This window comes from Myxocyprinus asiaticus, chromosome 28 (genome assembly GCF_019703515.2).
Source record: "Myxocyprinus asiaticus isolate MX2 ecotype Aquarium Trade chromosome 28, UBuf_Myxa_2, whole genome shotgun sequence".
In the NCBI taxonomy this organism is placed as follows: Eukaryota; Metazoa; Chordata; class Actinopteri; order Cypriniformes; family Catostomidae; genus Myxocyprinus; species Myxocyprinus asiaticus.
The window spans coordinates 35,167,280-35,311,458 of record NC_059371.1 but is presented as its reverse complement, the minus strand read 5'-3'; the positions used below and the strand labels follow the sequence as shown (position 1 = coordinate 35,311,458).

Here is a 144,179-nt window from a genome sequence, read left to right as displayed (position 1 = left end):
TATCATACAGGTTCTGGATCACGCTACTCATAGACGGCCCCAGATTCAAACAGTGAGATTTATATTTTTCAATATCAATTCCCAGACTGTTTCAGTATGTTTAGTCACAGCCCCTAATACTAAGTATTACACTTTAGAAGGTTTCTCATCCCGCACCGTTTGTGCTACGGACATGAATCATACCTCAAATCATGTGGCTTGTTGAGGAGAGGAATGCTTTTACTTTTCTAAGTGTTCTGAATTACGGTTTTCACCTAGTGGACTTTCTTTGAAAGAGGAACCAGAGCCATATCTAGGGACCAGACTATCATAGAGACTTCAGGGTGGGCTCTTTTTTGGCCAATAAGCAACTACTTAGTAACTAGTGCTGGGTGGTGTGGCTGCAAAACAAATATATCTTGGTATTTTTCAGCCTGTTGATGATTAATATTTTAATATTTATGTATTTGCTCTGAAATGGTTTAAAAAAAGGTACCATAATTTCAAAATACATTTTTTTACATCAATCTACACACCATACCCCAAAGTTATATATATATATATATATATATATATATATATATATATATATAAAACTGAAATATCACATTGACATAAGTATTCAGACCCTTAACTCAGTACTTAGTTGAAGCACCTTTGGCAGTGATTACAGCCTCAAGTCTTTTGGCGTATGATGCAACAAGATTTGCACACCTGGATTTGGGGATTTTCTGCCATTTTTTTCTCTCCAAATTCTCTCAAGCTCTGTCAGGTTGGATGGGGACCATCAGTGGACAGCCATTTTCAGGTCTCTCCAGAGATGTTTGATTGGGTTTAAGTCTGGGCTCTGGCTGGGCCACTCAAGGACATTCACAAATTTGTCCCTAAGCCACTCTTGCGTTATCTTGGCTGTGTGCTTAGGGTCATTGTCCTATTGGAAGTTGAACCTTCAGCCCAGTCTGAGGTCCTGAGCGCTCTGGATCAGGTTTTCATTAAGGATATCTCTGTATTTTGCTGCATTCAGCTTTCCTTCAACCCTGACCAGTCCCCCAGTCCCTGCCGCTGAAAAACACCCTGTGGCAAGGAGGAGGGCAGGGCTGGGCTGTGATGACGCACGCCCGGCCCCTAATCAGGCTAATCAAGCCGACGAGAGGGATAAAGGCCGCCGGAGAGAGAGAGAGCTACAGGCAGCTGCCCTGTATGTGTTTATGTTTGTGTCTTTTTGTTTAATTAAATACTACTTTGATGCTTCATCCGGTTCTTGCCTCCTCCTTTCCCTTTTACCCCATTACATTGGTGCCGAAACCCGGGAAGAAGGAGGGATGCGCCGTAGTAGAGTCCTCGCCACTACCATCCACCCCAAAGGAGCAGCCACGGCATTTGTTGCATAATGTTGATTACAGCAAAACAAAATTTTGACTCGTCAATCCTTTTCTTAAAAAAAAAGAAAAAAAAAAGAAAAATAGAAGTGTAGGTTACAGTGAGGCACTTACAATGGAAGTGAATAGGGGACAATTTTTGAAGGGTTAAAAAGGCAGAAATGTGAAGCATTTTAATGAGCAAAATGTGAACACTTACATTTAGTGAACACTTAATGTTAATATGCATATTGTTTACATCTTGTGGCTATACTTTTGAAACAGTGAGTATTTTAACGTTTACGGACTGGCCCCATTCGCTTCCATTGTAAGTACCTCACTGTAACCTCTCTTTCTGTTTTTTTATAGAAAAGGAGGGACGAGTCGATTGTTTTTTTTTGTTTTTTTTTTGGTAATCAACATTATGCCACAAATGCTGTCAATTGAGATTAGCTTGTATTGAACCCGGAATATTCCTTTAAAATATCCTACTAGCTTTATTACCATGGAACCCATTCAAGTTGAATATTATATCCTAATACTGAATCAATATTTGTATTTTTGAGGATTAGATTTGTTTTATACAATATTAATATATTACTGACATATTTACTGCACTTGCATCTGGTGCTTTTATTTTGGTGGAAAACTAAGAGAAGACCTTGGAGTTGCATAAATAAAAAGCACTCCACAATCATCTCTATATTCATGATGTTGCTTAATTTTTATATAGTCAGCAAAATATTTGCCATTATATCATGCATATTTGATATATCGTCAAGCCCTACTAGTAACCATCCAGAACAACCTAGTAGCCACATAGGAGCATGCTGGCAGCCACCTGGAGCACCCTAGCAACCTTATGCGGCAAAGTGAAATAGTGAGATTTTATTTGGAACACTAAGCAAAGTCAATGAGCACGTTTACATGCAAGTTCTTACACCGATTTTGATAATTACTTTGCTTATCAATGTAAGGTAATAAACGGCATAAGAGTTAACCATTTGGCATGGGTACATTTTTGCCCATTACAGCGTTTTTGCGTTGCATGTAAACACCTATTCCTGCTTTCTATCCGGCTTATCCAATGTGTGAACATGTTGTGTGGTTGCCTCTTCACGGTTTGATTAAAATTGGAGAATAACACAATTATTTCAAATATCATGTAAATGCTTTGTCAGTTTTTTTTTAAAGCTGTATTGGTGTGCATGTAAACTGGCTCAATATCAATTCCCAGATTGTTAGTCGTAGTTTTCCTTTGTAATGTAATTATATGGACACCAGAACTGTGTTTCGAAACATGACCATGTACCATCTGAATGGCACACATCATGTGTGTCCTCTTAGCTTAGCAGTCACACAGAGGATGATGTATGGGGCTCTCTGCTCATTCTCTCAGGGGCCCCGTGCTTTTATTGTGTGCTGGAGTGACAGATGTTTCTCAAATGACCATGTCCCTCATGCGCTTTGCACCTTACAAAACACCGTCTTATATGACATGAATGGAATCACTCCCTTACTGCACACCACTATTATAGACTCCTGAAAGACATTTGTCAAAGACTCAGAGAGCATGTCTGTGGATGACCGATACTGCCAGTTCAGGACAAGAATTCTTTTTATTTTATGTTTTGAAAATGAAGTACAGAATGTGTGTTTTGCCATTCACTCTGAAATAAACTTGCCAGTCCAATTGCACCAAAGTTATCTTTAATTTACCTTAAAATACCTGTAAGCTGTGTATTTCCATAAAGACTACTAAAATAAACTAGATTTTTACATTTTCTGAAGATTGCAAGTGGTGTTAGCCTGTGTAAAACTCACCACCATGATGTTGGATATGGTATGACAAGTTTCCCAGTATTTACTAAGTTGTTTTGAAGTAGTTTCTAAGGCATTGGTAAGGTGTTTTGGGTGGTTACTATGTGGTTAAGATGTTCTGAGTAGTTGCTAGAACATTGCTGAGAGGTTGCTTTCTGGCCCAATTCAAAAGAGCCCACCACCAAGTCTATGATGTAATACTTTAAGTTACAACAAATGTATGTAAAAAAATGTCCTACTCCCTTAAAGATATTAATGAAATAGGTGTCCTGAGATATCTCACGGTGACAGCTGTAGCAAACAAAAATGTGACTGCGGACATTGATGCTTTTCACCTGTCAATCATTTTGCTCATTGTCATAGTGTTGTATTTGAAGCGGATCATTGAGGCTATGAATCATAATGTTTGTCAGTTGAGGGCTCTATTGTGCCACTGTTGAATTTGACAGCCACAGGAAAAAACAAAGCTGCTCTTTTGCTCAGTTTTGGTCTCAAAATTATCTTTGGAGGGCAGGGTTTAGGAATGGGGGGTGTGGCTAATTCAACGGCTCAGTCACGTTAAAGGTTCAGAATGCTAAAATCACTTACAGCACTATTAAGTTACATTTCTAGTGAAATATAACCTTACGTGTAAACAAAATATTTACGGAAGCCACTGACCAGGAGTAACAGTTGAAATAAGAATTCAGATTGATTAAATGAGATCAATGAGCTCATATTTGGTGTGACATGAGCTCATTGATCCTTAAATCCTTTAGACATGTATGAGAATGTTGACGTTTACACGTTTACATTTAGGAGAGAAAACATATATAAAAACTGACTTCTAAGTGGGCTCTTCAGCATGAAACTGATCTAAACGGTGCAGCACTTTCTGGTGTCAAATGTTCTAGTCTTTCACTGGCCCCTAGATAGAGTTTGGGTCCCTCCTTCAATTTAAGTCAGTGTTGTTGTTTTTTTTTTTTTTACGGCTGTTACATTGTCCACCAGGTTTGTTTAGATCTTTAATCCTAAGTATTAGTGATAGTACTCGTGTTGCAAGCACCACTAATCTATTCTGATATCTGTAATTAAATATAATGCAGGTGGTAAGGAATTATTCAATTCTTGCCTTTTAAAGAATTGGATAATTTCTCCAGTAAAACTCTGACTCATTTAACAGATGAGTCGCTTTATTTAATGGTTTCCACTGGTGTCCAGTGAACAAGGTGTCCTTTACAAGCTCAGGACAACATTGACTGGGGCCTGTGCTTGTGTAGTGAAAATGCTTATTAGTCAAACAATCCCCATTGGAATAATGCCTCCATCAGCCTGTGGTGAAGGATAACCACAATGGTGACAGTCCAGAGCCTGGGTCCTTCTGGAGATCAGGTATGAGGAAGAATGCACTTTGTGAGTCTGTGACGCTGTGTTGACATCCAAGTAGATGGAAAACAAGTATTACTTTAAATATTGCTCATATTTCTGGTGAATGATTTGTACAAACCCCTAATATCAAGTATTCAACTATGGTGCATAACTCGTCTTACAAGTGTGCTGTAATTTTAAGAGAGTGGTCTTGTGATTTTTGCCTGCCAGATGACAGAACAAGTGAAAAAATCAAATATTGAAGGAGAGACCACAGCCATATCTTGGGACCAGAATATTTTAGAAACATTTGGGTGGGCACTGTTATTTGGGCCTGTAAGCAACCACCTTGCAACCACCCAGAACACCAAAGCAACCATACTACAATGCCCTAGCAACCAAACAGAACACCCTAGTAACCACCCAGAATACCCTAGCAGTGACCCAGAACACCCTAGCAACCACGAGGCAAAGCCCTTGCAACCAACCAGAACACCATAGCAACCAGCCAGCAATGCCTTAGCTCCCTCCAGATCACCCTAGCAACCAGACAGAATACCCTAGAAACCACCCAGCAATGCCCTAGCAACCACCTAGAACACCCTAGCAACCACCCAGAAATTCCCAAGCAACCATCCAGAACAACCTAGCAACCACCTAGCAATGCCCTAGCAACCACCCAGAACACCTTAGCAACTACAAAGCAAAGCCCTTGCAACCAGTCAGAATAACCTAGCAACACCGCAGCACTGCCCTAAAACCCAACAAGAACACCCTAGCAACAATCCAGCAAAGCCTTAGCACCCATCTAGAACACCCTAGCAACCAGCCTGAACATCCTAGCAATCACCTAGAACACCCTAGCAACCACCCAGAACATCCTAGCAACTACCCAGAATACCCTAGCAACTGTCCAGCAATGCCCTAGCAACCACACAAAACATCCTATCAACCACCGAGCAATGCCCTAGCAACCACCCAAAACACCATATCAACCACCCAGGATACCCTAGCAACCGCCCAACAATGCCCTAGCAACCACCCAGAACACCCTAGCAACCACCTAGCAATAGCCTAGCAACCACCCAGCAATTCCCTAGCAACCAACCAGAACACCCTAGCAACCACCCAGGGTACCATAGCAACTGCCTGACAATGCCCTAGCAACCACCCAGAACACCCCAGCAACCACAAAGCAAAGTTCTTGCAAGCAACCAGAATGCCCTAGCATCTTTTGAAACATGAATTAAGAATTAAGAATATGTGTTTGTTCTGATAGTGAACATGAATATATGTAGTTTTAGAATTCAACATCTAAATGAAGGGCTGTTATTGACGCTCCTGTATCAAATCTTGGCACAGTGTGTATTGCAAAATAACACACAACAGGCATATCCTGAAATTAGAGACAAATTTAAAGCGAGGAAGTTGCCCTCTTGTACCAATTGCTTGAGTAGAATTCCAGCTTATTTTCCGAGGCCCATTCTGTTGTCTGGATATGATTGATGGATGGTTAATGATAAAAACATTTCCATACCTGGCCTTCATGGCCTCATTGTTCACACGAAACTTTAACATCCTGCCCTGTCTGGTACAATCACACAGTGTGCAGCTGAAGAGCTCACTGTATCTGGCAGCTGCACGCTGTGACGTGGAAATATGGGCCACAAACTGTCAGTGAACCTTGTGGCAAATCTTGTGGTTAATAGTGCCATATGCGCCACTGAGCATCCCATTGTGTGTTATATTTAAGATTAATATAAACGACTAGTTTTCATTTATCTTATTTTGTGTTAATTTCAGGTTAATGTCATTAGGATTCATAGGCCTTTATATGCAAAGTATAACTTTATTTATATATACTGTACATGTATATTACTTTTGGACGGACACTTAAACGTACAACCTGGTCTCATAGAACGATGTTATTATGCCTGTATTTTTGCTAAATGATTTTTACGTGGCTCGTTGAACATATCACAGCAGTTTCCTGGTGAAATGAACACACACAAAAAAATGAGTTTAGTTTTAGGTTTAAGGTTTAGGGTAAAGAGAGAATTAAAGGGATAGTTCACGCAAAAATGAAAATACTCTCATCATTTACTCATCCTCATGCCATCCCAGATGTGCCTTTCTTTCTTCTGCTGAACACAAACAAAGATTTTTAGAAGAATATTTCAGCTCTGTAGGTCTATACAATGCAAGTGTAATATGAATTGATATGTTTTCATACAATCCTACTATTCAGAAACAGGGTCAAAATACGACTGACAAAGGCTGTTAAAGGCGAGGACAATCTAAACGCTGCTCTTTTAGCCAACGCCAGCAGCCTTGAGTTTCCTGTTTCCTGGGAAAGGGTTAACTGCTGGGCTGCTTAATTGCATCTGACATGTGTTGGATTGTGACAGATGATGAAGACAGGGACGAAGAGGGCGTAATCTGTCCCTCGGAGCAGTGTCTTCTCCTGCTGTTAAACCTCCAGAAGTGCCTTCCTCGTGAAGGCCCGGAGGTAGTAAAGAACAGCTCACCTCTCCGGCCCTTATTTAAGCATCTGGTGATGGAAGGAGAGCCCTCGTGCCTCACAGAGATCCTGCCAAAATCAGACAGACTCAAAAGTCTTTAGCAGACCCCTAAACCAGAGGAGGTCACAAACTGATTCAGGATTGGATTGACAGATTGAAAATGACAGCAAGCATAACTTTACATTGGATGAATAAAACCCTCAAACAATGCAGTACAGTCTCTTGTAGCCAGACCTTTGACTAAACAGCATAAGGTCTGGTCCACATTTAAACGAATTCTGGCCAAGAAACGCCCTCTTTGACAGGAAGAAACGGCCTGACAGACATGAAAAGCGACCAACCACAGTAAATTATGTTTGTATATATAGTTTAGGGTCAGCTTTATCTGAAAAAAATAAAACAATAAAATCTGGAATAAAAACTAATTGGTCACTGCACACGATTGCACAAAAAAAAAATCAAAAAATAAAATGGAAACATAGCTAAAATGTGTTTAAACTCTGTGATTTTAGGGTGTTTCTTCAACTTTGCATGCTTCCATGTCCCAGAGGTTGATTTTTTTATTCAGATGAGCAGATTTCAACTTTTCAGTTTTTGTTATATGAAAATCTTATTAAAACTGACGTAGAAACTTTTCACCAGGCCTCCGTCAATTATTTTGGTACTTTTCAAATGCCTTTTATGTACAGATATTACTGTTTTAGCCATTTCCCAGACCCAGACTTTTAATAGTAAACTATATCAAATCCATGATAAAAATTAAAATTATTACAACTGATTATCAAACTGATACTATGAACAAATACTCCACTCAGTTTGTTTTAATATTTATACATTTCAATTTCATAACAAAATTCCATAAAATTGATATGAATCTTTAAAATAATAATAATAATAATAACAATAAAATATTTTATGTTTTATTAATTAAATTGAGTTAAACATTACACAGTTCAATTTGATAGGATTCTTTTATGAAACGTAACAATAGGGTAAAATATTATTTTTTGATATTTTTTGATATTTTTGAAAATATAATATTATATGTGCTAATATGAATAAACCATTTCAGTATATATTATGTCAATTATTTTTGCCAAAATTGTTTTTGCCCCTAATAATGCTTTTTCAAAAGTGGGTGCATTGCTTACAAGTCAACAAAAGTGCCAGTGAAGAGCATGCTTAAAAATGAGTGGTTTTAAGAAAACAAATCTAAGAAAAATAAATAAATAATAATAATCAAGGTACATTTTATTTACCTTGAGTAAAATCAGCAGAGTATTTTTATTGGCCCTCATTTCCACTAAGCTATAATTTTGTCAAATTATGCAAAAAATGTGAAAATATTATTTAATTGTGTTTATTTAGAATACATTAAAATGTTAGCTATGAAATTAGCCTTAGCAAGACAAAGGAGTTGGTCATTTTATTTCAAAAACATAAAAAAAATTTAAAAAAAATAAAACAAATGTCAGTCATCACCGTTATTTCCACCACAAAACAAAATTTGAGATGTGCTAGAAATGACAGCTGTTGTAAGAATTTTCATGACTTTCAGAAAAAATGACCAAAATAGCATAAATCCACTGTTACATATGTACATCCACTGTTGCACATTGTTAGCTCAGTAGACAAAATAACGAGAGAAAAACGAGACTTTATTTAGACTTTATTAGACCACAGTGCTAAAAGTGCCTGAAGTTGAAGAAACACCCTACAATTTCTGCCTGTCCAAAAGTAATAGGTCTATGTCACAGAACTCAGAAGACAAAGGGGAATGTAAAGTTGTGTTATGGTTATTTCATTTATTTGCTACCAAGTACGTCAAACTCTGAATATCTATATAACACTGACATAACTACAATCTGATGCTACTAACCTAACAAACTTAAGCAATTCACTTTCAGTTCAGTATGGTTAAACTACAGTATGCATGATTATAGCATTTTAATATTTGTCCACAACATGATCAGAACAGACCTGCGATCCATTATTAGGTGCAACCCTCAAAGTGAGAATCGCTCATCTAGCCTATCATAATTCTGATAAATGAGAAGATATCCGTTCCCATTAAAACAAAGCCCTTGTGTTTATTTTGAAGGGAGAGTACCTACCAAAGGAAAAAAGATTTACATTAAGTAAGTAATTACCTTATTATTTTATACTTTAAAACAATAGGAACAAGTCTTACCAAGGTCTTGCTAAAGAGCACAACAGTATATTTGTCTTGAGGAACTGATTTACAGTCCTGTTGATAAAGATCAAACTTCCTGGAATCTATTCAGATGTTTTGAGAAGCTTATGAGACAGCTGTCAAAGAGATTCGAAAATGGCTGATTTAGCAATGGCTGATCTGTAGACAGTATTAGTCTAGAAATAGCACAATGTGTCTTTGAACGCAGTGTGTACACTGTCTCTCCATTGTCACAGCGATGAGTTATGAAACTCAGCTGCTTAAGGAAACAGCCAGGTGGAAAAAACAAAACCATGGTAGAAACCCTCTAGAGGGACGTTTGTGTGTGTGTGTGATACACATTTGCTCTAGCATTCCTTTCGCTGTTCGCTGTTTGTTGGAATATTGCAGTTCAAATGCAATGGCCGCTTGCATCAGTTCCAGTCAATGAATCGTTACACTTCCGCCTTTTTATATCCGTGCAATAAAAACATCTGTTCAAATCACAGACGTTATGAGTAACACATTTCAGATTTCAGGCAGCTGGTTTTTCCCTGCTTAGACTAGATGGAATCAAATCCACACCAAAAATTTAAATTGTCATCATTTATTCACCCTCAAATTATTCCAAACCCATATTACTTTCTTTTTTCTGTGGAACACAAAAGCAGATGTTAGGCAGAATGTCCGAGCTATTCTTTTCCATACAATAAAAGTGGAAGGTAATTTGAAATGCCAAACTCCAAGAAGGGTTAAAAAGCACTATAAAACTAATCAATAAATCACATGCTGAAAATCTTCTATATATTAGCATTTAATACGTTTTCAGGCCTGGAATAGTCATGGAAATGTATATAGTCAATAAACATTTCGTTCAGTTATGCACAGCTGTAAAATATTTCATAGGCTTAATATTGCTTTTGTGTAGAGTAACTATGAATTGTTTTGAACACAAACTGTTCTGGGCCTTGTTTCCCAAAAGCATCGTAAGCCTAAGTAGATTGTAGAATCCATCTTACGATTTATCTCATTTTTGCGGTCTGTTTCCGAAAAGCATCATAACTTAAGTAGTACTTGAAAATGCTCGTCTATTAACGAGTGCTCTGGAGTACTCGTACAGCACTAAGAGCATAAGCACACAGACTTATGCAGACACCTGCAGGATAAACACGAAATTATACCTGATACAATTAAATACTGTACCTATAGCTACAGCGAGTGAAACAAGGTTTTTAAGGTGAATATTAGATGGGAGTGAAACGTACCTCCCTAACCTAAAAGTCTGACCTAAAAACCTAACCAATACTGTCCTAAAAGCAAATGAGAGGTAAACAAAACAGACATCCTTACCCTAACCCAACACCTAAACCTAACCGATAGTTTACAAAAACAAAATGTGAAATGAAAAGCACATTTTCTGAAGCAACCACGTCATTTCATGTCACTTTCTTTTCACATGCCAGCTTGCATGTTTGGTTGGGCTCGAACCGCCGACTTCCGAGATCAAAGTCCAACACTCAATCAGGTGAGCTACCGCCAAAGCTAATCACGTCAGAATAAGTGTGTAAATGTAGATGGGTCTGTAATACAAGCGTTAAAATGTATAATTTTTCAAATGATGCCTTAGTAAAAGTGTTTTGATATCATAACATAGAAGTTTGTGAGTAAAAGTGCAAAAAATATGTGTTTGTAAAGTCATAAACAGCCTTTGCAGTCGTTATTTTTGTGAAAGTGAATGAAGTGCACAGTTGTTGAAACGTGGCACGTAAAAGTTAGTTTGCAAAAATGTAGTCATAGAAACGTTCATTCGATGAGACTCGGTTGACACTATATGCCTTCAAAAGACTTAAAATATAGTGCACGAGTAGAATGGGACATTTTTATCATACTTTTATGATGCTTTTGTGGAGCTTGGTGTTATAAATCACCATCCACTTTGCTTGAATGGACAAAAGCAGCTCGGACATTCTACCTAGCAACTCATTTTGTGTTCAGTGGAAGAAAGAAAAGAATATAAGGTTGGAACGCCATGACAGTGAGTAAATAATGAAAGTTTTGAGGGTAAACTATTATTTAAAATCATTGACTTTGAATTATGGGCCAGAAAGTGACTTCAAGATGCTAACATCATATATTTGTGTGATTTAGGTGGATTTATTTGTATTTGGCTACACCCTGATGGATCCACATCAGGACAAATCGATAGGAAATGCAACTGATGGATCCATCAAATAATCCATTTTACGTAAAACTGTTATAAAACTGTGTTTGCTACTCAGAATCACCCTGCGTTTGACTTAAATAGCCTACAATTTTTTTGGCCAAGTTAATAAAAGGAGCTATGTCCCATCTCCGCATATTTATGGGGAACATTTGCAGGGTACAGAGAGAGAGAATCAATTTCCCGCTCTCCCATGATAATTTATGGCTTTTCTGAGGGTGCTTTAGCCGGGAAAATGACACGTCAGGTCTATCATATTTGGAGCTGCAGTAAACCTGCCAAAGTGTAATCTCTTCAAGGCTTCTGACCCTCCAAGCAACCCGAGCCAGCCATCATTAATAAATGAGCCCTGGAATGCCTCCAAAATGTCAATATTATTATGACAGATTTTAATATTATTATGTCTGTCTTTAATATCACTTAATCTTACAGTGCGTCTGTATTGAGCCATCCTGGCTGTCCAGTTCTAACTGGCTTTGGGACATCATGATTTGACAAAATATGGCTTTAGACAGAGTCAGACATTGGGGGCGATGAAGGCCCAGATTGGCAGATTTCTTGTTGCATTTTGGGGGGAAATCTGTGGAATTCTGCAGAATGAATCTAGGAATCCCACATTTTTTTTGACCAGTGAATTTCCATGATTATACCATGACCTTTTTGAGTCTGTCATGATTGCTTGAAAAGGAGTTTTTAAAATGAGTCACATTCAGACTGATTTGCAAATTAATCACTCACTTGAATCACTTTAAAAGAACGCAAATTGGACATCATAATGGCTTGCAAGCAGATTTTCCTCTACATAAAAAGTAACATCTAGCTTATGAAATATTTTAGTGCAGAGCTATAAAAACGTTTTTCCATAATTGTAATTTATTTTAATAATCTATATGACCACGAAAAGTTGTGAGAACCCTGTAACATGGTAAAATGTACAAATGTAAAAAAGTGGAGCAGTGATTACTTGAATTGGTTGTTAAAAGCATTGTTAAGTTAGCCAAAATAAAGAATGGAACAGACTGCAGGTGACTCGAGGCTAATTTTTAAAATGTTACATTTCTTTTAATACGGCACAACTTGGCTGTTTTTCTAGCGCATGTCAACCTAAAAAAACTATTCCAAAACAATGAACATGGATGCAAAAAGTGTGTTGAACGGCCCCTTATTCTACAGAAATTCATGTGGGTGTGGCTATGTCTTGTACATAAACATAAAAAAAGTAGTTAGCCAGCTGAAATCAAGGTGGAGATATGATAGTGTCTGTCATCTTTGTGGTCTGGCTCCTTCTGAATCGAATACAACCACAGTCTGACCTTGAGATGTATCAAATCTAGTCTCCCCCAGCAACGTGAAATGTGTCCGTCCAGATGGTTTTTTGCAGCATCATCTTGCTAATTGCTTGTGATGCCATCAAAAGTATGTAGTCGACCTGACAACCCAGCAGATGATTCGAGAAGCGAGCATGACGGAGACATGATGGACCATGAGAACAAGTTAAGCTCGACAGCATTTGTGGCTTATTTTTTATTACCACAGAGAATTTATTTCAACTTGTCCCTCCTTTTCTTAAAAAAATAAAAAAGCAAACATTTTTGTAACAGTAAGGCACAATGGAAGTGAATGGGGCCAATCCTTAAACAGTCAAATACTCACTATTTCAAAAATATAGCCACAAGACATAAACAGTACACATGTTAGCATGATTGTAGTGTGATAAAATTGCTTACTAACCTTTTCTGTGCAAAGTTAAATCCAACTTTGTTGCCATGATGATGACATACCATAATGCCATAAACCTTAAAAGCCTAAAATGACAGTAAAAAAGACAATTTAAACAACTTAACAGCTCAAATTAAAAAAAATAAAAATGTAACAAAGTTTCAACGAAGAAGTGCTTTTAGAAAATGATAAGCTTCACATTTCTGCCTTTAAACTCTCCAAAAAATCGGCCCCATTCACTTCCATTGTACATGTCTCACTGTAACCTCCAATTTTGCTTTTTTAAAGAAATGGAGGGATGAGTCGAAAATCATTTTTGTGGTAATCAACATTATGCCACAAATACTTTGATTGAGCTTAACTGGTATTGAGCCCGGAATATTTCCTAAAAAAAAAAAGTCAACACTGCTACAATGGGGTTTCAAATAGAGCTGCTGATGGAGTGACTATTTTTTCCTCTTTTGTAAAGTTGTGGAAACATAATAGTGGATTTTTTCTTTTGCTATTGGAGCAACTGAGAATGCAAATGTAATTTTTGCTATGGTCTTTCATTCACCGCTATAGAAGTTTACCTTAATATAGTTCACTTCAGTGTTCCAAACTCAAAAATGTGAAAAGGGGTCCACTAAGACATCATCATCGTCATCATTGCAATAATTTCATAATCATCTTCTTCATCACGTTTATAAAGCAACCACAACTCTATCTTGTTCCAAAATGATCCATTGTTAAAAAAACAGAGAGAAAATTCCCTGTAAGGAACTTAGACTGTAGATACAGCCATATGTCTGTGTAATCTAGTATCTTTAGTCATTTAAGGTTAAGAGCCACAAAATGCCACTCTCAGACCGTTGGCAGAGCCTCCTGCAAGGGTTGAGGTGTGAAGAGACTCCCCGTCTCGTCTCTGCGTCTGAATTCAGTGCAAGATCCAACATATGACACGAACAGCATCGTCGAGCCGCGAGTGGCATGTGCTAAAGCGCATTATGGTTATTGCCAGAATAAAGGTCACATTGTTGCGTGTTATAAACGTGAAGGGACAGCTCCAGCAGTCATGCGGTGTCAAGTGTGAGTCGCAGTGAAGGAAAATTCCAGCAGATCTCTCAGGACATGCAGGACTTGTCTCATTTCTGCTGATTAGTACATGCTTCATCATCAGACGTGCATGTCTCTTCATCAGATAATACAGATAATGGGCTCTGAGTGAAATGTGAAACTGATGAACAGGAATGCATGTTTATAATGGAAGTTATAAAGGGATAGTTCACTTATGTCATCATTTACTCACCCTCATGTTGTTCCAAACCCATATGACTTTCTGTCTTCTTTGAAACACAAAAGGAGATGTTGAGCAGAATGTTAGCTAGCAATCCAATCCATTCCCAATGGATAAAATCAAGTCTCAACATATTTTCTCATATCCTGATTAAAATGGAAATACGTCACAATGCGTTGCAAATGCAGTTTCATGTAGACTTTAAAAAATTCTGCTTGTGTTTGTGGAAGCTTCAGCTTATCGACAATAGCAAAGTAAAGTTTGTAGATTTCTTGTTTTTGCTATGTTTTATAAAAAATACTCTTTGTATTTTTATTATGTTTCTAAGTCATAGTTTTACTTTGAAGTGACTACTGTCTAGACCTGACATAAAATATCCATTCTGAAAATAAATCATCTTAAAAAAAAAAAGTGTAATATACTGTTCACTGTGTGCATGTACATTTAATGAGGATCTTCAAAAAGAGTTTACATTTCTAAAAAAAGAAGTCACAGACAGAGCCTAGTAAAATGAGTTGTGAGATTTGTGGAGCTCGTTTTTTCATCGCCCATGGAGACCGCACCGAAATCGTGCAGCATGTTCATACAAAAAAGCATGTGGATGCTGCTAAAGGTAAGTGTGCCACACCAAGTGTTAGTGATTTTTTTGTGAAGCAAAGTTCCGAATCTGACAAGGTGCAAGCAAGTGAAGGACTTTTTGCTTATCATTCTGTTGTGAATGGCAATAGATTTCGGTCAGCTGACTGCACTGCGAAATTGATCAAGAAACTGTGTGAGCCGAAATTTTCTTCTGCCCGCACCAAATCTGAAGCTGTCATATGCAGCGTACTCATTTTTGTGTAGCTGGACTATCAGAAATTACTGTAGCATGGCAAAACACGTTTCCTCTCTCTAGGTCCAGCTCTTGAAAGAATACTAAACATTTTCAGTGGTCTGCGTGCATACTTTCTTTCTCAAGAAAAATGGCCAAAGTTATTAAGGGACATTTTCAACGATCCTTGCACTAAACTTTGGATTGGCTTCGCACTCAAGCAAACAGCCACTTTTAACCGTGCACTGAAGATTGTAGAGCAAGACCACATAGTGGCTTTGCACATTCATGACCTGAGAAAAGTCTTGCAGGCCAGGCTGGAGGAATCATTCATACCCTCTGACATTAAAAAGCAGTTGGATGCCCTGGTTGAAGCCAGTGACATGTGAGCGGATCATTTCTTTTGTGCAGTGAGAAACTTTTATTCAGCATTGGTGGATTACCTCCAAAATTGGAGCCGCTCATTGGAGAACACAGAAAAACTTGAGTGGGCCCTACTGAGAGATATTCCAGAGTGGAAAGACATTCAGAGCATCCTCGAACACTTCTACTCCAGAATCCCCGCTCTCAGTTTGATTGACGAAACCACGCTCTTTGATGAGTGTGCTTGCACGAAAAACATTGTCACTCGTCGCATCACTGAGTGGATCATGAACAAGACGGCCATGTCTGAGAGATGGACAGACGTTTTTCGTGAGCTGGAGAGCAAGACCATCAACTTCAGAGTCTTAGCCAAGGTCGTGGAGATTGTTTTTTGCCTGCCTGGGACATCTGCATGTGTGGAGTGTGTGTTCTCATTAATGAACGCAGAATGGACACTGGATAAATCTCGACTCAGTGTTACAGTCATGAAGGCAATGCTTTTCGTACATCTTAATTTTGGACTGGACTGCTCTGCAGTCTGCAAGCACACACTGAGAAAAGTTGCTGCCAGAGAAAATTACAAAGTGACAACAGTTACAGATGCGGATGCACCCTCTAATTCGCATTGATCTGCACCTAGGTAAGGATACGTCAATTTCATTTTTGCTGGGAGAGGGCTGTCCCATATTCCACAAGCAGGAATCTGGTCACCCAATCTTTGTGCAGACCCAGTTGTTACACATCTCAATTATGCAGTTTTTGTAATTATGAACAATTATGACCATCTCAACCGTGTAAGCACCAAAATTACATTTAAATATCTCAGGATCACATATTGAATGGAAACTTGTTTTACATATTTGGAGCGTACTTAAAGTTCAGCATTCACCAAAGGAAACAAGAAATTATATGTAGTAATTTTTGTTCAATTGCATTAACTAAACATGGTTGGTACAGTGATGGCATCAGATGGTAATTCCATGGTATTTAAATATAATGTATAACACGGTACTGAATGATTAACATAAGTGCCATGGTATTTACATGATACTTCAAGGCACTTTATAGAATACCATGGTACTAATATGGTCTATGTTAAAAAAATAAATAAATAAATACAAAAATAAATAATTGAAAACATGGTATTATCGTGTTATTATGGCCAACAAAAGCATGGTAATACCATTATACATTTTGGTACTTTATTGCTGTCATGTTTATGTCTGTTTTTGTTCATGTTTTGAATTATCTTTTCTTTACTTCAGGTCTTTTATTTTAAAATTAGTTTACTTCCTGGTCTGGTCATGTGTCTTAGTCATGTGGTTTCCTGTTTTCCTTGTGAACGTTTCCTTTAATAAATGCTGTGAAAAATGATTGTTTATTGTTAGCTTGTGCTACCTAATGAACTTACTAATAATGTAAAGTGTTACCAGTTACTCTGTGTTCTCTAAAACCACTTCTGTTCAAATTTTATTCTTGCACTGATAACATAAATTAAAAACAGTTCATCTAAGCACATTAGATAAATCGGTGTGTTTTTGTACATGTGGAGAGGTGAGGACTTATCCATGAACGCATGTTGTAAAGGCAAAACTTTGTGTTTCAAAACAGTAACACCTGTATTGCTTATACTGGTTAAGCATTGGAATAAGATTTTGTGCAATATGCATAACCAAATGCTGGAATAATGAGCCATCTGCATGTGTGGTCCCCTCCTCGGAGATGCCAAGAACAGCACCATCTGTGATACAGCTACCAGCTGTTTTCTTTCTTATTACATGTTTATTAAAAGCCAGAGTTGTCCTCCTAAAAAAGGAGGAAAAGAGACTCTTTTCATATGGGTGGCAATCTACTCCATCGCCATTCAAAGGAAGTGGCTCACAGACTGTTTCCAACCCCGGTCGAATGAACATGTGTCATCATCTCATAAACAACAGATTATGCAACTAAAACACTTGGAGGAAATTTTTGTATTTATCTTATTAGGAGATTAAATGCCTATAAAACAGATAAAATCAGAATGAGCAAAAATTATCCAAGTGTTTTGGCATATCACCACAAAAAGTAGTTTTGTTAAAGGAATAGTTTACCACAAAATGAAATTTCTGTCATCATTTTCTCACTCTTATGTTGTTCCAAACCAAAAGGAGAGCAAAATGTTCAGTCTCAGTCTCCATTCACTTTCATAATAAAAAAAGATGCAATAAAAATGAATGGAGATTGAGGCTAACAGTCTGTAGAATCACCTTTTGTGTTGAAGTTAAGTTCAGTCAACATTATTTGTGGCATGATGTTGAGTACAACAAAAATAATTTCGACTTGCCCCTTATGAAAATAATAAATAAAAAAATCACGGTTACAGTAAGGCACTTACAATGGAATTGAATGGGGCCAGACCATAAACATTAAAATACAAATTTTTTCAAAAGTATATCTACAAAATATAAAAATAATATGTGTTAACATGATTTTAGTGTGTTAAAATCACTTATCTGTGTAAAGTTTTATTTAATATAGGGATTACAGAGTTTGGTTGTCATGACAATTAAGTTGTAATATTGGATTAAACTTTCACAGATAAGGTAAGTCATTTGGTAACACTAAAACCACGTTTTGTGGCTATACTTTTGAAACTGTGTGTTATTTAACGTTTACGGACTGGCCCTTTTCACTTCCATTGTAAAGGTTTTACTGTTACCGCGATTTTTGCCTATTTTAAATAAACTAGGAGCAATCTTTACACAGATAAAGTTAGTACAGTAAGTGATTTTATCACACTAAGTTCATGTTAACATGTGTAATGTTTACGTCTTGTCGCTATACTTTCAATACTGTTTGTATTTTAGCGTTTATGAACTGGCCCCATTCCCAAGTTCCTTACTGTAAAAGCGATGTCTTGCCTTTGTTAACTAAACCATGAGCAAACTTTATACCGAAAGGACTAGTAAGTGATTTTTGTCAAACTAAAATCGTGCTAACCCATATAGTGTAATGTTTTCGTCTTGTGAATATACTTTTGAAAAGTATGTATTTTAGCATTTATGAACTGGCCCCATTCACTTCCATTGTTAGTGTCTTACTGTAACCACAATTTTTGCAACTTTCTTACTTTAAACGAGAGGCAAGTCTAAATTATTTTTGTTGTAATCAACATTATGCCACAAATACTGTGAATTGAGTTTAACTTGTATTGAACCTTTAACATTACCATGAGTGGATCTTTAAGATGTTTTGCTTTCAGCCAAATGGCAAAACTGTAATCAGCATGCAATCGACTGAACACTAACTGACCCTCTTTGCTCAGCAAGAGTTCTGAAGGCTTTCTGTCAGATCAGAACCCTCCTGATCCGGTTTGGCAGCACTGCAGACCACCCTCTGTAGCTGTCAACAAATTTCAAAAGCTCCGACTCAGAAGTGGCAGTGACACTTCAAGCTTTTGATGGACACAGAGGAACAGTTCTGGAAACATCCATCAGCATTCACATCCACACACGGAAGCTGACAGGTCAAGTTTGGACAGACACTGACAAACCTGGGTTGGACATGCTGTCGCCTTGGACTATGGCTGTGCCAGGGAGGAAATGACAGGGCTTGGGCCTTACCTTACTTCAAGGACCGAAAGTCAAATATGTGTGTGTCATCATTCAAATGAATACACAAACAAGTATCTATCATTCTTAGATGATGAGCAGTCAAATGTGGCAAATCTTGGTGGCCCATTATGACAGGAGCAAAGACCTGTATCTGAATGTCTTCTGTTTTCAATCAAACACTCTGGGCTTGACTGACATCAGACACTTGGTGTTGTTCAGCCCAGATCATATTTGATTTGTCAAAACATTGCAAGACATCTCAATGTCTTTATGAGGGGACAATTCTGCTTGGTTGCTAAACGCCACTGTGTTGAAAGAGGCCAGAGAGTTTTTGTAGTATAAAGGTTATGTCATTTTCTGATGATACAGGGGTCATGAAATGCTTTAAAAAAAAAAAATAATTCTTATCCTCCCTGAGGTCCACTGATAATGTCAGTAAACCAAACTTTAATGCACCAAAACTGTCATAGTTTAAGAACAAATTATAATTTTCCACCCTGTTTCTGGCCCTCTGACTGAAAAGCTCAGTTTTGGCTTCAGTCTCCTTTAAACTTCAATATAAACACCCACTGTTCTGATTGGCTAACATCGTGCATCCCATCAAATTCAACCATATTTTAAACTCCATCGGAAGAGAATAAACAAGCTCTCCACAAGATTCTAAAACTAAATTTCAGGGTTTACATATAACGCACATCCAACACATTGCATCCGAATATATTAAAATATTCACTCAAGCACATCAGCACCATAACTATCAAACAGTCATTACATATTACTCACGAAGTCCAAGTGTTTTTAACTGCCCCATTCTTCTTCAATAACAGTTCCTTTGCAACACTTGAATCGTATTATGACTGGTTCACAAGCAGTCCACGCTGACATTCGCACATACACAGTCCATAGCACGATGAACAAGATGCACACGCATTGGTGCAGAGGCAAACGGTCAAAGACGTCCAGCTAGTGCTTGTTTACATACACCAACAATTAAAAATAGCGCAGATGGGCGCAAGAACAGCAAGCAGAGCTGCTGAATGAAACTGAATGGCATCTCCGTTTCTGAATTGTAACTTGACATGCGTCTGCTAAAAGTGGCGTGATAAACATGACAACAGTTAAAGATGTCTGTGTAATGCATGTTGTATGCACAAAAAACTTCAAAATTGTCCAAATGGGTCTCGTTTGGTGTTCAAGAATGGCTGGTCAAACTAGGCCCGTCTCTCTCCCTCTCTGTTTACGATACTGAACTTAATGCCAGTGAGCAGGGCCAAGGGTGCGATGACACATGTTGTGGGGCGTGTAAACACAACTGAGCAATGTCTCGTGACATCACGAACACACCGTTTTCAAAATGAGACAATTCAGCATAATGGGAACTACTGTTTAAATGTTCTTTTAAGACTGGTGAGGAAGATTTGAGTTCTGAAATGTATAGTATGTTTTTAAGTTACAGTTACCTCTTATATGTCTAAATATCAAGGAAAATTAGATTTTTCATTTCATGACCAGCTTTAAAGCTGATGTGTGCAATTTTCTGATGTTGAACTACTTTCTCTTATAACATCTTACTATGCAGAGTCAACTATTAGTAAGCCATTTGTAGTTTGATTTCACCTAATATAGACTAGCAGGATTATCTGTTTGATTGACCAATGCAAGATGACCTGGAGTCATTATTATAGCTTGACAAGGCCAACATACTGTGATTACAGACATTGTTTAGGGTTTTTCCAAAATCCCTAAACAAAGACCAAAATTATTAACTCCACCTACAGTAAAGCTTTCAAGCTACATCCACCAAACTTGGCACAGACCTTCAGACTGTTCTGACTTTGGCCCTGATTTGAAAAGACCCCAAATAAGGGGGTATTAATTTGCTTGTGCAATCTATCAGATTGCGTGTGCACACTGTGAGTGTGTTGCGGGCGATTTACTAAGAAAAACTGTGCAAATAACTACACGTGCAAATATGCTGGACACACCCTCCGAAGGAGGCTTTTGCGTGTGCCAATGCACCAAATTCATGCTCACTTGCAGTACGGCTCTCACTAAATAATACCATTTTATTTTTATTCAATATAATATGGCATTTATTCATAAAAATATTGATTTATAGGATTACCATCATAAAATTCCTAATACTTAGTAATGTAAGAGTAGTTGATGAGAATACCCATGTCTGACATTCTTCTATAGAAATGTAAATTCACACCGATTGTGGAGTGGAGGACGAAATTGCCTGAATTCATATTTCACAAAGAAGAAAATACAACATTATGTACATGTTAAGTCATTGCACCACTGGTGTATACTATAACAAAAGATGAATTGCAAACCACAAATACCTCGACCATGGTAAAGTTGTGCTCCAAAGAGTCACAGAGACTGCACTGGAGAGAACCAGCGCACCTGTTCGGCATACTGGTGTGTACCGGCCGGCCCACTTCGATCGAGCATTGGAAAGAACCGCCAATATTTCTCAAATTGTTTGTAGGCTATATTTTATCAGAGTTATAAGAGTTGTGTGATCAACAGTATGTTATCAGTGATGATTTTGAGTTCTAAAATAACCGAATAACCAATTTTTTTCCCATGAGAAATAATTTAATATAACATTAATGCGTCATCGATTGGTATTCTATGTATTCTTCAATCTCAAAGTCTCTGTTTTGCCACAATGACAGCGGGATGCACAGCGCAAATCAGATTAATACCTGCCTTTTGTGTTAATTTTCTCTTGGAGTTTCTGTTTCTGAAATTACTTTCAGGCTTGATAAGTCACTTTGCGGGTGCAATTTGATTCATTTGGATTGACACCGCCCTATATTTTGCAGATTTAGAGGCAGGCCTCTAAATTGCACATTCATTTCGGGGAATCTTTTGGGGAAAATTGCGAAGACGTGCTATTTTGCTCATGAGAAGGACGCAGTACTCAGAAGACTACCTTAGTAGATCAGCTGTGACCTTTTTTTTATGCATGCTATCAAGTTTGCACGTTTTTATACATGTAAGCCTTTAGTAAAGTCAGGGCCTTATTGTGCTGTGTCTTTTCTAACTGATTGGACTTAGGTTTTCGTACAGCGGACGATCGCTGGGAAGAATCCCATAGATTTAGATTGACTGAATGCTCAAATGGGCCCACTGACAAACCCCAGCTGTCAAAAAATTCAAAAGTAAACAAACCTACACAAGGCCTTTAATCTGCTTTAAGTCTCTCTCTCTCTCTCGTTCTCTCTCTCTCTCTCTCTCTCTCTCTCTCTCTCTCTCTCTATCTATCTATCCATGTGACATTCTTGCTGTGTCCCAAATAAAGAATTATGCAAATACAATATACATTATGCACTCAGCCATGTAGTGTATGAATTTTCAAAGTGTAATATCATCCCAAATGGTACACTATACTTTTTTTTTATTTTTTATTTTTTTTACTACACGGAAGAATTCGCAGTTTAACAGCAGACGGAAGTGATGTTTTAAACACATGCAATGTGTTGCCGCTAGCTTTAGCACATTAGCCAACCTCAGTTCAACACTTGTATCACAAACTTGTATCGCATTCATCTCAAGCTTGTATGGTGCTGTCTTCGCTGAAGTTTCACTAGTTGCTACATTCTCCATTATTTACAATTGTTTTGTCAGGCCAGCATTGCGGCCAGGTCACTCCACCCCTTCTGCTAAGTACGGCAAGCAGCGAGCGTTGAATGCATGAAGTCTCCAACCTTCCATTTCCCGTTTTGAAGGTTAAAAAAGTGCATCTCATAGAACACTTTTTTTTTTTTTTTTTTTTTTTTTTTGCGTTTTCAGTGTTAACATACTACTCGCACTATACAAAATGACATAGAACAGTGCAAAAGTGTGCGGTTTGTTTTATTGTAATGTCTCTTTAAGTATCAAACTTCAAACTTCAACTTATTCAAGCCAACGTCAAAATTTGTCTTGATTTGTGCAACTTTTGCCGATGCTAGTGGTGCAGAAATGACACACTTCACCTTTAAGTAGGCTACCAGAACATTTTAATGATGTCTTATGTGCAATATGGATTTTAGGAAATGCATATTTTTAAAGGAATGGTCCTCCCAACAAAAAAAATTCTGCCAAATATCTCCTTTAGTGTTCCACAGAAGCAAGAAAGTATCATGGATTTGGAACAACATGAGGGTGAGAAAATGATAACAGAATTTTCATTTTTAGGGAAGTTATCCCTTTAAATCTATACTGGCATTGGGGACACTATTTTACCTTTAAACAGTTTACAAGGAAATGATCTCAATATCACTGAATCGTCTTCAGATGTGCTTCATGTGTGTCACACTTCACACAATTTTCCAGTTCTATCGAATAACACCAAGTGCAAGTCAGCTGCATAGACCTTGATGATGTACATGAGGATACAGTATACACTGATGGCCAAAAGTTTGGAATAACGTACAGATTTTGCTGTTTCGGAAGGAAATTTGTTACTTTAATTCACCAAAATGGAATTCAACTGATCACAAAGTATAGTCAGGACATTGCTGATGTAAAAAACAGCACCATCACTATTTGAAAAAAGTCATTTTTGATCAAATCTAGACAGGCCCCATTTCCAGCAGCCATCACTCCAACACCTTATCCTTGAGTAATCATGCTAAAATGCTAATTTGGTACTAGAAAATCACATGCAATTATATCAAACACAGTTGAAAAGCTATTTGGTTCGTTAAATGAAGCTTAACATTGTCTTTGTGTTTGTTTTTGAGTTGCCACAGTATGCAATAGACTGGCATGTCTTAAGGTCAATATTAGGTCAAAAATGGCAAAAAAGAAACAGCTTTCTCTAGAAACTCATCAGTCAGTCATTGTTTTGAAGAATGTATGCTATACAATGCTTGAAATTGCCAAAAAAAACTGAAGATTTCATACAAAGGTGTACACTACAGTCTTCAAAGACAAAGGACAGCTGGCTCTAACAAGGACAGAAAGAGATGTGGAAGGCCAGATGTACAACTAAACAAGAGGATAAGTACATCAGAGTCTCTAGTTTGAGAAATAGACGCCTCACATGTCCTCAGCTGACAGCTTCATTGAATTCTACCCGCTCAACACCAGTTTCATGTACAACAGTAAAGAGAAGACTCAGGGGTGCAGGCCTTATGGGAAGAATTGCAAAGAAAAAGCCACTTTTGAAACAGAAAAACAAAAAGAAAAGGTTAGTGTGGGCAAAGAAACACAGACATTGGACAACAGATAATTGGAAAAGAGTGTTATGGATCTTAACCCCATCGAGATTTTGTGAGATCAGCTAGATTGTAAGGTGCGTGAGAAGTGCCCGACAAGACAGCCACATCTATGGCAAGTGCTACAGGAAGTGTGGCGTGAAATGTCACCTGAGTATCTGGACAAACTGACAGCTAGAATGCCAAGGATCTGCAAAGCTGTCATTGCTGCATGTGGAGGATTTTTTGATGAGAACTCTTTGAAGTAGTTTAAGAAGTTCTGAATTTTTTTTTCAAATTGTAATAGTAATTTTTCACATTATTAATGTCCTGACTAAACACTGTGATCAGTTGAATGCCACTTTGGTGAATAAAAGTACCAATTTCTTTCCATATGAGCAAAATCTGTACATTATTCCAAACTTATGGCTGCTAGTGTATGTGCGTGTGAGTGTGTGGCATTTATCTTCTAAGCACAGCTAATACCTTAATGCAGACTACAGGGTGAATGCAGCAGAGGTTGTGTCGGTGAACAGGCCCCCATCCTCGCGCCGCACAGTATGTGTGCTTGTACAAACGCCGTCGCCTGTGTCAGTCCTCCCGTGGAGCTATGTTGCTTAAGCGCCATACTTTGAAACCAAGCAAGGGTGTAGATTCCCAATATTTATACCATGATCAATGGAAACATGGGTAAATGCTGAACGTTGCAATCCCCCAATGTTCAAGCCAAATCTAAGCCCTTGAAATCAAGCATGTATAATTAATTCATCTCACAAGGCTATTTTAACGATACATTACATGACAGGAAATAGGTCAAGTGTTAGCATTGGAAACATTGCCAGCATGGATCCTTATTAGGTTTATGTTGTGTCATAGAAGCAACTTTGACACTGCCCCCAACCAGCAACAGCTGTTAAATCTATGTTAAATGATTATTATTATCATTATTATCTTTCATAACTTAAGATACTGTATATTATGACAAAATGGTGCTATACCATTACACTCTGTGTTGTTCTGAATCTTGGACCAAATCAAAATCTGTCTGTATTATTAGAAAGCGCTGAACATTCATCTTTACACAAAATGTTTTCTATAGTGTTTAGAGTTTGTTTTGTTCCTTTTTAACAGGGTGTGTATTTACATGTACAACAAAACCAAATCAAAATCAAAAAGTAGCTCAGTATTAAAAGCCATTTTAAGGGTTTATATGCAAATAATTAAACTGAAAATGCAAAAAAATGTTTTTACATTAAATTATGAAACAGTCAGTTTTTTCCGGTCTTGACGTTAAAACTGTTACAAAGTCAGACAAATGCACATTCAATAGCACAAATAGAAAAAGGTGTAACAGACAAAAATCTGTTTTGCAAAATAAATGCAATTTTGTTTTTTTTTTTTGCTTAAAGCAATAGTTCACTCAAAGATACTGTCATTATTTACTAACCCAAATGTAATTCTAAACATGTATATTGTTAGTTTTTCAGTGGAATAAAAAAAAGGGAGATTTTTTGGTAATCTATCATTTTTAATTGAATGTACAGAAACTGTATGTAAGAGAATGAGATCTGAGGGTAAGATTTTCTGTGAATAATGACTTAAATTTCAGTCTGTTCCTCAAAAAAAAAAAAAAGCTATTGTATGGCTTCAGAAGGTTAGGTTTAGGCTTAAGGTTTAGAGTAGGAAGATGGTTTTGTTGATTTAAAACTCCAGAGCATTAACCTTAAAAACCTTATCTGTTTGGGAGAAAATCTGACTCGCTTTTAGTGCCACACAGTGGACATTTCACCTCGTAACTGCCGCGACACAGGGCGTTTAAGGAACCGCGTAACACAATTTTACAAAAATGTTCCACAGTCACATAATTCTCATCAGACTGAAGTGCTGTGTTAAGACTGTTTTACACAACTGATCTCCTTGTTCTTAAGAATGAAGAATCTCCAGCATCCCACCACCCCCCTCATCATTCTGTTTAGCTGGTTTCTCTTCATCTGAAGGCAGGAAAAACTTTGATTCTAAATGTGTGATTGTTCACCCTCAGCATTCAGCTAATTCAATATCCTGTGAAAACACACATCTTTGCATACACAAATGATATGTTTGCATATGCGCAGGAAAAGGTCACTGTTCTCTGCTATGCGGCGTTGACAAGTGGAGGCCTATTAGTTTATCACAAAGAGCAGTTACAGACTCCTTTTGTGGTATTTTACCTGTCCTACATTTCATAAAATATTTTTTTCCATTATCCCTCCTTGCTATGTGACTTGAGATCTTCATTAAAGGGGTAGTTCACCCCAAAATGAAAATTCACTCCTCAATTACTCACCCTCATGCCATTCCAGATGTTTATGACTTTCTTTCTTCTGTTGAACACAAATGAAGATTTTTAGGAGGATATTTCAGCTCTGTAGGTCCATACAATGAAAGTGAATAGTGGTCAGAACTTTGAAGCTCTAAAAAGCACATAAAGGCAGCATAAAAGTAATCCATGTTTTCAGAAGAGATATGATAGCTGTGGGTGAGAATCCTTTTTTCCTTTTTTACTATACTGAAAATCTGCACTTTTGACCAGCCCCAACCATTAGGTGGTGACATACGCGAAGAATGCGAATCACCAAAAAGCAAAAGAAGAAGAATATGGAAGTGAAAGTGAAAGTGGAGATGTCAGGTGTATTTTGTTGATTCATGTCTTTTATTTTGAAATTCTAGTTCCTGTTTCATGTCATGTGTTCCTGTTTCCCTAGTCATGTGATTTCTGTTTTCCCTCCATGTTCATGTGTCATGTTTTCATTGGTTTATTGTTTAATTAGCTTGTTATGAGTTCTGTTTGTTCATTGGTTTATGTTCTCCCATGTCTTATATTTAAGCCCTCATGTTTTCATTGTCTAGTTGTCAAGTATTGTATGTGATGGTATATGTTTGGTACGCTGTAGTCAAGTCAAGCCATAGTCAAGTCAAGCCATAGTCAAGCCATAGTCAAGTCAAGCCAAGTCAAGTCAAGTCAAGTCAAGTCAAGTCAAGTCTAGTCCATGTTCATGTTTTGTTTTGTAGTCAAGGTTTTGGTTCACGTTTGTAAATAAACTGCACTTGGGTTCTTCATCTCATCATCGTCTTCATCATAGTCATTGCCAGCAGCTAACATCGTTACAGGAGATTTGTGGTGCTTTATGAGCTTTTTGGAGCTTTAAAGTTTTGGTCACCATTCACTCGCATTGTATGGACCAACAGAGCTGAAATATTCTTCTAAAAATCTTCATTTGTGTTCTGCAGAAAAAAGAAAGTCACACATCTGAGAAAAGAACCATTCGTTCATGAATCGGATATCGCTTCTTTTCAATCTTGAGCGGATTTCAAGATTTTCAGTGAATATCTGCTTAAACTTCTGTTCTCATACAAAAAGGCCATCGTATGGCTTCAGAAGACTTAAAATATAGCACAAAAATGGTGTGGACCACTTTTATGAAGTTTTTTTTGTGTGTGTGTGTGTGTTATTTTGGAGCTTAACAGCTTTACTCCTCATTCACTTTCATTATATGGAAAAGAGTGACTAGAATGTAGAATGTAATACAGGTTTGGAACTACATATGGGTGAATAAATATGACAGAATTTACATTTATGGATGAACTATTTCATTAAAACGGCACAATTAATCAAAACACAGAAAAATGCAGAATATGACACAATCAGTTTCCATCATACGTGTGATAGCCAGGTGTTAATTACTGTGTGAACATATTGTTTACCTTAAATAAAATATCACGCAAAACATTCTTTTCTTGAAAGACTTGTCTTGCAAGGTTTAAACCAACACGGCAGCCTATTTAATTTCACTTGTGGTTCTTTGCCTCGTTTTTTAATTGGGTTATATGCATTGGATTTTCAAATTAAGCATCTGCTGTTAACAGTATGCATATGTTGTTGTTCTACTTTGAAAATTACAGCTCTCAAGACTTCAGTCACAGCCTGTCCATATCACATGAAATTTGGGTTTGAATCAGAAGCAGGTTCAGAATCCCCAGGCTTTGACTCTTTCATCATGGGGAGTGCGTTTTAATTAGCTCGCCTCGTCTCGCCGCAGAACTGACGATTTGCACCAAGGCTGCGGAACAAAACACCAAAAACCTCTACCATGCAAATTATCACTGGGTCGCTTTCGTTGACAACAGTCGCAAATATTTTGCCATGTCAGTCAGCTTTAAAACCGTTTTAGGCTGCAGTATTTCACACGTTTACAAAGTGTTATGATGAAAAGCTCATATCCTAATTTGACCATAACTGTCTACAGTGTCAACACTTCTAGATATTAGTGTCAAGATCTCAAATTTCTTTATTTGCATGAAGATTATGAGCCGTTACTCTTTCAGTCTACTCTCAATTAAACATTGTCAGTTGTTTATTTATATTTAAGGACTTAAAACAATTATTATTTTTTTAAATCTGAAGAAAATGTGAGTTGTATTTACCTATACAACACTCGCAGCCACTATTCGTGCCTCGTGCCGCCCCCCCGCAAGATGCCGCCCTGTCCATGTCGCCCATGCCTAAAGCCGTCACTGGATTTTGTCAACGATAACGAAGACAAGATGAAAAAGAAGCATGAAGACCATAAGCAAACGATTTTAATTCGAACATAATGTCGATGTCAATATGATGAGATAAAAAATCTTGCAAGATATTAAAAATGCACTAACTATGTTTTTTAAAGACAATTATTTAAAGAAAAATCTTGAAAGAATTGATTCAAGTCATCCATTCATAGTATGTTAGGGATTTCCCAGCTTGAAACTGAAACAGGCAAACTGAATTGGTCTTAAATAGCTATGTCAATATATATATACACACACACACACACACACACACACACACACTCACCGACTACTTTATTAGGTACACCTGTACACCTACTGATTCATATGCTTATCTAATCAGCCAATCGTGTGGGAGCAGTGCAATGAATAAAATCATGCAGATATGGGTCAGGAGCTTCAGTTAATGTTCACATCAACCATCGTAATGGGGAAAAATGTGATCTCAGTGATTTTGACCGTGGCATGATTGTTAGTGCCAGATGGGCTGGTTTGAGTATTTCTGTAACTGCTGATTTCCTGGGATTTTCACACACAACAGTCTCTAGAATTTACTCAGAATGGTGCCAAAGAGAGTCGCGTGGCGCCATGCGAGGGTCGGACATGTGAACGGCGAGCTCTGCACACTTTGCTAGTTTTTAATTATTTTTATGTCATAAACCGGTGAGATTCGATACACCCTGCTACATAACTGTTCTATGAAGTCAACATGGCAAAAAATTCAAAGTCCTTGGGCTCTGGAGATATTAAAAGACACTTACGTGCTCAAGCTGATACCCCAGACAGGGCCGCAGACCAGGTACTCGGTTTGGACGGTCCGGCGGGAGAAATTCAACGCCAACTGTCCAACATGTCTGTAATGCTGACGAAGGTTGTTGCTGACTTGGAGGATCTTGAACGATTATGGCGATGGAAACGAAATTCTCTGAGTTGGCTACAAGAATCGGGGATGTCGAGAATCGGATCGATTATCTTGAGTCATCAGAGAGGGAATTAGCTGCTAATCCGCTAGTGACCAAGGCAGATTTGGAACATGTTTGGGAAAAGTTGGAAGACCTTGAGAATCATAATCAGTAAAACAACGTCCGTATTGTTGGAATTCCTTATCATGAAGAAGGTCGCAATATGGTGAAATTCCTAGATGAGCTCTTCCCGAGTCTGCTTGATATAACAGGCCATAAGCTGGAAATCAAGCATGCTCACAGAGTCCCGGCTCGGAGATCGGCTAAGGAAGACAGGCCCCTATCAGTTCTGGCCAAGTTTCTGAGATCATCCGATAAAGATCTCGTGTTGCATGAGGCGAGGGGCTAAGGAAGGCTTTCTTGGAAGAATCACAGCATTTTCTTGTTCCCAGACTTTGCGAATTCGACAAGAGTGAAATGTGATAGATTCAAGGAATGCAAGAAACTCTTACATCAACAGAAGATCACTTTTGCACTGATGTTTACAGCCAAATTGAGAATAGATACTAAGGATGGCCGCAAAGTATTTACATGCCCACAGCAAGCATTGTCTTTCATAGAGACAATAGGGTGAGTAAGCTATTTGGTGATTTTCATGTTGCCCCCAAGTGAGCTTGTCTCTCTGATCATACACTTGACCGTCCGAGGAAGCTGGGCACATTTCTTGTTTCTTTTTGTGCTGGTTCCGCCTAGCAGCTGGAGTTTGTTTTGTGGAATAGCACTCCTTCGGGACAGTTGTGGATGAATCTGCACGTTCTTTGTGCTTATGCCTCCTATAGGCTGGAGTTTGTTTTGTGGAGTATTTTTTGCAAGACATTGGAAGGATTAGGTCATCTGCTGCACTCATGAACAGTCGACTCACTGAACATTCGTTTGACCGTCCAAGGAAACTGAACATTTTTTTTTTTTTTGTGCTGGCTCCGCTAGCGGCTGGAGTTTGGTTTGTGGAGGAACACACCTTCGATACAGTTTTGTGAATGAATCTACACGTTCTTTGTGTTTATTCTGCCGATTGGCTGGAGTTTGCTTTGTAGATTATTTTCTGTTATGTAATTCTGTCTCACAAAATTTGTTTAGAAACACCAGACTTGAGCAATGCGATGGCAAAGTTGTCACGGGGGCTCTCATAGGCGTACATGGACTGTTTGAGTTAAGAGGGATGGACTTTCGTGCGCGGGATTAATGCTTTTTTCTGTTTGTTTGGTTCTGGGGGGAAGTTTGGGGTTTGATTGTTACACTAACATTGGAATGCGGTCTTTATCATTTTATTTTTGACACACAGTCTATTTTTTCTAATATGTCAAAATGTCATATGTTAATATGAATGGATTGTCTCTCTCCATGTGGAATGTGAATGGGTTGGGGCACACCATAAAAAGAAGGAAGGTTATTTCTTTTCTTAAACATAAGAAATATGATATAGTGTTTCTTCAAGAAACGCATCTTTCCCTGCAGGAAGCTGAAAAATTTGGGAAGATATGGGGTGGACATGTTTTCTTTAGTGCTGGCTCAAGTAAGAGCAGAGGAGTCATTACATTGATAAATCAGCATCTACAATTCAAATGTCTCAAACAGATTAAAGATAAATTAGGATGTCATAATTGTTTTAGCAGAAATTCAGGGGCAAAGATTGATTTTGGCTAATATTTATGCACCTAATGCTGATGATCAGGGCTTTTTTATAGATCTTGAAGGGATGTTGCACGCCGCTGGCACCCCTCATGATATAATATTGGGAGGAGACTTTAATCTATTGATGGACTCAGTCTTGATTATAGTGAAGCAAAAGTTTGTAAGCCCCCAAGAGCAACATTGATGCTTCACAGGATGTGTAAATATCTTGGTCTTACAGATATTTGGAGACATTTGAACCCATCTGATAGGGACTATACTTTTTTTCATCAGTCCATAAGATTTATTCTAGAATAGATTTTGTTTTTATATCTAAGTTCCTCATTTCATCTGTTGTGGATTGCTGAATTGGAAACATCTTATTCTCAGATCATGCCCTGGTGAGTTTAGAGGTGTTGCCATATACAGAGAAAAATAAATCATATAGTTGGTGCTTTAATGTATCCCTTCTGCAAAATCCTGAATTCCAACAAATGTTAAAGGCTGAAATCAATGTTTATATGGAGACCAACTGGTCCTCAGTATCCTATATGGGCGTGGCTTGGGAGGCACTTAAGGCTGTTTTTAGGGGCCGGATCATACAGTATGCCTCATTCATCAAAAAATCCAAAGCACGAGAACTTGTGGAGTTAGAAGGGAATATTAAAAGTGCCGAAGCAGAGCTGAAGCACCGAATGTCGTTTGATGGCCTCAGAGAATTGACCCGACTGAAATACAGATATAATACTATTTTGTCACAGAAGGTGGAGTTTTGGCTATTCAGGGCAAGACAGTCTTACTTTGAGTAGGGGGATAAAGCAGGGAAGCTTTTGGCTAGATATATAAAGCAGAGAGAGTCTACTTCTACCATTCCCTCAGTGAAAACTGCTAGTGGTAAAATATTTACCTCTGTCATTGATATTAATAATGCTTTTAAAGAATTCTATCTAGGTCTTTATAGTTCCACGTCTTCATCTACTGATGAAGATATTAGAAACTTTGTGGAACCATTAGAACTCCCTAAACTGACAAATGAGCAAAAAAATTATCTTGATTCTGAGATAACCTTGGAGGAGCTTGATGAGGTAATTAAGGCTTTACCTACAGGCAAAGCTCCGGGGCCAGATGGCTTTGCCACTGAATTTTTTAGATCTTATGCTTCAGAGCTGGCTCCACTTTTGTTAGAAGTTTATACAGAATCATTAAAGAATGGAAAGCTTCCGCCAACCATGACACAAGTCCGGATCAGTCTGATACTTAAAAAGGACAAAGATCCAAGCGATTGTAAGATTTACCATCCAATTTCCCTCATTCATCTAGACGTTAAAATGTTGTCAAAAATTCTGGTTAATCGATTAAGTAAAGTTATGACATCTCTTTTACATATAGATCAGGTGGGGTTTATTTGGGGCCGTAGCTCTTCTGATAGCATTAGGCGTTTCATCAGTATCATGTGGTCAGTGGCGAATGATCAAACTCTGGTCGCTGCCATCTCATTTGATGCCGAAAAGGCGTTTGATATGGTAGAATGGGATTATCTTTTTAAGATTTTGGAAATATACGGGTTTGGAAATACTTTTATTGAATGGATTAAGTTACTTTATAGTCACCTGGTAGCGGCGGTACAAACAAATGGATTAATTTCAGATTATTTTACTCTGAGTAGGGGCACCCGGCAGGGTTGCCCTCTTTCCCTATTATTGTTCTGTCTTGCCCTGGAACCATTAGCAGCCGTGATAAGAAAGGAGGATAATTTTCCAAGGGGGATGGCACATAAGCTTTTGCTTTACGCAGATTATATTTTGTTATTCGTCTCCGACCCCACTAGATCTATGCCTTGCCTCCACAGGATTATTAATTCCTTCACTAAATTCTCAGGATACAGAGTAAATTGGTCTAAATTCGATGCTTTGGCTCTGACAGCGTACTGCCCAGTAATGGCTTTTCAACCGGGCACCTTCCAGTGGCCCAAACAGGGCATTAAGTATTTGGGCATTTTATTCCCAGCAAATATGTGTGATTTAGAGTTCATTTTGACCCTTTAATAAAAAGGATTTTGAGCGATGTGGGCAGGTGGGCTTCATTACATTTATCGATGATTGAGAAGGTTAATGTTATTAAAATGAATTGTATTCCAAAATTCAACTACCTGCTACAATCTCTCCCTGTAGATGTCCCCCTCTTTTATTTTAAGCAATTTGATAGCATAGCAAAGACCTTTATTTGGAATGGTAAACGTCCCAGACTGCATTTTAACAAATTACATAGGCCGATTGACAAAGGTGGGCTAGGCCTACCCAAGATTTTGTTTTATTATTATGCATTCGGTCTCAGATATTTGGCTCATTGGTCGCTTCCACCTGAGAGAGCCCCTCCCTGGTTTTGTATTGAGCAGGAAGTTCTTGCCTCTGTTTCACCATTGCAAAGCCTTTCTATTAAACTAACCGGAGAAGTTAAGTTACACCCCGTTATGTCGCATTTGCACTTGGTATGGATAAAAGTGTCCAGAGTGTTTGATTTGGACATTTATTTGAATGCTGCCTCGAGCATATGGCTGAACCCAAAATTATGTATTGATAAGTTCCCCTTCTGCTGGTCAGAGTGGATTGTGAAGGGGGTTTCTATGTTCGATGACCAATATGAGAGTGGAATGTTGAGATCCTTTGATAATTTGGTTCAACATTTTGGGATTCCCAGATCTCAGTTTTTTAGGTGTTTACAGTTGCACCACCTACTCTGTACTATTTTTGGGAGTAGCATACGCCCTTCTAAAGAGGCAGACACTCTGGGAGTGGTGATCACTACTTTTGGAAAAGGTCATGAGGCATCAATGTCTGGGGGACGGAGCTTTAACTTCTATCAAGAGATTATGGGAGAAAGATTTTAATTTGGTATTGGAGGAGGGAGTGTGGGCTGGGATTCTAAAAAATGTCAAGTCTGTATCTAGAGATGCAAGGGTGCAACTTATGCAATTTAAGATTCTACATAGATACTGTTGGACCCCCTCTAGACTGTATAGGCTCAGTCTTAAAGACACACCCACATGCTGGCATTGCCAATCGGAGGATGGAGACATGGCCCATGTGTTTTGGTGGTGTGCTGAGATCTAGGAATTTTGGTTGAAGGTACTGAGATTTATGTGTGATGTGTTGGGCATTTGAATTTCATTTTGCCCTAGGCTCTGTGTTTTGGGTGATGGGGCGGTCATCGACATAGGACATAAATACAAAAAGGCAGATTGTTTTAAGGGGTTGGAAGTCGGTTGGAGCACCCTCAATTCGGGAGTGGTGCAAGGAGATGGGGAGGGTGGCAGCCTTCAAAGAGGTTCTCGTGTAGAAGGCTGGGGATATGGGATTAATGTAATGGGAAATGGGTAGTTATTTGATGTTTTTGGGGGACTCTCGGAGTGGGACTGTGGAGAGAGAGGCATAGTTTTAGAGCTGTATGATTATTATAATCTTTTTATTATGTATACTTACATGTATACTTATGTAAGACCATGGAGATGTTCGTTTTTTAGGTTGGCTTGGGGTTCCTGATTGGGGAGGGTGAGGGGTATTAGTGGGAGTTAAATGTTGATTCATTGTATATATGTTTTGTTTTTCTTTTTCTTTTTGGAATCAATAAAAATGTTAATCTTAAAAAAAAGTATGGTGCCAAAAACTAAAACATCCAGTGTGCGTCAGTTCTGCGGACGGAAACACCTTGTTTATAAGAGAGGTCAACGGTGAATGGCCAGACTGGTTCGAGCTGACAGAAAGGCTACGGTAACTCAGATAACCTCTCTGTACAATTGTAGTGAGCAGAATAGTATCTTGGAATGCACAAAACATCGAACCTTGAGGCGAATAGGCTACAACAACAGAAGACCACGTCGGATTCTGCTTCTGTCAGCCAAGAACAGGCGGGCACAGGCTCACCAAAACTGGACAGTTAAAGACTGGAAACACATAGCCTGGTCTAATGAATCTTGATTTCTGCTGAGGTACACAAATGGTAGGCCTACTGCAGCCTCAGCTGTCTGTTCTTGGCTGACAGAAGTGAAACCTGATGTGGTCTTCTGCTGTTGTAGCCCATCTACCTCAAGGTTCAATATGTTGTGCATTCTGAAATGCTATTCTGCTCACTACAATTGTACAGAAGGGTAAGAAACTGAAGGCTTTCTGTCAACTCAAACCAGTCTGGCCATTTTCCGTTGACCTCTCTCATCAACAAAGCATTTCCGTAAAAAAAATATCTCAGCTCTGTAGTGAGAAACAGAACAACGTTTTAGTCCTTTTTTACTCTAAATCTCCACTTTAACTTTCAATTTCAGATGTGAAAGTGAAACTAAACAGGCACCACATGTGACTTTCAGATGTGAAAGTGAAAGTGGAGATTTTGAGTAAAAAAAAGGACTTACATTTTGATCTGTTTCCTACCCAAACCTATTATATCGCTTCTGAAGATATGGATTTAAACACTGGAGTCATATGGATTACTTCTGTTTTCTTTGTGTAATTCTTGGAGCTACAAAGTTCTGATCACCATTCACTTGCATTGTACGGACCTGCAGAGCTGTTTGTGTTCTGCAGAAGAAAGAAAGTCATACACATGTAACGGGAGCCATCTGGTATGTAGCTGTGCAGTATGTAAACCTCACTCCCCTGGCCTCATGAGGTGCACTAATGACTGACGCTAGAGCCTTTAGCCTCCTCATTAAAATGCCTGCCCCCCATGCCAGAGATGCCGGTTCAAATCCCGCTCGGAGTGGGTCAAGCAGGACCGGTTACAGTGGTGCCGTGACCCAGATGGGAGTGAGGTTTAGGGGGGTGAGTGTAACAGTAGCCAGCTGGTAGGTAGCTGTGCAGTATGTAAACCTCACTCCCCTGGCCTCAAGAGGTGCACTAGTGACTGACGCTAGAGGCTTTAGCCTCCTCGTTAGCATGCCCTTCTCCCACGCCGGAGATGCCGGTTCAAATCCCGTTTGGAGCGGGTCGAGCAGGACCGGTTACACACGTCTTAGATGGCATGAGGGTGATAAAATAATGAGAGAATTTTTATTTTTGGGTGAACTATCCCTTTAATAAAACAGCACAGATGAATGAAAGAGTGTGGTCTGTGTGAACGCACCCTTGCACACTTTCTTTTAAACTCACAATCACATAGTGAAAGACACACACAATTATAAAGGTGGTCAAAATAGTTGTCGTTCTGTACACAACATTTTTAGGTGCCAGTGGTATGGAACTTACAGGTAGACATAAATTGACAGGCACCTCTGTATGTGTGTGTATACAGTATGTGAGTGTGTTAGCGTTTATACACACAGGGTGTTAAAAGCTGTCAGACAGGTATGGTCAAAGTGGAAGCTCAACACTAATTGATCGCCTGATTTCATGTCAAGTTCACAGGGGGTCTCTGCCATCATCGCGTGGTTACTGGCATCTGCACATCAGCTCAGAGAGAGGGAGAAACGTGGGGTGAGAAAATAGGAGGATCGAGTAACGTCAGCATATAACAGATTAACAAAGGCAGCATCATCTCTCTGTATGACAGCGGGATCATTTATCACACAGCGATGGTGGGAGGGGGCGTGTGCGCTGAGGTCATCTGTAGTCTGTGAGTAATGGCCACTCATTTGTTTATCAGTGACCTCAATAATCAGAGATGGTTAGAGGTTGGGACACAAACGGTGAGACACTGGAGAGCTTTTGAGAAAGGCAAACCGTGGCTTTCTATTCTTTATCACCTTGAGAGACTACAGTTACACTGTAATGAAGCTGCGCTGAACAATGTGTGGTGACTCTGATTGTGTGCCTGCCGTTCATTGTTACTGTTACTATGACATCATAAATATTTTTAGTTCAAAGGTTTGAAACTTTCTATGGTTTCTGTTTAAGTCAATTCACACTGTACAAAGAAAAAATTTGCTATTAAAGGAGATATTTCAGATATATATTTTTTCCACTGATATGACCCTTAAAAATTTGTTTTAGTCATATTAAATAATATTTTGGATTTTAATAAAACCATTTAATTTTTATGTAACCACATTGTAATGTTTAAGTGTTTTTTTTGTTCATGTTTTGTTTTCATGTCTTTTATTTTGAAATTAATTTACCTCCTGTGTTTGGTCATGTGTCTGGTCATGTGTCTTAGTTATGTGGTTTCCTGTTTCCCTCATGTTTTATGTGTCTTGTTCTTATTGGTTCTTGGTTTATTAGTCTTGTCTTTTCATTGGTTCGTGATTATTAGTCTTGTTATCTTGTTTATCAGTTCAGTTCTCTCATTGGTCCCTATGTTATTAGTTCAGTTTTGTCATTGGGGGTTTTGTTATCTTGTTAACCCTAGTCTATGTATTTAAGCCCTCATGTTTGCCTTTGTTCTTTGAGTATTGTGATTGTTTAATCTGGTAACATTGTCTTTAATGCTTGTTCTTTGTTTGTTCTCTTATAGTCATACCAATCATAGTCAAGTCTAGTTTCTTGTTTTCTATGTTGTTTCATTGGCACTGTACAATAAACTGCACTTGGGTTCTCTCTAGATCATCGTCTTCACTTGCTTCTGTCTGCCTGTCCTGCTCTGCCTGCCCCAACGTTACAGAATACTCAACTAACATAATGAACCCAGCAGTTAAACTTCTGCGGTTACGCCAGGGGAATTGTTCCATCGAGGAATATGTGGAGGAGTTCTGTGACCTCCGCTATCAATTGGACTTTAATGGTATTGCCCTCAAAGACATTTTCGTGTGGGTTTAAATGAGCTTGTCTGCTCCAGGATGCCTGGAGGTAGAGTCAATTGGACTCTTTCAAAGTTTATTGACTTTGCCCTGTTAATGAGTGGTTCGGCCTTTACTGTTGGAGTAGTGGATGAGGAACTCGGCACTCCTACACTGGCCACCACGGTCCACGAGCCAACGGTCATGCCTGCCATGGTCCAGGAGCCAATGCCCATGGTCAACTAGCTAGTTCCTGAAACCTCATCCATCCCAGAGCCAGCTTTCATGCCAGCTCCAGCCCTAGAGGAATATATATTTTTTTGGGGGGGGGGCTACTATGTCTACAGTGGTCTCTGAGCTCCCTTCAACAGAGACCACTTTCTCCCCAGCCTCAGTGGTCCTGGTGACTTCCTCCTTTGAGCCTCCCATGGCTCCACCTTCCAATTCTCCCACAGCTGTGCTCACGGCCATCTGGAAGCATAAGACGAGGGCTCCTAGTCCCCAGGCACTGCCCGTGCTCATGACCATGGAGGTCTTTCCCGTCACTGCCACTGTTCATGACCACAGAGGTCATTCCCCAGTCGCTGTCTGTGCTCATGACCATGGAGGTCATTCCCCTGTCACTGCCAGTGTTCACGGCCATGGAGGCCGTTCCCCTGTCACTATCTGTGTCCATGATCACAGAGGTCGTTACCCTGTCCCTTCCTGTACTCACAGCCACAAAGGCTGTTCCCCCGTCAATGCCAGTGCCCATGACCATGGAGGTCGTTCCCTCGTCACTGTCTGTGCTCACGACCATGGAGATTGTTACCCTGTCACTGCCTATGCTCACAGCCATTAAGACTGTTCCCCTGTCACAGCCAGTGCCTGAGCCTTCCACGGCATCACTCCCTGAGCCTTCCACGGCTCTGCCTTCTGAGCCACTCCCTCCTGGACCCTGTCCAGTGGCCACAGCCCAGAAATGTCCCCTCTGCCCCGAGGCCGCCTCCTGACCCTGTTCCTGCCCTGTGGCCACCTCCCAGGCCTCCTGTCCCTGCCCTGTGGTCACCCCCCCCCCAAACCGCTGGACCCCACTCCCTTATTGGAGCCACTTCTCTGGCAACAGGCTCCTCCCCGGTCTCGACAGGCCATGGCTCACCAAGCCCACTGCTGGCTCAGCCTTGGTCTCCTGATTCGCCCTGGTGTCTGGGTCCTTCGCCGGCTCCACCCTCTGCTCCGTCATGGTTTCCAGCGCCCTCTGGCCCCCCGTGGTCTTTAGCCCCTTCTGGTCCCCTGGTTTCCCTGCCACACAGCCCATGTCCACCCCTGCACCAAGGTCCAGGTCCACCACTGCCTCCAGACCAGCCTTGGCGGATAGCTCCCTGTTGGAGCTATTGTCATGGTTTTGTTTTGTTGTGGGATGTCGGAAGCTGCCCCTTGTGGGGGGGGATATGTAATGTTTAAGTGTGTTTTTGTTTTTGTTCATGTCTTGTTTTCATGTCTTATTTTGAAACTAATTTACCTCCTGTGTCTGGTCTTGTGTCTTAGTCATGTGGTTTCCTGTTTCCCTCATGTTTTATGTGTCTTGTTCTTATTGGTTCTTGGTTTATTAGTCTTGTTTTGTCTTTGGTTCATGTTTATTAGTCTTATCTTGTTTATCAGTTCAGTTCTGTCACTGGTCCCTATGTTATTAGTTCAGTCTTGTCATTGGTGGTTTTGTTATCTTGTTAACCCTAGGTTATGTATTTAAGCCCTCATGTTTGCCTCTGTCCTTTTGAATATTGTGATTGTTTAATCCGGTAACATTGTCCCTTAATTCTTGTTCTTTGTTTATTTTCTTACAGTCATGTCATGCCAAGTCAGTCAAGTCTAGTTACTTGTTTTGTATCTTATTTCGTTGGCACTGTATAATAAACTGCACTTGTGTTCTCTCTACATTACCATCTTCGCTTGCCTCTGCCCCAACGTTACACACATGAAGCACATATTTAGGTTACCTGATAAATTTAACAGTGCAGTTGCTTATGTGGAGAAGCTCGCAGATATTTGTTGGTATTATTATTTATAATGTAAAATATATATGTGGCAATATATAATGTGGTCACTGTACTGTGAAGTGTTACCAAAAACACTTAAAACTCAGAATAAATTACAATAGCAAAAATTATAAAAAAAATATGCAAATATAAGATGTAAAATAAGTGTATATTAAAGAAATAGTTCACCCTAAATGTATTGTCTCATTGTTTACTCACCATCATGCCATCCCAGATCTGTATAACTTTTTGTTCATTGAATCCACATTTTTTGAAGAATATCTCAGCTTTGTTGGTCCATACAGTGCAAGTCAACAGGGTTTAAAACTTTGAAGGTAAAAAAGCACAAAGGCAGCATAAAAGTAATCCATACGACTCCAGTTGTTAAATTAATCTCTTCAGAAGCAATATGGTGTGGTTGTAAGGTGTGGATGAGAAACAGATCAATATTTAAGTCCTTTTTTTTACTATAAATCTTAACTTTCAAACATCCCTCCTTAGCACACTTCTCTACTAAGAGGTTTTATTTTTTTATTTTTTTTTGCTGATTCACATTCTTTGTACATATTGCCACCTACTGGGTAGGAAGGAGAATTTACTAGCAAAAAAGGACTTTATATAGTGATCTGTTTCTCAGTCACACATACAGTATCATATTGCTTCTGAAGACATGGATTTAAACACCGGAGTCATATAGATTACTTTTATGCTGCCTTTATGTGCTTTTTTGAGCTTCAAAGTTTTGGACCCTGCTGACATTGCATGGACCCACAGAGCTGAAATATTCTAACAATCTTTGTTTGTGTTCAGCAGAAGAAAGTAAGTCATATCCGGGTTGGCATGTGGGTGAGAAATTAGAGAATATTAATTTTTTCACTATTCCTTTAAGTACATGATTTTTTTAAATGATTAATTGAAAATTGTGTCATAATTTACTCATTTACTTGCCATTTTCAAACCCAAATCAAATCACTTTTATTATGAACAAACAACCTTTATGTCTTTCTTCTGTGGAACACATAAGGAAATGTTAGGCAGGATGTCACAAACTGACAGGCTCAGTCACCATTCACTTTCATTGCATCTATTTGTTAATTTTGTTATTATAAGTTAATGGTGACTGAGGCTAACATTGCCCATTTGTGTTCCTTGAAAGAATGTCATATGGGTCTGGAACAACATCAGAGTGAGTAAATGATGACTGAACTGCAGTGTAACACTTTTAAAGTTCAGCACCTTTAAACATTTCTGGAAACTATAGCCAAAGAGTTACAAGTTACTGTACATTCAATTTTATTTTACAGTGACCATGCCCATATTGTTTATTAATGTAATTATTTACTACAGTAATGGCTATAATTATGTGTAATTTAGTTGCTACTAAACATAATTACATATTGCATTCTTCTTTGCAAGTGTACCATTAATGCGTGGCTCTCTGCCTTTATGATGCGTATCTGGAAACTAAAACCAACTCCACAATGTATTACAGTATCCACTTTACATATTTTATAAGTTATTGTTTTAAAATCGATCATCAGTGTTGGGTGTAATCTGATTACAAATAAATTAGTTACAGTAATCTAATTAATTAAAGTCTATAAGTAATGTAACGCATTACATTTTAAATTCTTGCAATCTGATTACAGTTACTGACTTTCTAAGTGCATTACTTGGGTCGTTTCTAAAATAATTGTATTTATGAATGATACATTTAAAATATGAATCCATAATCATATGTATGTCTCTGCATTTCTGTGACAGCTAAATGGTGTGTGATAATGTAGGAGGACATATATACATTAATTTGAAAAAGTGTTTCAGAAAGGAACTTAAATTAGTAATGTGATTAGTTTTTTGATGAAATAATAAGTCATCTGATTACAAGTTATGATAAATAATTAGTCATTTGTAGTGGATTACTTTTTTTAAAGTACCTTACCCAACACTCTTAATTACTGCAGCAATGAAAATAATAATGCATACTTTGCAAGTATAACATTGTAATGCCTGGTTTTCTGCCTTTATAAAGCATGTATGGAAACTACAACTGTACAGTAGGCTATATGCAACAGAGCTATTTACAGTAAGCAATTTACATATATCATAAGTCATATGGCAAAAGCTATATATATATATATATTATTTTGCATCTTTTGAAACTATAGCCAAAGGCAGCTGAGCGACAGTATAAACGGTTGGACTTGTGGGCTGTCTCATGTTTTTCCCCGGCCTCTGTCTCTTTAATAAACTCGTGGTTATCTAGTGTAACAAATGTCTCGCTGCCATCATCAAGTCCAGGCGAGGAGGGAGGAGGAGGAGGAGTTTTTAATGTTCAGTTTGTTCTGTGGATCGATGTTTGCTGCTGGCATCGCCGTATGTGTGCGCGCGATATACAGTATTTCATACACACGCCTTTTTTTTCTGTCCTTTCCGCACTACGTCTCATACGAGACCGGGAGTCTAAGATTGACGGCATTCGTCCCTTCTGGCTTTGGGAACAAAAAGAACACAAGATAAGAGACGGAAAGAAAAAAGCAAAGCAAAACAATCCGCCATAGATCTATCTCTCTAGGAAGGAGAGGTGTATATATCTATATGTATATATATTAGAGAGAGACACCTGATTTTGTCCTGGACAGCGTTTCTGATATACTGGATTGTACGGAAGAGAAGTGCGTTAGAGAGTCGCGATTGCGCGTATATGGACTCTATCAGAGCGCTTATACAGAATTTCACCTGGGCTCAAATTCACTGTGCGTGAACTAAAGAGAGTTGAACATGCCAAGGAGGAAACAGCAGGCACCCAAGCGGGCTGCGGGTAAGGATTCAACCTGACTCCTATCATTTCACATTTATCCCGACATGAAATGTGGGGTTCATTCGTTTTTAATGACTCGATGGATGCATTTGTATTTGAATGAATCTCTTGAATCTCATAAATCATAATATGAAAGTGAAACCGCTGTTGTCTTAGAAAGATGATGTTTATTGACAGAGAATGATGATTTGATACAGCCTAATGGAAGTGAATTAGCGGTCACGTTTACTACACGGTGTTATTGTGTTTAGCGATGCTTTACGAAGAACCGGGGGAAAACAAATCTTTTCATTTTTCTAAGTCTGTTTCAATTGTATATGTGTCGGCTTAAATTGTGTTTGGATCTAAAAGTTTATAAAAGTTCGAAACTTTCGCCAGATCTATTTATTTATTTATTTTTAAGAACGACGCGTGACGCGTTTCAGTATACGAATCGAATGAGCCGAGTCGAGCGATGCCGGAATGAAATGCAGCTTTTGGATCCGAACATCGCTTGAACTTTCTATGAACCCGTAATATCTCACACAGACAAACGGACACACGCATACAGCACAAAAACGGAGTGTAGAGTGCGCGCGCACTCACGCGCGCGCTCAAGAGCGCGAAATACGCGCGAATAATCCCGTGTTTGCGTCTTTACGCGAAAACGAGCGCTTTCGTTTCGCTCTCTTTTAACTTCTGAATTGTTACAATATATGCTATTGCTTCACAAGCTGTGTCTCGACACCTTAGTGAGCACTTTACTCAGCATTTTTGGCCAATATTCTGAATAAATTATGTTGTCTTTGCAAGGCTAATCCCATTTGCATCTTTAGTTTAGCAGAAACCACAAATGTAATGTAGGAGTTGTTTTTCATATTGCTTTTATTTTTTACTTGATACAGTAGTTGTTACTAATGTTGTCAGAACACTGCTTTGGTAGGCTGTCTCAAAACCTACTGAGCTCCCTACCTAGGCAGCAGGGCTGTAGCTAGTGGGGTGAAAGGTGGTAACGATTCTAAAGGCCCAAAGTTCCAGGGGGGGCCCACGACAAATTCAAAATTGTATTATTTTAGTAGGTAAAGGGCCCAGAATTACTTGCAAAGGCCCTGCTAGGCAGCATTTTGGAGCAACATTTTTAATTGTGGTCAAAACACGCCTATGATGCTCAAAAATGCTGTCTAGGTAGGGAGGTCACTAGGTTTTTCAGACACATTCATAATCTTCTCATGCACTGCAATGCAACTGGCTGTACACCATAAGGGTTTGCAACACTCACTGTAACATTTTCTTTTTTTTTCTTTGCCCCCTCAGGCTTTGATTTGGCATATGATTGATCACATGTCACATTGTATTTATTGATAGATTAATTTCTAATAGATGCATTTATCACCGGTTCTTTGTTAGCCTTCTCATGACCTCAGGGGGTGTTCGGATTATTAAATGATTTTACAACACTAATGGTTTATCAAAGTAAAGTCTATCAAATCAAATCAAAACAAAACAAAACATTGTATGGTATCAAACTTAGAGGTTGAATGTGCATGTGGTGGTTTTGTTTTGTTGTGTATGTTGACACCAGATGCTTTCGAGTCTTTATGAGGTAAAAGGATGATCACTCTTTATGATAACAGTAGACAAACCCCACAGATGGTCGCATGCTCTGCCAGCAATGGCGGATCTTAAAACACCCTGAAGACGGTAAGTCCCTTCTTCCCCGTTTCTACTTTCTCTGTCACTTCCCCTCACAAGCTTTTCGCTCTCCCTAAAAGCCCCGTTGCGTGTAACAAAGGCGGGCGCAATTATTGGGTGAACTTTTGCGAAGATTCCTAAGCGATCCCTTTACACGCTCTGGGCCCGCTCGCCTGTAATCTGGTAAATGTGTCAGCCCTATGGAGAAATAAGCCTTCCAGAAGAGTTTCTTCATTGTTGAGGTAATTGTCTCCTCTTTGACAGGCACATTCATCAGTGGCTTAATGGTCAATCAAAAGTTGGCAGGCAGAGTGTTTTCATTCTTTCCTATCCACTACATTAGGAATACTTAATCAAAATGTCTCCCGGTAATGGCTGTGAAGAGTTCATGTCTGACTGATCCGTTGTCTGCACAGATAGAAAATTAACAGTTCGGCGCAGGAGAGATGTGGGCCCGCAGATAAACAAATTGTGCATTAATATTTCATCTGCGAGACCTGGGATGTACTATCAGCGGCGGAATATTCCAGGCCCGTGTTGTCATTTCTCTTCCCGGCCCCCCCGACCCACCCCAACCCCCCACCTATATTCTTGAAGGCTTTTTGCAGCTGTAACTCATTTCCCTTGATGACTTTACTGTGGTTACAGAGAGTGACGACAAATTGATTACCTGGCAGAGCAAGAGTGGAGCGGCGAGAGAGACGCAAGCTGACAGTCATGTTATAATAATATGTTTAATGATGTGTGGAGGGGTGAACAAGAGAGGGAGAGGTATTAAAATAAGACCAGAGAAGATGCAAGGAATTAGTTTTTTTTAATTTATTTTTTTACACCCCCCCCCCCTTCTTATTTCAATTTTTTGTACAATCTTTTAAGATGTAGAGGTTTCTGGGAATGAAATGACTTCCATTTTGTTATGTGGCAGCGCTATTCGCAGGTTATCCTTCTTCACTGCAGTACGCAGCAAAAGAGCAAAGACGCATCCTTGCAGAATCACACAATTAATATTGGTCGTGTGACTTCAGTTTGCAGTCACTAGAAGGTCAGACGTATTGCATTTACTGTATCTGAAATGACAACGTAAAATATGATATGATTTGAACGTTGTGAAATGAACTTGTTTTGATACTTTTGGCCCTAAAAAGAAACGTAAAAGCATATAAATCAAATAAATAAAACGTATTCTCTCGTCAGAATGATCTGCATATTTGAGCATTTCTCAGCGCGCTCTGACAACGATGGGACTGATTTGCGATTATTTAACGTCGTTAAAAACGCTACTATTTTAATGCGCGTTTTATTTGGTCAATACATTTCTTATAGACCTCCCTTGTCTCGCGACTCAAAAGTATTAGAACGCTTTGAAAATAATAGAATCTCTGATTTAAATGTCAGTGTAGTAAAATCGTGGTTCGAATTGCAACGTTTGATTCATTGCCGTGAATCAGTTGCTCTGATTCAGTGACTCATTCACATCCGGTCTCCATATGGCATTTCTCATGAAATATTATAGTAGAAAAATAATAAATACTGTACACGCAGGTAAAAAAAAAATATATACAGCATACTGTAAATGATGATAAAATATGATTTATCCTTGTGTTCATTTAGTGAAAAACAGTGTAGAAACAGATCCAGTGTTGCAGAATCGCAACATTTTATTAGTATTATTAATATTTATTAAAGACTGTAAAAAATCTACACATAACAGTAGCATAACACTCTGAACTGTATCACAACAAAAGTTTTGGTGTGACAAAATTTGCATATTGAAGGTTGTTGAAATTACACAAAATTCACCCCATATATATATATATATATATATATATATATATATATATATATATATATATATATTTATTTATTTATTTTTATTTTTTTATAATGCTATAATTGAAGATAAAATCATATATCAATATCAAGAAATACTCTATATTGAAAAAAAAAAAAAACACAAAAAAAAACTAACAAAACAATTCTATTCACTCAGCCCTAGTCTGCATAATTTAAACATATAGGTGCCATTTGCATACCATGCAGTAAGTCCTATGATATTTGTCACTGGCTTATGTTTCTAAACATGTTTTGAATGGCTCGTACTTCAAACCGCTAGCCCAATTTTTGTTAACAAGATAAACTGGAAAACAGACAAAGGCATTAAGTGTTGCAGTGCCAATAAGTGAGTGACAGGAGCTTCTGGGAATTGGCTAACTCGTAGTCCTCTTAAAGTGGTCTGTTCTGGAAATATCTGAGGATCAAGGCAGATGTTGTTTGTCTAGGTAGAGACAATCTAGCACAGATATTCATACAAACAACAGGAATTTAAAGGGACAGTTCACCCAAAAATAAAAGTTCTTAGTCAGACTCAAACCTGTGTGTCTTTCTTTAAAGGAATATTCTGGGTTCAGTACAAGTTAAGCTCATTAGACAACATTTGTGGCATAATGTTGGTTACCACAAAAATTAATTTCCACTCGTCCCTCCTTTTCTTTAAAAAAAACATGAAAAACCAGGGTAACAGGGTTACACTTACAATGGAAGTAAATGGGGCCAATCTGGAAACGCAAAAAAAAAAAAAAAAAAAAAAAAAAGATGTAAGCAAAATGCATGTTAACATGATTTTAGTGTGATAAAATCGCTTACTAACCTTTCCTGTGTAAACTATTAATATTTTAAAACTTCATTGCCATGATGTTAGGTGTTAGGGTTAGGGTTACCCTTACCCTAAAACCCTAAAATGACCATAAAAACAACAGTTAAAACAGATTTATAGCTCAATTAATAAACAAATTAAACAAAAGAATTAATGCACTGTAAGTGTTTTTATAAAATAATAAGCTTCACATTTCTGCCATTAAACCCTCAAAACATTCACTTCCATTGTAAGTGCCTCACTGTAACCTCGATTTTTGCATTTGTTTTTTTTTAAGAAAAGGAGGGATGAGTCTAAATGATTTTTCGTGGTAATCAACATTATGCCACAATGAGGTAGACAAAAGAAATATTCAGTGCAAAGGAAATAACGCCCAATAGCTTCTGTTCCTTTATTTGTGCTTGAAATTAATACAAAAGTACACAATGATGATCTTATTATTACATTAATACATTTTTATGAATCAGAATTAGAGTTTTGTTCTCGCTTTTGATTGCCCGCAAGTTAAACAGGGAATATGTTTGTTTTATGATGTTATTAATACCACGAATGCCAAAAAGGAGTGTTCAGGCCACACCGTCAATACATAGCCGTCTTTCCCGTATTTGAAAGTGTGATCAAAATGCAGCGATTCCTTTTTGTTCTGTATAGTGCTAATACCCCAGTCTTTGTTTACATGACTGTAACAGTTAAACCACAGCAACGTTTATCCTGTCTCAGTGGTGGTGATGTCATGATATTTCCGCCAACATGCCCCGGCGGTGGCAGGTGGAGCTGGCAGTATCACTTTGTGAGGCTTTACTCTGGGAGTCAGACAGAGTGGTGCTTCGGCTATAGGAGAGAGAAGAAGCCTCCCGTGCCCTGGAGCGCTCTGCGTTCCTTAGAAGAGGAAAAAAAGCCTGCATCCTGATTGGACCGAGCACCGCTTTGCCTCGTACCCCCACTCTCACAGCCGCGCCGTTCACCTTGCCTTCCCTCCGAGACCTGCGCCAGTTTCCAGGCAAATGACACAATTTGATACGCCAGTGGGACAATCGGGCAGGTTAATGTTTTTACGCGCTCGTCGCCGCAGAAAAGCTATTTCTGTGTCTTTTTTTCTTCATTAAACACAACAGTCGTGAGGTTATGGAGAGACTTTATTGCATTCAGGCCCAAACTCATTACTCCTGCCAGACATCTGAGTATAAAAGAAATTACAAAATGGCATTTTGTACCCGGTCTCGGCCGATAGCAGGTCTGGGAGATTGAGGGCGAGAAGAGAGAGTTGATCTGTGTCAATTTCTCGGGTGAAAGTCAGACTGGGGGGGAAAGGCCTAACAACAACACAAAACGCCTTTTGTGCACATGGTATTTGATTACCGGCAGGAATTTTGATGGTGTTGCAGTGTACAAGTTTACAGTTAAAATGATCACATTGGACGCCAATTGCACCTGCCAAATGGATAGGGATAATCTTTTAAACATCTTCTGAAACTAGTTCTTATTCTTTCATAGACGACAAAGATTGTGAATGGACTCAGTAACAGCAGGCCATATGGTTCCAAAGTTGTTCAAAACAATCAGTGTGGACTCATGTTACCATGTCCAGATGGATTTCAGACAGGGTGCTGTGTCAGGGTGAGAACTGTGACTTGGGATCGGGTCATATTTACCCCTTTCCTCCACGATAGGATCCTGGTGATATGAACACAAAAGCCTTATTCTGTTTTGAAGGTGTTGTGATCACAACGGAACTAGATTGTGATGTACCTAGTACTTACTACACAAGATACCCATGTTTTCTTGTTCTTATAGGGTTTGTTTTTTTATGTAATAGCGAGAGACCGATATACTGGCCAGGCATATTGATTGGCCGATATTTGGACATGTTGATATTATTAACCTTGTTCCAAAATCTACTGACACCTTGCAGTGGATAATGAGTATTTTTTGTTTTCAAGAACAGATTTTCTTTTTAATTTGGAATAAATACATGTAAAATTGCATTATAAAATGTATAGTTTTGATTCTAAATTCAGATTTATTACATTTGCATAAATAGGGGGCCTGGGTAGCTCAGCGAGTAAAGACACTGGCTACCACCCCTGGAGTTCGCTAGTTCAAATCCCAGGGCATGCTGAGTGACTCCAGCCAGGTCTCCTAAGCAACCAAATTGACTTGGTTGCTAGGGAGGGTAGAGTCACACGAGGTAACCTCCTCGTGATCGCTATGTGGTTCTCACTCTCGGTGGGGCGCGTGGTGAGTTGTGCATGGATGCCGCGGTGGATAGCGCGCTATATCTCCGTGGTAACACGCTCAACAAGCCACGTGATAAGATGCGCGGGTTGACGGTCTCAGACGTGGAGGCAGTGAGTCACTACGCCGCCATGAGGACTTAGAGCGCATTGGGTATTGGGCATTCCAAATTGGGAGGAAAAAACAAAACAAAACATTTACATAAATAAGTGTAAAATGTTCATTATAAAATAGATAATATAATATTATATATATTAGAATATATTAAACATATATATATATATATATATATATATATATATATATATATATATATATATATATATTATACATATGTAATACATATATAATGTAAAAACAGCAGAAAACAGTGTAGCTTAAAAAGACAGAAAACTTCATTAATCTGAAAATTGTCCACAGTGTACCTGATTTGCTTCCAATCAAGTGCTTAATGAGTCTCAATTAAGATTTATTATGCAAATTAACCCTGGCCTGCTACAGTCTATGGGGCAGGAGCTATGACAGTATTTTGCTAATGGCACAATCTGTAACAATTAGAAAACTTAAGCTAGTTCACATTAAGTGTCGGGCCAGAGGATCTTCAGGTAAATATGATGTGCTTATCATGTTTAAATTGACCACCTAACTTAACAACCAACCTAGATTTATAATGTAGTTTTTATATTTTAACTGTTTTGCAAAATTACCCCTAATTTCATGATGTGTTTTTCATATTTACCAATTAGTGCAATCTTAGCTTTACAGGCACTCAGATTATTATTAATATTATTAAACCTCAACCTTGGGGGCCTGGGTTGCTCAGCAAGTATTGACGCTGACTACCACCCCTGGAGTCGCGAGTTCGAATCCAGGGTGTGCTGAGTGACTCCTGCCAGGTCTTGTGAGCAACCAGTTTGGCCCGGTTACTAGGGAGGGTAGAATCACATGGGGTAACCTCCTCGTGGTCACGATTAGTGGTTCTCGCTCTCAGTGGGGCGCGTGGTAAGTTGTGTGAGGATCGCGGAGAGTAGCATGAGCCTCCACATGCTATGAGTCTCCGCGGTGTCATGCACAATGAGCCATGTGATAAGCGGATTGACTGTCTCAGAAGCGGAGGCAACTGAGACTTGTCCTACACCACCCGGATTGAGGTGAGTAACCGCACCACCACAAGGACCTAGTAAGTAGTGGGAATTGGGCATTCCAAATTGGGGAGAAAAGGGGATACTATATATATATATATATATATATATTTTAACTCAGCCTTTACTAAGTGGAGTATTTAATTAAAACATCTGTGAAAATCACATTGGTTAATGCATGCAATAAATGCACAGCTACAATACTTGTTTAAAATCTTAAAGAAGGCTATATCATTCTCACTACCTCACTGGCAGGTGTCCAAAAACAGCACCAAGTCATAAACCCAAGGCCTTTTTTTGTGTCTTCATTTAACATGGCTGTTGATGGCTTTCCGACAGCTTTATAGCTGACAAGTTTCATGGCACGTCATACTGTGCAATTACACGGAAACTAATTTGATGAATCAACTCGATATTCTCGAGGCCTGGCTGGCCTTTAAGTCCATTTTCTACCTAGAGGTCAGAGCTCGAAGAGTTTCACCCGAGCTGTCAGCATGCTAATGACTGTTTGCATGAATCGAGAAGTTCTTGTAGACAAAGATCAGGAGAGCACGAGTATTATACAATAAGCAAACAAGATTGTTATTCACACAGTACTTATGTTGGAAGACCATTTTAGAGTACATTTTAGAGTGAATCATTTACATATTTGTGCTCTTTAGTAAACATAACAAATAAAAAGAGCTAAGTGAATTTCTCAAAGCAGACAGTGTTTTTATGCTCTATATACATACAGTATATTTATATATTTGTCTCTCTGTAGTTGCAGAAGTGTCGAATTTTGTGCGTCGGCGATCCAAAGGCTTGTTAATTGTAGCCAGTCACTTAAACTGCCGTTGGCTACTAAGTTAGACATCACATTCTATTTGAGAGAAAGAGTCTGCTTTCTACATACAGTGGGGTTCAAAAGTCTGAGACTACTAGTGAAAATACTTCTATTATTATCATTAATTAGCTAATTGAATGCACTTTTTCATTACACATTATATTATCAGCATAACAATTTGAGTGAAAAGCAGCAAGAAAATCTGACCATTTGTTTAAAGGCGTTTACACGGTCAATGTGACAAATTTGTTTCATTTGACCCAGAAAAAATGCAGAATCTTAAATATTTCTCGAAATCTCAAAATCCGTAAAACAAACCTCTTTTACCTTTCATGTACCTTTAAATACAACTGTACTGCAGTGGAGCCATCTAATAAATGCAAATGAATCTTTACTTTTAACAGTAACTTTTCAGTTACAGAACTCTCCCATTATATTTTAACGCTCTGATTGGAATCGCAAATACACTGTGCATTAAGTCTGCCATAATAAAACGTCTTGCTTGTGTCCTTGCAGAGATTCAGTGTAGACGCCCGCACGGGCTGCGCCGTTCTTCTGAAACTAACAGCTTAATTGAAACACATTAAACAGCACTGACAGTTTAGGTGTCCTTGCAGGATATGGAATAATTCAGCTGTACTTACAACTTGATTAAGAGTACATGGATGAACATATTAATGGTTAGAGGTATTGTGCATGATACAGGATTTCTCAATTTGTTTTATCCTTTTTATTAAATATAATATATATATTCAATATTTTGCCCAGGTCTACTTTGTACATATTATTGCAGTTAAATTTCACGATTCTTCATATAAAACTTGGATAATTCTTACTGGAACAACATAAACAATATTGGAAAGACATTAAATGAAATTCTGCATTTGCGAGCATACCAAGCAAATACAGCTTCATTTACAGAAAATAAATGTCATCTATATTCTTTCAATAAAGGGATAGTTCACCCAAAAATGAAAATTCTCTCATCATTTACATGAGATTACATGAAAATTCTCTCTTGCCATCCCATATTTGTGTGACTTTATTTCTTCTGCAGAACACAAACAAAGATTTTTAGAAGAATATTTAAGCTCTGTTGGTCCATTTAGTGCAAGTGAATTATGGCCAGAACTTTGAAGCTCCAAAAAGCACATAAAGGTAGCATACAAGTCAATCACACGACCCCAGTGGTTAAATCCATATCTTCTGAAGCGATATGATAGGTGTGTGTGAGAAACAGATCACAATTGAAGTCCTTTTTTTACTAGAAATCTACACTTTCACCAGCCCTTTTATGTGCGTTCCTGAGAGGACGGAGTTCCTCTTTGTTTTTTTAACTATTCACATTCGTTTTGCATATCGCCAACCACTGGGCAGGGAGAAGAAAGGAAAAAAAAGAGGGTTAAAGCAAAGGAAAAGAATAAATGAATAATATTTGCACAACAGCCCAGTAGGTGGCGATATGCACGAAGAATGCGAATCAGCAAAATATAAAAAAAAAAATGCCTTAAATCTTGATCTGTTTCTCAGACACACCTATCATATCACTTGTGCAGACATGGATTGAACCAATGGTGTTGTATGGATTACTTTTTTGCTGCCTTTATGTGCTTTTTGGAGATGAGATATTCTTCTAAAAATCTTTGTTTGTGTTCTGCAGAAGAAAGAAAGTCATGCACATCTGGGCAAATTATATTCAAATTACATCATGAGTAAATGATGAGAGAATTTTCATTTTGGGGTGAACTATCCTTTTAACAGGTACTGAATATGCAGATCTGTATACTGGCCTTGTCGGTTAGATTACACAATGATTCAAGATTCAGTGCTTGACATCAGCCTGACAAAATAGACATTCAGCATAGTCTTTGTTAGAAATGAACAGCAATAAGAATTTGCCAAGAACTGATGGTCCCTGTAATGAGTGTATGACTAATATTGCAATTTAGCAAAAGAAAATAAATTTGAGCAAACCATTGAAATTATGCAGCATTACACTCGGCAGTGAAGATGAACTCTCTCCCCTAAAGATCCTAGCAAATGCAATTTCTCCTATTAATTGCTGTGCCCTCTTGAAGCATTTTCCAACTTTGCGAAAGCCTCAATCATTTTAGAGAGGCTGTGAATGGTAGAAATGAGTGTGATGGAGCCCCTTTTATCTTGTCTTTTACATGTCAAATAGAAAGTTGAACTTCATGTGAAAGAAACTTGCTGAGGCCCACAATTTGTTTCCTGTCCACATATATGTTAATCGACATGACTAACATTAACGTTTCTGGCAGAATTCTCATAACTTTTTTTAGATTTAAAGGGATAGTTCACCCAAAAATGAAAATTATCTCATGATTTACTCACCCTCCTGGCATTCCAGATGTGTATGACTTTCTTTCTTCTGCAGAACACAAACAAAGATTTTTAGAAGAATATTTCAGCTCTGTAGGTCCTCACAATGCAAGTGAATGGGTGCCAAAATTTGTAATCTCCAAAATCCACATAAAGGGAGCATAAAAGTAATCTATATGGCTCCAGTTGTTAAATCCATGTGTCAGACACGATATGATAGGTGTGGGTGAGAAACAGATAAATATTTATGTCATTTTTTATCATAAATTCTCCTCCTTGCCCAGTAGGGGCCGATATGCAAGAAGAATGTGAATCACCAAAAACAGAAGGAGAAAGTGAAATTGAAGGAAAAAAGATTTAAAGATTGTCCTGTTTCTCACCCGCACCTATCATATCACTTCAGAAGATATGGATTTAATGACCAGAATCGTCTGGAGTACTTTTACTTCACTTCACTTCACTTTTATTGTCACACAACCATATACACAAGTGCAATAGTGGGTGAAAGTCTTGGGTGCAGTTCCAAGCAACATAGCAGTCGTGACAGTGATGAGACATAGATGAGACATATACCAGTTGACAAAAAACAGATTTACACATCACAATTTACATACCTAATATACACATAATTACACACAACACAATATACAAATAATAATATACAATATACAGTATACAATACACACAATATAGAATATTATACAGTATACAATACACACAATATAGAATACACATTATACAATAAAAAAAAGTATATATAGTATATATAAAATATACAGTAGGTTGTATAGTACTGTATTAACATTCAGGCTGTCGGTTGATAGACAGTTGCCAGTGTGTTGTTAAGCGAGAATATCATTTAAGACAGTCCAGTGTGAGATAATAAGATTAATAAAGTGCAGTGCTGAGGTATATTGATCGTGAGAGATCAAGAGTTCAGAAGTCTGATTGCTTGGGGGAAGAAGCTGTCATGAAGTCGGCTGGTGCTGGTCCTGATGCTGCGATACTGCCTGCCTGAAGGTAGCAGTGAGAGCAGACCATGGCTTGGGTGGCTAGAGTCTCTGATGATCCTCTGAGCTTTTTTCACACACCGCCTGGTGTATATGTCCTGGAGGGAGGGAAGCTCTCCTCCGATGATGTGTCCGCCAGTTCGCACCACCCTTTGCAGGGCTTTGCGGTTGTGGGCGGTGCTATTGGAGGGAGTGATGCAGCCAGTCAGGATGCTCTCTACAGTGCAGGTGTAGAACCATGTGAGGATGTGGCGGTTCATTCCAAACTTCCTCAGCCATCTCAGGAAGAAGAGGTGCTGATGAGCCTTCTTCACAATGGCCTCAGTGTGGACGGACCATGTGAGTTCCTCAGTGATGTGGACACCGAGGAACTTGAAGCTGCTGACTCTCTCCACCGGTGCTCCATTGATGGTGATGGGACTGTGTTCTCTGTCTTTTCTCCTGAAGTCCACCACAAGCTCCTTTGTCTTGCTGACGTTGAGGGAGAAGTTGTGCTCCTGACACCAGCGTGTCAGAGTGAGCACCTCCTCTCTGTAGGCCGTTTCATCATTGTCAGTGATCAGACCTACCACCGTCGTATCATCAGCAAACTTAATGATGGCATTGGAGCTATGTGTTGCCACACAGTCATGTGTGTACAGGGAATGCAGGAGTGGGCTGAGAACACAGCTCTTCGGGGCTCCAGTGTTGAGGGTCAGTGATGAGGAGATGTTGCTGCCCATTCTAACAACCTGGCGTCTGCTTGACAGGAAGTCCAGGATCCAGCTGCACAGCGAGCTGTTTAAGCCCAGAGCCCAGAGTTTCACATAAGGCTTGGAGGGCACTATGGTGTTGAATGCTGAGCTGTAGTGTACAAACAGCATTCTCACATAAGTGTTCCTTTTTTCCAGGTAGGAGAGAGCAGTGTGTATTGTAGATGCAATGGCATCATCAGTGGAGCGGTTGTTGCGGTAAGCAAACTGCAATGGGTCCAGTGATGGAGGCAGCACAGAGCAGATGTAATCTCTGATTAGTCTCTCAAAGCATTTGCTGATGATGGGGGTCAGAGCAACAGGACGCCAGTCATTTAAGCAAGTGATTTTGGATTGCTTTGGTACAGGCACAATGGTGGACGTTTTAAAGCATGTGGGGACCACAGACAAGGAGAGGGAAAGGTTGAAAATGTCCGTAAAAACACCAGACAGTTGGTTCGCACACGCTCTGATGACGCGGCCCAGAATGCCGTCTGGACCCGCGGCTTTACGGATATTCAACCGTCGGAAGGATCGGGTTACATCCGCTACAGAGACGGAGAGTGAACTAACCTCTGTAGCTTCAGCTGCGAGAGCTCTCTCCGTGAGAGCGGTGTCATTTCCCTCGAAACAAGCATAAAAAGTATTTAGCTTATCCGGGAGAGAGGCAGCAGTGTTCATGGCGGAGTTTTTATTCCCTTTAAAGCCCGTGATGATATTAATTCCCTGCCATGCTTCTAGAGTTGGTGGTGTTAAACTGTCCTTCAATCTTACAGTGGCTGTTCTGATAGTTTTGCGGAGTGAATAACTGGCTTGTTTATGCTCCTCTGCATTCCCGGAATTGAAAGCGGAGGTCCGCGCATCAAGTGCAGAGCGAACATCGCTATTTATCCATGGCTTCTGGTTGGGGTAGATCCGTATTGTTTTGGTCGGAACAACATCCTCTACGCACTTTCTGATGAAACACGTTACGCTATCAGTGTACACCTCGATGTTGTCATCAGAGGCGGACCGGAACATCTCCCAATCTGCGTGATCAAAACAGTCTTGTAGCGTAGAATCTGATTGGTCCGACCAGCACTGGATCATTCTGAGGGTGGGTGCTTCCTGTTTCAGTTTCTGCTTGTAGAAGAGTGGTCTGATTTGCCAAATGGTGGGCGGGGGAGGGATTTGTAGCCATCCCGGAAGGGAGAGTAGCAATGGTCCAAAACCCGGTCCCCTCATGTGTTGAAACTGATGTGTTGGTGGTATTTTGGTACGACTGATTTAAAATTGGCTTTGTTAAAGTCCCAGGTCATAATGAACGCGGCCTCAGGGTGCGCGCTTTCCTGATTGCTTATAATCCCGTACAGTTCCTTGAGTGCCCAGTCTGTGTTGGCTTGTGGGGGGATGTACACAGCTGTGATAATGACCACTGTGAGTTCCCTCGGTATCCAGAATGGTCGACACAGAAGCATGAGAAATTCCAGATCAGGAGAGCAGAAAGACTTGATAGAATGTACATTCCTCTGATCACACCAGGATTTGTTGACCATAAAACATACATCACCACCTATGCTTTTACCTGAGAGGTCTTTCGCTCTGTCCGCTCGGTGCACGGAGAACATGAACCTGAACCTGAACCTGAACCTGAACCTGATGGCTGAATCTGGAATCTCAGCAGACATCCAAGCTTCCTTAAGGCAGATAATGCAGCAGTCCCTCGTCTCTCATTGGAAAGAGATCCGCGCTCTCAGTTGAGCTGGGTAGCGGGGATCGATTTGCGCGACGTCTTACTCTGGTGAGAACGCCGGCTCTATTTCCCCTTTTTCTTCTGCGTTTCCACGGTCGGGCTCCCCAGACAAAGGGCTCCGCTGGCGTGTTTGTAAACAGCGGGCTGGCATTGAGGAATTTAAAGTCCGGTTTTCGGTGTGCTATTGCAGAACCAATGTCCAAAAGTGTTTGTCTGTCTTAGACAATAAGGCAGACAACATCCAAGACAAAAAAAAACATAGAATTGTGAACAAAACAAAAAAAAAACTGCAGTGTTGTGTTGGAGCTCGCAATGCAGCAGCCATACTCGGCACCATCTTGAGTCAACGTGCTCCCTTTATGTGGGTTTTGGAGCTTCAACATTTTGGCACTCATTCACTTGCATTATATGGACCTACTGAGCTGAGATATTTTTATATATTTCCTCAAATGTGTTCTGCTGAAGAAAGAAAGTCATACACATCTGGGATGGCATGAGGGTGAGCAAATAATGAGAGAATTTTCATTTTTGGGTGAACTATCCCTTTAAAGGAATCATTCATCTAAAAATGAAAATTCTTTCTTTATTTACTTACCCTCACATTGTTAAAAAACCTGCATGCTTTTACTTATTTCTGTGGAATACAAAATTTGAATTTTTTAAAGAATCTTTACACAACTTTTTTCCATACAATAACACCATAAAAGTATCCGTAGTTGTACAACTTGTACGTTTTTTCTCTGAAAAGACTTCTGAAGCCATAACAAAATGTAAGTTGTTATTCACTGATAATCTTCCCCTCTGCCAAAGCTTTGAAATCTCATTTGCATTCCTATTCAGATTAAAAATGCCATGTTGACACATTAAGTCATATAGACTACTTTTATGGTGTGTTTTTGTCCTTTTTGGAGTTTGACAGCCATAGTCACTATGAACATTTGTGAAAAAGATTCTTTAAATATTCATCTTTCGTGTTCATCTGATACAATAACAGCTTGTAAAGAGTCAGAATTTTCATTTTTGACTGAATTCTTCCCTTAAACCATTTTGAATGCATTTCTAAAGAAAAAATTCCACTCGTAGTCAAACACACTATGCCAAATCCACCATATTATTGACTTTATGAGTACAAATCCCCTTCGGCATGAATGAATTATACAAACGGCTAATATTAAGATTCATAATTCTCCCATAAAACTTAACATGGCACCCGTCACCAAACCTTGACCACATACCAAATCAAAACCCCACGCATCTGCTAGAATCTGTCAATATGGGCATTCCTGCAACATTTCGGCTGTCACGTCGCACCCCTTACCATTTTGTAAATCTGAAAAGGGGGATTTCCTCAAAGAAGGGATTTATAGCTTCATGCCAGCTTCAAATGATTGATAGCGTACAGTGGAGCCTTTATACAGGAAGACACATGCCTTACGGTGGGCCAACTGCATCTGTCTGAAACAAAACATGATGCCAGGCCTCTCTGAATGCTCTTGAGTCATGAAGAGAAGGTTACAGTAACATTCTTTTGGTTGTGGACTGGATTTAAAGGGATAGTTCACCCAAAAATGAAAATTCTGTAATTTACTCACCCTCATGCCATTACAAACCCAAATTACTTTCTTTCTTTAGTGGAACACCAAAGGAGAAGTATGTCCGAGTTGCTTGCTTTCATACAGTGGAAGTTGATGGGGACCAGGGGCTGTCGAGCTCCAAAAAGTACCATTAAAGCATCATGAAAGTAATGCATATGACTTATACACAGTATTGCAAGTCTTTTGAAGAAATTTGATAGCTTTCTGTCAGAGACAGACTGAAATTTTGAGAAAAGACAGATTGATTGCTGTCGTCACCATTGACTTTCATTGTATGGAAAAGAGCAGCTTGGACATTCTGCTTGACAGATTTTGTGTTCCACGGAAGAAATAAAGTTATGCAGGTTTATAATGAAATGAGGGTTAATAAATGATTTTTGGGTGAACTATCCCTTTCAGTCACTTGCTGGATGTGAAAGGGTGCAAGAATGTTGCTGTCATTTTTGTTGGTGCGAGATTTGAACTTTAAGGCTTATGGTTCACTGAGATTTGACTCACATTTTAATTATATGTGGTTTCAATTGTTTAAACTGTGTGGAAATGTTGGTGTTTCCAGTTATTTGATTGTAGGGGTGTTAAATGATTTGAGATTTTTCAGAGTAGATAACTTGTCTCTCTTAGTCCATATATTATCAGTACACTTCATTATACTTTTGATTAGACTTAATACCGTAATTATATGGCTTCAGTGCTGTAATTTCGTGGACTCAATTTGGGTAATTCCGTGTCATCTCAACCAGAGGTTCCCGGCTCAAAAAGTTTTTGATAATTTTTTTTTTGTTTATAAAAGAAAATAAAAAAAAAGTTTCAGCCCGTCTGGTGCTTGGACCCTTAAAGATGCATTCCAAAGCTTTGCAGATTTACAATTCTGAAATCCAAAAACTAGATATAGGTAATGGTATCTGAAGAGCCACATGTGTCGCTTATTGTTTATAAGACTATATTTCTTTTATGTAAATAAATAAATAAAGGTACATTTCTAGTTTCAACATGATTTGTATTTCAGACCTTTTTTTTTTTTTTTTTTTGGAAAAGAAAAAATAACTTCATACCATGAGACCCTCATTTGGTTTTTGACCTTTGAAAATGTGTAAAATGGAACAATTTACGGATGGAGCCACATTCAAAGCGCCATATCTCTGGGGTTGAGCCATAAAGGGGAGGTTCACCCAAAAATTAAAATGATCTCATCATTTACTCCCCCTCCTGGCATCCCAGACGTATAGGACTTTCTTTCTTCTGCAGAACACAAATGAAGATTTTTAGATAATATCTCAGCTATGTAGGACCATACAATGCAAGTGAATGGGTGCCAAAATGTTGAAGCTCCACAATCCACATAAAGGGAGCATGTAAGTAGTCCATACGACACCAGTAGTTAAATCCATGACTTCTAAAGTAATATGATAGGTGTGGGTGAGAAATAGATCAATATTTAAACATAACTAATTTATGTATAACCATGTCATTTTTTATCATAAATTCTCCTCCCTGCCCAGTAGGAGGCGATATGCATGAAAACTGTGAATCACCAAAAACAGAAGGAGAAAGTGAAGGAAAAAAGACTTAAATATTAGACTTTTTCCCCCACACACCTATCATATCACTTCAGAAGATATAGATTTAATCACCAGAGTTGTCTGGAGTACTTTTATGTTGCCCTTATGTGGATTTTGAAGCTTCAAAATTTTGGCACCTATTCACTGTATGGACCTACAGAGCTGAAATAATCTTCTAAAAATCTTCATTTGTGTTCAGCAGAAGAAAGTCATACACATCTGTGATGGCATGAGGGCAGAGTAAATGATAAGAGAATTTTCTTTTTTGAGTGAACTATCCCTTTAAATATGAAGATACAAAAAGGAAAGTTTGTTCTAAACCAGAATTTGAATTTAAACAGATATTAAGATATCTGTCACACTTCTGGAGGTATATGCACTCCATCTTTTTTTTTTTCATTGTTGTGACTTGTGTCATTGACAGACTGTATAATACAACAAGGGGTGCTGAAGTAAACTGATTTTATTAATAGACCGATTTACTGTACCTCTGTGTAAAAATAAAATAATGACATGCGCTGCCACCTTTCTAAGGTAATTGTTTTGACCTGTAGTTTTGCTCCAAAGTCACTGGTGAAAATTGTAATTTGACCCACCTCTAAAAATAATAGATTACTCAGTAAACACTGATCCCTTTCCCAAATTTCAGCTGGGAAAGTTTCTGAAATTTGGTTGATTTTTTTATGGAAAACATGAAACCAAAATTGGCCCCATTTGCTTTTTAGAGAAATACCTCTGATCTTATTCTAAAGAAAAAAATATGATTTTATTTACTTTAATTGAAAAAGTAGTCACCTTCTCTGACTTTGAAGCAACTTTTTGCTGCTGATATACTGTATACAAGGCTATGTGGGCGGGGGAAAATAATTTTAACAAATAATATCATAGCCTACTTTGCACTATCCAATAAAATCCCAGTGGATAAAATCAAGTCCCTTCCTACATTATTTTCCCCAGAATCTCAGAATCCTTCCTGCAATCCACTCATCCCTTTCTCCAGTTCATTTTTCACCTCACTGTTTCCAGAGTTCCCTCACAGGGGGCACACATCTGTCTGCCTGCCCTTCTGTCGGCTCGCTTGAATTTCCCCTCCAAGGCACACTGTTTAAAGATGTGCAGCTGCCTCACCGAGAGCCAAGAACGGCCACCATAGAGGACTGTAGTTAGTCCGTCACTAGCTGGGTTTGCTTGAGTGGAGCCATGTGCGCCTGAGCCTGGGAGGCTGCAGTCCTTGCTGGGATAAGCGCTTTAATACCTGCCATTACGCTGCCAGAGGGAGTCATTAGGAACCAACGGATCTTGTTGCAGATCACAGTTAAATGAATGTCGGCCCTCATTTTGCACCGGACAAGTCCCATCAGGGTGCCAATGAGACCCAATGACCCTCAAGAGCAGTCTGTGCCTGCGAACCGCCTCCTGTCTGAAAACTCACCGTTTTGTGTTCCTACCATGCTGAAAAACAGCCTAAACCAGCACTGACTGGTCTCCCCGCTGGTCAGGCTGGTCTGGTTTGCTGGTTTTAGAGGGGATATGGGCACCTGTCAGCTGGTCAGGCTGGGAGACCCTCTTTAACCAGTCTAGCAACCAGTTTAGGCTGTTTTTTTTTTGTTTTTTTTAGCAGGGTACTTCTCTGTTACTGAGAGCATGTAATTTGTTAGCTGTGATTTATGATTTGGGAATTTTTTTGTCGTGCATTTTGGAAATTTATAGCCATGTCTGAATGGGAAGCTCAATAATCTTCTGCTAAAATTGCTCCCATTTGTCATGATAGAGAAACTCTAAGTTCTTTTTAATATTTTCTCTTTTTTAAGCTCATTGTCAGTTATATCGAAAAGACTTGGGGCCTTTTTCATGAAACAGGAGCAGAATGAATTTCTGTGTGAATTGTTCATAAATCCAATTGTTTCATTGAATTGTATGCAGCGTTTTAACTAAGAATGGTTTTCACAGAAATTTGTTGTTCATGTTTCATGAAAAATACCCTACATTTACACTTGTTCTGAAGAAAATGTGAGTGGTGCTTGCCCATGCAAAACTCAGATGTACTGAGTGTTTTTTTTTAGAGTGCTGCTATGTAGTATCTAGGGTGTTGTTAGTGTGTTTTAGGTGGTTGCCTACAGGCCCAAGTCAAAATTGCCCATCTTGATGTCTATATGATATTCTGATCTCTAGATATGGCTCAGGTCCCTCCTTTAATTTAAGTGTATGGGATTTTTTCACCTGTTTCATTGTTTTATCCTAAGTCATGTAGATAAAGAAAAGAACAACCCCCACTCCTCACTAAGCATGAATCGAGTTTATGTTTAACACTTAAGTTTTATAAGTTTAACATTTAGGGTTTGTTTCAAATCCCTTCCTCTTAAGTATTATGATCCACTGCACTACTGTAGCTCAGAGCCCACCCGCGATTTTATTTTATTTTATTTCACATTTTAATGTCAGTGGAAATGTACTGTTTTGTGTTCGCATCGGCACAGCGCACCCATAAGCTGGCATGCAGGAGGGAATCATAGAGATGTGTTCTATTTTAGAGAGGGGCTTCCTGGTGATTGTACAGATACACAAAACCATGTGCCAACCTGCAAACAGATGGCATAAGCGTGATGGCGCCTTCGTGGTCTACTTACACTACATTTATTTCCTTTTTGATGCTTGAAGCTGATGCAACAAGAGTAGAGATGTGATAAATTCAGTTTCTGAAGGATTTTATTACATTGCTAGGTTTAGGAATCGATTATGGTTCATATTTAGAACTGGATCCATTTTTTGAAAGATACTAGAACAGATTCATTTTTATGCCGTTCAGTTCCATTAACAGTTCTTGTATGTCTGCATTTTCCCGCCAATGCGGACAGAAACTAAAACAATATTACAGTGTTTTCTGCACCCCTCCCAAATTTACAGTGCCACAAGCAAAATAGATTGTTTTAAAGTTGTGGCTTGCAGTGTGAATTGAATGTACTGAGAGTGAAAGAATGGGTGGCTTGAAATAATACAAAATAATACATAGAAATTCTCTCTATTAAAACATCAAGAATCAGTCTCAAAATGAGTTATCAATTGAATCGGACAGTAAGACTCATGAATCAGCCACAAACACATAAGTTATCTATTCAAATTGGTGAGTGAGACTCACGAATCAGCCATGAACACATAAGTTATCTTTTTGAATTGGTCAATAAGACTCACGAATCAGCCATGAACACATAAGTTATCTTTTTGAATTGGTCAATAAGATTCACGAATCAGCCACGAACACATAAGTTATCTATTCAATTTGGTCAGTAAGACTCACGAATCAGCCATGAACACATAAGTTATCAATTTAATCAGTCAATAAGACTCATGAATCAGCCACAAACACATAAGTTGTTGATTTGAATCAGTCAATAAGACTCACGAATCAGCTACGAACACATAAGTTATCTATTTGAATCTGTCAATAAGACTCACGAATCAGCCATGCACACATAAGTTATCAAATTTAATCAGTCAATAAGACTCATGAATCAGCCACAAACACATAAGTTGTTGATTTGAATCAGTCAATAAGACTCATGAATCAGCTACGAACACATAAGTTATCTATTTGAATCTGTAAATAAGATTCACAAATCAGCCATGAACACATAAGTTATCTATTTAAATCTGTCAGTAAGACTCACGAATCAGCCATGAACACATAAATTATCAATTAAATCAGTCAATAAGACTCATGAATCAGCCACAAACACATAAGTTATCTATTCAATTTGGTCAGTAAGACTCACGAATCAGCCATGAACACATAAATTATCTATTTAAATCTGTCAGTAAGACTCACGAATCAGCCATGAACACATAAGTTATCAATTGAATCAGTCAATAAGACTCATGAATCAGCCACAAACACATAAGTTGTTGATTTGAATCAGTCAATAAGACTCACGAATCAGCTACGAACACAATAAGACTCACGAATCAGCCATGCACACATAAGTTATCAAATTGAATCAGTCAATAAGACTCATGAATCAGCCACAAACACATAAGTTATCTATTTGAATTGGTCAATAAGACTCACGAATCAGCCATGAACACATAAAGTTATCAATTGAATCAGTCAATAAGACTCATGAATCAGCCACAAACACATAAGTTATCTATTTGAATCTGTAAATAAGATTCACAAATCAGCCATGAACACATAAATTATCTATTTAAATCTGTCAGTAAGACTCACGAATCAGCCATGAACACATAAGTTATCAATTGAATCAGTCAATAAGACTCATGAATCAGCCACAAACACATAAGTTGTTGATTTGAATCAGTCAATAAGACTCACGAATCAGCTACGAACACAATAAGACTCACGAATCAGCCATGCACACATAAGTTATCAAATTGAATCAGTCAATAAGACTCATGAATCAGCCACAAACACAAAAGTTGTTGATATGAATCAGTCAATAAGACTCATGAATCAGCTACGAACACATAAGTTATCTATTTGAATCTGTAAATAAGATTCACGAATCAGCCATGAACACATAAGTTATCAAATTGAATCATTCAATAAGACTCATGAATCAGCCATGAACACATAAGTTATAAAATGTAATCAGTCAGTAAGACTCATGAATCAGCCACAAACACAAAAGTTGTCTAATTTAATTAGTCAATAAGACTCACGGATCAGCCATGAACACATAAGTTATAAAATTGAATCAGTCAATAAGACTCATGAATCAGCCACAAACACATAAGTTATCAAATTGAATCATTCAGTAAGACTCATGAATCAGCCACAAACACAAAAGTTATCTAATTGTATCTGTAAATAAGATTCACAAAACAGCCATGAACACATAAGTTATCAAATCGAATCAGTCAATAAGACTCATGAATCTGCCATGAACACATAAGTTATCTATTTAAATCTGTCAATAAGACTCACGAATCAGCCATGAACACATAAGTTATCAAATTGAATCAATCAGTAAGACTCATGAATCAGTCACAAACACATAAGTTATCAAATTGAATCAGTCAATAAGACTCATGAATCAGCCACAAACACAAAAGTTGTCTAATTTAATTAGTCAATAAGACTCACGAATCAGCCACGAACACATAAGGTATCTATTTGAATCTGTAAATAAGATTCACGAATCAGCCACGAACACATAAGTTATCAATTTGAATTGGTCAATAAGACTCATGAATCAGCCACAAACACATACAGTAAGTTATCTATTTGAATTGGTCAATAAAACTCATGAATCAGCCACGAACACATAAGTTAACAATTTGAATCCATCAAAAAGACTCACAAATCAGTCACAAACTCATACGAGACTTGTTGTTAAATGTGGTAAGTTATATGCAGTCAGTACTGAGTTTTGTCATAATAAATGGTACTTTAATGGTTTTTTGGTACTAATAAATGATACTTTAAAAACACATTAAAACATGCAAGCAAAATGTTGTGTTTTTGTTTTAGATTAGTATATTTGCAAGTACTGTGTATAGTTAGGACCAATTATTCTTCAAACAATAAAATAATCGTTAGTGGAATCATTAGGAATCAGAACCGTTAAGTGTAATCGAAATTAGAATGCCTTACGATTCCCATCCCTATTGCAGATGTTCAGATGAACAAAAAATATGCGAAACATCAATATTTGTTTTAATGCTGCAATTAGCTTTACCGAATTAGCTTGTGATTTTATTAAATTATAAATCTTGCCTTTGTGCTCTATATGGGTTTGATTCACTGCAGATTGTTCTCAGAGTGCTTGTGTTACGTTTGACCTGGCACTGGCCCCCGTGGCCCTGATTTGCAGGGGCCCATGGGAGCGTCCTGAAGGCTTGATTTGGTTCTCATTGCTTCCCGTCTGCTTTACTTGAGCTGATCAATCACAGAGACGAATGTGTCTGTCACCACACACGTGGCCACTGCCGCACCTGCTCGATACACGCTGAAACACTGGCGTCTTAGCGGCCCTTGACAGATGTTCCTTACTTGAAAATGTGTTTGTGCACATCTCTGTGTCTTGTGTTTTTTTGTTCAAGGGGTCATTTTTCCAAATGTCCCTTTAAGGGTCTGTATCAGGGTTCATTTAAATGTTTTTATGAGCTATTTGTTAATTGAAAAGTCAGTCATATGGGTTTGGAATGACAGAATTTTCTTTTTTGGGGATGAAATATAACTTAAATTAAATAATTAAGAGCTTTGATTTGCAGTTATGTACTGTATATTTTCTACATGTGTATGGCTGTGTGTGCGTGTTCTATCTTCACTGGCAGTGGGTGGCAGTGGCCCAGGCATGAGGTAGCACACAGTGTCCAGAACCCTCCATCAGGGACCTCATCAGCCTCTGAATTTCCTTCCCCTCTTGCCTCAGGCCATCCATATTCATTTCCTGGACTGATTTAGGCCCAATGAAGAAAGAAAGCTGGCTTCTTTTTATTCTCCCCGCCTGTCCTCATGCCTGGCCCCCTGCGTGACAACACACAGTAATTGCGTTGGATTAGTATGATAGTATCTACGACCTGGGTCAAATACCTATTTGTGAGATCCCCACACTAGTGTTCGATTCTATGTTTACGTGCTGTGCTGTCTTTCAGGTATTTCAGAAATGACACATGCAGTTTTTGCCTGTGAAACAAAATAAAAATATAAAAGTCGGTCTGTTTAATCACACAAACAACTGTATCTTATTATGCAAAGCACAAGTTCAAATGACAGCAAAAATGTTTTATACTTTTGATTGAAAAGAACAAGCCAAAATTTCTGAACGAAAAACAAAAAGTGTCTGTTCATTGGCACAAAAAAGGTATCATATTACAAAAAGCACAAGTGCAAACAACAGCTAAACATTGGCGTAGCTAGTTAGCATGATCAAAATTTAACACACATATTGTTTAAAAAATATTGCACCATTTATTGAAGAATTCAAATGTAACTTTCTAAACGATTGTTGCTGTGAAACTAAAAATACTGTGCTAGCATTCGTTCATTTGACCGATTCGATTCAATTTTTACGTGCTGCCCTATCTGCCCATGTGCTGTTTTTGCCTTTGTAACAAAATAAAACCATAAAAGTCGGTCTGTTTGTTGACACATATCACCGTTATCACATTATCGTTTACATAAAGCACAAGTAAGTACAGATGACAGCAAAATGGTGATTGTAAAATGTGTACAAAATATCAAAATTGACCGAACGAAATTATTTCAAACTGAACAAACGAATGTTACTGTGAAAGAAAAATAAAATAATAATAATAGTTGCTCTGTTTATGGATGCAAGAAAAAAAATAAACAGTACAAACAATAGCAAAAATGTTTGCAAAATATCACTTGTGAATGGAGAATACAAGTGTACATTTTTTAAACGAATGTTGCTGTGAAACAGAATAAATACATAAATAAAATGTTGTTGACACAAAAATTTTATCATTTTTACGGAAAACTCAAGTGGCAGCGACAGCTAAACATAGTTAGTTAATGTTATCAAAATTGAAAAGATTTATTAACAAAATATCATACTGTTGATTAAAGAATTTAAACATAATTTTCTAAACAATTGTTGCTGTAAAAGTAGAAATAAATAAATAAAAAATGTGCTCTATTTATTGGCGCAAAAAATACTTTGTAGGCTACCATTTTAAGAAAAGCACAAGAACAATCAAAAGCAAATTGTTGACTATAAAATGTGTAAAATATAATACTATTTAACAAAAAATACAAACTAAAATTTCTAAACCAATGTTGCTGTTAAACTGAATAAATAGATTAGTAAAAAGGTAGATTTATTGACACAAAATTTTTATTATTTACAAAAAGCAGTTGCAAACGATAAAAGTTGACAGCAAAATGTTGACTGAAAAACGTTTACAAAATATACTTTTGAACGAAGAATACAAGTGTAAATTTCTAAGCAAATATTTCTACGAAACTGAATAAATGCAAGTATAAAAAGTGTGTATTGACGGCAAACATTTTTCATATTACGAAAAGCACAAGAGCAAACTACAGCTAAATGTTGGCGAAACATGTTAGCGTTATCAAAATTATACACACTTAAATGTGTTTTACAAAATGTCACACTGTTGATTGTAACATATTCAAACATAACTTTATAAACAGTTTTTGCTTTGAAACTAAAAAAATAAATAAAATAAAAGTCGATCTGTTTATTGATGCAAGAAAAAAACAACAACTTTGTAGGCTACCGTTGCACGAAAAGCACAAATGTTGTCATTGCTACTGTAGGTTACATTACCAAAATCAAACGCTTTTTGTGTGTTTTTGTGACATTATCATACTGTCAATCAAAAAATATTAATTTACATTTCTAATTGAACCTTCTAATATCATATCATTTGATTCGTTTAAAAAGAAGCCACGTTAGAAGCCACGTTTTTTTTATTTTTTGCCATGGGTTTGTCTTTGATGTGTGCTTTTCTGAGTGTCTGTCAACTTAAACAAAGAGGTGATGCGGTGAGCCATTGTTGGATAGGATGATATCATTACATTAGCCGCACACACCAGAATCAAACCCCATGATTACACTGGTGGGTGTAGCTTTTTGTTCTTCCAGGGGGGAGGAAATTGACGGTAATAAAAAAGAAGTCAGATGACTTAACTCTGTAATTACCGGCCTGCTTTCATGATCCCATATTCTATTTAAGAGCTAAATCTCCAATAGCTGCTACTTACCAGTTGAGATTAATCCTAGCATTAAACCTTTAGCATTTGGAGAATGCAAACTTTCGTGAAAAGGTTGTCTGTACAAAGTCTAGATGTACATTAGTCTCTTGCTCTCTAAATCTTTCATCTATGTTCGACATCTAACAACACACACTCGCACACACGCAGATAAAGTCACCTAAGGCTCTGATCATGAGTGATTGGAATGTTCGTCCGCCTACAGGCATATTGAAGAGACACAGACTGCGGTTTGCAAACAGCCCACATTGATCATTATTCATGAAAGACAGTCATAGAAAGGTTCTGCCTTATTTCTCTGAAAATATGCTTGGTATTGCTGAATATAGAGACAGGCCGCATAAAGGATTTCAGTTAGACGTGAGCACATGACTCTAAATGTCGCATAACCTGTGTGTGTGTTTATGTGGGTGGATGGGTTTTATGCATGCGTGACTCTTTGTTTGTTTGTTTGTTTGCTTGCTTGTTCATAGACAAAATTATAGCAGTTATAGACAGTTATCTTTGAGCATGTTTGAGCGTGTGTTAAATGCACATTTATTTTTATAGCCATTTGAGGCTGTATGCTTAGAAGTAAGTGTGTTTGGTATTAGGGCTGGCTATATTTGGAATATTCACAATGTAGCTGAGATGATGAAATTTAGCTACATATTTGCGCTTAATTTATTTATTCAGTTTCAGAATGCAGGTGATAACAAATTAAGCTTCAAATTATATTACATCTTAAATACTGAGATGATTTTAACACGCTTTATTTATTTAGTCTTCTAAAGACTGTTACTAGATTAGTTTTGTGATCCTTCCTTGTTTTGTGGCTCGCGAGTATGCGAGCGCCAAGACAGAAATGGTTTAATAGCGTATCTGATTTAAACGCAAAAATGGCATTAGATTTGGTCAGTTTGATTAAATTCTGTGATTCAGTTCAAACTGTCCATTTCAGTGAATCAGTTCAAAACTCTGATTCAAAAATGCATTCACTTAATTGCTCAAAAATGTTCACAGATGTCTCCATGTGGTATTTTTCATGTTTTAAAATGTTTAAATAAAAAATATGGCTGTTTATTGCTATGTGTTGTTATATTAGCACACATAAATTAAAATGAATCAATCAAATTTTTTCTTGTTCATTTAATGAAAAACAGTTCGAACTGTCCATTTCATTGAATCGGATCAAAACTCTGATTCAAAGATTAATTGGCTTTATCAATCAGAAATGTTCACGAAAGTCTTTGCGTGGCATGTTTTATGTTTTAAATGTTTTAGTAAAAATTAGGCCTGTCAATTGGCTAAAATGTTTAATCAAATTAATTACAGGACATGCAGAGTAATTAATCAAAATTAATTGCAGGTAATCGCACACACCATTGTTTGCTGAGAAAGGCCCCCAAATAAAGATAATTCATAAAAAAAATGCATAATAATTCAAATATTTATCAATATAATATGTTGGGCCTATAATAAATATATAATATGGATTGAAATTCAGTTTGAAAAAAATTGCATTATTGTGGCAGATGAATAAAGCATTGATTAGACAATACAAAAAGTGGCTTAAGATCTCAATATATTGTTTTTTATTCTCATATCATTGAACAAGCCTACAGTTGACAGCAATCTGTTTTGCATTGAGTTCATCAATGTGTTCAGTTCTCACAGTGCTCCTTCTTCTTGCATTCCGTCTGCACTATTTTTAATTGTCGTTCAATGTACAGTACATGTGCATGCCTCAGATGGATGCATTTGGAGCGTCTCACTAGTATTCAGCATCATAAATCCTGCATTTCATTTTTTTGTCATTTTTTTAAATATAATTCATTGCACTAAATTAACGCTTAAAATCGACAGTCCTAGTAAAAATACACATAGGTAAATATTGCTGTTCTTTTTAGAGTTAAATGTTATACTGTGTTATACTTTTGATCTAAGAATACAAGCGAAAATATCTATACCAGTGTTGCTGTGCAATGAAAGAAATACATGATTAAAAAAGTGTCTGTTCATTGACACAAAAATTATAGCATATTACAAAAAGCGCAAGTGCAAACTACAGCTAAATGTAGCTTGTTAGCGTTATAAAAATGTAACACAAATATGTTTGTAAAATATTGTGCTGTTTATTAAAGAATTCAAACGTAACTTTCAAAATGATTGTTGCTGTGCAATTAGAAATAAAAAGTTGCAAGATAAAGCATTGTAGGCTACAATTTTACAAAAAGCACAAGTACAAACGAAAGCTGTTCGCGTAGCTAACGTTTCCAAAATGTAATTCAATTCCATTTCAGTGCGAGCACTGTATATATTTCTTGATATGTATTGAAAATTGTCAAGAAGCTGAAAGATATCTAACTTTTTTTTTTACCATGTAGTCCAGCTCTACATTGCAGGGGTGTGTTTATGTGGGTGGATGGGTGTTATGTGTGTGTGACAGTTTGTTTGTTTGCTTGTCCATAGCCTGAAGTTAATGCTTGATGGTTGTCTTTGAATGGGAATATGAATGTCTGCTAAATGCATATTTATTTTTATAGCCGTCTGAGCCAGCATGTTTACATTCTATAATGATTAAGTCCATAATGAAGTGCATTTGAATTCAATCTGTGCTTGTGCTTCTTTGTAGGCTACTGTATCCCACACACCGCCCTGTACGTTAGCACTCTAAGCCCCTGGCACTCTGTGAAATTTTGGCCCTTGAGTAATTGACCCGTTTTGATAAACGCCCCTGAATGACACCAGCATAATTCACCCTAAAAGTTTGCACTGTCACCGGGATGAGCTAACTGTCTGCCACAAATATATGGGTGCAATTTTCGAAATAGGTTTATAGCAATCCTTGGGAGAGGAGGGCGAGATAGTGATATTACTGACTTTATTACTCTAGCCGAACATCATTCGGCACCTTGCCCTCTTTGTACGTCCGTTTCTCTCTCTCTCTCTCTCTCTCTCTCTTCTCTCTCTCTCTCTCTCTCTCTCTCTCCCTCTCCCTCACTCCCTCCTGTCACATACAGCTAGGCCTTTGTAGTGTCAGGGAACATGCATTCTGGTCGTACAGCTTGATTAATGGCATTACTAGTCATGTAAGGTGTGGCGAATTAATGGCTTTTGTGTTTATTTATTTCTTGTGTTGTTTTGGAGTATTGCAATATCTCTTTGGTATTTTGGACAGAAAACCTGATGTTTCTTCTGTTTTCGTAATGGTCATGACAGTCTAGCCTTTTGTTAAAGGATTATTCTGGGTTCAATACAAGTTAAGCTTAATTGGTTGCATTTGTAACAATGATGAATACCACAAAAAATAATTTCAACTCGTCCATCCTGTCCTTTAAAAAGACCAAAAATCAAGGTTACAGTGAGGCACTTACAATGGAAGTGAATGAGGACAATTTTTGGAGAGGATGTAAAGGCAGAAATGCGAAGCTTATCATTTTAAAAAGGCAGTTACATTAATTCTACCGTTAAAGCTTGTGTGTTATTTAGGCTGTAAAGTAGTTTAAATATTTGTTTACTGGGATTACAGGGTTTACAGGGTTAAGCTGTCATGGCAATTAAGTTGTAAAATTGGATATAACTTTACACAGAATAGTTTAGTGAATTTATCCCTCGAGAATCATGTTAACGTTCATATTGTTTGTGTCTTGCGGTTATACTTTTGAAACAGTGAGTGTTTTTAACGTTTACGGATTGGCCCCATTCACTTACATTGTAAGTGCTTCACTGTAAGCCAGATTTGTGCTTTTTTTTAAAAAAAGTGATAAATTATTAAATTGTTATTGAGCCTAAAAGCAGAAATAAAACAAGAATTAAAAATAAGTTGTGCATATCGGTTATCAGACACATAAACACACACACACACACACACACACACACACACACACAAAACAGTATCGGATTGGTCATTAAAAACCAATATTGGTCGTTCTCTATTTTTCAAAATGTTGTTTTGCACATCCCTAATAATTAAGCACAATTACTTTTTTGTTTTGTTTTTGTCAAAATTAAATTTTCATTTGGTGCATGTGATGAAAATTGAAAATTTTGAAAGAAAATGCTGCCATCATTTACTCACCCTCATGTTGTTCCAAACTCATATGACTTATTTTTCTTTAGTGGAATGTGTTAGGCAGAACGTTAGTCTTATTCACTTTCATTGACCATTTAAATGATCTCATTTACCATTCACTTGTGAAAGTGAATGGTGGCCGATCTGCTGAATATGTCCTTTTGTGTTCCGCTGAAGAAAAATGACAAAAGCGTTTGGAACAAAATGATGGTGAGTAAATGATAACAGATTTCTTTTTTTTTTTTTTTTTTTGGTGAACTATCCTTTTAACCCCTGCACAAAAACGTAGGGGCAGCCTATACGGTGGCGATATACAGGGTCTCTATAATGCATCCCTAAATAGTCGCTGACAAAAGAATCACTGTTGCGATGCCATCCAGCCCTAATCCCACAAAACCTTGGACCACTCCCTTCTTGGCTCACAGTGAATACTCCCCTTTAGTGTCGTGATCTGCGTTGACTGAAAAAGTTCCTTATTCTGCACGGCTGAAGGGTTGCGGCTTGGGAATGGGCACTGCTGACTGGCAGCAATCAATCATAAAGCAGGAACGGGCTAATGAAGAAGACCATAGTTTATTACAAGGCATGTGGGGAAGATATTACTGCAGCTCTGGTTTTAGCTGAGGATGCACACACAGCACAGAGGTTCTACCTGTAAAGCTAGAGGTGTTTACTCAACACTCATGACCCATTTATAAAGTCACATTTACTGTGTGCCATTGAAAAAGAACTTTACTGGATAAACAGGGTTTGAGGTGACATCAGTACAAGCAAAATATGTTTTAGGCTGAACGATTAGCTTTGCAATGTTTGGCTGAATTACAGCTGGTTGTTTAATTGATTTATGTTTTCTGGCTGGAAATAGACGTGTTATGGCGATACCAGTGTTGAGGGAAGCTACTTTGAAGCTACTCATAATTTAAGGTAGTTAAACTACAGTAGAGTGACCCTTTTAAAAATTTAGTTAGCTATGCTACAAGCTACAAACATACAGAAGGTATCTGTATTTGAATATTTTTAAGTATATAACTTTTAGATTATAATAAATTGATTGTATTTGGCACAAAAACAATGAGCATCTTATTCTTAATTAAGGCTGAAACATACTTTATGCAAGTACGCGCTTACCCAGATGCGAGCACTTGGCCACCGCAGTGCTAGCACTTTGCTTAACGTAACCATGCCGTTTACAAACCTCAGTACTCATGCGGGGCGATAGAGTTACCTTAAAAATTATGTGCCATTTAACTAAAGTGTTATTATTCAAGTAAGTTGCTGTAAATATATGGACTTTAACTTACTTCAGCAATATTCTCTTCAAAGTGTTACTCTGCCATGAAAGAAGTTCAGTAGAAGCGAAGTTAACACTAATCTTGCTATAGTGCCCCTTGTGGCAACATTGAGAATGCAACGCATACTTTTGTTTACGACACGTTTTGGAATAACTCAACTGAACAGATACATTTATTCAGTTGAAATTTCTATAGTTGTATAGTTGAAAACATAATGTTGAAAACATTGAACTAAGGGACTCAAGTGAATCGTTTATTTGAACTGGTTAATTTAAATGAGTCATCCAAATGAACTGATTCACTAAAACGATCCGGACTGCCCAACACGACGTACATTAGAGAAAGGAGAATCTGTTTGATGACAACACTGAAAATTTTAGTTTCGTTAGTGGAGTTTGCTGCTTTTACTTAATTACTCCACAAAGGCGATGTTAAGCTCATGATAGCCCTTTCCTACCATGTAAACAACCTAGCTTATTTGGTTGTCTGTGCAGGTAAAACAAAGCTCAAATGCTTTAAAATGGGTGGAAAAAGTGGTCGAGAAATGACCCTATTAGACGCAAAATAATATTTCAGGTTGAGTTAAAGAAATTTACTCGTTGAATAACTGGGCCACGTTAGATGATTCAGATTCATAATTCAGTGTAGGAGCAGGATGCTGACGTTTAACACTGAGCGCTTCTTGATAAAGAAAGGTGAGATTCCTCAGATGAGAGGGGCACACAGAGATTTTAGAAGACAAATGAGCAGCGAGGGAGTGAAAAATGCAAAGCAGATGTTTTTTAGCCATTTTTTTAATGGCAGTGAAACATTACTGATGCCATTACTGAGCTCTTTTATAGCTTCTTTTAATCCTTCCTCCCGCCCGAGGAAAGGAACCCCTTGTGGTGCAAAGCAGCCTCTTTGCTTTAGAGCGACAATTTGAAGCCATTTCCAATTCATTTCCTAATCTGCCATGAGGCTTTGCAGGGCTTCCTTTGCAATTATTATTTTTTTAGAGAGAAAAATGGCAGAAAATTGTAAAGAAGCACTTCTTTCAGGTAAATTTATTGTAATCCTCTGGATGCATATTTTTCTTAGTCATTGCTTGAAATGACGCAAATATGGCTCTCACAGTAATTTCCCTTTTTTATTTACAAAATTATAAACACAGACACACAGGCTCCTACAGTCCCTTAGCAAGGCCGGACAATATAGTGACAAAAATTTCAGCATTTTGATGAGATAAAAATTTTAATCAGAGGAACCATCATTTCAACCAAACAGCTATTGCTGCCAAGTACATTCAAAATGTAAATAACATACAAATAAAAAGTAAATTACAAAAAAAATCTGGGCCTAGCTGAAAATAATCAAAGCATGTTTTCCATGCTGTTTTTCAAAATGAAAAAAAAGGAAAATCTATTTTTAATAATTTTTATTTAATTTCATGCACCAACATAACACATAAAACATTTTAACAAATGAAAAATTACACGCGTAGACTTCCATGTACACATTTCAGCGATTGTGAAATAAACCTTTGAATCAGAGTTTGATTGAATTAATTGATACTTTGAAACTGACAGTTTGAACTGATTTACAAAATGTAACTAATGAACTCTTTACATTGTTTTTGCTACAGTTTTTGCTACCTTACCTTAATGACAAATAAAAAGCACATACAAATCAATGTGATAATTATCATGTTGCATAATTTTATATTGCAAGCATGATCATTGTGAATATATTTTAAATATCCTATGTACTGTAGCACCAAAACCTATCCCTTAGTAGAACAGAGTAAGCAACAAGAACTTTTCTTCTGTAGTAGTTATGCACCATCCATCTTTCTGCAGTTTTGGGCCAATTTTGTAGAAGGGTCAGTGAATCACGATAAGTACATGGAATACTAGCACCACTCAGATAGGAGCATCTGTCCAGAAAGAGTTCCCGTATCGCAAAGGAAATGCATTTGGATAACGAGAGCCAGAATGGTGGCCCATATCACTATTAAATGTTTATTATAAAATGTGTGGCCAGGTTTTTCAGGAGTTGCAGATCAGCATGTTGGGTAGCCAACAGTGAGTTGGGTCTACTGCCTGCATTAGACTCGTCCTATAAAGCTCACAGGAGCACTTCCAAGGGTCTGGGCTGGGGCCGAAAATGAGAAGTAGATGAACTGGAAGGCTCCATCCCTGCGTCCAACTTACAGTATATCACAATGATGGCAGCCGCATGGGTGTGTGTGCAAATGCGCAGCTCATAAATATCTCCGTCCCGTCCCCCCATAGGGGCCATTCTGATGGTGAAGGCGAAAGGATGTCGCTGTCGGAGTGATTGAATGCTCTTCGTCCTGGCTCTCGGCTCAGCCATGCTCGCTGGCCGGTGTGGGAGGCCTACCACTGAGCACTGGCCTGGGGGGCTCTGATAATAGTGCACCAATGCACTCATAAACACATGCTATGTTAGTTTGCTCAAAAACACTGTCAAGTTTCATCTCCCTTGACTATGCTTTAAAAAACTTTTAGACGGTACTTTAGTTGTTTGGTTGTGTTTTAGGGATGGGTAGCATCTTGAATATTCACGCTTTATTTGCAACAGTCGTGAATTATGACTATCGCAATTATTTTTGGCCATTAAGTTTCCAACAGACTGTCAATAAACTGGTTTCACCTTCCTTGGTTGTTTTGTGTGCAAAAACAGCATTAGAGTTTTATTTCTGAGAATCAGTTTACGCTGTCCATTTTGTTGATACGATTTGTTTGCGTCATCACACGAAAATGTAATTACTGTAATCTAATTATTTTTTAACTTCAGAAAGCAGTGTAACTCATTACATTTCAAATTCTTGTCATCAGATTACAGTTTCTGACTTTCAATTAAATTGATTACTTTAATATACTTGGGTTACCTATTTCTCAGATACAATTGTACATGTCGAATACATTTAAAACTAAATTCATGTTAATGTGCACATCTGTTTGAGAGGAAAAGACATTATTTTGAATTTGTTGAGCTGAAAAACGTAAGCTTTTCTGTAAAAAGTGTTTTAGAAAGTAACTTAAACATAATTAGTAATGTGATTAATTTTTGAATAAGTAATAAGTCAGTAATGTGATTAACATTTTATATTAGTAATTAAAAATTTGTAGTAACTTATTCAACACTAATCAAGATACATATATGTCATCATAAGTCTGGAGGTTTTTATTTTATTTTTTTTTAATATTACCCAGCATGTATGTATAATTTGGCATTGTGCACTACAAGCTTTTTGATGCTTAGTAGATCAAACAAAAAGTTACTTTAAAGGCATATTTTAAATTAAAAGAAAATTAGATATCTGAAAACTTGCATACTGTATTTATGGTAATTATTGAGTATAGGTTCAAATCATGTCATCTTGTTTTAGATATGGGTTCTCTCTTTCTCTCTAACATACACACTGTCTCTATCCTTTCACATACACAGACATTGCAGATAATAACACTAGTAATTAGCCCCAGTTGCTTTGTTATAATTGGGGGCAAGGGGGTTATTCATTCATAGAGTTTTCCCCCCTGTAATTGCATACTTACACATCACTCAAGCTTTCAAATGCATTTCCTTTACCATTTTTGTTTTTTTTGTTTTATGCAAGTCACAAGTTCCAACATCTGTTCGCAGGTCGAAGTTGCTTTTGAAAACTGCTGTCTTTTTTCCTTTTTAAGTCCACTGCTGTCTCGTCCCTCTTATGACCGAGCCTTGACACTGTCCAGGCCCGCCCTAGTTGGCAAAGGAAGGAGCGATAGAGAAAGGGAGAGTTTATTTCCTCTGTGCTGTTTGGCAACGTCGGAATGACGGGTGTCATTTATCACACGGACTGAAAGAGGCTGTGGGAAAAGGGATTTGAATTCTTTCGGAAGTGTGTAGATTCTCCTTAGTGGAGGATCATTAAATGGAAGGGGGTTTTTTAGCGGGGGGATATGAGTGACTTCAGGAGCTTTTTTTCTTTCTTTTTTTTCTGTGTGCTTACAAACTGGCTGCATCAATCCCTCACTGTCTTAAATTGAGGATTTAAAGCACTCTGGTGGTTTTGTGAGGTGCAGAAATTTTAGCTGTGATGGGTCGAAATGCTTTTCACTTGATTAGTATCTCTGAGCTATGCACAAGATTAGGAACAAGTCTGCAAATCATATTTAATCTCTCCTGCACAAATTAGAATCGACAGCACTTTGTTAGTGTGCCTTTATTTGTTGTTCACTATTCTTATTGCACATACTTACAAATCCCTAACCGTAAGTATTAAACTTGTGTGGATACCTCAAATTGTACTGGAGAGGTGTGTTGTTACTTTTAAGCAATTGGACTTATGTTTTTCCCTTTGGTTGACGGTAAAACAGACTTGAATCCATACATGAAAAGAGGAACCCTAGCCATATATAGGGACCAGAATATCATAGAGACTTTGGCCAGTAAGCAACACCCTAACAGTGCCTTAGCAACCATCCAGAACACCCTAGTAGCCACGGAATATACAAACAACCACACAAACACCATAGAACCGCATAGCAGTGTTCCAGAAGTCACCCACAACACCCTAGCAGCACCCTAGAAACCATCCAGAACACCATAGTAACCAGATAGGAACATGCAAACAGCCACTCATAACACCTTAGCAACCACATGAAAACAACCACTTAGAACACCATAGTAACCGCATAGTAAAACCCTGGCAACCCCCCACAACACCATAGCAGCGCCCTAGTAACCACCCAGAACACCCTAGCAACCACATAGCAACATTTTCAAACACCTTAGCAACAACATAGCAACGCCCTGGAAACCACTCACAACACACTAGCAGTGCCCTAGCTAGGGATGCCACGATTATACGGTTTCACTATTAACCGTGATTAAAAATGTCACAGTTAATTTAACCACACGCATTTAGAATCCACAGTTAAAACCGTGAAATGTTTAATTTAGTCGTGGCATATTTAGACATAATGTATAAATATATAATATAAAAGAGTTATTCATAAGATTTTGTAAGCGTAAATGTGAAAACTCTTGTGCCTGTGTGGGTACTGGAGCTGTTGCTATGGTTACGGATGGTGGCCGTGTGGTGCTTAGCCAGGTTTCACGGACTGAACGTGAACTTTCAATTCACATGAAACTGGGGCTACTATGCAAACTCCAAAATATAACATAGGAATTGGATCTACCAGACTCATATCAACCAAATAACGACTTAAAAGTGACTTAAATTGGCTGTTAGGGAGCATTTAAATGACTGACTGAAGATGACGGACGTAAATTATGCAGAGAAAGAAACATCCTATAAATGGGACAGGATGCTCCACTAGTCGTCCAGCAACAAACTAGTAAGTTTAATATTTTTAGCTGTGGTGATTTTAAAGTGATGAATTAAAAGATGTTATTTTTTGTAATGTTTAAGCGTGCTGACAGCGCACGGTGTATTGCTTGCCGTTACCATCAGCAAGTGAACTTTGAAAAGCTTGCGTCTTCGTCATCATTATTTAAAGCATTGCTTCTGTACAAATTCATCACGTTCAACAATAAATGTAAATTTTAGTCATTATCGGACTTTAAATTGCCTGCTGTGAGGAATGTTCCCATTACTATGCATTAGTCCACAGGTTTATTAGTAAGGTACTGTGGACAGTAGTTTTATAGAATCTTTTGCCGATTCTTTATGTTGGTGTGTCTGACAGACAACGGAGTGCTTTAATAAACTGTTGCAGAAGGAAAAAAGTGTTGGATACCTTGAAATAGGCTACACATTGCACGCCCGCAATAATCTTACATTTACACACTTTTTCTATTTACATTGAAGCACATCACTGAGCTCGGGATGCACATAAACGGTGGCGTGCCCTTGATTGGAGCGTCTCTTATTATATACCTCCTATTTATTTTTTGTGTATTTATCAGTTTTCTAATTGTAGGGATGCCCTTAGCGTCCACATATCCCCCAGAAATATGTCCACTAAGACAATCAGTTGTGATATGATATGCATTTTTTGCATCAGTGCTGTTGTATAATATGAAAAATTTCAAATAATCGTAAAACAGTTTAACCGTGATTGTTTTCTCAGACGGTAATCTCACCTTCAGAAACTCACACGGTGGCATCCCTTGCCCTAGCAACCACCCAGAACACCCTAGCAACCACATAGCAACATGCAAACAACCACTACAAACACCCTAGTAACCACCTACAACAACCTAGCAGAGCCTTAGCAACCATCCAGAATACCCTAGCGGCCACATAGGAACATACAAAAAATGACTTATAACGCCTTAGCAGTAACGCCACATAGTAACACCCTGGCAACCACCCTTAAAACACTAGCAGCCCCTTGCAACCATCCTGAATAACCTAGCAACCACATAGGAACATCCAAACAACCACTCAGAACACCCTAGCAATCACATAGCAACAAGCAAATAACCACTTAGAACACCGTAGTAATCGCATAGCAACGCTCTGGCAACTGCCCATAACACCCTAGAAGCGCCCTAGCAACCATCCAGAGCACCCAGCAACCACATAGCAATGCCCTGAAAACCACCCATAACACACTAGCAGTGCTCTAGCAACCACCCAGAACACCCAGCAACCACATAGCAATGCCCTGGAAACCACCCACAACACACTAGCAGTGCCCTAGCAACCTCCCAAAACACCCTAGCAACCTCCCAACACACCCTAGCAGCCACATAGAAACATACAAACAACCACTTAGAACACCTTAGCATGCACATAGCAACATCCAAACAATGACTTATAATGCCTTAGCAACCGCATAGCAACACCCTGGCAACCACCCTTAAAACCCTAGAAGCCCCTTGCAACCATCCAGAACAACCTAGCAATTGCATAGGAACTTGCAAGCAACAACACAGAACACCCTAGCAACCACATAGGAAAATGCAAACAACCTCTCGTAACACCTTAGCAACCACATAGCAACAAACAAATAACCACTTAGAACACCTTAGTAATTGCATAGCAATGCCATGGCAACTGCCCACAACACCCTAACAGCGCCTTAGCAACCACCCAAACCGCATGCAAGCAACCACTCAGAAAACCTTAGCAACCACATAGCAACACCCTAGCAGTGCCCTAGCAACCATCCAGAACACCCAGCAACCACATAGCACATGCAAACAACCATTAAGAACACTCACAACACACTAGCATCGAAGTGGCAAATTTTGCATGGGGAAGCACCACTGAAAAAATTAAAAAATCTATTTTGTTATTTGAGTAAATGCAATCATTTATACAAATACAGTCATGTGGATACTGTATTACTTTTTACCGTATACACCAAATTTCCATAAATGGAACAGAAGCGTTCTCTTTTAATGAGATACAGCATTGAACATCAAAATAAACTGTCAAAAAAACTCTCTATTTTGACGTTTCATACATGTTGATCATGTTGTACAAAACGATACTTCAAAGACAAGGTTGTGAAAGCACACAGTGTTTCCTTGTCTTTACCCACATGAGACAAAACGCAACCTGCACCTCCCATTGTGGTGTTCAAGTGTAAACCCAAGAGTCCCGTGATCGCACAAACAAATCACGCCCAGCGGGGGTCTGGTTACCCTTGTCAGGCTTTCCTTCCCACCACCTCATTCATGTTTTGTGTTTGGGGAAGGGAAGATCTGGCTTACCCACCGTGTTTTTGCTGAAATTATTGGGATTCGGTTTATGGTATCTCTCTCTCTGCATGTGGCTCCTAATTGTGAATGGTATCCTGTCATGTTTAGGGCTGTCTGCATAAAATAAGAGGTAAATGGACTGTTAGATTGTCTTCAATTTAATCAAGGACTGGCAAGTGAAGCATGTAAAAAACAGACTTGAATATTGTTGTCATACTTGAAATCTTTACTTTATAATCACCTCAGAATGAGATGAGGGTTAATTAAACATCAAGACCTTCAGCAAAGATATGCTAAAACTGATAAACCTGTATACATGCTGGACAAAACCGATCTACAATCACATTATCTACTGTAGGTCTGTCAGCAAAAATCCAACTGGTGTAAATTCAGTCGGACTAGAGTGTTTACATTGTTTTACTTTTAAAAGTGCATTTAAGCAGGCTGATTAGGACATTTAAAAAGAACAAGGCAATTCGCCACAAAAATGGCAAAGTAGCTTTTTGACATGCAACACTGCTGCTTGTTGAAAAAATTACTTAATACTGAAAAAGCGACACTATTTTAAAAACAGCTTTACTATTAAAACGTAGTTAAGTTTGTACACTGCTAATTTTAGTTAGTTTATCTCCAACACTGAAAATAATGATTCTAATATTGTATATTAACAGCTTATTAGATCTGTCCTATGATTACCACTGTTTACAGATCTGTAAGTATCATGTCAGAGCGTAACTAACCCACTTTAAGTCGCCAATCTGTATCTGTTCAGATCTGGTGTGTACGTTGACATTGTTTTACCAACTCATCCAAATGTGTAATTGCAATTATAGTCCCTTGATGACTCCCTAAGGGGTACGTGATTGCAATTAGATAGAGAAAATGTTAATTAATTAAGCTACTCAAAGAGAAGTGCAGGATTGGTTTAACTGTGGACGTCTGACCGGAGGACACCTTGGAGAATTCACTCTACTGTATAGATTTAGAGATGTACTGTGTTCTCAGATCAATATTTACACATGTGTACTGTATATATACATATACTGTATATTGTTAGTTTATAACATAAGGACAGAATTAGCGGTGGGAAGTATGACGAAAATCTAATGAGTAATTTATATCATGGTAACGGTATGATATATTTACACCTATATTTAGTTACAAGATACATATATTTTTGTAACACTAGGTGCTGTTGTTGGGTAAAATGTAACCAATTAATGAGGTTTTATTTGAATACAATGACTAAACATACGAGACAGCTACTTCATTGTAATGCTCTTTAGCATACTGAAGAGCTAAGGGCCTAAAACTTGGTTCTCTGGACACATCAGTTCATTGGGTTATTAGGCTGGATCTCAGCAGAAACAGTCATCTAGATTGTGACCATTGTATGTGATTGATGACCTAACCTTTAGTTGCTGAGCTGGTATGTTTGTTCCTGTGTAATTGTCTTCCAGATGGCTAGGCTAAGTGTTTGTTAACACATTTATAGTGGCATTGTTCAGACTGATGGCTTGGATGCTTGCTTCTCAAAAGATGTTGTACACCAGGCCGTCGTTAGAACAGTTTGATTGTAACAAAACAAAAAAAGGACTGTTTTTTGTCTAAGCTGTGGTGTATTTTGCTTTTTATTTCTTTTTTGCTCATGATTGTCTCACAGGAACAGTTTATTCCTCTTTATTCTCCAGGTTTGCATTCTTCCTTCAAAATCCCACAATGCTTTGCACTATGATACTACTAGGGCTGCAACAAATTACTGTTTTGATAATCGATTACTCAGTTAATAATGTGGATGTGCAAATTTTTCAGTGTTTGTTGCGGACGTCTCTGCTGTTTTTGATTATTAATCTGATTAAAAATGCACATTTTATTTCCCTCATTGAAAAAAAAAAAAAAAAAAACATTTATATGCAAACAAATTCCAAATTGATGACTATAAAACAAATATAAATGAATGAATGCATGCTACACATTGTGTGCCAAAAAAAATAAATAAATAAATAAATAAAATAAAATATATATATATATATATATATATATATATATATATATATATATATATATATATATATATATATAATTGTAAATTGATCAAATTAATAAATAAAATGCTTTTCACAGTTTGTAAGCAACAGGACAGTTTAAATCATACTCGGATGCATTTTTACTCGGACTTGACTTGGACTCAAGCCTTTGGGACTCGGGAGTCCAGCCGAGTCCATGACATTTGTGATGCAATGAAAAAAATAAAACAGAAATGAATGAACACATCTCTGTCTGCATGCAGCTGTATTAGCCCCTGAAGTCGTAGACGTAGCCAGAGTTGTTTCACTGTGTTTAAGCAAACACATGCACACACACATACGCATGTGCACAGGCACACTCATCAGTCAACCAATACGCTTGAATGTTACTACAGAGACTGCTGTACAACATCAACTACCGAGGTGGTTGGCACAACGAAAACATAAAGACGGGATGTATCCAATGTAATAGAAACTAAACAAAGCAGTTTCACACGACACGTGACCTGACAACTGGTAAAATTGCGTGTGCCATTTGTGCAGCGAAGACGGTGCTCGCATTGTGGTTTCATCGTGGTTAAAAACTTTAAATCTTCATTGAGTCAAGTCACCCACATCATGTCTCTCACAGTTTACTAAAAACAGTATATCGAAATCAAAATACATAAAAATAGTATTAATATTGGATATTAAGTCTTTTTAGGCATAATGTATATACACATGTAAGCTTCTGTTGTCTCTTGTAGTCCACGCAGTGTTGTCAGCTTGAACTGGTCCATAATAGCTTGATGAATTAACTGTGTAACTTTTTAAATAGTCAGGGAAAAAAAGTGTTTGTGCTAAAGCAGACAGCAACTCTAAACAGATCAACAGCACCTATTTATTATTGAGTGACTATTTTCAAAGCATTGACGAGCTACTTAATATTCATTCTTTTACAGCATTTGTCCACCATTCACAACATTCTACCATGCACAATAAAATATTAGGATATTTTGGGCAGTGAAATGTTTTGTTAATAATTTAATTCAAGACTAAAATAAATGTATTATTCGATAACAGAGTTTGTGTAAGAAGCTAAACATCATGTTACGAGATGGTTATGACATTTTTATTTTAAATGCTTATTTTATTTTTATTGTAAACCACTGGGTAACTTATGCACGTCTTTTGTAAGCCTACATCTCTGACACTTTTGAAGGACAATTCTGTTAAACTCAGAATTAATATTCTCCGTGTTTTTGCGGTTAAAGAAAAGCTCAATGAAATTTTCTTTGGTTAGTATTTAAAGATTTCAGACTTATTGCAGACCAACGCGGCTACCGCTCAAGCAAATATAATTATTTATTTATTTTTCTTCTGCGGCAGCTGCTGCGAGATGCACACGGATGCATCAGATATTTAAGTACATGAACAGCACGCAGAACTGCCCTGCTTTGTGCGGTTTCCCGCAAATGAACTAAACTGTAAAATAAATTCTTTATTTTAACGGTAAAAGACTGTAAAAATTATACAGTAAAAAAACTTTATTTGGTTAACGGGTAGTTACCTTAAAATATACGGTAATAAATTTCAATATATTTAAAAAGACAATACATGTAGTTTTACGGTAGAATTTTGTAAAAAATATATATATTTTTTTTAAATGTAAAAATATGATTTTCAGTATAATTAACAGTAAAAATGTATATTATGTTTAACGAGAGTACATGTACTTTTTATGGTAAATTATTGTTAAAATTACGGTAAAAAACAATAATTGGGCGTTCCCAGAATTCCCTGCGTGACCCAGTTAATTTCATTATATTTTATGAGAATAGTTATGTTTCCTCTTATTTTTAATATCAGTTATGCACATTGGGGTGTTCTGTGTTATATTTGATGTAGTTTAGTTCATGTTTACTGCATTATTTTAATTTCACATGTGTTAACTTGTGGTGTTAAGTGTTTGTGTGAGTGACACTGAGCACTGTCTCTACATGTTTATTGGTCATTGCTCCTGGAAGGGACTCTGTTGATTAACTTAATGTTATCATGTGTCCTTTTGCAATTACTATGGTGATTAACAATCCATTATAAAGTGAAAAGCAGATTTTTACAGTTTCAGAAGGTTAACATATCAAGTTCATTATTTAATAATATAAATGACAGTAACGCACCGTAAAATATACAGGCATCAAAATTACATCCCGTAAAGCCTGAAATGTGGTTAGTTTCTGGCGACCACAGCTGCCAGTTTTTTACCGTAAATTTAACAGGATTTTTTTTTACAGTATAGAAATTCATGTCCATGATGACATGGCCCTAATATTATCAATGGGCTTTTCCAGTGTTTTTGGATGTAGCATTTGCTGTCAAATTGTGAGACGTAAATTCTCAGCGAGTGCTAATTACTACTGTGTTGACTCATTTGTATGTACTGTATTTTCCCAAATCAGTCAGCAGATAGAGAAAAAGATTCAGAAAGAAATCTCAGTATAGACTCACTGATTCTTGAGTTTTTAATTTTTAATAATAAATTAATTTGAAATGAATATATTTGTAGACAAAAATTTCAGCTAATGAACCATGCGAGGGAACAGGTTTTTATTAAAACGCTTTTTTTCCAAAAATTTACATTTATTCACTTTATAACTTAATCTTACTGTAATTTCTGTCAACTCCGTCAGTCACACTTAAAATATGCTATTTTAATTTGATCCATCCTACTAGAGTGTAAAGTCTTTAATTATCTAATAAGGGTGTTCAGAAAAGGAGTTAAGTGATCAAATATATTCCAGAAATTATTTTTTTCTGTTTTCACACTATTCTGAAAATTCTGATGGAGTTGACAAAATTGAATACCTTAAATATGTGTTGTACACTGGAGCCATTTTGTGTTTTTCCTCAGTTGAAGCTGCATCTATAAACTAAACTAAAATGCCAAAATTATTCCACAATTCTTAACAGAAATTATCACAATGGGATGACGGTGTTGAATCTGTGACAGCAGAGACTTAAACATTGTTTGTTTGAAATATATAAAAATATAAAAATGACCAGACCACGTGTCCTGCTGTTGCATCCACCATGAGCAGGAAGTGGGAGTTATAGCTGACCATGACATTGTCTGATTTATTCAGGATTATTTAAAAAAATAAGAGTTGATGCAAAGTGAGGACAACTTTGAATGGCAGTGTTTTTATGGAAAACAATTATTAACATTTAACTTTATGTATTGTTTGATAACTTACAGATCCCTAACTTTCATTTCATACTCATTTATGAATTTGTTGCATTTTTAAAAACTTTGTTTTGCAGTTTAACATTGTGACCTCTTGCTGATGACAGGTTAATTTACAGTACTTCCAAGTATGCTTCCAAGTATAGAGCATACATTTTAAAATATTCTAATGAAATTATTTAAAAAACATAAGTAATAAATGCCCTGTGTATACACATTTCCTTTAGATTGATCTTTTTCAATATTTTTATTATTATAAATTTCTTGATTTTGAACATAAATAGGACTTTTATATGTAGGACATGTTTTGTCCCTTATCTCAAGAATCAGTGATAGGGATAATTTTAATAAAACTCAATTAAATTTAATTGAAAATGAAGTAAACATAAAAACTAAATTAAAGTTCGAAACATAATAACCTTGGTTGTAATGACTAACGCAGCTTTCACTTTCTTTAGTCTATGTTTGAGTGGAGGGGAAAAAGCAACAAATAATTTAAATGTCAACAGAACGCAATAAGAATTGTGTTTAAGGACAGTTTTGTCTTCATATACCTAAAGCATATGCTTTCATTCTGAAACCACTTTGAAGTTTGTTCAGAAGGGTACTAACCATAAAATGTATATATGAAATGCAACAGAGATGTTTTTGTTACATTTATATTATATTTATATTGATTCATTCGGATGCGACTCGGACTCGGCCTGTTATGGACTCGGTCTTAAGTCAGACTCGGCCCCTTTTGGACTCTGACTCAACTCAAAGACTCGGTCTTGACTCGGACTCGACTAAGGTGGACTCGAACCCAACACTAGTATGTAGTACTAGAGAACGTTTTCGAAAGTCTCCAATTTGATTGGAGAAAACCTAATCAATGTGTTTAAAAAAAAAAAAAAAAAGGAATGGGGATGTATCCTAATAACACTTCCAAACCAATACATTTTCGTTTGAAAGCGTAATGATTTCGGTTTCCTAACGTCATTGTTTTTCAAAGTATGCAATACAAGAGAGCGTTTTCATAAGTCTCCATTTTCGGTGGAGGAAAACGCAGTTTAAGTGTGGTGAAGTGACGTAAACATAGCAGCACTTATGTCACATATAGGTAATCTAACTTTGTTCACATAAAAAGCCTTTTAAGATTGTATAAGAAATGTTGAGAAATGTGTTTCATGGGATTCTCTCAGAAACCCTCAGTCTGAGAGAATCTGAGAGATTGGGGAGGGTGGGGTAAATGGATATAGGTGATAGTGCTAGTCATCAATCATGTTTCCTCAAGAGGAGGTGCAGCTAAAACTGGACTAAAGTGCTATCTGTCAGCTGCCGCGATACAGACGGTGCAGTGCAGAATGGGTCTGTATCAACGTGCCATCAGCTCACAGCAGCACAAACTGCCATGTAAACACAGGCAGGTGCTAGCCTTACCCGCAACCCACGTACCCTTACAGAAGGTCATATAGTAGCACTCCGTTTTTAGCTCAGATGATCTAGCGTCAGGTACAAGCTGTGATACGCTAAAGGTATCACTCGGATTTTAGCTCAGATGATGTAGTGTCAGGTAAAAGCTGTGATATGCTAAACATATCACTCAGGTTTGTAGGGGGCTGATAAAAGGAAAGATGCTAAATTCAATCCTGGGGCTTGATATGGATATTTGTTGAAAGAAGTCCACCAAGCCTGCTGAAAATTCCAGCTTCAGCCATATTGGTAGTAAATGGGGCCAACCCATAAACCTTAAAATACTCACCATTTCAAAAGTATAGCCACAGGATGTAAACAATATGCGTGTTGATATGATTTTAGTGTGATAAAATAAAAATAAAAAGTAAAAAATTATGTAAATTGAAAATATTCTCATGTTGCTGTAAACCTGTATGGGTTTCTTCTGTAGAGCACAAAGGAGATGTTTGGCAGAATGTTAGCCTCAATACCCAATCATTTGTATTGTATGGAAAAAAAGATGCCTAACATTTTATTTTGGGGTACATTATCCCATAAAGCTCTTTTTGTCTGCATGGAAATTCAATCCTGGAACTTGGTGGATGTTTGCTGAAAGAACTCCACCAAAACGCATCTTTTGTGGCAAAGAAACTACTTTTGTATATACAGTATTCCCATGGAAATTGGAATTTTCAAATTATGATTTCTAGGCCTAGAAGTCATGGAAATTTCTATAGTAAATATTTTTTGTCTAGTTTTCCTTTGCTGAAAAATACTTAACCAGCCAGATTTTTTGCTAGACGTATTGCTAGAACTTGCAAGTTGATTTGTGAGGGAATCGTTCAGAATGGTTCACAAATCGGTCTGAATGACTCAGCAAATTGGTATGAATCTAAATTATGTTTAAAATAAAAAATTAGTACCAGCAATCACAAATGACTGGAAAGGTGATGGAAAAGTCGTGGAATTTCAGAACCCTTTTTTGAGAACACCATTGTGGCGGTAACATTAAACATCCTAATGCTTAACTATAGCACAGTATACTGTAGAAAAGAGGCAAAATAAAGAATTAAAAGCAATACAATAAGACTACGGAGGGCAGGACAGTCGATTTACAAACTTCAGAGGAAAGTATATGCTGCCATTATCTTTATCTTACTGTTGAATAAATCCACCAGGCACTTCTCTCCCCTGATGTCAGGCAGCAGCTGTCGATAGCTCTCAAGATGGATAGGCGTTCTGCATGCCTATTGATTCGGCACAGGCCACAGATATAAGTATAATTTGTCATTTCTGGAATGATATGAAGTCCTAGTTACAACCCAGAGATGGGGATATGGTCGTGCCTGGTGGGGGGAGGCAGAGGAGCAGGTTGTCGGAGTCTTTTGATGAATGGTTCTACAGCTTTTTGGTTTTATTTGGGAACAAAGGGAGCCATTTAAGCTGCTATTTGCTTTCACTGCATTCCAAGAACAACAATACAGCAAGTCCAGAGGCCTGAGCGGCACCCCCCTCCTCCACACCACCGCAATGAACAGGGTGGTCTGAACAGACATACAGGGAGAGGGTGGGATCCGTCTGTAGCAAGTTCATGGGAAGCCATTAGGGTATGTGCACAATAAAATACTAGTTTGTTTAGTAACGTTGACTGTCGATTTTTACATATTTAGTTTTTACTATATATTTTTAGCAGTGTCGCTCTAATTAGCGCACTGACAGCGTCCTATGCTTTAAGGCCCCAGCACATGAAGTGCTTCTTCGTTTTTCACTGAGAGCCAAAAAGAAATTTGAAACAGCTGAGCAATGACATATCATTTGCCAACATTTAGACACCGGCCACTGTGCTGTGGGAGGCGTATTCAAAACTACTCAATGATTATTTAAAGGTATACTGCACTGTATATATGCAGTATAAAGTGTAATTTGTCATGTTTACCTTTTGCATACATGGTTCTAATGCGTTAACACACTATACGTGGCCATAATATGCACCTATTACACTTTTTTATTGTCATTTATGATGACACTGATACAACTGCAAAAATTGGGGTATAAAAGAGTGTGAAGGGCAGAATACAGACAAAATAATGATGATAGGCATTTCTTACTTTGGGCAGATGTGTGAATTGCTTTCGGCTGCAAATGGCACAGGAGTGAAGAAGCATGTTAAACAACAGCAGGGCTCCAGACATTTGAGAGTAGTAACACAGGTAACACCAAGTTCTATAGATAGTCGCACCAACACCTGAGGGGGGAGGGGGGGTCCTAACCAGATGCGATGCGATACCGCAGTATTCATACACTAAAATGATTATAAATGACATATATGTTGGAACAGTTGGTTTATTGAACTTACCTCATTTTCTCACTGAAGCTGCGTATGGACATACACTTTCTACGACAAATCTCAACAGGAGTACACAATCAAACACATACACAGGGCAAAGTTACTTTATAAATCGTATACAAATTCAGTCTGTTACCATTTTTTATGTTCACACATAAAAGGAGAAAAAGTCCAAATGAGCCGTCGGTGTGTGTGTGTGAGTCTGTGTGTGCGTCTATAGAGCTCCGTGTGAAGAGAACGAGACCTCGAACACAACATTCTGTGACATCCTCGGTGAAAATAAAAGTTGTTTTGAACCGGCTAGTGCCACCCCGGCTTTAATATACTGATATGAGAAGGATCGCGTGTCACAGGATCACGTAGCGTTGCGTCTGGTTAGGAGACGGTGTGACAGTGGGAATTCGTTTTCTTTCACGGTTTCTTTCATCAGGATGTGGTATTTGCAATAAGATCATAGTAACCAAAGGTAAAACTAAAACCATGATAACATGGACAGTAACCATAAAACGTATCGGTTTCTGTCGTAACCTCCATTACCTGATGGAGGGAACGAGATGTTGTGTTGATGTAGTGACACTAGGGGTCGCTCTTGAGAGCCCCGAACACCTCAGATCTTTGAGAAAAGGCTAATGAAAATTGGCGAGTGGAATTTGCATGCCACTCCCCCGGACATACGGGTATAAAAGGAGCTGGCTCGCAACCACTCATTCAGGTTTTGTGCTGAGGAGCCGAGACAGGGTCCCGGCCATTTCAGCGGGTAGAACAGCATTGTGGCAGGGGGGACACAGCGTCTCATTCCCTCCATCAGGGAACGGAGGTTACGACAGTAACCGAGATGTTCCCCTTCTGTCACTCACTAGAAGTTGTGTCGATGTAGTGACACTAGGGGTCCCTATACAAAATGCCACAACTAGCTGAACCGTGTTACGTGGACTGCCGGTGCAGGTGCAAGCAAGCTACTGCGTGCGTAGTAGCAGGTGCACCGGTCTGCACGTAGCCTCCCCAACACCCCAAAAAACATTGTATAGTTCCCCACATCCCTAGGGGGGGAAGAGACATATCTAGCATGGAAGCAGGCCGCGCCAGCCGGCAGCCTTTTCTCTCTATGTTTTCTCTCCACAGAGTATTCAGCTTTTTTTATTCGGCACATCATGTGGGCTCAGAGCTGCACATGGAAGAGGCGCAGTGGTAGGTCCTGCCTGAAAGGGGAGGAGCTCTACAAACACGGCGACCAGAACAGAGAGGGCTCTGTCGAAGGGAGACGCAGGTCTGCCGACAGGGAGACCGTACTGCGGAAAATACATCACAGGGGGTTACCGGAGTAACCGGCACCTGTGGAGCACCTACCTCAGTAAGGGCATATTGGCACACGTACTGGTTCCAGCTGTGAATTCCTCTGTTGAATTCGCGAGCCACAGGGATAGGGAGGAAGGACATCCAGGGTTCACGGGTTCGTGAACTCACATGGGAAAGGAAGCGCATAGGGCTGGGTCAGCCTCCTCCTGGGGCAGTGCTTGCAGGTTCACCACCTGATCCCTGAAGGGGGTTGTGGGAACCTTGGGTACATAGCCCAGTCGGGGTCTCAGGATTACGTGAGAGTCACCCGGACCGAACTCCAGGCAGGTATCGCTGACAGAGAACGCTTGCAGGTCCCCGACCCTCTTGACGGAGGTGAGCGCAATCAGGAGGGCCGTCTTCAAGGAGAGGGCTTTCAACTCGACTGACTCTAGCGGCTCAAAGGGGGCTCCGCGAAGGCCCAGGAGGACCACGGAGAAATCCCATGAGGGGAACAGGCGTGGCCTAGGAAGATTCAGCCTCCGGGCGCCACTCAGGAACCTGATGATCAGGTCGTGCTTCCCTAAGGACTTACCGTACACTGTATCGTGGTGTGCCACTATGGCGGCCATATACACCTTCAAGGTGGAGGGGGATAGCTGCTCCTCCAGCCTCTCCTGCAGGAAGGAAAGCACTGACCCGACTGCACATCTCTGAGGGTCTTCAGCTCGGGAAGAACACCAATTCGCGAACCGATGCCACTTCAGGGTATAAAGCTGCCTCGTGGAGTGAGCTCTGGCCTGAGTGATCGTGTCTACCACTGCTGGTGGTGGACCACTTAGGTCTTCCGTATCCCATCCAAGGGCCAGACGTGGAGGTTCCAGAGGTCTGGGCGTGGGTGCCAGATTGTGCCCCGTCCCTGAGAAAGAAGGTCCTTCCTCAGAGGAATTCGCCAGGTCTGAGAACCAAGTCTGGGTGGGCCAATACGGGCCCACAAGGGTGACCTGCTCCTCGTCCTTCCTGACCTTGCACAGGGTCTGTGCAAGTAGGCTCAATGGGGGGAACGCATACTTGTGCAGCCCCCGGGGCCAGCTGTGTGCCAGCGCGTCTGGGCCAAGGGGGGCCCCCGTCAGAGAATACCAGAGCGGGCAGTGGGAGGTTTCTCGGGAGGCAAATAGGTCTACTTGTGCTTTGCCGAACTGACTCCAAATCAGCTGGACCACCTGGGGGTGGGGTCTCCACTCTCCCCTGAGTGTCACCTGCCATGACAGCGCGTCCGCTGTGGCGTTGAGGTTGCCCGGGATGTGAGTGGCCTGCAGCGACCTCAGTCACCACTGATTCCATAGGAGGAGACGGCGGGCGAGTTGCACTAATGCGACCTGAGCGTAAGCCACCTTGGTGATTTATATACGCTACTGTTGCTGTGTTGTCCATCCGGACCAACACATGCTGTCCCCGGATCAACGGCAAAAGCCTCCGCAGGGCAAGCAATACTGCCAGCAACTCGAGGCAGATGATGTGCCAACACAGTCGCGGTCCTGTCCAGGAGCCAGCGGCTGCGTTCCCGTTGCACACGGCACCCCAGCCTCGCTTGGAGGCGTCTGTTGTAATGATGACGCACCCTGACACTTGCACCGCAACCGCCTTATCCACTTGAGGGACCTATACCCGTGGGCCGCCCCGCCATCAAGGGTATTGAGAGCGGACGAGCTGGGAGGTCGGTTTTGGGCAGAAAAAGTTGCCCTCCACAACCTCGTCAGCTCATCGTGCACTTCCGGGAAGAAAGGGAAGTGGCTGTGAGCGGCGCCCCAAACCCAGGAACCAATCATCTAGCCGCGAGGGCTCAGGGGAGGGTGGAACATGACACACGCGTCGGCCCGCGCAAGCATGACGGTCATCTCGCCGTCAGCCTCAGACTAGGCGGGCCAACCTGAAGGTGGCAGCCCAGTCAAGTCCTCGCCGTCTGACATCGCCAGTACGCTCTCCAATGCAGCGATCGAGCACTCATCCTGCTCCGGAGCTCTGAAAGGGACGCTAAGCTGGCCCTGGGGCGAGCTGGTCTCCTCTCGGAACACGCCGGGGGCAAACAAGCATGCTGTGGAATGGGAGGTCCACGGGGATTTACCTGGCGGAGCCACGCCCATTGAAGCCCCCAAATCGCCTCCAGCGCCAGCTGGGCTGGCCTCGTACCCGGAGGTAAAAGGCGGGGGGCGGCTAGAGTGGCTTTCCCCCGGAAGAAGGAAAGCCGCGACCACAACATTGCCATGGTCATATTCTCGCAATGAGAACATGAACCATCCACGAACGCTGCCTCAGTGTGAATGCTGCCCAGACACGTGAGGCAGCGCCCGTCGGAAGCGGAGAGATAGCGACCACATCCAGAAATCACACAAAGACAGAAAGTCATCTTTATTAAGACACGTCTTTAAAAAGACGTTCAACGTCAATGTGTGTGCTCTAATAGAGAAAATATACTCTTTAGCAGGAATATACACTCTTTTAGCACTGTCGAAGCACCCAGGGGCGAAATCTGCACTCGTGCAGAAGGAGAGAAAGCCGCTGGAAGTGCACCGTTATCCAACAGCATACGCTTCTTAAGAGGTGTATGGAACAGCAGTAGTATTCAGCTCACTGATAGAACAACCACTCGGCTCCGAAGAAAAAAATCTGAATGCGTGGTTGCGAGCCAGCTCCTTTTATACCCGTATGTCCGGGGGAGTGGCATGCAAATTCCACTCGACAATTCTCACTGGCCTTTTCTCAAAGATCTGAGGTGTTCGGGACTCTCATGGAAAATATTTTGTAATATCTATTATGTGTGGATTGAAAGCCTTAGCTACAATTTCTATCTGTTCATGGTACAGATTTCTCCTTTATTCCTTTCCGCAAATGGAGCCCTGAACAGAGTGAACGGGAACTTGAGAGTATTTGAGTAGATTTGACTTTTGTAGACTAATTAAACAAACAAATTGCATGACATATTCTTGGAAAATGCTAACGATCATACAAATCTTGGTAAATTTGCACCAGCTTGCTAATAATTCTGCACACCAGTGTGTTCATGTTGACTGATCTTAACTGACTGAATGGAAATTAGTTGACGGCCTCAAAGTAGGTGGAGCTCAAGGTCACACCTATCGATGACGTGGACCAATGGCAGTACGGTGTTTAGCAGCCGGTGTGAAGTTTTCCCTGGCAAGCTGTTACGAACCATGGAAACTAACTCAAAAACACCTTCATTTTGGCCAGATTTTGTTCTGAATGACATCACACCCGTTTGTTCTTCGATTTCATATGAAGTGTGCAGGGGCCTTTAGCCGAACATTTGCAAGGTGAAATCCTCTCCTAAAAGTTCCATCTTTATGTTCATCCTGTTTGAAACACAGGCAGTGCAGCCATACACATTCACACAAAACCATTTTTTGTTTAAAAAAAAAAAATCAGTGTCATAATTTTCCAAAGTATGCAGTAATGGAGAGCATTTTCGAAACGCTCCATTTTCGGTGGAGGAAAACGCTGTTCCAATATGGAATAGATACGTAAAAGTGGCGAAATCAATGTGTTTTAAAACAAAAGCATATTAGTCTGGACGTGGCCTTACTGGACATGGTTGTTGTGATACATCTCAAACTGTTTTTTTAGCTTACCGTCACGAGCATTGCATTTATATGATATGTCAAGTTAGAAATAGTCACATTTTTTTAAACGCTTTTCGAAACCCCTGTATTGTGTTCCCTTCTGTCGTGCTTTTTTTGTACTGTTTTTTGATGCAAGAATGCATTTTGAAAACACCCCCTGTCTTAAAGGGATAGTTCACCCAAAGATGAAAATTCTGTAAATCACTTGCCTTCATGTTTTTCCAAACCCAAATGACTTTCTTTTTTCTGTGGAACACAAAAGGAGATGTTCAGCAGATCGGCATGTGAGATCAGATGCGATTTTGATAAAGTTAGGGGTTATATTCAGGTTATTCCTAGATCAATTTGACATGCACATCATTCAGAGAACGCTGTTAGTCTGTTACTGACGTCGCAGCACTTTTACATTTCAGAATCTTATTTACATTGCATACACATCAATGAATATTCAGCTGTCGCTAGTGGACTCAGTCGCCGAGAGGTTTCTGACACACAAATAAAAGTAATGTTTGCTAGTCAAACACACAGAGCAGCTCGGCAGAATCCCCCAGTGACTTTGCTTTGATTATGTTGTGCGTTTGGGAGGCCAGCCAACAGAGGAGCGGACTTCATTACTGTATGGATCATCTTTTAAGACCATTTAAGATCACAGGGCCCAGAGTTAAATAAATACTCCAAGACGAAGAGACTCTCGAGTTTATTGAGCTTCTTGGTTCATTTAGATCACAGTATGTAATAGGGGAGTGCAAAGTGACATGTTTTCTTAAATGGAATGTTCACCCAAAAATGAAAGCAAGAGTCTCAGTCACCATTAACTTTAATTGCATCTTTTTTCCTTAAAATGAAATTAAATGGTGATTGAGGCTAACACTCTGCCTATGGCAAACATTTTTTTGGATGTCATTTGAGTTTGGAACAACTGGAAATGATGACAGAATTTTCATTTTTGGGTGAACTATCCCTTTAAAAAGCTTTGTAAATATGACCTGTTTCTTGGGATGTTCACTTGGGATGCTTTCTTGCAGAATAGAATGCAGGGATTTCGAGATGCAGTTTAAAAACTGCATTACTTTTAACTTTACTTTTTTTTTTTACTTGTCTTATTAAAAACGGAATATAACATTAATAGTATTTGAATTTTTTTGTTTGTTTTTTTTTTTTTTTGGTCAGTGGATTTACAAATGTAGTGGCTGTAACGGCGGCATTTTTGTTAAATACTAAAGCTAAAAAAAACTCATTAGTGATGGGTTGAAGGTTAAACTGTTAATAGTGGTACTGTGACAAACATATATCCAGAGGTGGGTAGTAACACGCTACATTTAGGTGTAAAAGTGGGTACTTTTTACTCTAAGTCAAGTAAATGTCTAATGAAAAAAATTTACCTTAACTTCATTACAATGGGCGGCGTTCCTGTCGTTACTTTACTGGGTTTAATTTTAATTAATGCATAATTTATTGAGAGATTATTGAATGGGACTTTTACGACAGCGGAAGTTCACACAGCTGCACGTGCTGTCACAGACTCACTCAAGTCGAGTCCATCACTGCTGCAGTATCATGCTCTTCAAACAAAGCGAAACACTTTGAAAAAAGAATAGTTTCATCATGCAGTGCCTTCATTTAACACCAAGACATGCGGATATTTCAAGATTAAAATCTCAGCTTCAATTTAAGGCAGCACGTCAAGGTAAGTTGTGGCTCTAATGCTAATGCGGGCTTTTCTGTGTAATGTGATGGTGATTTTCAGGGGGATTCTGTAACTGGGCTCTTATGACATCAGTTTTTAAGTGTACATTTTTAAATCAGTGCAGCAATATATCAGTGCTCTTTGTCCCACCTCCTGCATGTCATGAGCAGTATTTACACATTTACCCCACGCCCTCATGGGGATACTGGAAACTATCGCAGCTACTTCAGACTGATTTAAATCCATGTAAACATCGCAGTTAAGTGTAAATAATGCCTTTTGCTCTACCATTCACATGATTGACAACTGGAGCGTGAAAAGACAGTGATATGAGTGAACGATTTCAGACACAGCCACTCTCTTTGCCATACGATCGCCTCACGCCCGCACATCTCTCACGTGTGCGCCTCGCTGTTCATTCATATGCTGAAGAGAGTGGCTGTGTCCGAAATTGTTCACTCATTCACTATTTCCTAAATAGTGAATGGCAGTGAATGCACTATATCTCAGCATTGAGTGAACGAAATGAGTGAGTGAATTCGGACACTGAGGTATACACCGAGCATCGGAGCTCTGGGGCTATCACAGAAATAACGTTTAAACGCTTTTAAAATACCTGTTATTCTTATTAAATAGTATATTAATACAATAAATCTTCATTCTGTTTGTCATTTTTAATATATATGTTAATATAAAGAGTAAACACATTATTATCAAATGTACATTATTGTATTTATTTGTTATACTTTAGTATCTTTAAACTCCAATACAAGCTGGGTAACGTTTCTGGGTGCATAGCGCCCTCATCCGACCATAAACGGCACCAGAGTTATCATAACTTACATGTTATTACTGAATATTTAAATCATCCACAGAATTATCACTTCCACTGTGTGCAGTCTCCTGAGTTAAAATAGCATCACTTTAGTGAATTATTTAGTAAATAAAGAATTCTTCAGCTTAATGGCAAAATTCTGTATACATATAAAAAAAGAGTACATTTTAAAATGTATCTGTATGTTTTGCCTCTCTATAGGTTATGTTATTTTAATCAAGTAATGATTTGTCAAAAAGTAATTTAATACATTCATCATGAAATAAAACATTGCAGGAGTGAAGGAAGCAGTAAACTCCCAACTCGTATGTCTTCCCTGCGGTGGATCATGGGCAATTAACCTTCGTCGAGTGTAGATCAAATGTACACTCGAAATTAGAGTGCATTGTGGGTAAGAATGAGTGAACAGAAGTAGGGAACGAGTGGCTCACTCAGAATTCAGACACTCCTACAAAATGGTGGACACCCGAAATAGTGCACTATATAGTGGATAGGGGGCGGTTTCAGACACAGCGAGTGTTCCATGACTAGGGTTGGTGCCCTACGCAGGCTGCATACTCTGTGTTTAGAGAGCGGTGGTCCTGTTGTACATAACTAGTGATCTAAATCCTTTCAACACTGAAAACTGTAACTACACTGAAATAAGAATCCACACAGGACTTTAAAAGCTATGAAATAGCGAAAGTAGGCATTAATAAAACATGATCTTGCTTTGGTTTATATTTCAGCATTATATATAATATTTTCACCGTAATAATTACTAGAAAGGTTTCCAATCCTCTCTTATTGAAATTTTCTTCCAGATCTGACAAGAGCCCTTAAAGGGATAGTTCACCCAAAAATGAAAATTCATCATTTATTCACCCTTATGCCATCACAGATGTATATAACTTTCTTTCATCTGCTGAACACAAATGAAGATTTTTAGAAGTATTTCTCAGCTCTTTTGGTCCATACAATGCAAGTTAATGGATGCCAACATTTTAAAGCTACATTTTTTTAAAAGTCAGCATAAAAGTAGTCCATAAGACTCCAGTGGTTAAATCAGTATCATCAGATGTGATGTGATATGATAATGTGTGGATGAGAAACAGAGAAAATATCACTGTTGTGTTTTCGGTAATTCACATTCTTCACTGCATATCACCTCCTGCTGGGCAGGGAGAATAATGTCTCTCAAAAAATGACAAATATTGATCTGTTTCTCACCCACATCTATCATACAACTTCTGAATATATGGATTTAACTACTGGAGTCTTATGGATTACTTTAGTGCTGCCTTTATGTGCTTTTTGGATCAACATTTTGGCACCCATTCACTTGCATTTTATGGACCTACAGAGCTTAAATATTCTTCTAAAAATCTTAATCTGTGTTCTTCAGAAGGGATGGCATGAAGGTGTGTAAATGATGAGAGAATTTGGGTGAACTATTCCTTTAAAGTGATAGCTCAACCATAATTTAATATTCTGTCATCATTTCCCAACCCTCATGTTGTTTCAAACCCATGTGACCTTCTTTATTCTGTGGAATACAAAAGATGTTAGACAGAATGTTAGAGGCTGACAGTCTCCGTCACCATTCACTTTCAAAATATGGAGAGAAAAAAACACATTCACTAAAAGTAAATGGTGACTAATTCTGTCTAATATCTCCTTATTGTGTTGCATGGAAGAAAGAAAGTCATATGGGTTTGGAACATCATGATGGTGAATGATGACAGAATTTCCATTAATAATAATAGTAATTCTGTAATACATGTTAAATGTGTATTATGTAATGGAATATAGGGGAGTTAACGTCCATTATGTAATTCGTGAAAGTAACAATTTACTACTTGAGTACTCTTTTAATTGGATACTTTCTTACTCTTACTCAAGTAATTATTTATGTTAGTACTTTTACTTCTACTTGTGTAATTATTTTTTTTAATTAATTGTACTTTTATTTAAGTACAGTTTTTGGCTACTCTACCCACCTCTGCATATATCTCTTATTTAAAGTCTCGCAAAGTTCTCACAAAATAGTTCTTGATGAGTGACATTAGAGATTGAGAGCACCTGGATTTGAGAGCGTGCATGTTGGAAAGTGAAATTAAAAATATGCATGATCACAGTGGTTTAGTTCGGAATTGCATACTACCATACTACTCATACTATTTCTGCCATAATATGGCAAAGGTAGTAATAGTATGGGTAGTATGCCATTCTCCTGAATTGCCAATGCCATTCTCTAGTATGCCAATGACTCCTGAAAACGGGCACCTTAGTATTTATACACTTAAATCATACACATTTTTTTAAACAAACCGGTATATTAATCTAAATTACAGCATGTCTGAAAGTGTAAATTTGCAAATGCTTAATTATTTTCCAATAACTCCAGTGGCCGCAGTGTCATGCTTCGAGGGCTGTGCAAGCACTCATTCATTGGAGTGGCAGTGAGGGGGTGATTTTGTTCCTGCAGCAATTAAAAAAAGATTGGCCCTGAATCTAGGCACGATCGGCCGATCACAGATTTAAGACAAAGATCGGCGGCCAATTGATGTGTGCACCCCTACTCACTAGTTGACCTCACTAATCGACTAGTCTGCAATTCTGACCCATTCCTAGCATGTAAGTCTTCATATGTTGGGCTCTTTTGAGGCACATCTGTGAATCTTTTTTAAATCAAGTACACATTTTTTGGTATATATTCTTGATGGAATCAAATTCAAGTTATGTCACTGAAGGGTGCCAACATGAGACAGATATAAAAGATGTGGCACTAAACCTGGAAACCCTCAAACAGAAGAATGACATGTAATTACTTAAGGTGTCTATCAAACTGTGTTTGAAAATGTCAGCATGGGATCCGACATGATAGATTTACAACTTCAAAATCCAGGGGAAAATAATTACCAGATTGAATACCGATGCATTTCCGGATTAAAAAAAAAAAAAAAAAAAAAAAAAAAGTGAACAAGCGAGTGTGCAGTTGGTGTAGCATTTCTTCATTTTTTCCAACCTCTTGCTAAGCCCCAATTGTGTGTGTGCCACAGCATTGCACCACAGGAGCACAATTGTTGCCTCAATTTCTTCTAAAATGCCAAAATGTCACCGTCCAGCTGGAGGGAGATTTTGTGTCTCTTAGTACATACTCATACACACACTTGCACTAATTCCCAGTGCTGTGGTGTAAGGTTACATGACTTGCACTAAGTGGCCAAGTCAGAAGGAGGTCTGGCCTCTGACACAAGACCCACATCCATTTCTTTTGAAGCATTGACAGCTGAGGAAAGTGACATAAGATATAGTGTATTCGTCGTTAAAGAAGCATCTGAGATCTTCAAAGCCTAGTTAGGCATTAAGAGTCCCATCCTGTGAAGATGAGTCAAGAGTAAGCCACATTAAAATCTTAAACGAATCAGTCATCCAGGAGAGGTATAGTAAATTAGTAGTGCAGACACCTCTATCTGAAGCTGTCTTACCCAAAATAAAACAAATCTGTCATGATTTACTCACACTAATGTTGCTCTGTATTGCAATGTGTCTTTCTTTCTTGGTACACAAAAGGAACAATTTAAAATCTTTAAATCTTTACAACATCTTTTCACTATAGAATAAAAGTGAATATTGATTCTGGCCTGTCAAGCTCCAAAAAGGACTAATAACACCATAAAACCATGTTAAAAGTAGTCAATGTGACTTGTGCACTAAGTGTCCTGAAGCCAAACGATCACTTTGTGCAATGAACAGACCGAACTTTAAGTTGTTTTTCACTCTCAAATGAAATTAAATAATTGATCAACTCACGTACACAGCATCCAAATCAAATATGGAAATATGGAATCCAAACCACTATGTCTACAACATCAGACCGTTTTGGATCCTGTCGTGATTTTTGATGACGAGACATGCAGGAACCAATGAGGTTTGATGTTATTGACAGGAATATATTTGGTGAAGTATTCTTTTATGATGCCATCATACAGTACTAGAGTTTAGAACAATGCAAACCCATTGATTTCTCTTTTTTTTAATTCTTTTTATGGGCTTTTTAGCATTTGTTTTAGAATAATGGAGAGTTGAAAGAAAGTTGAGGGAAAACGGACTCGAACCCGTGTCCCTTTGAGCGAACAGGCTTGCACTCAAGGAGCTCAAGTTAATCATTTATGTGAACTAGTTCGAAAGAAACGATTCACTTTAATTATTTTGATTTCCCAGCGCTATGAGAGGATGTAGCTTGTTACTGGAAAAGTTAACACTTTTGTGACTACTGAAAAATGTAGTTTATTTAGTAGTGTCACTACTTTTCGCTATTACTCCACTGGCCTTGAGTGCACTGTAAGTCACTTTGGAAAATAGCATCTGCCAAATGCATAAATGTTAATCTAATTCATTGTATTTCAGCTTGATTTCAAACTGTCGTGGCTCTTTCCACACCCTTAAAAGTCTTACCAGTTCCTATCTGTCAAATGCTCCATTAGAGCTTTCTTTGGAGTGCAAATGCCCTTACACTACACATATTACAGGGTCAATCGCCCTGGTGTAACCTAGGGTGCCTTGCTAAAGTGCACAATGGACATTCCTTGTGGGACTTGAACCAACAACCCTCCACTTACTGGCCTTGAGCTTAAGCCACTACGGCACACTGCTCACAGGGAGGTAATATAGGACATTGTGAAATTCCCTTTATGCGATTTACTGTAAAGCGTTTAGCACTCTGAGGTCACGAGGGTCCCATGGTCTAACATTCCACCTTGTTCCTGTCTTGGTGATGGTTCCACATCCGTCTCCATTTTGTTCTGAGCTATGCATAAGTGCACAGTACTGTTCTCGCTTGGATCCCCTCGAAGAACTAGTGCATGAATTGATCCCATTCTCCCTCTCTAATGCCTCTTTTCTCGAATGGAACAAACAGGCAACGCGTGCATGCCGCCCAGGACAGATGTTCAGGATTACTTTCACCTCGTTGCTTCATTGTATGTACTTTGGAGGAGCCCAGCTGAAGAGGAATGCTGCTTCTTCAGTTTGCTTGCCACATTCTCTTCAGGGTACATTTCTTCTTTACTTCTTTATCTTTCTATCCCTTTCTTGTCTTTCTGTCAGTCCCTTTCCTTTTCTACTCCAGACATTCATTACTTCATAGGAGGGATGTGCAAGACTAGTTTCAGGCATCCCACCAACTAGTTGAACTTTAATGGGTCTTAAAGGGATAGTTCACCAAAAATGAAAATTCTTTCATTATTTATCAAACCTCATCATCATTCAAAACCTATATGACTTACTTTATTCCAATTAATACACAAGGAGATGCTAGGTAGAATCTCTTTTTTGGGTAGTAAGAAAACAAGAATGGCAATTTAAAGTGTAATACTTATAGCGGGACACTCAAAAAACAGCATGAGATGTGACGCAATGGCAAAAAGACGTCCATTCTGAATGTGTAAGGCTGTAGCAGCAGTTCTTTAAAGGCGATTAATTTAAATATGCAACTCCTCCAAGAGGGTTTTACCCTAAAGCACCATGACTAAAGCGGTGAAAACTAAACAAATATATGAAAAAATCTTGATTATCTAGTTGACCTCTCTAATTGACTAGTTGGCTGTTGGAAGACTAGTCGATTATCGTGACCCATCCCTACTTCATAGCAGAAAAGAGTAGCTTTGGAACAGAGTGCCCTCCAAATCTTGAACCTATTGTTCTTTTTGTCATCTTTCTCCACAATTATACAGCTCAGAAACATCCATATTTAAGTCCAACATCTTTAAGTTGACAAACCGAGATGTAAATAGCGTTTTTACTGGATTTACAACAGCATTTCGAGACACAGCACCGGTCAGGCACCTGTACATGCAGCGCTTGGATGTAGAAAACACTTGTACTGCTAGTTCACTCTGCAGTTGGAGGAAAGCAGGTGTATATTTGTGTGTGTTTCGTGAAGTGGAAAGCCATTGAGCAATGAGGCCCCTCGCTGAGTGCAGAGGAGGGGGAGTGACATTATCTCCTCGCCAAGCGTCTATCTAATCTGGCCACTGCGAGCCATAGGCGGAAGTGGGTGCAAGACCGGGGACGAGGCCTCGCTGCATCTTTAATTACCACTGATATCATCGCGGACGAGCGAGAGACACACAGAGAGAGAGCAAGAGCCCGTGTTCACTTTTTAATTAAGGCTTGGTAGTGTAACTCGTCAATGTACATTATTGGAAGAATGAACGTCAATGCCATTGCTTTTTCGCCCCCTCCTTTATCTCTGTCAATGATTCAAAGACATGATTTATGGTTGCTCGCCGTCTTTCAGGATCATCCATCAAAGTGCCGGGCTCCGCCGCTGCCCGCCCGTTGTAAATCATTCTGAAAGCCTGTCACTCATTTCCATTAACCGTTCCTCTGTCGCTTTGGTCCCCGCCTCCCTCGCCTCCTCTCTCTGTATCTCACCCAGTCTTCCTCCCCCTGCCGGTGTGCAACCTTCAGTCACGCGGGGGCATGTGTTCCATCTCGCCGCCCTCTTTTTTCCATAAATAAACCATTTTCAGGCTTGCTGTGGAAAAAGGGGCCATGCCATTCCATTCTGGTGAGCAGAAGCTCCCCTCCCACTTCATTACTGGTTAAGACCCCTCAGTAGCCCAGAATCAAAAGGGCCAAAGTGTGGATGTGATCATTATGTAGACTGATAAATAATTCACATAGAAACTTAACACCAACAGTGCAGAAAGCATGTCAGTTGGAAAAAGAAGTGTAGAACTTTTGAAATAAGGATCCAATTTGAAAATTGGAGTGAAGTTCTGTGACTTATATCTTAACCCATTTTAGGACGTAAGGGACAGGTATCGTTGTACCAATCTTGGCATTATAGTAAGATTTAACATCAATCTGATATTATAAAGAGGTAGTTGGCATGACATGTGACTAGTGATAGAGCAGTATATCGGCCACGCCGATTATTCAGAAGATATTTAGCCATTTTGAGAATATTGGCATCAGCCGATAATTGAATGCAATTGGACGATAACAGAGGTTGTCACTGTCAATGAATGGTGAGCTTTGTCAATGGATATTGCACATTTTATGTGTTCAATGTTTTTTTTTTTTTTTTGGCATTCTAAGTAAATATTGTTTAAAATAAGAAATGTAATGCACCTTATTTGCAATAATAAAATTTCATAATAGTAATAATAAGCTTTATTTTTATATAGTGCCTTTAAAGGAAACTTCTCTTCTCTTATATTTTATAAATATTTTATATTTTAAAAATGTAATATACATTTTATATTTATATAAAAAGTGAATAAAATATACAAAATATAAAATGCATATTAAGAATAAAACAAAATGCAAAATAAAGCAATTAAGTAAAACAATTCTGAATGTATAGTTAAACCCATATTGGTGGACCATTGTTCTGCAGTGTGGCATGCTATACTATATATAAAATTATTTTAAACAGCATTAATAATTCTTGGATAATTATAACACATGCAAACATTTATGGTTTCATAAATTAATTGAGAAACAATGATAAATATTTGTATTTTTACTGTAAAAAAATGCATGTCTACAACTCTAAAAAGCTAATACTTCAGATGACTAAAGTTAAAAGAAGATTAAAGAAATATTTCAGGTCACAATTGACAGCACTTGTGGCATAATGTTGATTTCAGCAAAATTTTATTCTTGTTCCTCCTTTAAAAAAACAGCAAAAATAGCGGTTCCCTATCTGTCACTCACTCGACGTTGTGTTGATGTAGTGACACTAGGGGTCACCCTTGGGAGCCCCAGACCCCCTCTGCTTTTTAAAAAAAAATGCCAATGGGAATTGGCAAGTGGAATTTGCATGCCACTCCCCCGGACATACGGGTATAAAAGGAGCTGGTATGCAACCACTCATTCAGATTTTCTCTTCGAAGAAAATTCAGTGCAGTGAATTCAGTTTCCCTCCAAAGACGCACCTCAAAACTGCTGGATTTACGGCGCATTTCAGCGGCTTCTCCCTCTCTGCACCCGTGGAGTGCAGAGAACGCCCTGGGTGCTTCGGCAGAGCGAAGAAAGAGAGTATCTTCTAAAAGAGTATATTTTCATTCACAAAAAGAGCGGCATACACGGAACATCTTTTTAAAGATGTCTTTCCGTTTGTGTGTTATTCCTGGTTGCGGTCGTTATCTCTCCGCTTCTGACGGCCACAATCGCTGTCTTACATGTCTGGGCACTGTCCACGCGGAGACATCGTTCATGGATGGATCATGTCCTCATTGCGAGAACATGAACATGGCAACGTTGTGGTCGCGGCTTGCTTTCGTAAGAACGCAAGCCACCCCAGCGGCTCCCCGCACTGATCCTTCTACCTAAGGGTTTGAGGCCACGTCGGATAGCACTGGGGGCGATTTGGGGACATCAATGGGACCACCTCTGCCGGGTATCTCCCCACGGACCTCCCAATCCCCAGCACGCTTGCTTCCCCCGGTCGGGTGCTCGAACGAGACCGCCGGCTCGTCTCAGGGTGAGTTCGACCTCTTGCTCAGAGCCCGGGAAGACGATGAGTTATCAAGCGCAGCATCAGAGAGTGGGCTCATCCAGTCTGACGCAGAGGCTTCGGCTGGGCTTCCTCCATCGGGAATGGTCGCCCAGTCTCAGGCCGAGGCGGAAATGACGGATATGCTTTCCCGGGCGGCCTCGAGCATCGGGCTAGAATGGAACCCTCCACTCTCCCCTGAACCTTTGCGGCTCGATGATTAGTTCCTGGGCTCGGGGCGCCGCCCACGGCCACGCCCCGCCCCAGTTCCTTTCTTTCCGGAAGTGCATGAAGAGCTGACAAGATCGTGGGAGGCACCTTTTACTGCCCGGTCCCGGTCTTTCAGCTCCCCCACTCTCACTACTCTCGATGGTGGAGCGGCCAGGGGGTATTCGGTGATTCCCCCAGGTGGATAAGGCGCTCGCAGTGCACTTGTGTCCGAAGAGTGCCGCCACCTGGCGCGGGTGCCCGAAGCTCCCGTCCAGGGCCTGTAGGTTTATGTTGTCCCTGACAACTAGGACCTACTGTGCCGCTGGACAAGCCACCTCCGCCCTGTACGCCAGGGCTTTCCTGCAAGTACACCAAGCCAAGGCATTAAAAGAGCTGCACGAGGGTAGTTCTGACCCGGGATTGATGCAGGAACTGCGCTCGGCAACCGACCTCACTCTCTGGGTGACGAAGGTCATGGCACGGTCTCTCGGGCAGGTGATGTCCACCCTGGTGGGCCAGGAGCACAACCTTTGGCTCAACTTGGTTGAGATGCGAGAGGCTGACAAGGCACGGTTACTTGACGCCCCCATCTTCCAGGTTGGCCTGTTCGGCAACACATTCGAGGACTTTGCCCAGAAGTTCTCGACGGTGAAGAAGCAGATGGAGGCCCCGCACGCCGTCTGCTCATCGCCAAGGGCGTCCTCCTGCAGAAACAGCACCGGCTCTGCTGCAGCCCGCCTCCGTGTCGCGGCCCCAGCGTGGAGCCCAACGCAGGAAGCAGACTCCACCCGTCTCATGGCCGGCCGCCAAGAACCCGAGGAAGGCTTCGAAGCGCTCCTGAGATGGGTGACCCAGTGGCGAGGAGACCTGCTTCTGTCGAGCTGGTTAACAGACCACTCCATCCCCCGGTGGAGGGCCGGGAAGAGAATCTTTTGTTAAATTTTTTGCTGCATGCCCAAGAGGCTGCGGTACCCAAAAGTTCGACAAAAGAGTGGTTTTCTCGTTTCCTGGGTCACATGTCGGGTGCACACGGCCGTCGTCACGACCACCGTCCCATTTTTGCAGGTATGGCGCTCCAGCAGCGGACCCCCCACCCCTGTGCGCCCAGCTGTGGCACAAACACGGCCACACGGGATTGGTTCCGGTGGACTACGAGGACGGGATTCCTCCTCCCCCCTCCTCAGCCAATCTTATGGTGGGCGGCAGGAGCCAGGTAAGTGCTTCGATGTCCCTGGACTCAGCACGGCCATGGGGCTCAAGTCCCCTCGACGTGGCACCTCGAGCTCCGCCCCGCTGCGAGGCCCCACCCGCCGGTACGTCCAACATGATCATTCCCTTGGTCCCCCTCGCCTGGAGTTTGGGCGCGTGGCTCGTGCTTTCCAACATGTCGCGATGGCTGACCTGGACCATCGCTACGCGATTCAGTTTGCCAGGCGCCCGCCCAGATTCAGCAGCGTCCGGTGAAGGGCGAGAATGCCGCTACCTTGCGTGTGGAGAATGTGACCCTTCTGCGCAAGGTCGCGATAGAGCCTGTCCCTCCAGCCGAGATGAAGAAAGGGTTCTACAGCCCTTACTTCATTGTATCGAAGAAAAGCTTTGGGTTGCGACCAATCCTGGACCTGCTAGTACTGAACCGGGCTTTGCACAGACTCCCGTTCAAGATGCTGACGCAAAAACGCATTCTAGCGAGCGCCAGCATCAAGATTGGTTTGCGACGGTAGACCTGAAGGACGCGTACTTCCAAGTCTCGGTCTTACCTCAACACAGACCCTTCCTGCAGTTTGCCTTCGAAGGCCAGGCATACCAGTACAAGGTCCTCCCTTTCGGCCTGTCCTTGTCCCCTCGGTCTTCACGAAGGTCGCAGAGGCAGCCCTTGCCCCGCTAAGGGAAGTGGGCGTCCACATCCTCAACTATCTCGACGACTGTCTAATCCTAGCACACTCTCGAGAGTTGCTGTGCACACACAGGAACCTCATGCTCCGGCATCTCAGCCGACTGGGGCTTCAGGTCAACTGGGAAAAGAGCAAGCTCTCCCCGGTTCAGAGCATCTCTTTTCTTGGTTTGGAGTTGGACTCAGTCTCGATGACGGCGCGCCTCACAAACGAGTGCGCACAGTCGGTGCTGAACTGTCTGAAGGCGTTCAGATGGAGGACAGCGGTTCCACTGAAACTTTTCAGAGGCTCCTGGGGCATATGGCATCCTCAGCGGTGGCCACTCCGCTCGGGTTGATGCATATGAGACCGCTTCAGCACTGGCTTCAGACTCGAGTCCCGAGATGGGCACGGCGCCACGGGACACATCGCGTGGCCATCACGCCGATCTGTCGTCGCCTCTTCAGTCTTTGGACCGACCTTGCATTTCTACGGGCAGGGGTTCCCCTAGAGCAGGTCTCCAGGCGCGTCGTGGTTACAACAGACGCCTCCAAGACGGGCTGGAGCACTGTATGCAACGGGCACACAGCCGCCGGCTCCTGGACTGACCCGTGGCTGCGTTGGCACATCAACTGCCTAGAGTTGTTGGCAGTATTGCTCACCCTGCAGAGGTTCCGGCCGTTGATCCAGGGCAAGCACGTGTTGGTCCGGACAGACAACACAACGACAGTAGCCCACATCAACCGTTAAGGCGGTCTACGCTCCCATTGCATGTCACAACTCGCCCGCCGTCACATCCCGGGCGACCTCAACACCGCATCGGACGTGCTGTCATGACAGGTTACCCTCAGGGGAGAGTGGAGACTCCACCCCCAGGTGGTCCAGCTGTTTTGGAGTCAATTCGGTTGAGCACAGGTAGACCTGTTTGCTTCCTGGGAATCCTCCCACTGCCTGCTTTGGTACGCCCTGATCGAGGCACCCCTCGGTATAGATGCGCTGGCACACAGCTGGCCCCCTGGACTATGCAAATAGACGTTTCCCCCAGTGAGCCTACTTGCACAGACCCTGTGCAAGGTCAGGGAGGATGAGGAGCAGATCGTCCTAGTAGCACACTACTGGCCCACCCAGATATGGTTCTCGGATCTCACGCTCCTCGCGACAGGATGTGCCACCCCCTGCGGGGTTACGAGCCCACTCTACCAGGAGTGTGGCGGCCTCCTGAGCCCTGGCCAGTGGCGCCTCTTTGGCAGACATCTGCAGAGCAGCGGGCTGGGCAGCACCCAACACCTTTGCAAGGTTCTACAATCTCCGGGTCGAGCCGATCTCGTCCCGTGTGTTGGCAGACACGAGCAGGTAAGTTCCAGGACAGTTGGCCGGGTGTACTGCTTGCGCATAGTGCCTTTCCCCTCCCTTGAGGTGAAGACGTGCACTCTTGAGGAGAAAAAAGAGGCCTCGGCTGGGCTAGCCTGTCCCTATTGTTGGGCAGTCGACTTGTTCCTGAAGGAGTGTTCGATGCTCATAAGAGCGTTGGGGGAGGTTACGTGACAGCCTTGTGCGCTGGCTACGAGACACACAGCGGTCTGCCTGTCACGCACCACCAGTTCACGTAACACAGGACCCCTAGTGTCACTACATTGACACAATGTCGAGTGAGTGACAGATAGGGAACATCATGGTTACTTTCGTAACCTCCGTTCCCTGATGGAGGGAACGAGACGTTGTGTGCCACAACGCTGAACTACCCGCTGAAATGGCCGGGACCTGGTCTCGGCTCCTCAGTACAAAACCTGAATGAGTGGTTGCATACCAGCTCCTTTTATACCCGTATGTCCGGGGGAGTGGCATGCAAATTCCACTCGCCAATTCCCATTGGCCTTTTTTCAAAAAAGCAGAGGTGTTTGGGGCTCCCAACATCGACATAACGTCTCGTTCCCTCCATCAGGGAACCAAGGTTACGAAAGTAACCATGACGTTATAGTGAAGCACTACAATGGAAGTGAATGGGGACAATCTGTAAATGTTAAAATACTCACCGTTTCAAAAGTATAGCCACATGACATAAACAACATGCATGTCAATATAATTTTAGTGTGATAAAATCGCTTACCTTTTCTTTGTAAAATTGCCATGACAATGTAACGTTGTAAACCCTAAAACGATTGTAAAAACGTTGACTTAAACAACTTTACAGCTCAAATAATACACAGGTTTCAATATAATTAATGTAAGTGCTTTTAAAAAATGATAAGCTTCACATTTCTGCAATTAAAACCCTCCAAAAATTGGCCCCATTTTGCTTTTTTTTTTTAAGAAAAGATGCATCAAATAAAAAAAATTAAAAAAAAATTATAATCAACATTATGCCACAAATGCTGTTGTTTGAGCTTAACTTGTATTGAACCTGGAATATTCCTTTAAAATGGTGCAAAACAAAAAGAAATGGTAAGCATTCACAGCATCTAAAGTATACACATATTTTAATATATATTTCATATACATATTATTGTCTAAAATCTTAGTAAATATCAATTATTTCATCTTTTTATATTACAAATATTCATGTCATATGAATGAATATTAGTAAAGTTCATATCCATATTTATTTATTTAATTAATTAATTTCAAATACCCTAATGTATCTACTTGTATCAGTTGCTCGGTGTAAAACAGGAGTACGAAAGTTTAATCTGATAAATCAGTAAATCACATTTTGTTTGGAATAATTTACTCAGTGTCTGCATTCTTCCTTTAATAGCCATGAAGAATTAATACAGTGGAACAAATCATTTGTTTTTCTGCCACTGATACATGATAGAAGCGAATTAGTCATTCAAAAGCGAGAACTCATTTATCCACCACGTCAAGATGAAACTTTTAAGGATGTGACTTATGCTGTTTCACTGGTGAGTCAAAGTTCATACAGCAGGAATAGAGTTAGAATATGTACTTTCAAACCATCCACAATCTGTTTTGCTGTCTCTGTTGCCTTCCAACCAAATTGTCTGTGCGTTTTGAAATCCCGCTGCCCTTAAACAGCAACTTTACTCCTTTGACAGCACATAGAGCAACACTCTTTTATGAAGTGGAAAGAAAAGTTGACTCAAAAGAGGACTGTCAATCTTTCTCAGTAGTTGACACTTCTCTGTGGGGAGTTTTTGGCCTTTCAATTGAGTGGCTTCCTTTTTCATTCTAATCAACAACTCGATATCAACGCAACAAAATATCCACCAACAGCAGAAAAGCGGTGGGGGGAGCTTTTTAGAGACTGCCTTTGCCAACATATCTCACAATTCAGGCAACCATTGTCTGCGGCGCGGGCTGTCGCCAAGTGACAACGCTTTCCCGACGCATCCTGAAGTTAGTGCTTTTCAGCGAACGGCGGTCCCTAATCATCGTGTCGAGGACGTTTGACAACAGCTCCTGACAAATTTGCCATTAAAATGAATGGTAACCGTGAACAGAGGGTCTGTTTTGGAAACGTTTTGCTTTCGCTCTCTCTCCCTTTGTTGTGTTCTCCCACAGTGTTGCAGGTTTTGGCGGGAGACTTGTCTTCTTTCGCTTTATTTGTGGCACTAAACAGCCTTTGGTCCCACGAGAAGCTGACAGTAAGACGCTTCTGTTGCAAATATACTAGGAAGTGTCATTGAAGGGAAAAACTGGCTATCTACTGTTAATGAACTTGGAATATAAAAAATGCCTCCTTTGCTGAAAACCGCACACAACTGCTTGTATAAGGCAAAGTGGCAACTGGAGCAGGGCCAGAATCTAATGAAAGATCCATAGAATATCAACTGGGGGGTGGGGGGAGGTGGTACACAAAATGCGAATAGTTTTAAAGGAATAGTTCACCCAAAAATTAAAACTTGCTATTTACTCACCCTCATATCAGACCAAACCTGTATAATTTTCTTTGTTCTGTGGAACACAAAAGGTGAATTTTTTAAAGAAAATCCTGCCTGCTTTTTTACATATATAGTGAAAGTGAAAGAGACAAGCTCCAAAATAAATAAAAAAATTAATAAATAAAATAATAAAATAAAATAGAAATGCTTTCTCACAATTATTTTGGGTTCCCTTTCAATAGCTTTATCCATCCCTTATGATAATTAACCATGTTTCACTACAGTTACTATATTTAAACTATGGTATTTGTAGTAAAACCATAACTACAACATTTACCATGGTTTTACTACAGTAACCATATGTTTTATGTGATATTCAAAGTTAAACTATATAAAAAAATTTACTAAATTATAGTAAAAAGAATCTTAAACATTCTGCTAAAAAACATGGTGTAAGGGGGTTAGAGGGAAAGGAGGAGGTGAGAACCGGCTTGAGAATATAAATAATAGTTTAATAATAAACTTAAACAAAACCACACAAACATAAACATATGCAGGGCAGCTGCCTGTAATTCTCTCTCTCCCGAACTGTCGTCCCCGGCCGCCTTTATCCCTCGCGCGCCACATCAGGCTGATTGGGGACCAGGCGTGCGTCATTCCAGCCCGGCCTCACCCTCCTCGGCTCTACACTCCTCCCGGCGTTGCCTCAGGCTGGGGAGCCCCCGGCATGACGTACATCCCCCCTTCCTCTCCGGGGGGGGGGGGGAGGGTTGTGCCTTGTACATCCCTGCCTTCCTCGACCTGGGAGGAGACAGGAGGGGTATAACAACAACAAAAAACAAAATAGGCAAGGGAAAGGCCAACACGGAGCGACAGAGAGAGAGGAGAGAGAGAAAAAGAAACTCACTCACCGGTTCTCTGATGCGCCATCGTGTGGTCCTCGATCACTCCTCCATCCTCTCAGGTGGACGACAGCCGCTCCATCCCGGGCAGACCGGAGTCAGACCTCCGACCCCCAGCGGACAGAACACCCCTCCATGTTCCCAGCGACCCGTGGGGACACTCCTCCGCCCCTGGCAGCGGCCCTACCGCTCCAGGCAGTCGGGGAGTCCAGTCCCCACTCGCCTCACGGATGGCGGCCGTTCCCCGCGTCCGGGTGGTCAGGCTACTCCGTCCCCCGGCGGATGGCAGTGGCGCTCCGCTGGGTGGACGGCAGTGTTGAGGACTCTGCGACGGGCATCCCTCCTCCTTCCCGGGTTTTGGCACCAGTGTAAGGGGGTTAGAGGGAAAGGAGGAGGCGAGAACCGGCTTGAGAATATAAATAATAGTTTAATAATAAACTTAAACAAAACCACATAAACATAAACACATGCAGGGCAGCTGCCTGTAATTCTCTCTCTCCCCAACTGTCGTCCCCGGCCGCCTTTATCCCTCGCGCGCCCCATCAGGCTGATTGCGTCATTCCAGCCCGGCCCCGCCCTCCTCGGCTCTACACATGGTTACTGCAGTTTAACAAAAGTAACACCATGTTTAATTTGTGGTTCAAGTTAGAGGTCTGCAACTCGACCCGGGCCAGACGAGACCCGAGAACGGTCAGTTTTTCAAGTAAGACTTAAGTCGGGTTTGTGTTTGTAATTAATGAAAAAATAAACAGGCTTACTGAACTTGTTTCGTGAACGTGCTCTCACTCACAGATGCGCGAACGGACGAGTTAGGGGCCATTCACACCGAATGTGTTTTAACACACGTCTGTTCTGTTTTCCCATTGTTTAAACATATGCTGGATGAATGTCTTTGACATTTGCACCACATCTCGCATTTTCTTCAGCATCTCATGCAGGACTGGTATATTTTAAACACCATGTCAAGTTAAAAAGAACTTAAAATTGTCAAAAAATGCATGGAGAGACACTCTGTTTCATTCTTTGTACTGTGTCTAGATTGTTTTTAGTGCAGTTGTCACAAAGACTCAACATTCTAAACAAGTTCAGGCAGCATAGAGGGGACTGTTGCATTGTTTCATATTATTCCAGATTGTTCTACACCAAGTGAAGTTTCAGCGCATAAATGGTAAGGCAATGCTTTTTTCCCTTTCTGCTCTAGTGTACTAAGGGGCTGCTGTGCCATGTTAAAACTGTGTATGTTTACTGTTTCAATACTGTTATGAATGTTGCCGATATGCTTACATTAAATACAGCCTATTGCAACAGTTCTTGCTAGGAGAAGAAATTAGATAGTAAGCGATTTTGTGTTCAGTTTGGTTCGGGCTTAAAATCTGACAGTATCGTTTCGGGCCGGGTAGGTTCGGGCTACATGGTCTCGGGTACGGGTCGGGTTTCATTTTAAGGCCCGTGCAGACCTCTAGTTCAAGGACAAGCTTTTAAAACCATGGTTTCCAAAAAACAAAACAAAACATGGCATTATAAAAATTTACCATGGTTTCACCAAAGTAAAACTGCAGTTACCATGAGTATTTAGGGGTCTTTTGTTTTGTTTTTAGGTTTAAAAAAAAAAATTAAAAAATCATGTGGTATACAAGTTGTATGGACCACTTTATGATACATTATGGTAGGACTAAACTTTAATCGAAATAAAATCGAAATTGCGTGGATGGGTATTTATCTAAATTAAATTACCATTGTCAACTCTCTTGCAAGCAGAAATGTCATCGTTCAGTGTTCCGCCAAAAAAGCTTTCACCAAAATAACAGCTTATGGGTTTAACCAGCCCGGATAGCTATTTTGGCAGGTTCAGAAAATATTATGTAAATATGGTAATGTTTTATAATAATATGGTACTGTTATATAATAGTAATTGTATTATTATTATTATTATTATTATTATTATTATTATTATTATTATTATTGCTGTTGTTAATATTATACAAAAATATATTTCCATAATAATTTCTTTATAATACTTATTGTTTTAAAAAAAATCAAAAGTGATGTAAAGTGGGCTGAGACCCTATCACAAAGTGTAAAGTTTTTTTCCCCCTTCGATGTTCCAATGTATTTTTTATTTTTTATTTTATTTAGTCTAGTCTATTTAAGACTCAAGTGTGAACACCCTTTCTTGAACATTATTTCTGTTTGCAGTAGAGCAGGTTTGCCCATGACCTTTATCATATCACAATTCAAATTGCAATGCTATAAAGATAAAAGTGGCTAAGATGTTCTTCAAAAATTCGCCTTTTGTGTTCCATAAGATAAACAAAGGCATGAGAGAGTAACCAATAACAGAATTTTCATATTTAGGTGTACTGCTTCTTTAATTGAAAACACTCCCTTTTTCTTTCTAATTGAAAGTTTGATACCTGTTAAACTTTACCCGTGAAGAGTAGAAGTGTCTGTTATTGAAATCTTTTGGCATGGTATGAAGCCTGCGATAGTGTTGAGGTGTATTGGACCCTGCTGTATCCTAATTTTAGTATCAGTTGATTAACAGCAGTCTATAGATGTCAAACCTCTCACCCGGTGTCAAAAGGGGAGGGCTCGCTTCCCCTTTAATGATGTGCGGTCACAAAAAGAGGTTGCAATCATCACTTCCTTGCATATTTGCATGTTCTCCAACTATAATACTCGAAAGTAAATTAAAACCTCAGAATCCCATTAAAATGTGAAAAAATAAAGGGATAGTTCACCCAAAAATGAAAATTCTGTCAATATGTATTCACTCTCATGTCATTCCAACCCATTCTGTGGAACAAAAAAAAGAGATATTAGGCAGAATGTTAGCCTGAGTCACCATTCATTTTTATTGTATGGACAAAAGATGCAGTGAAAGAGAATGGTAACTTAGGCTAACATTCTGCCTAACATCTCTTTTTGTGTTCCATGAAAGAAAGAAAAAAATCATATGGGTTTGCAACAACATGAGGGTGAGTAAATGACAAAATGTAATTTTTGGGTGAAGGATTCCTTTAAATAGACGTAAAAAACTGAGTGATAAAGAGCAAGTGTATGTTCTCTAATCCAATACCCCAATTCTTTGTCTTTGTAATCATCCTTACATTGAGTCCTCTTTATATATGTCAGACAAGGTGACTGAGACAAAGGCCACTAAAGGGCTTTGTTCATTTGAAGTGCAGAGGACATCAGAAAGTGTCCCATCTGTTTCCAACGGTGTGTCCCCTCTACTTTCATTTAGGACAGTGCCGCTCAGTATCTTCAAGCGGAACTCTCGACAGCTGTTTTAAAGGAAGAACAGTGCATGCCCTGCTGTCCCAGGCTTGTACATCTCATTGTGCCTTGTGACATTTGTTAATGTCACTACTTTGTTCTACATTCCTGGAATTTTTGAATATCTTACTAAGATTATGCATGTATTACGCTTTATTGTTCATCTTTTTCTCTTTGTACAGGCTGTTTTAAATACAAAACAATTTCAATCAAAAGAGTCAGAGCCATGATGTAGGTTTCCCAGCCTGAGCAAGCAGGTCTTCAGGTAGTCTAACTGTTTTCCCAGCCTGGCCAAGCCATTCTTTGGGTGATCTAACTGATTTCCTAGCTTGACCAAGCCAGTCTTCAGGTGGTCTAACTAGTTTCCCAGGCTGAACAAGCTGGACTTTAGGTGTTCTCACTAGTTTCCCAGCTTGTCCAAGCCAAACTTCAGTTTGTCTAGCTTGTCTCCCAGCCTGGTCATGCTGGTCTTTAGGATGTCTAACTGGTTTCCCAGCATAACCAGTCCATTTTTGGGGTGGTCTAACTGGTGTCACAGCCTGACCAAGCCAGTCTTTAGGTGGTCTAACTAGTTTTCCTGGCTGAACAAGCTGGACTTTAGGTTGTCTCACTGGTTTCCCAGCTTGTCCAAGCCAATCTTCAGTTTGTCTAGCTTGTCTCCCAGCCTGGCCATGCTGATCTTTAGGATGTCTAACTGGTTTCCCAGCATAACCAGTCCATTTTTGGGGTGGTCTAACTGGTGTCACAGCCTGACCAAGCCAATCTTTAGGTGGTCTAACTAGTTTTCCTGGCTGAACAAGCTGGACTTTAGGTTGTCTCACTGGTTTCCCAGCTTGTTCAAGCCAATCTTCAGTTTGTCTAGCTTGTCTCCCAGCCTGGCCATGCCTGTCTTTAGGCTGTCTAACTGGTTTCCCAGCATAACCAAGCCATTCTTTGGGTGGTCTAACTGGTTTACCAGCCTGTCCAAGCCAATCTTCAGTTTGTCTAGCTTGTCTCCCAACCTGAGCAAGCTGGTCTTTAAAGTGGTGTAACTGCTCTCCCAGCTTGGCCATGCTGGTCCTCAGGTGGTCTAACTGGTTTCCCAGCCTGGCCAGTTTGGTCTTTAGGTCTAGCTGGTCTTCCAACCTGGCCATGCCAGTCTTCAGGTTGTCTTACTGACTTCCCAGCCTGACCAAATCAGTCTTCAGGTCCTCTAACTGGTTTCCCAGCCTGACCGAGCTGATCTTGGGGTGGTCAAACTGGTTTTACAGCCTGACCAAGCCAGTCTTCAGGTGGTCTAGCTGGTTTCCCTAACTGACCAAGCTGATGTTCAGTTGGTTTAGCTGGTCGGCCAATTGACCTCCCAGCCTGACCAGTTGACAAGTGCCCAAAAAAAATCCACAAAATTTCAAACAGATCGAGTTAAAGCTGTGGTCTAGTGGTTAGCAAATATGCTTTGAGTCGTGGCTCTCATGTGGGTGAAGTTTGAATCCAAATTGTGACATTTGCAGATTGCGTTGGCTAAAAAAAAAAAAATGGCACTTTCTTTTTTTGTATACAGTAAATTTTGTAAACTATTGGGGTTTCACATCTAATTTACCCATACCCTCCACTTTAGCAGACTTAAAACATTTTTTGAGCAAAATAATTTAATCATTTTTAGACAGGTGGCAGTTAGTCTTTGAAAGTACAGCCCACTCTCTCTGCCCACAATCCAGACATTGCTGACAGACATTGAATCACTGAAATTTGAACCAAAGCCTGGTGAACTTTCATTAGTACCACCCTGCTTACTTGACTGCTCAGGTTTAGATTAGCTGGAAAGACAGGGACAGTAGGGGCCAATGGGGCCAGTGCCTCTCCATAAGACCTCATCACAATCTTACTAGAGCAGTTTTGTCAAAAGTACCATGGTGGATCCGGTGAAAGACGATGGAAAGAGAGGGAGAGAAAGATGCTGAGATGTAGCGGCGCTATTGTGGCGTCACCCATGTTATATCATCTAATGTTTCAGGTGCTTCTATTTTTTGATAGCCATCCAAAGCAGAACATATATTATTGTGTTTTATTTTGATTAATGTGACCCCAAATCAAGCACAGCTGATGAAGGCTATCTGATCTTGATAAGCTAAGTTGATGTAAATGGAGGAAGGTTTTTAAATAGTTAATTAAAGGCAGTTTGCTGCCTTTCTGATAGTCCATCAAAAAATAGAAGTTATATAAGTCATAATTTCAGCACTCATTCTCATGTTGTTCCAAATCCGTATTACTTTCTTCTGTGGAACACAAAAGGACACATTTTAAAGAATGTACGTGTTGCTCTTTTTTCCATTCATTAAAAGTATATAGAGATGAAGGACTAGCTCCGGACAGGACAAAAAAGCTTGACAAAAGTACCATAAAAGATGTCCATTGACTATCTAAGCTGTACAGTAGCTTTTTGTGAGGAATAGACAGAATTTATAACTAATTTCGAAATTGATCTTTGTCTGTTTGATGGAATGAAGTCTCAAAGGAGCACTTTGTTTACCATCTTAAAGATCACAAATGTTTGTCAGTTTGAAGACCACAAATGTTTGTGACGCAAATGGCACAAGATCAGTTTATAAGAGCAAAGCCCTTAGTGACCTTTAAGTGTTTTTTTACATTCCATTTTATTATTTTTAGATTTCAACTACATCCATTATTAAAAGAAGCTTCCATTCTATAACAATGTTCACTTGGTTTTCAACACAGTTTATAATAATACGCCCTCTTGAGCTTTCGAAGAGCTTTTCAGAGAGTTTCCTTTGATGTACAACACAGTAAATATCTAAAGCAAAATGCTCCGAGAGCTTTGAAAAGATTTCACAATTGTGCATGTCACTGCAAATTTCCTGTGTCCGGCCTGAATTGTAGAACTCTTATTTGATTATATTATACCATTAAATATTCAATGCGCGGGTATATAAAAGCAAGGCATTTATCTGCATGAATAGCTCCTGTTTAGTCAAGGAAGTAATGTGCTTTTAGTAACATCTCTATCATGCATACAAAAATTAACTAATCTGTCCATCGCCTGGTTTCTCAGGTGCCTGTGACTCAAAAAACTCGTAAGCTGGATAAAATGCAATTTAATTTTTTACAGTCTGTCTATCTATCTGTCTGTCCGTCCGTCTGTCTGTCTGTCTTTCTTATCTTTATCTGATTATAGTAAATGGGTTGAAGATTTTTTGTATTATTTTAAGTATAAAAATGTATCTTAATTTTCAGAAGCCGAACTGTCAGTGACTGACATATTTTTTTTTTTTTTTTGTACTTAAATACATATATCTGGTATTTCTCACCTCTGGTCAATGTTATATTTGGACTTTGGAGAATTTTGACACTGCTCTTTCTGTGCCCATGGCTCAGCACAGCATAGGAAAAGATTTAATTGGGCCTGTTAAGTATTAATTGATATCACGTCAACAGGACAGTGTATTGACGCCTTGCAATCTTTGAACTCATTTACTAAATAGCCAAACATCCGACTTTGGTATGCTAATTACAGCAATCTCTAATCATATTAAAGATGCGTATTTAAAGGGATAGTTCACCTTATAAGTTGTAAAAAAAAAATCAAAATCAAAATAAAGGATATGTTTTTAATGTGTCTTTCATAATTTGTTTAAAGTGCAAACTGCAGTATTGCATGGTGGTAAAAGTTACAGCACGTTGCTTTTGCGCCTACCATATTTCCTGTGCAACACTGCAGATGTGTTGGGAGTGGCAAATGCTGCTAAATGAGATGTCTTGCTGTTTTATGCGATTTATCAAAGTCTCTGTACGCCATGGCTCGGCACACCACAAGACTCTTGAACTCTATTTAGGGCACAGTTAGGTAAACCCACAATGATCTTGGATGTCATAGCTTATGACAAAAATCAATAGCCAAACCAGTGTGTCCAACAAAGCCTTGCCTGTGCAGTGCTGACTGCAGTAGAGATTATGGCGCTCGCGTGACCTGCTTCATTAGAGTGTGTGAGTGCAGCCGTTTTTATATGGGACACGAAAAATCTTGCCTCTCCCCCACACTGCCTCTCTCTTTTTTTAACGTGTGGCATAAATCCGGGAGATGAAAATGTCACAGAGCAGGTTCATTTTGTAAAGAGGTTTTGATTGCCATGCGCATGTAATTGATTGTTCCAAGGACAGGGGGAAATCTAGAAATGTCATAACAGCCTCTGCTTAGGTCTCTCCTGCTGCGAGACAATCAATGAGAAGTAAAAAGAGCTATCGATCCGCGCCACAGCAAAAACTGTAGCCCGAGACGACAAGGAGATCAGTGGCGAAAGTGGCATAGACCGCCAGACCTGTCAACAACGTCTCAGAATTACGGGGTCTCCTGCGACGCTAGCACTACCTTTTGCATATTCGCAAAGGGCTGGAGATTTTGCAGCTGTCTCCTGCCCCCTCTTTCAAAAACCATCAATGATAGAAATGTTACTGCTATAGGGGTAAATGTTTGATGAAGTGCTGATAGAAATATTAGCATTCGCTCTTAAAGGCCACATGGAAAGAGCTGGCACTTGGCTGAAAAATCAAGAAAATTTGGAAAGTTCGGTGGCAAATAGAGCTGTGGCGAAATTAGCATAGTCTGCCTCAGAATTACAGGGTAGCCTGTACGCTTGTTTTAACATTGGCATATTGGAAAAAGGCTGGAAATGTTCAAGCTGTCCCCACCCTCGCTGATAGAAATATTATCATTAGCTCTTAGAGGGCATACGGTAAAGCAAGCGTTAGGCTAAAAGTTGCACAGGAAATTTAGTGGCGAAAGAGGCATAGATCGGCAGACCTGTCAGTAACGCTTAATAGGGTTGCATGCGACACAAACAATACTTTTCGTGTATTCGCTAAAGGGCTGAAGATATCGATCTATCAGCTGGCTCCCATTACACTCACCCCCCTAAACCTCACTCCCATCCGGGTCACGGCACCATTGTGACGCTCCTGTTCTACCCGCTCCGTACGGGACTCGAACCAGTGTCTCCGGCATGGGAGGTGGGTGCGCTAACAAGGAGGCTAAAGGCTACAGCCTCTAGCATTAGTCACTAGTGCACCTCTTGAGGTCAGGAGAGTCAGGTTTATACATACTGCATAGCTATCTATCAGCTGGCTCCCGTTACACTAACAGAAAAAATGACTGGAGATGTAACAGCTGTCTCTTCATTTAAATATGGTTAGCAATGGTAAATTTCTCATGGTCATCTTTTGCTATTGCTATCTAGTGGCATTTTCATGTTCAGTGAATGCAGGTTCTAAAGGTTACAAATTTTAGAATGTACTGTGTATCGAAAACTATACCTAAAATTTGTTTGAGGTCATTTCTGTCTCATTTTAGTTAGTTTTGAATGTATTTAAGTTTATTTTCAGTTTTTTACAACTATCATTTTCATTTAGTTAGGGATAAATATTTGATGAAGTTCTGATAAAAAATATTAGCATTAGCTCTTGAAGGGCATGCGGGAAAGCCAGCGCTGGGCTAGAAATAATGTACAGTATTTGTGCTGAAAATTCAGTGGCAAAAGTGGCAAAGACAGGCAGACCTGTCAATTACACCCCAGAGTTACAGGCTCTCCTGCGGTGCTAGCATTATCTTTCACGTATTAGCAAAGAACTGGAGATGTAACCACTGTCTCCACATTTACATCATTTAAATATGATTAACAACATCAAATTTCTCATGTTCATCTTATGTTATTGCTATCTAGTGGCATTTTTGTGTAGTGGAGGTGTTTAGTTTGTTTTTTCAGATTAAGTTTTTTTATTATTATTTACTGTAAGTGTACAAAAAAATGTTTTCATTTAGTTTTTGTTAAAAATAATAGCACAGCTGCATCTGAGCTAAAGAAGTGCTGATATAAATATTAGCATTAGCTCTTAGAGGGCACGTGGGAAAGCGAGCGCTTGGCTAAAAACAATTCAGTGGCATGGAAAATTAGCGAGTGACAGGAAAAGTTCTTTCACAAGGACCGCCTGAATGTTATGTTAGTTCATAGTCACTCTGAACTAATGAAAATCACACCCCTGACTGAATGCTGACTGACAGATTTACCCCCAACAGAAGCTCACACATCTCAAAGGGGATGATTAGCCCACTGCAGTGGCACGCTAAAAGGACACGTCCACCGAGAAAACTCACATGCCTCATACGCCACATTTTTAACTGTTATTATTACTTTTAGCCCTGTATTAGTGGATATACTTAGTTTCAAGAGCAATTTCTGCATATTTAAAACCAAGTAACTCTTTGGAAACCATGGCGTAGCGGTTAGCTCACATGATCTAGCGCAGTTGTTTTCAACTGGTTTTGCTTCAGGAGTCACATTTTACACTGTACATGAAGTGGCGACCCAATATAGTACCAAAATTGTTTATCATTAAAAAGTAAACAAAGATATCCTTAAAATCAAACTATAGGCAGACCTATATATATATATAGAACTGGATTGCTCATGACGTCATATCAGTGAAGCCACTGCGGCGCCATATTGCTATACCCAAACATTCCAGTGCCCCTATTTACCTAATAGGAAATCATCTAAATTCAGCTAGTAAACATTAGTCATTCAATCACCGATTTTATATCTGAAATCTGCTTGTGCATCCCTGCAACCCAAACGTCCTACACATTTAAGTATTTATTTATTTAAAGTCGGGAATTTTTCCTGTTTCTTGAAAGCCTGAGCAAGTTATGTATATCTACTGTATATCAAAAAGTATCCACCACTAACAAACTTCATCAGCGAACAGATCACCTGAATGTAAAAGTGTTTGCTCAGAGTTACTTGTTTTATGTTTTTATCAAAAAGTGCCTTTTTCTCGCGGTCACTTGAATAAGAGCGCGCGCTCTCGCTCCCTCTATCACACACGCAGCGGGCACTGAGACTGAGACACGCAAAGCAAAGCTGGTTAAAATTAAACTGATATGGGTTCGACTGGAGGATAATTAAATAAACTGACTACAGAGAGCACTTCAATATGAAAACAAGCAAATTCAGGGCATTTAAGGCGATTTAGAAATCCCGATCTGACTTTTTTAAAGTCCCTTTCAGGGATAAGGATGTGTTGTCACCCTAAACAAGCAGATATGACAGCTTTTCCTGCTTACATTACAACTTGTGGACAGTTTTGCCGCTTCCTTTGGTGATCGTTGTGCTGTACTGATAGACTGAACAAAGGGGCAGGTGAATGCTATGACATCGCAATCCGCGTAAATCTTCTCCCTCGTAACGAATATTATCCATAACAAGCAAATCAAACATTAAACATGATTGTCACTTGAGGGCGAAATGCAACTGTCGTATCCGCAGGTCGGAGATGGTGAAACGGGGGTGTTTTCTCCTGTCAGTCATTGACGCTCTATGAGAGGTTGGGCATACTAAGATGGCCGCTCAAACACTCCGATGGCTTCACCTCCTGCTGGCAGTTTAACGTTGCATCAGCGATCCAATTCTATTTATATATCAGTGATAGACACTCATTTTGATGTGTTGTATTAAATTACACAAGCATGTTACATTTTACATGCTTTTTTTGTACCTCTCAACTTTTTTTCAAAATCGTGCTCTTTCAACTGTCTTCCTTAAAATTTCATAAAAAGTACCACATAACTTAATTTTAGGTGCATGAAATTTGAAAGCCAGCACATTTTTACACGAGTACATTAATATGATGGTGCCAGTGGAAATAACCAGATTATACTTACTTTGATCTATCAAAGTGCAAAATCATTAGCTCATTACAGTTTTTACAGGTTTAGAATACGGTTCATCATAATATCTGACACCATTGTATACAAATCTGAAAATACACCACTGTCTCTTTTACAGTTAAAAAGGCTTCTGTTTTTCGAGCATTTGATCACATTTACAGTAGTAAGAACTGACTTTCAAGAAAAAATTATAATAATACTGCTGCTGTATATATGAATCAGACATGAAAGGCACATTTAATGCGTGCATTTCTCTGCACAGTTCTACAGCCATTTGGTTTGAAATCAAGCAGCTCTTTGAAATCCAGCTGTCTGTATGTTATGCCAGGAGTCTTTCCCAACAGACTAATGTTATAAACACTTAGAGGCTGATTTATGATGGACACCTTCAGTTTTTTGACCTTTGAATATCCCTGTCTGAAGATATAAATTTGTCGTGACACAGATTGGAGGGTTTACAGAAGTTTATGACATGCTAAATCTCAGCACAGGCGTGCCAGCGCCTTATTTTGTAAGCCTAGTTGGACCAACGGCCTTTTTCATTGCTGTGATATAGCACAGAGTGCGCAACAACCGTGTGTGTGCCCACAGCAAACGAGGCTGTTAACTGTTCCTACATGGTTTGAAAGTTTATGAATATTTCAGGTTCAGTACAAGTTAAGCCAAATTAACAGAATTGGTGGCATAATGTTGATTACCAAAAAATTACAAAAAGAAAATTATTTACATTTTATTTTTATTTTTTATTTTATTTTTAATAACCTTTTTTGTGTAAAGTTATATCTAATTTTACAACGTTGTTGCCATGATGACATAACATATTCAATATTCATGATTTTGCTGGTGACATTAAATAACATGCAATAAAGTGTGTGATGTTTATACATGTTTTTATTTTATTTCCTAAAGGTATCAAAAAACTAGTTTCATGATCCTTCCTCATTTCACATCTCATGAGATTGCAAGCACTTTAATTTAAACTTTAATAGCAAAAAAACGTATTTGAAGGAATATTCCGGGTTAAATACAAGTTAAACTCAATCGACATCATTTGTGGCATAATGTTGATTACCACAAAAAATTATTTTGTCTCATCCCTCCTTTTCTGTAAAAAAAAGCAAATACAGAAGTTACAATGGAAGTGAATGCGGTAAAAATACAGTATAGGCTTAGTATACTTTGTATTCTTTTATATGTAAATATAAATGACAATGATTTAGTATTCGTCCTTATAATTATAGTGAAGTAGATTATGGATAAACTTGGCAACAGTGCTGTTTGGTTGAAATAAAGGTTCCTTATGATTAGAAAAAACACTCTTTTAAGCCATTTCAGAGCTAATAAATATTGAGATCCAATATTGTCAAACAGCTAACTATAACACTCAACCCTACCATATGCACAATTACAAAAAGCATTCATGTATGCACTGCTTAGACCAAATCAAAATAATGTATATTGAATATCACTGAAATTAATACAAACGGCCCACGTTAACGTTAAGTCATGCTTTGGTTGTTCTACTGGCCAAACATCAATAACAAAAGTGTGTTGGGAGGGTTGGAGGGGGTATTGACTGTAGTTGCCATGCTTGTGTGGCTGTGTCCTAATGCTCAACTGTAGTAGAATATACACTGAAGAAAGGACTGGTGAATTTCATGTCTAGGGGAGTGGTGTCCTTGTGTTTGATCTTGCACTCCGAAATCCTGCCACTTGGCAGGGATCACCAAGCTGGCTAATACAAGCTCCCTGTTACAAATGGGTAAGGAAGGGGAAATGTAACCATTCATGAAGGGATTTTAGAGAGATGTGGGCCTGGAAGGTGAACATGTGTCTTTGGTGGTATTAATGTCTATATCAGATGATTGGAGCAGATTGGAGAAATTAGAGTCTTGGGAACAGTGACTGTGAATTGAGAAATGCCACCCTGGTAAATGAAATAGAGCACTGTCAATTTAATACTTCCTTGTAGTGAAATTATTCATATATTTATTAAAAAAAAAAAAGCAAAAATAATGCATTTAATCTTGCACACTAATTTGTGCGTAATTTTCATAAGGAATTATGAATCCTAAAATCAGAGAAATTCAAGTTTGAAATATTACCTAATAACATAAACACAGGAGGCGTTTTTGCTTTTCAATCTCTGTATCATCTACGTAATCATGCACTAGACAGATGTCTTTAAGCATGATGATGTGTTGCGCTTTTATTTTACGTCTCGTGGCATGAGATCAGAATTTTTAAGATGCTATATATCAAGATAAACGTAGTCTGGGCGATATATTGAATATTCACAATACAATCGCAATGATTTTGCTGACAATATAAACGTAAGCAATATCGCGATATGGATTTAAGGCACTTTTTATTCGGCCACTACGTTTCCTAAGATCATGTCATTAGACTAATTTTACAATCCTTCAGGGCTGCACAATTAATCAAAATATTGAAATCGTGGTATTGTCATATGTGATATAAAACCACAAAAGGACGTTATTTAATTAAATTAACAATGTGTATGGAGAAATGCCACCCTGATATTTAAAATAAAATAAGTGGCACTGTCAATTTATTACTTTCGATAGTGAAATTAATATATATATATATACACACACACACACACACACTCACTGGCAGCCAAAAGTTTGGATAAATGAGGAATGAAGGCTATATAATGCTTGAAACTGCAAAAAAACTGATTTCAAAAAGATTTCATACAAAGGTGTACACTACAGTCTTCAAAGACAAAGGACAACTGGCTCTTAAAAGGACAGAAAGAGATGTGGAAGGCCAGATGTACAACTAAACAAGAGGATAAATACATCAGAGTCTCTAGTTTGAGAAATAGACGCCTCACATGTCCTCAGCTGATAGCTTCATTGAATTCTACCCGCTCAACACCAGTTTCATGTACAACAGTAAAGAGAAGACTCAGGGGTGCAGGCCTTATGGGAAGAATTGCAAAGAAAAAGCCACTTTTGAAACAGAAAAACAAAAAGAAAATGTTAGAGTGGGCAAAGAAACACAGACATTGGACAACAGATAATTGCAAAAGAGTGTTATGGATCTTAAACCCATTGAGCTTTTGTGGGATCAGCTAGACTGTAAGGTGTGAGAAGTGCCCGACAAGACAGCCACATCTATGGCAAGTGCTACAGGAAGCGTGGGGTGAAATGTCACCTGAGTATCTGGACAAACTGACAGCTAGAATGTCAAGGATCTGCAAAGCAGTCAATGCTGCACGTGGAGGATTTTTTGATGAGAACCCTTTGAAAGAGTTTAAGAAGATCTGAAATTTCTTTTCAGATTGCAGTTTTTCACGTTATTAATGTCCTGACTGAACATTGTGATCAGTTGAATGCCACTTTGGTGAATAAAAGTACCAATTTCTTTCCATAAGAGCAAAATCTGTACATTATTCCAAACTTTTGGCTGCCAGTATTGCATTTTTCTAATAATTTCAATGTAAGTAATAAATTGACAGTGCTACTTATTTTATTATATATACAGTGTATATATACTGTATATATATATAGTAAAAATAAATGTAGCTATTTCAAAATGCTAAATGTATGGCTGTGGACTGTTGGCCAGTGATAGGGTTATATTCACTGATATGTAAATAAAACCTATATTAACTTTGTCACTTTTTGTACTCGTCTGCCACTAAAATGTCTTGTCTTTTAATTATCTTCATTTCTCATCAAATATTGATATTTGTAATTATTTGCTATTAATTGCATCTCATGTAATTCAATAGAATTTTTTAATACAGCATAAATTGAGATACATATTTGAGTTGTTTACCAAAGAATGCTAAATTGACAAATAGTGTCAAAATACTGTAAAAATATTTTGTTTAGATTTCCTTGAAAGGTAAGATCAGTGTTGCAAGGCTTAGTGGATCCAACGGAATGTCAGAGTAATAAAACACACATTAAAACATTTTAATTGCTTTGAAAGAGACACTTCTCAGACTTGTCCTAATTTTTATTAGGTTAAAGAGTATTAGTTTCACTAAAATGCAGTGCGGTTGTCTAATGCATTTCTCATTTAGCCGTCTGTCTTTCATCCGCAGTACAAATAGCACTCAATTGATTCCTCCAGGTGTATGGTGTCATGGTAACTTTGCTTGTTTAGACTGCAAATACTCATGGAACATCATCAACATCTATCGTAAAAATCTTGTAAACAGAGATATGCATAAACATGCCAGTCACTGAAATATTGCATTGCACCATGACTTAATTTATTTGTAACAAAACCAGGATTGTGTAACAGAGTACAGGAAGAAAAGTTCTTTCAGTCTCAATATATTACACCGCAGATAGTTCCCCTAAAATTGAAGATTCTGTTTTTGGATGAAAACTTTACTTGTTTTCAAAGAATATATGCTGAATCTAGTTTCTTTTTCTTACCCACATGGGCGAATGAGTGTATTTTCTTGTTTTAAACATAAAACTCACAAAGTTTTCATTCACTTAATACATAAACTATACCCTTAATTCACCAAAAAAATTTTTTTTTAAGGATATTTAGATATTTTTACTGGGAAACAAGACAAAACTACTAATTAAAACAATTCATCTTTATAATTGTTTAGTTTTTTTTTTTTTTTTTTCTTTACACAAAGCCTTGATCCCTCACAATATGTAAATAATCTAAAGCTAAGTAAAGACTACATGGCTGTCTGTCATAATGCCACTTCACTGGCTGAGTGATCACAAACATTCAAGACACCACAGAGAAGGCATCTCACTCCTTTTATGTCAAAACTATATATACACATATCAATACATAAAACATGATTCTTTCCTCCGACACTGCTCATGTATCAGCTTCTTCCAGGATGCAATTAACAATCATAGTCTGTCATTTGAAAAATCTTCAATCATAGTCTGTCATTTGAAAAATCTTCATTGCGGAAGATCAAGGTCATGGCACATCGAGAAGCTTTTGTATGGGCATGGTGGGCCCCTTGATCGAAGAACCCCATTCTCCGCATTTGTGTGGAGAGGCTAAATCCCAGCTCCATCTTTATCCATCTGCTGACAGCAGTTCACCTTCCTGCTTACTCTTGAGGCACCTCTGAAATATTGATAAAAAATCTTATTTTCAGAATCCAAAAGCAAAGGACATAGCGAGGGCTACATAGTGCAGCAAAGTTCCCCTCATTGAGCATCACTAGCTGAAAAAGAAATATTAACCACATGAAAGGAAAGTGGCCCGGGCTGTTAGGTCCTATGTATATTTAACTGAGCACATCTGCCCGTAACAGCTCTTGAAATTCAAAGTGCCATCCAAATATGTGGTTATAAAATATAGATAACCTTGATTTTTCCGAACCGCAACGATTTATATAATTGACTGACTTTAAGTGAATAATTTATTAAGGTTAAAGAAGTGATGAAAGATTTAGCAAATGATTCTTAAACTAGACAATAGTGCTTAATTTGTAAGCAACAAATATTAATGAATCAAAAGGATGTCAGGATGCATTTAACTGAACTAAATTTATGCTGCAATATCTAAATCTAGTGAGGATGTTTTCGCCTCCTTTTGAGTGAGGGTGATTGACAGAAAATGAGAACTTTTTAGACATTGTGTACTCACAAACTGATACATCTGAATCTTAAAATATCTTAAGATCAACCAACCAAGTATGATTGAAGTTTATAAATTATACAAATTTACAAATTATAACTCCTCTATCTTTCTGTTCTGTGTTTCAGCATATGAGCCAGATGAGGATGTCGGTGGCCAAGATTCGATCACAGGGGAGGATGGTGACAATGAATTGCAGATAGAGGAGGAGAACTCTGAGATGCCCACTTCTAAGGACAAAGAAGACAAAGAGATAGACAACAAAAGCAGCTACAGCTTCCAGAACTCTCCAGTCAGTGTCCTCTCCAACCAGGAGGTCGAGTTGGAGTCCCGCCTGAGTGATGGCAGTGACAGACTGTCTGACTTTAAAACCTCGCCACCAGGAAATCAGAAGGACTCTGAGAGCCACGGCTCGAGACTGAAGGATGACATGCACAGTAGCCTGGAGAAAATGCGGGCTGCCTATTCCAACTTCCTTTCAGACTCCTACTGGTCAAAAATTGGACTAGATTTGAAGGTTGGCAACACTGGCAGCAAAGCGAACTGTGACAGCACTAATGGGAGCACCAAGAGTGAGTTTGACTGGCACCAGGACGCACTCTCAAAAACCCTGCAGCAAACATTGTCCCCAAAACCTGTGTCAAAACCTAATCTATTCAGCTCTGTCCACCTGTACAGACAAAGCAGCAAAGCATGTGGTGCGGTCTTTACCGGAGCCAGTCGGTTCCGTTGCAAAGATTGCAGTGCAGCTTATGACACGCTGGTGGAATTGACAGTGCACATGAACAAGAGTGGCCACTACCAGGATGACAACCACAATAGGCAAAGTATTGCCTCCACTTCTACATCCAAGAACCACAAGAGGAACCTTCAAGACATGGAAGGCAAGGAAGATGCACAAAAAGTTCTAAAGTGCATGTTCTGTGGCCACTCTTTTGATTCACTACAAGACCTAAGCGTCCACATGATCAAAACAAAGCATTACCAGAAAGTGCCTTTAAAAGAACCGATCCCGGTAATCACTCCAAAATTAGTCCCACCAGCAAAGAAACGTGCATTTGAAGCCACAAGGCCTTGTTCGCCTGATTCCACCACAGGGGCATCAGGTTACAGTGAGGCACAAAGGTCATCTGGCCTAGCCAATGCTCCCAACAACCGTTATGGCTATCAGAATGGTGCTAGTTACACATGGCAGTTTGAGACATGCAAGTCTCAGATTCTGAAGTGCATGGAGTGCGGAAGCTCACATGATACACTTCAACAGCTTACAACTCACATGATGGTCACTGGCCATTTCATTAAGGTGACAAATTCAGCTTCCAAGAAAGGCAAGCAACTAGCCCTCGACCCTCTAGCAATAGAGAAAATGCAGACGCAAGCTGATCCAACAATGAATAAACTTGAAGGAGACAAGGTTTCACCAAAGAGCACAGCATCTGGTGACTCTGAGAGGGCTACTCCACAGGAAATGTCACCGGACAAAGCTGAAAAAAATGGAGACAAGGATGACAAGCAAGAGGATGAGGATCAGAAGTCCACTGACGCTAATTTTAAGCATCCATATTTGCGAGAAGAGGACCTTGAGCAAGGGTCCAGCGGAGGGGGTGACATTCTGAAGTCTTTAGCAAATACAGTGGCTTCGGCAATCAATAAAGCTCAAACAGGGACCCCCAGTTGGAGCGCTTACCCCAGCATTCATGCAGCATACCAGCTATCAGGTGTGATCAAGACCGCCTCGTTTTCCACTTCTCCTCCCATCCAACTCAAGCAGAGTCTCAACCACAAGCACAGACCCATTGCTCCTAAGGGGAAGTTCTATCAGGGACTTCGAGGACTTGAAAGTTACCACAATTTGGACATCAAAAAGGAGAGGAGTGGTGCATCTGTAGGCAAAGAGAGCCAGAGCAGTAGGTTTGATCTGGTGGAGAATGATGACAGTGATTGTCAGGATGATTCCTCTTCCTCTTCAAAGCTGGATGCAGACTGTGTAAGTGAAGAGAATGACACAATCAAAGAGAAGTTGAGCCCAGCTTTCTCTGACAGAGGGATCCCGTCGCCTAGCCCCCCTGCCAGTAACGGGCACAGCAATTCCTCAGAACTTGTCAGCTACTCCCAGGAAGTTCTTAGCATAAACCCTCTAAGCGCATTACAGTCTGTCTTGAACAATCATTTGGGTAAAGCAAACAAGCCGAGGCCAGAAAGCATTCTCTCCCATCGAACACAATCCATATTTTCTGAACTCAGTAGAGGTTTAGAGAAACCAATATCAGCACTCTCAACTGCTGCCTCTGCCAAGAGGGCTAGCAATAGCTTCATGTACACAAATGACGACCAGCCTATAGACTTGACAAAATACAAACACAACAAACCAAACTCGTCCCTTTCATTGCAGTCCTCCACTCCGATGCCCCAGAAATATGCACTCTCTGACATTGCTGATATGGTGAAGGTTCTTCCAAAAGCCACTACCCCGAAGCCACCGATGCCAGCAAGAGTGCCTGCAATGAAGTTGGAGACCGATGTGCGAAGTTTCGAAGATGTCTCCAATGAGATGTACTCAGTCCACAAGCGTAAGGGCCGACAGTCTAACTGGAACCCCCAGCATCTGCTTATTCTTCAAGCTCAGTTTGCCTCCAGCCTTTTTCAGACATCTGAGGGCAAGTATCTTCTCTCTGATCTTGGTCCTCAGGAGAGGATGCACATCTCAAAGTTCACTGGGCTTTCCATGACCACCATCAGCCACTGGCTGGCCAATGTAAAGTACCAACTTAGGAAAACAGGAGGGACCAAATTTTTAAAGAACATGGATACCGGCTATCCGGTATTCTACTGCAATGACTGTGCGTCGCAATTCAGAACGCCCTCTTCGTTTATATCCCACCTTGAGAACCATCTTGGTTTCCAGATCAAGGACATGAGCAAACTACCCATAGAACACCCAACAAAAGTAACAGAGCCCGAACTTTCAAAGGCCCTCTATGTCCGACCAATGGATTCGCAGATCATTGAGGACGAAACTGACTCCAAGTTCAAATGCAAGCTTTGCAGTCGGACATTTGCCAGCAATCACGCAGTCAAACTTCACTTGAGTAAAACTCACAGTAAATCCCCTGAGAATCATTCACAGTTTGTTGAAATGGACAAAGAGTAGCTTTGGCGATTTTTACTACTTGTAGTTATCTTGTTGGTAAATAACTGTAATTGCTCTGCTTTTATAAATCACGGGTCAAATTGTCTCTCTCTCTCTCTCTCTCTCTCTCTCTCTCTTTTTTTTTTTCCATAATGTTTCAAGTAGCATTATGTAGAATGCTTAAACTTCAATTTCAGAATCATCTTTTCATCATACTGAGAACTAAATGGACACACTGGCCAGGTTAGAATTAAGTTTACTGTTAGAAAATAAATACTCATTAAAAGATTAAGAATACATTGATGTATTTCTTTGCACCCTGTTTAAATGCACCACCAGTAATGAATTGTATTACTGCTTGAGACATAAATGCTGATGTTTGCATGCAATATAGCTCTGGCTATGACTACTATTTATTTGTATGATATGGCAAGTTTTAACTATATTACTTTTAACAACAAATTGATCAATACAATTTAAATGTAATTTGCAGATCTGATAATGCATTGTGGAAACACACAGGCGCTCAAACAGGTAGCCAGACACACATTAAAAACATCTACTGAAGTGTACAGTATATTTGCTCTGTAAAATATTTGTGTCGCAACGATAGAACAGAGAAGCACTTTAATAAAAGTTTAATCACATGTTTAGGCGCAGATTCAATGTGTGGGCTTACAGATTTGGACAGGTTTGACACAAGGATGTCTCACATTAATGTATATTTAGCATTGCAGAAAAAGTGTCTCATCAGTTTGAAAAAACATAGTGAGACAAAAGAACACTGCACCTTTTATACGAATACAAATAAAGCATTAACATTTTCTAACTGTCTACAAGTCGTCACTTCAAATCTATTATTACGATAGAATGAAACAAAAAAAAAATTAATTGCATTAATCATTTAAAATATTCTGTTTATACATTCTTTCTTTAGTCTCTCAGAAATTATTTTGATTACTTTTACCATGTAGAGGAGACCAGGGCTGGTTGTTAAATATTTCTCGGGGGAGGTTTCAATTTCTGTGTAGGCTCAAACCTTAAGGTATTGGCTTTTAAAAATAAGCTATTGAACATTTCATCCCTTATTGCCCAGGAAAAAACAACACACGTTGACCCATTTAACCCAAGAGTGTGGCATGTTGTCACAATATATGAGGTAAGTTGTAACAATGAAACCAACCATTAATCAGTCTATTACAGGCTGTTTTGTTTTGAAACGCAAAACAATTCATGAACCAGCAAACATTTAACAGAAAATCTGAAATATTACATAAAGAAAAATCAGACTATTGTTTCCCCAACAAGTTTTATAATTATTTTTATTTTTTATTTTTTTATTTTTTTGTAGGCTATTTCACAACATGTGACAACTTACCCCAAACTGACATTTATGAAGAAAACACTAGTCCTAACAACAAAGTTCAACTTTCTGGTTAAAACCTACCTTGCTTGTCAGATCTAACTCACACTTTCCTTTACCATTGTGATTTTGTGTTTGCATGTTTTAATACAAATATGATTAAATTAATTACAGTTATGGTTTGAAAGATGCAATACACAAAATTATTTTAATGTAGCATGATTTTGAAGTTGGTGTTTGAAACCAACATACCTGTACAAAACCACTGTTTGAAAAAAAACGTGTATAACTGGACTTTTTAATCGAAACCTTACGGTTAGTGAGATATAGCCCTTGTCACAACCTCCCTATATGACAGCTAGCCCCAGTAGTGATGACTGATGATGATACCCAGACATTGAGTATTGCATATGATGCACTCGTGTTACATAACATGTTCCTGCGGGTTCTTTTGTTCCAAAACGATCAAAAAAATAATTACCCTCTGAACTTGTAACATTTTATGCTATTTCCTTTTTTCTCCAGCAATCAAGCCACCAATTACCACTCCCCATCATATCTGTTTTATAACAGGAAACTGACATTTGATTGTAAATGGGAGAAAGTAAACTGGCGATTCGAGTGTCCTGACACCGGCGTGCCCTCCATTGTTGGAAATGAGCAGGCAATCACAATTGCTCATCAGATGACCCCTAATGCAGTTTAAGTATTCCGCAATAATTTCTCCTCCTTGCATTTATAATTACAGCCATAGAGCTCACACCTCACTGCACAGATTAAAGCCATAAATTATTGAGCGCCTTGCCTCACCGATGGATTCCTGATTCCCTCTGTCGAGCCATAATGCTTGGAATACCAACTTCCCTTAAATGGAAGCCAGAGGATGATTTAAGATAGGCTGAACAATATGACAAAATGAACGTGATATTCCAGTCATTTGTGTTTCTTAATTAAAATTGAGAGTGCACCTCTGAAGTATCTTGTCAATTGGAAGTGCGCCACGGCCGCGGTAACTAACCATCGAGTCATTTAGCCTTTGCAGTTAATGGCGAAATTTGAAATGACCCCGTCAATGGATGGGCACGTGTGGTGGAGGAACATTTGAAATGGTTTTTTGGAGGTAGCGTGGCTCATTGTCATAGATTCACATTAGGGGCCCTGGATTCTATCGTCATTGTAATCAGAGGGAGGAAATTAGCTGTTTCTAATATTAATTCAGAACAATAATTCAAAGTCATTCGAGATTTATTGCCACATTAAAGGCGAGCTCAAATCGGATACACAATCAAGGGTTTAAACAACCCAGCAATTAATTAACTGTGTCTCTTTTGTTTATACAGCATGGCAAAGAAAAAATTATAATAAAATAAAACTGCATGCTAACAAAACAATAAGCAGAGAGTAAATGAACAAGCGATTATGCTTATTATTATGTTACTCTCCTGATAAATATTGCTGGGTAATTTACAGAAAATGCCGTTTGAAGGCCTGATATGTGTCTGATTTCTCTACCTATTTTCATATGATGTGAATCAGTATATTGTGAACAAGAATTTGGGCAATAGCTATGGCTTCAATGCACTAAACATACAACACCATTACAAGGTTGTGCTACATACAGTAGCTGGTGTTCTAACACACCATGATCATGATTTTTTTTTTCAGAATGAGAATTTTTGTCTTGCTTCCCGTAATACTGCCTGAAACAAGATTAACTGATTTGAGCAGCAAAATATTTGTAAGATATTAAAGGAATGGTTCACCCAAAAATGAAAATTCTCTGATCATTTACTCACCCTCATGCCATCCTAGATGTGTATGACTTTCTTTCTTCTGCAGAACACAAATGAAGATTTTTAGGAGAATATTTCAGCTCTGTAGGTCCATACAATACAAGTGAATGGGTGCCAAAATTCCAAAAAAGCACATAAAGGCATCATAAAAGTAATCCATGCAACACTAGTGGTTTAATCCATATCTTCTGAAGTGATATGATAGGTATGGGTGAGAAACAGATCAATATTTTAGTCTTACCTGCAGGGTTTTTCCACCCCTCCTCCCGCTGTACAGATTTACAATTTCTCCCAATAAACTCACGATTTTCCGCATCCACATTTTGCTTATGAGAATGTGTTAGACCTCCAGATGGGGTTGCCACCTGTCCCGTAAATACGGCATCAACTCTATACGGGACGCGATTTAACGTTAGCTGGTCAGATGGAGTCACGGTGAAATCATTCCAGACTGTTAATTTAACATTGAGATAAGTTGGGCATTTTTAATATGGTGGGTAAGGGGTCATCTGAAAAGTCCACACGTGCTGAAACTGTGGATTTTTTTAAATTGAAAAACAGAAGGTTCAATATAAATGTTCAATAAGATGTACAAAATTAAACAGATCCAACAATGTATTAATACTATTGCTGAGTCATAAAGACAAGTACAGGTGAAGGAAAAAATATATATATATAATTAAAATGAAAACAAAATGTAAAAATACATATAAACCATCACAGATGTACACATAAATAAGATAAAGAAGATAAACATACGTCAGGAAATTTCTCAGCATATAAGAAAGGATATACACGTTTTATTATTAATAACTCAAAAAAGCATTTATTACTAGAACTGTGAAGGATGTGGTAAGGAACCATCTGAATACATTTCTTGGTATTATTCATCTTCAGTGTAGTATTTCTGACCGGTACCGCTGCTCCCTACATGCATATTCTGCAGTCTGCTCCCTAGAGGGGCACCAGAAACTCCACCGGCTGCTGTTCCTCACACATATGAACCACAGCAGGGGGCGGTATACATGAAGAATGTGAATCACCAAAAACAGAAAAAGAAAAATGTGCAAGTGATCTGTTTCTCACCAACACCTATCATATCGCTTCTGAAGACATTGATTTAACCACTGCAGACATATGGATTACTTTTTGTGATTTTTGGAGCTTCAAAAATTTGGCACCCATTCAGCTTAGAAATTCTTCTAAAAATCTTAATTTTTGTTCTGCAGATGAAAGAAAGTCATGCACATCTGGGATGGCATGAGGGTAAGTAAATGATGAGATAATTATCATTTTTTGGTGAACTATTCCTTTAAGTCTTGTTTTCAGAGACTATATCTTTAAAGGCATAATTCACTCAAAAATTAATTTGGAATTTCTGTCATTTACTCATGTTGTTCCAAAGCTGTATGATTATCTTTCCTCCATAGAGCACAAAAGAAGATGTTAGGCATAATGACAGCCGGAGTCACCATTCACTTTCATTCAAGGTTTCCATGGCCATGTAATACCTGGAAATATCAGTGAAGTTTTAAATTGTGTTTTCAAAGGCCTGGAAAAGTCATAGAAATTAATAAAATCATAAGTCATGGACATTTCTATACTAAATATACATTTTCCTACTTCTCTGTTCTAAAATGTTTCATGAGCTAGATTTTATGTAAAATTTGCTTGCTTCCAAGTCTGATTAGTGAGCAAATCATTCTTTTGAGTCAGTTCTGAATTATTTGGAATGGTTCACAAATTGCTCTATATGATTCATTAGCAAATCAGTGTGAATAAAAAAATGATTTTTTTTTATTTTTATTTTTATTTTTTTTTCATTTTGTCCCTTTTATTTTATTTTCATTCTTGTTTTGAATTACTAGGGAACAAATGTTGCACTGGAACAGTTTTGACAAAGGAGAGCCCTAGAAATTGCTAACTCTCTGTGCAATATACTTGCTACTGAGCTAGGAAGTGGATTGAGACACAATCCTGATTATTGCCTTCTACATCACTGAATACTTTTGTACCCCTGCATTCTTTGTCATTTTAAAGTCTTAGTAATTTAGGAGGAAGTTAAAAAAAAAAAAAAAAAAAAAAAACATCCACATAGACAGAGCTTCCCCCTGAATGGCTAATCCAGCAAATGTGCTTGTACCATCTTTCTTCGCCCATTTGGATCAGCTTGTCAGGCAGCCACTTGAGAAGTGTCAGTCGGCTGCCTAATTAAGTCACAGTACTGGAAAAGGCCTGTGTGCATCCAGACACTGATTTTAAGATGCACTGAAATAAAGCATTTTAAGCACACTAACTGGACTGAAAATAAACTCAAATTTGTGGGAAAAAAATGTCAGAGAGCGGTTAAGTGTCACATGTCAAATGAACAGCAAAATAATGGGTGATCCTGGAGTGAAATGTTTGGTAAATGACTTGAGTTGAAATATTTCCATAGTTTTAGGAGACAAAAGGTTCAAAAGTGGTCATATCGTTTAACCTGGGACATCAATTATTTTTCAACTAGATCGCAAATCTTTATCTGGGTCTATTAAAATTTTGTTTACCCAAATATGTTATGGTGTGGAGCAATGATTCTCAATTGGTTTTGCTTCAGGACTGACATTTTACACATGACATGAAGTGGCAACCCAACACAGTACCAAATTTTTTATTGTACAAAATGTCCTGGTTACTTTCGTAACCCCTGTTTCCTGATGGAGGGAACGAGATGTTGTGTCGATGTAGTGACACTAGGGGTCACGTCTTGGGAGCCCCAAACGCCTCTGCTTTTTGAAAAAAGGCCAATTTGAATTGGCTAGTGGAATTTTCATGCCACTCCCCTGGACATACGGGTATAAAAGGAGCTGGTATGCAACCACTCATTCAGGTTTTGTGCTGAGGAGTCGAGACAAGGTTCAGTGTTGTGGCAAGAGGGACACAATGTCTCATTCCCTCCATCAGGGAACGGAGGTTACGAAAGTAACCAGGACGTTTCCTATCTGTCACTCACTCAACGTTGTGTCGATGTAGTGACACTAGGGGTCCCTATACAAAATGCCACAACTAGCTGAACTGTGTTACGTGGACTGGCAGTGTGAGATGGGCAGACCACTGTGTGCCTCGTAGCCAGCGCATCAGGCCATCACGTAACCTCCCCCAACGCTCTTATGAGCGTCGAACGGTCCTTTGGGAACAAGTCGACTGCCCAACAAATAGGGACAGGCTAGCCCAGCCGAGGCCTCTTTTCCTCTTTTTCTCCCCAAAAAGAGTGGAATTTGTTAACCGACTGGGGGCCATAAATGTCTACATCAGGGGAGGGGGGTGTGGAAGACACCGCGGAGACAACACCCCGCCCAGAGAAGGGGGGGGGTATTTTGAGTGGAAATACGTCACATGGTCTGACCGAGTTTTGTTGTAAGTATATCATGTGGAGAAGCCGCATGGTAGGTCCTACCCAAGGGGGGAGGAGTTTCTACAAACATGGTGACTAGGGGACAGAGGGGCCTCTGCCCAAGGAAACACCTACCCCAGTAGTGGGCCTAATAAGCACACGTACTGGGCCAGCAGCGAGTTTCTCCACAAACTCGTCTGCCACAGGGCTAAGGAGGAAAGTCATCCAGGGATCACAGCTTGTGAACACGACTGGGTGTCAAAAGCGCACATCTTCACCTCAAGAGAGGGGAAAGGATATGCGCAAGCGGTACACCTGGCCAGCTGTCCCGGAACTTACCTGCTCGTACCTGACAATACACGGGACAAAACCGGCTCAACCCGGAGATTGTAGAACCTCACAAAGGTGTTGGGTGTTGCCCAGCCCACTGCTCTGCAGATGTCTGCCAAAGAGGTCAGGGCCCTGGAGGCCGCTACATTCCTAGTAACCCCACGGGGGGTGGCACGTCCTGAGCGTGATATGCCATCATGATGGTGTCAACGACCCAGTGGGCGATCCTCTGTTTGGAGACAGCGCTTCCTTTCCGCTGTCCACCAAAGCAGACAAAGTGCTGCTCAGAGCTTCTAAAGCTCTGCGTGCGGTCCAAATAGTTGCGTAAAGCACACACCGGACACAGCAACGTCAAAGCTGGGTCTGCCTCCTCCTGGGGCAGCGCTTGCAGGTTCACCACCTGATCCCTAAAAGGGGTCATGGGAACCTTGGGCACATAGCCCGGTCAGGGTCTCAGGATCACGTGAGAGTAACCTGGACCGAACTCCAGGCACGATTCGCTGACAGAGAATGCCTGCAGGTTCCCTACCCTCTTGATGGAAGTGAGCGCAGTCAGGAGGGCAGTCTTCAAAGAGAGTGCCTTAAGCTCAACTGACTCCAGGGGCTCAACGGGCGCTCCCCGTAGACCCCGAAGGACTACAGAGAGGTCCCACAAGGGGATGAGGCACGGTCTGGAGGGATTCAACCTCCTAGTGCCTCTCAGGAACCTGATGATCAAGTCGTGCTTCCCCAAATACTTACCTTCCACTGCATCATGATGTGCCAAAATGGCGGCTACATACACCTTCAAGGTGGAGGGGGACACTCTCCCCTGAGCGTAACCTGTTGTGAAAGCACGTCCGCTGCGGTGTTGAGGTCGCCCGGGATGTGAGTGGCTCGCAGCGACTTGAGGCGCTGCTGACTCCAGAGGAGAAGACGGCAGGCGAGTTGTGACATGCAACGGGAGTGTAGACTGCCTTGACGGTTGATGTACACTACCGTCGCCGTGTTGTCCGTCCGGACCAACACGCGCTTGCCCTGGATCAATGGCCGGAACCTCCGCAGGGCGAGAAGTACTGCCAACAACTCGAGGCAGTTGATGTGCCAACGCAGCTGCGGGCCAGTCCAGGAGCCGGTGGCTGTGTGCCTGTTGCATACGGTGCCCCAGCCTGTCTTGGAAGCGTCTAGGGCTGTAAAACCCCTTCTTCATCTCGGCCGGAGGGACAGGCTCTATCACACCCTTCCGTAGAAGGGTAGCGATCTCCGCACGCAAGGTAGCGGCGTTCTCGTCCTTCAACGAGGTGAAGCGGATGCCGCTGAACCTGGGAGGGCGCCTGGATAACTGAATCGTTTAGCCGAGTATGACGGTCCGGGTCAGCCATCGCGATGGGTTAGAAAGCGCGAGCCACACGTCCAAACTCCAGGCGAAGGGGACAAAGGGGACAATCACGTCGTATAGGGGCATTCAAACTGAATAAGGACAGAGGCTTTGGGAGGGCATATGGGCTGTGTTTTGAACTTTGGGTCACTGAACCCCAACTATGTTTACAGGATGAGGAGGAAGCTGAACCTGATAGAGTCACAGCTAATTCATATCTCTGTGAGTGACAGTTAACCCGAGGGCTACTAGTCAGACAGCAGGACCCATTACTGTCTCACAGACCAACACACTCCTGGCTCGCATTCTCACAGCTGCAGATGGCACACGCTTTCACTCATGCACATATCAGCTCGCATATACACTTGCCAATAGACAAGACTGTCACAATAGATTGAGATGTAGCAACAACAGTAACCCGAAGGCTTTTTAGATTCCATGTAATGGAAACATAACTGATGTTTCATTTTTCCACAGTCAGCAGAAAGAACGGCACTAATAAAGGTAATTCATAACCAATAGATGCAAACTCACATTTATAAAATACTGACTGCTGTTTTCATATAGCACACTCAAAATCACTTCTAAAACATTTGATTGAAAGCTGTTGAAATACGGTTTAAAGACAGTATAAGAGGAAAACATAGTACATCAGAATCAGAATGAGCTTCATTGCCAAGTATGCTTACTTCTTGGTGACAGATGCTTCCAGTGCACAAACAATACAACAACAAGACAGAGATAATAAAAATAGAATAAAAATAAAAAGTGAATAGAAAAATCTAAGTATATATAGAAATACACAAGAAGACATACATATATATATATATATATATATCATATATATATATATATATATATATATATATATATATATATACACACACACAAATCTGTTATATAAAGAATCAAGGGAATGTAATGGCAGAGAGGTAGAATATGTTGGATAAATATAAATAGACTAAGCTGTGTATTGCACATAATTATTGCTCAATGGGGCAGTTTTAACTGTTCATGGGATGGATAGCCTGAGGGAAAAAACTGTTCTTGTGCCTGTCGGTTCTGGTGCTCAGTGCTCTGAAGCGCTGGCCAGAAGGCAACAGTTCAAAAACATAGTGGGCAGGGTGAGTGGGGCCCAGAGTGGTTTTTCCAGCCCTTTTCATCACTCTGGAAGTGTTTAGTTCTTGGGGTGGGGGGGGGCAGTGGGCAATCAATAATCCTCTCAGCAGTCCGAACTGTCCTTTGTAGTCTTCTGATGTCTGATTTTGTAGCTGAACCAAACCAGACAGTTATAGAAGTGCAGAGGACAGACTCAATGACTGCTGAGTAAAACTGTATCAGCAGCGCCTGTGGCAGGTTGAACTTCTTCAACTGGTGAAGGAAGTACAACCTCTGCTGGGCCTTTTTCACAATGGAGTCAATGTGGGCCTCCCACTTCAGGTCCTGTGAGATGGTAGAGCCCAGGAACCTGAATGACTCCACTGCTGCCACAGTGATGTTCAGAATGGTGAGCAATGTTGGGGTGTTCCTCCTAAAGTCCACAATCATCTCCACTGTTTTGAGCGTGTTCAGCTCCAGGTTGTTTTGAGTGCACCAGACAGCCAGCCGTTAAACCTCCCTTCTGTTTGCAGACTCATCGTCATCCTGGATGAGGCCGATAACAGTAGTGTCGTCTGCAAACTTCAGGAGCTTGACAGAGGGGTCCTTGGCGGTGCAGTCATTTATATACAGAGAGAAGTGTAGTGGGGAGAGCACACATCCCTGGGGGGCACCAGTGCTGATTGTACAGGTGCTGGAAGTGAGTTTCCCCTGTCTCACAAGCTGCTGCCTGTCTGTCAGAAAGCTGCTGATCCACTGACAGATAGAGGTGGGAACAGAGAGATGGTTTAATTTAGTCTAGAGAATAGCTGGGATGATGGTGTTGAAAGCTGAACTGAAGTCCACAAAAAGGATCCTTGCATATGTCCCTGGTCTGTCCAGATGTTGCAGGATATGATGCAATCACATGTTGACTGCATCATCCACAGACCTGTTTGCCTGATAAGCAAATTGAAGGGGATCCAGAAAGGGTCCAGTGATGTCCTTCAGGTGGGCCAACACCAGTCTCTCAAATGACTTCATGACCACAGACGTCAGAACGACGG

General features: G+C 39.5%; 1 protein-coding gene across 1 annotated transcript; it reads left to right on the top strand.

The window, feature by feature from the left end:
* Positions 1-42,551: 42,551 nt before the first annotated feature.
* LOC127418747 (teashirt homolog 2-like) lies at positions 42,552-134,647 on the top strand. Its single transcript, XM_051659520.1, has 2 exons — positions 42,552-43,077; positions 130,818-134,647. The coding sequence occupies exons 1-2, from the start codon at positions 43,038-43,040 to the stop codon at positions 133,838-133,840; spliced, it is 3,063 nt and encodes a 1,020-aa protein (XP_051515480.1). The 5' UTR covers positions 42,552-43,037; the 3' UTR covers positions 133,841-134,647.
* The last annotated feature ends 9,532 nt before the right edge of the window (positions 134,648-144,179 follow it).

What these genes read in the sequence shown, in the direction of transcription:
- LOC127418747 (XM_051659520.1), top strand. Translation starts at nt 43,038, where the DNA reads ATGCCAAGGAGGAAACAGCAGGCACCCAAGCGGGCTGCGG. An exon ending in GGCACCCAAGCGGGCTGCGG is followed by an intron (nt 43,078 to 130,817) that starts GTAAGGATTCAA and finishes TCTGTGTTTCAG; the next exon opens with CATATGAGCCAGATGAGGAT.